General features: G+C 54.6%; 7 protein-coding genes and 1 long non-coding RNA gene across 17 annotated transcripts; 5 read left to right on the top strand and 3 right to left on the bottom strand.

Annotated features, from left to right (window-relative positions):
• The first annotated feature begins 3,790 nt into the window (after window positions 1–3,790).
• Window positions 3,791–19,955, top strand: ANO9 (anoctamin 9). Its single transcript, XM_028094216.1, has 24 exons — window positions 3,791–3,856; window positions 9,766–9,840; window positions 9,930–10,055; window positions 10,260–10,405; window positions 11,593–11,639; window positions 11,764–11,822; window positions 11,904–11,977; window positions 12,167–12,301; window positions 12,402–12,498; window positions 12,650–12,710; window positions 12,845–12,927; window positions 13,046–13,150; window positions 13,238–13,399; window positions 13,486–13,522; window positions 13,734–13,845; window positions 16,449–16,506; window positions 16,612–16,709; window positions 16,882–17,021; window positions 17,165–17,317; window positions 18,086–18,233; window positions 18,844–18,945; window positions 19,024–19,117; window positions 19,252–19,364; window positions 19,461–19,955. The coding sequence occupies exons 1-24, from the start codon at window positions 3,851–3,853 to the stop codon at window positions 19,486–19,488; spliced, it is 2,259 nt and encodes a 752-aa protein (XP_027950017.1). The 5' UTR covers window positions 3,791–3,850; the 3' UTR covers window positions 19,489–19,955.
• Window positions 19,956–22,876: 2,921 nt separating this feature from the next.
• On the top strand, window positions 22,877–29,173 carry SIGIRR (single Ig and TIR domain containing). Of its 7 annotated transcripts, XM_028094218.2 has the most exons (11): window positions 22,878–23,215; window positions 23,747–23,917; window positions 24,873–25,035; window positions 25,950–26,148; window positions 26,586–26,719; window positions 26,817–26,969; window positions 27,350–27,493; window positions 27,770–27,872; window positions 27,938–28,088; window positions 28,338–28,527; window positions 28,848–29,173. In XM_028094218.2, exons 2-11 carry the CDS (start codon window positions 23,915–23,917, stop codon window positions 29,009–29,011), a joined length of 1,404 nt encoding a protein of 467 aa, XP_027950019.1. In that variant the 5' UTR covers window positions 22,878–23,215; window positions 23,747–23,914; the 3' UTR covers window positions 29,012–29,173. The 7 variants fall into 7 exon arrangements, with proteins under 7 accessions (XP_027950025.1, XP_027950019.1, XP_027950021.1 ...); XM_028094220.2 differs by lacking the exon at window positions 23,747–23,917 and having other exon boundaries at window positions 24,876–25,035; XM_028094217.2 differs by lacking the exon at window positions 23,747–23,917.
• Window positions 29,174–30,278: 1,105 nt separating this feature from the next.
• PKP3 (plakophilin 3) lies at window positions 30,279–38,835 on the bottom strand. The gene is made up of 14 exons (XM_028094276.2): window positions 38,755–38,835; window positions 37,014–37,209; window positions 34,967–35,046; window positions 34,205–34,830; window positions 33,992–34,115; window positions 33,371–33,575; window positions 32,884–33,058; window positions 32,306–32,423; window positions 32,064–32,234; window positions 31,799–31,984; window positions 31,118–31,271; window positions 30,708–30,900; window positions 30,549–30,636; window positions 30,279–30,314 (listed from the first exon to the last, which is right to left on the bottom strand). The coding sequence occupies exons 1-14, from the start codon at window positions 38,833–38,835 to the stop codon at window positions 30,279–30,281; spliced, it is 2,433 nt and encodes an 810-aa protein (XP_027950077.2).
• Window positions 38,836–48,692: 9,857 nt separating this feature from the next.
• Window positions 48,693–61,120, bottom strand: B4GALNT4 (beta-1,4-N-acetyl-galactosaminyltransferase 4). 4 transcript variants are annotated; one of them, XM_028094200.2, is made up of 20 exons: window positions 60,805–61,119; window positions 57,625–57,728; window positions 57,150–57,245; window positions 56,960–57,055; window positions 56,794–56,884; window positions 56,615–56,715; window positions 56,364–56,431; window positions 56,095–56,173; window positions 54,805–54,871; window positions 54,529–54,663; window positions 54,346–54,455; window positions 54,167–54,267; window positions 53,977–54,077; window positions 52,989–53,907; window positions 50,883–51,172; window positions 50,583–50,736; window positions 50,377–50,449; window positions 50,111–50,264; window positions 49,629–49,755; window positions 48,693–49,120 (listed from the first exon to the last, which is right to left on the bottom strand). In XM_028094200.2, exons 1-20 carry the CDS (start codon window positions 60,953–60,955, stop codon window positions 48,997–48,999), a joined length of 3,141 nt encoding a protein of 1,046 aa, XP_027950001.1. In that variant the 5' UTR covers window positions 60,956–61,119; the 3' UTR covers window positions 48,693–48,996. The 4 variants fall into 4 exon arrangements, with proteins under 4 accessions (XP_027950001.1, XP_027950002.1, XP_087873911.1 ...); XM_028094201.2 differs by having other exon boundaries at window positions 57,628–57,728; XM_088017785.1 differs by having other exon boundaries at window positions 56,794–57,055; window positions 60,805–61,120.
• Window positions 61,121–94,288: 33,168 nt separating this feature from the next.
• LOC114201569 (interferon-induced transmembrane protein 1-like) lies at window positions 94,289–95,408 on the top strand. Its single transcript, XM_028094305.2, has 2 exons — window positions 94,289–94,540; window positions 95,088–95,408. The coding sequence occupies exons 1-2, from the start codon at window positions 94,355–94,357 to the stop codon at window positions 95,280–95,282; spliced, it is 381 nt and encodes a 126-aa protein (XP_027950106.1). The 5' UTR covers window positions 94,289–94,354; the 3' UTR covers window positions 95,283–95,408.
• A 4,486-nt stretch (window positions 95,409–99,894) lies between these two features.
• Window positions 99,895–101,078, top strand: LOC148162579 (interferon-induced transmembrane protein 1-like). The gene is made up of 2 exons (XM_088017457.1): window positions 99,895–100,158; window positions 100,767–101,078. The coding sequence occupies exons 1-2, from the start codon at window positions 99,910–99,912 to the stop codon at window positions 100,959–100,961; spliced, it is 444 nt and encodes a 147-aa protein (XP_087873583.1). The 5' UTR covers window positions 99,895–99,909; the 3' UTR covers window positions 100,962–101,078.
• Window positions 101,079–101,211: 133 nt separating this feature from the next.
• Window positions 101,212–104,106, top strand: LOC114204285 (interferon-induced transmembrane protein 2-like). Its single transcript, XM_088017864.1, has 3 exons — window positions 101,212–101,342; window positions 102,856–103,238; window positions 103,773–104,106. The coding sequence occupies exons 1-3, from the start codon at window positions 101,288–101,290 to the stop codon at window positions 103,860–103,862; spliced, it is 528 nt and encodes a 175-aa protein (XP_087873990.1). The 5' UTR covers window positions 101,212–101,287; the 3' UTR covers window positions 103,863–104,106.
• Window positions 104,107–117,925: 13,819 nt separating this feature from the next.
• Window positions 117,926–120,722, bottom strand: LOC114201528 (uncharacterized). The gene is made up of 2 exons (XR_003607657.2): window positions 118,579–120,722; window positions 117,926–118,103 (listed from the first exon to the last, which is right to left on the bottom strand). It is a non-coding gene; the product is annotated as an uncharacterized LOC114201528 (long non-coding RNA).
• Between the last annotated feature and the right edge of the window lie 17 nt (window positions 120,723–120,739).

The raw sequence follows: 120,739 nt of genomic DNA, 5'->3' as shown, positions 1-120,739 counted from the left end.
TAGCCTGCAGGACTCACACTCCTGGTGGTAAACAGTGAAAATACTGACAGCTGTGCTTTCTTAAAATGTCCTTGCAGGGAAGGGAGAGAAAGCTGTGGGTTTCTAAAGGAACAACAACAGTTGTTTCTGCTGCTAAGTCTGTCAAGGTGAGCGGATTCTGGAGAACTCTGCCACCTGCAGTTTTTTTCCCCAGGGCTGGTGGACGGTTTGGGGGCTGCTGTGCTGTCAGCTCAGGTGGGAATGGCTCTCTGCTCCTTAGGACAGAAAACGTTTAATGCCCAGAGGTGTGGGGGGGGCAGCATTCGGGAGACAGAATTGTCCCTGGGGTGAGGACATCAGGGGCTGGGGTCCCCACCCTGAAACCCTGGTATGACAAGCAAGGACCAGCCTCTGGCAAACCCCAGGAGCAGAGGCCCAGCCTGTGAAAGAATCTTCCCTGCAGGGGCCTGACCACAGGGAGGTCTGCCGCCCCAGATGAGCTGTCAGCCAGAGAGGCCAGAAGGGGCTGGGGGTATCTGGGACCAGCCCAGAAAGAGCATGGGAGGCTGACCTGGCTGTGAGCCTCTGAGAAGTAACCTCAGTGAGACTTTGAATGTCTTTGGGCCACACCTGAGATGGGAAACAAAGACAGAAGGAAATGTAGGTAAAATTAAATGTCCTTGTAACCTGCAGCCCATTGACAGATACCTGAGACAGGCAGATTAGAACATTCCTCCGAGGTCTCAAGTTTTCTTTAACAAACCAAAGTCCTTTGGGAACTTCCTTCCTCTTTACTTCTCCCAACCCCAAGGTAGAGAATCACTTGCTCCGCGTAATCCCAGGGCAGCAGGGGGCAGTAGCTCCTCCTGTCCACCGGGCTGTCCCCGTGCTTTAATAAGACGTCTTGGCCAGTTGGCTCCAGACCCCACCAACAACAACATTCCAAAACTGCATCACACCCAGGCCATTGGGGTAGGGAGGACAGATTCCCAAGGTGAGGACAAGGCTGCTTGTTCCTGCTTCGCCTGCTTGCAGGATTTCACCTGGGGCGCTCCTGGTGGCTTTGTGACCCTGACCTCCTCCACGGGGTGGCCACCGGCCCCCCAGTTAGAAGGAGTCTGAGGCAGCCTTGGAGACAGCAGGAATGGGGGGCTGCCTCCACTTTGCCCTCAGAGGGAGGACGACAGGTGGGCAGGGTGCTCTGGAGCTCGGAGGAGGAAGGGAAAGGGAGCTGGGTGCGGGATCCACAGGGGAAGAACAAGAGGCCCATGCAGGCCCCGTTGTCTCCCCAAGACAGGGCAGGGTCAGCTCTGCCAGCAGCCGGGGTGGCCACACAGCCTGCAAAGGGCTGATCCACTGTACGGTGGCTTTTTCAGATGATGCATTCAAGACCAAGTCCAAGAGAAAGGCTGAGCCTGGGGAAATTAAGTCCATAATAGATTTCAGTATCATCATAAAATAAATTTAATAATTAGGTTCATAAAAGTGATGTGTGTGTTGTAGAAAATTTGAAGCAAGCAAACTGAAGGAAGAAAAGCATAATCTCACCATCCACAGCTCACATCATTAAGCAGATATGAGGATATGAGCATAAATATTAAATCCAATCTTCAGTATTTTAATACATTTTAACTTAGTTGAGACAACAAAATGTATACATGTTTGCAATCTGTGTTTCTTCACTTAGCAGTATAACATAAGCATTTTCCTATATTCTCATCACTCTTGGAAAGCATAATATTGTATGGCTGCTCAATCAGCATATGGATATACCGTGTTTGCTCAGACATTTCCCTATTGTTGAGCATCTAAGTGGCTTATAATTCTTGCCTCAAAGGACATATTTATACACATTTTCCTTATTTTTTTTCTTTAGGATAGTTAGGACCAAATCATAAACAGTTTTAAGGCTTCTCATTCTTTTTGCTGAATTGCTTTCCCAAAGGGCTGTCCCTGTTTTCTCTCCAGATGGGGCAGGATAGGATCTGTCTTTATTTTCCACCCTGCATTAAGAGTAGGGCGCCTTCTCCCGTGGGGCCAGGCCAGCGCTCCCCCAGCCAGGCTGGAGATGCTGTGTTTGCCCCAAGAGGCCACCGGTGCTGGCTCTGGAGCAGCAAGGATCTGGATGTAACTTGACTTCCTTCAGGCCCTTGGAAGGTGGGAATGAGAAGCAGTGTCTCTGTGGCAATACAAACGGGATGCCAAGTAGAGACATGGAGACCCCACAGCTTTGTCGAGACCTGCAGTGGTGCCTGTGTCAGGGGAAACCCACTAGTGGGCGGTTTTAACACAATGCAGACATCCTGAGCAGGTGCGGTTGGGGACCAGGAGGAGACAGAGAGGTCAGGAGCTGGCTGGCAACCTAGACCTTGAGTTCGCATTGCTCATGCTCAAAAGTCCTTGCTGACTGTTTCCTGAATGCGAATAGGGCATCTGAGGCCCTTTGGCCTGTGCAGACGGCTGGGTGACCCTAGTGCCCTTCCACCTTCTTCCTTAGGAAAAGTGATCATACTCCCCAGGCTTCCATGCAAGAAGTTGTGGCCATGTGACCATGTGGCTGGTGGAGCGCACCTCCTCCTTCCTCTCCCTGCCGGCTTGGATGTGGCTGGGATGCTTGGAAGGCTGGAATGTTGGACAGCCGTTTTGAACCATGTGGTGGGACCAAGTGTTTAAGGTGATGGAGCAACAAGGCAAGTTAATACTAGTCCTGGACTGGCCCGCCCCAGACTTAATTTATGGGACAAAGCAACGTATATGTTGCTATATATATATATATATAGAGAGAGAGAGAGAGAGAGAGACTCGTTGAGGCCACTATCACTGGGGTTTTCCGTGACACCAGTCTTAATGTATTTGTCCAGATTTGCTCCATCAGAGTCACACAGGTTCTTTGCCGATCCCTCTCTCGTCTGCCACCTCATAGTGCAGTCCTGGTCCCTGCTGTTGTCACAGCCTGCCATGGGGTCCCCCAGGTGGAAATGTGGGTGGGGTCGGGCCATATTATCCCAGAGCAAATATATGTCAATGCTGGGTCTGAACCACAGGCTTGCAGGGGCTGCATGACGCTGTACCCTGACACTCGGGGCCCCCTCATACTGCTCCATGTTTCCATGTGCCTTGTCCTGCTGAGCTTCTGTCCTGTGTCCTCAGCTTCAGAGCAGCTTCCAGAGCCTGGGTGCCCCAAATCACTGTTGAGGGCATTCTGCATTCTGGTGGCCCAGAGCCTTCCCCAGCTGCTGCCTAGAGCACAGGATCCATGCAGCCCAGGGCCAGCTCTCTCCTCCCCCAGATGGGGTCCACAAAACAGGGGCTCAGCGTGGGAGTTTCTTCTTGGGGTCTCTCTCATCCCCAACCCTCCCTGCCCCAGTTTCTCCTCTAAGAGAATCAACACTGGACTCCGGGAGTGGGAGTCAAGGGCTGGGTGCTCTGGAGGGGCCCTGGGGAAAGCGTGTCCTGGGGTCTGGAAGAGTGAAGGTGAGCAGGGAGCTAGGGATGTTGGGGAGTGCTCATGTGACCCACCCATGCTGCTTCCCCCTAGGAGGGAGATGCCAATCTACCTCCATCTTACAGGGGAACCCCTCCTGCAGGTGAGGGCAATGCCCCCAGGTGTGGGCAGGGGTCCCCCCTGCACCGTCACCCCAGGAAAGTGTCAGAGAGCACTGGGAACAGAGGAGGGGTGTTCCTTCCAGCCTGGGGCGTGGCTGCAGAAGGGTGCAGGGGAGCAGGAGGTGGAGGAAGAGGAGGGGGAGGGAGGCGAGAGAGAGGAAGGAGGGAGTGGTGAGTCCCAAGCGGAAGTCAGGTAGGACTCGCCCCATGGGCCTCGCTGCCACACTCCAGTCTCGCCAGCCCCCAGCCAGACTCTGGGGCCAGGATGCAGGTGAGTTGGCTGTGGGGGGGGGGTTCCACACCTGTGGCCAGGACACGCCCCCCCCAGGAGGCTCCACGCCTGTGAAGCCCTGCCAGCTTCACCTGGAAAGTACCTGTGGGGTTTCCCTGCAGCCCTCAAGGCTGAGGTGAGGGTGGCCAGAGCCCAGACAGAGTCCCTGGGCTGGCTGGGGGTTGGAGCAAGACAGAGGGCAGTTTTCCTCCTGCCCAGCCAGGGTTACTGGGGACCCCAGGCCAGGCCCTTAGAGCCTGTGTGAGACCTAGATGAGGAGAGCATGTCCATCCCCAGAACTTGTAGCTCTGCCCTGCAAAGGGAAAGGGGGCTCTGGCCTCCAGGATGGGCTGACCTGAGGTTGGGGAGGCAGGGGGAGGCCGGGGGTGGCCGGCTGAGCCCTCTGCTCCCTGGGAGTCCTACCCCAGGCAGAGGTTGGGGGCTGGCTGGGGGCTGTTGGATTCTGATTCTGGGGGGCAGAGCAGGAGGCTATGGAGTCCCAGTGGGGTGGGCAGGAAAACATCCTGGGAAGACTTCCTTTCTCCCCTCTGTCAGGAAAGAGGTCATCCAGGCTGGGGCCAGTGCCTGGGTGGCCCAGGGAGGAGACCCGTGCTGAGGTGGAGAGCGAAACCAGCCTCCCACTCAGCCTCCTGGAGTCCCTCCCAGGTGTGGGCCAAGCAGGTGGCCTCTCACTCCACCTTTGCCCAGGGCCTCCTCAGCCCTTCCAGAGCCAGCTCTGGCACCTGGCTGCTCAGGTGAGCGTATGGGCACACCTTAGCCTTAGCCCTGTCAGCCCCTTCCTTCCATGCCCGTCCCAAGCTGGGGTAAAGGGGAAACTTGGGGCTGCCGGGGGGGGGTAGCGCCTGGTTTGGCTGAGGCAAGGGGATCAATGCTTTGAAAGGGACATATTCAGGGGTGCCTGGTGGCCCCAGCCCCTAGCTGGATCTGAGCATGCTCTTCCCCGCTTCAGTCCCTTCCATGGCTCCCCATGGCCCCCAGCTGCCTGAGCAGCCTCCATGATCCGGCTTCTGCCAACCCCCAGCCTCACCTCCTGGCAGCTCCCTTCTAGCTCTTTATGCCTCTACCAAGCTCAAATGCTGAGTTCTGAGTCCCTGGGAGTACTAACTACCAAGTCCTTGGAGGTGCTGGGTCCTGAGTCTCTGGGAGGTCCTGAGTACCAAGTCCCTGGACACTGATTGCATGCTGCCTCTCAGGGCCTGTCCATACATATTTTCCTCTCCCAGGAATGCTACCCCCACTTGATGGCCTCCTGCCAACCTCAAGCTCCAGGCTACCTCCCCTGCCAAGCAGCCACCTGCCTCTCCAGGCCCCTGTGTATAGTTACACCACATGCTGCCTATGAGGGCTGCACACAGAGCAGGCCGCATCATCAGTGAGGGTCTGGGGATGGATGGACGGATGGACACATGAAACGATGAACTGACAGAAGACAGATGGATAGGTGAAGAGGTGGAGGGATGGAGGGGGGATGGAGGCAAGGAAGGGCAGACAGGAGGGAGGGGCAGATGACTGGCTTCAGAAGTCCAAGAAGCAGAACCAGGTGCAGGGGAGATTTGCTCAGGGACAGTGGACTCTTCAGGGCGTCTGGGCTGAGTGAGCAAGGGTGGGCTTCTCTGTGTTTGTACACTTTGGTGGGGGCAGGAGGGTCCCCCTGCTGGATGATGAAACTACAGGGTGCTCATGGGACCCAGTCAGAGGGTGTGATGTGACCTCAGGGTGAGATGTGCCACGGATAGTGAGGGGAGGCCTGAAAACGTTCCTTTTGCCGCGTGTGTGTCCATGTAGCCCACCTGATCAGGAGCTGGGTGACAGTCACGTCCGCACAGCAGTGTCCTCAGCCCCACTGGGGACCTGGAGGCCCAACAGGGAAGGGATGGACAGGGGCAGGACTCCCCCAGCTCTGACCCTCCACGTTCTGTGCTGTAGGGGAGGGAGTGTCTCCTGGGATCTGCAGTGTCTCCAGAAGTCCCCTCATTTGGAACTAGTGGATGAGCCCCCTGGGACCCTGGCCCGTGTTAAGCCTGGGCTCTGGCCCACTAGGTGCTTGGCCTGCAGGGGGTGGACTCTGGAAGGACTAAAGGGAGAACAATAGTGACCTCCCAGCCTGCACCCCTTATCTGTGCAGGAGCTTGCCTGGGATCTGCACAGGACAGGGAGAGCTGGGGTCTGCAAGGCTAAGTGTGTTGGGACAGTCCCTGTCCCTGCCCTGGGGGCCTGGGAGCCTGACGGACACTGGAGGTCCTGGAGGTAGAGCCTGAGGGATGGAGACATAGGGGCCCCAGACACCCTGCTTCGGACAACACCGAGCAGTCTGCTTGGCTGGAGGCGGGGATGACTTCATGTGAGCCTAGTCCCCAACTGTGAAGGCCTCTCACCCTGGAGGACAGATGGACTGGTGGACAGCCTGATCCTGGAGGCTGTGGCTGTGGCCATGGCCCACAGAGGGACTTGCATGCAGCAGGTGACCTTGGGGATGGTGAGCCCAGAGTACATGGGAAGCAGATTCTCAGAACCTGGTCCCGGTCTGGCTGTGGGGAGGGGGGTGGCTGGACTAGAGCTGGAGACGGGGGGGACTCTGACCCGACTGCCCCTGTGGCTGCCTGCCCATTGCCAAGGGCTGACCAGGTGCTGACCAGGTGTACATGTAACTTTGCCCTGGGGGTCCCTCTGGTCTAGTGGCCAGGATCCATGGTCACTGCCCATCAGATACCTTAGGTGGCATCACTCTCCACCATCTGGATCACATGCCAGCCCCTAGAGGAGCTCAAGTCGGCCCTTCCCAAGAGGCTCTGGGTAACTGTCCCAAAGCTGTGCAGTGTCTCTGGTGGGGAAAGGGGTCGTCTGAATCAGGAGCTCCCCAGGTCCAGCAGCCTCATTTCTGTGACCCAGTAAGGGCCTGCCTCCCCCTACTGCTGGACCTTTGAGGGTCCCCCTGGGAGAGTCCCTTCTTCCCAGGCTCCCTCCTCCTGCCTGGATCCCAGTGTTCTGTCCAGTCTGGCTTCCCTATGCCATTCCTTCACACCCTGGAGTCCCATCTCTCACCCCTGGTGGTCCTGCGTGTTCTTCAGCCTCAGGCCCATGTTGGGGTCTCTCCTTGCAGTCTCTGCCGGAGGAGCTCAGTTCGGGGCTGGGGGAGGGGTAGACAGGAAGAGTCTCCTCCAGGGTCCGAAGTCAAACACATAAGGTCTTTCCTGCCAACGCAGGGATCCGTTGCACTCACCAATTCCTCCAGCACAACACTTACTGAGCCCTATGGTGGGCAAGTCACAGAACCAGATGCTGGTGACCTGAATGCCCCTGTTCCCATGCAGTTGAGACTTCACTCTTCCCCGAGACAGAGGCACCTCAGCCCAGGGGCTCTCCCTGTCCTGCAAATCTGTGAACCGCAGGTTTCTCTTCTGGCCCGAGATGGGGCAGAAGTTTTAGATACGATAAGCCACACCTGAGTGCCAGGCCCTTTGGGACCAGAGGCGCTGTCTGTATTAGCCCAGTCTTCACGAGACCCTGGCACCTGACGCCTTAGAGCCTGCCATTCTGCGGTTGCATGTGATGCTGTTTTCTGGCTTCTGTGATTGGGACAGAGGAGAGCGGGGCAGACCCAGGTCCTATCCTGCGGCCAGGAGTTCTTGTGCCCATGGGTGTGGTTGGGGAGTTGGACTAGGGTTGCAGGTTTTGAAGCAAATAAAAAGCAGATACCCAGTTAAATTGTATTTTACATTAAACATTTCTTTTTTAGTATAAGTGTGTCCCATGCAATAATTGGGACATGCTTGTACTAAAAGGTATCTGCTGTTTATCTCAAATTCAAATGTGATGGGGCCACCTGCATTTTACCTGGCTGCCCTCCAGGGCAGACTGGCTGGAGCAGTCCAGTGCAGCTTTGTGAGGGAGGCAGGCCTTGAGCTTGGCGGAATGTGGTTGTAGAGGGAAGGGGTAGTGGGTGGGGGTGCCAGCAGGGGCGAAGTCCTGGTGGTGGGCGGGTTGGAGAGGAGGGTGTGATACTGCGGCACACAGCCATGGGCTGCACTGAGCTCCTAAGCCAGGAGAAGGGCTGGGGTCACCCTGGGGCGGTAGGGGGTGGTGGGCTGGCAGGAGGCCATGGCAAGAGCCCAGTGCCCACAGTGGGGTGGGCAGTGCCTGAACTTGCCAGCCCAGTAGGCGTGAGGTGGGGTGCTCTGATGGACCCGCCCCCCAGTGCGTCACCCGCACCCTGATCCCTGGGACATTGCGGGATCCCTGTGCCTCCTGAGAGAGCTGCCCACTGGGAAGTGAGCTGGGGACGCTCTCCTTGGTGCACACAGCATGCCCAGCGCGGCTCTGGGGCTGCAGGGTGCTTCCTGTAGCCAGGCGGAAAGAGGTGGGCGGTCTTGCCTGAGGGCACACAGTGTTGGCACCCCAGGCTCTGGGCTCCAAAGCCGGTGTCCCCTCCACTTCAGCCTGGAGCTCCCCGACTGTGACCTGACTGTCTGCCCTGTCCCCTACCCCTCAGCTCCCCCCATGACGAGGCCCTGGGCACTCCCGGTCAGCCTCACACCCTGCTGGCTGCCTGCCCGCCAAGAGTGGGTGAAGCCTGAGCTCCGCCCCCCACGCCGTCCCCACTTGTGCAGTTTTAGCCCTACGCCCTCTGCCCCGCTTCCCCTGATGCCACAGTCCCATCGCCTGGGGCTCTGGTCAAACGAAGAGCCCCACACGGCCGCCTGGACTCGGACGTCACCAGCTCTTCCCCTCCCTGTGCCCGGGTCTGTGCAGGATCCCGCTTGAGGCATTTAACTTCGCGTCTCCTTGGCCCCCTCCCGTCCGTGACGGTCCCTCTGTCCCTCCTTGTCCTTGGCCATCTGACTCTTGAGTCTGATGTTTTCTCAGGCTGAGACAGGACTGTGTGTTTTAGGGAGGGGGCTACAGACTACCCATCACATCCTGTTGGCACAGTGGTGGGGGGGCCCTAACAGCTAAATTATATCACGGGGCCCTAGACCTTCATCACCTGGGGGGGCATCTGCTGGGGTTCTCTCTTTCCCCTTCCCACACTTTCTTCATTAGTCATTAAGGCCACAAGGGAGGGTCTGGCGGGAGGAAGAGAGAACTCGTGACATCCATTCATGCTGCCACGATACCGACAGTCGGGAGAGGCTTGGAAGCTGTGTACACAGCCGGTTCCTCCTTAAGGTTCTGCCCCCTGAGTTTAGCATCCGTCTGTCTGTCCCAGATGTGCCTATAGCCCTTACTCCTGCAGGATTCTCACTGGACTTACTGTTACTAAACTCAGAACCATGTGACGTTGGTCCCCAGTGGCCCATGTGTGGCGGCAGCCCACGCTCCTTCCTGCTGCGTGGTCTTCCACTGTGCGGGGCGGCACGGTGTCCTTGTCCATCCACATGCTGCTGGGAATTTGGATTATTTGCATAAATTTTATATGAAATAAGCTACTGTGAGCACCCTCTTGCTTGTGTTCGGGGCGGGATGGGCCGGGCTGGATGGCCTAGAATGTTCAGTTTTGTTTCCCCAATTCATGCATGACAGGGAGTCTGTTGACTTCGATGCTGTCCGGCCATTAAAATGCCTGTGACCAAAAGGGCAGAAGGTGATGCCTCTGGCCACCGGACCTGCAGTTCCTGCTCTTCTATTTGCTGCTTGTCTTTTCTGAAGGATCTCAGAGCTCTTTGCTGATATTTCTGAACAGACCTTTGCTGGAGTCACCTAGTGCCTCCCCACCCATCGCCCTGCTCATCGTGGTCCTAGCACTGAGCCCCACCTGGGGCTACCTACTTGTTCAGTTGTGGTCCTGCCCCCCAGTTTTGTGTTCGCCTCCTCGGTGCTGGAGTACCCGGCCTGGGAGGTGTTCTGCTGCAGGAATGAGCCCCATCCTTCCGTCTACCCTCTGCCCCCAGGGTGAGGAGAGCGGCCAGATCCTGGCGGGGACTGAAGGGGACAGCTTCCCACTGATGGAGATCAACACTGGTGAGGTGAGTCTCCACCCGGGCCCCTCCCAGACTAGGTTCCACCCTTGGCCTGTGCCCCGTGCCAGCCCCAGTCCCATACCTCCTTCCTCCAGACCGAGGCCTCTGAGCAGTGGGATTACGTCCTTGTGGCTGACCACCGCACCCAGAGAAATACCAGGCAGGCCCACCAGCAGCAGCAGTTCCTGGAAGAGCTCAAGAGAAAGGGCTTCCATTACAAGGTGGGCTGGCTGAGGGCCTGGCTTGGTGTGGAGCATGGGGGACCGCGCCGCTGGGGTCACGGCGTCCAGGTGTGTCCTGGGGAGGGGTCTGTAGACATGGCTGTGGCCTTGTGCCTGAAGTCAAAGGGACAGGCCAGTGGCTGTGGACAAAGGGGGGAACTTCCAAAGTGGAGTGGAGGTCCCCAAGCACCCTCCCACCCCCAGATGATAGAGGACCACAGGAAGGTGTTCTTTGGGATCCGAGCGGACAGCAGGATCTTTGACCTGTACTGCACACTCCTCATGGAGCCTGAGGGTCCTGCCACCAGAGTGCAGCCTGCCAGGCCATCCTCCGTCCCAGCCACCACCAGGTGAGAGGCTGGCCAAGACCTGCCCACCATGCTTTTGGTCCAGTCAGGCTTGCAGGCATGGTGTTAGGTCAGAGGTCCCAGGGGCAGAGATCTGAGCCCGAGTGTCCATGTCTGTGTGATACGGGATAAAGATAGTTCTCGCTTCTTGGAGTGTTCTGAAGGTTACGTGTGACTATGTTTCCTGAAGGGTGGGCAGGATTTGGACAGGCCAGGAGCACCTCCCAGTGGTCCCTCCTAGCTTTGAGGTCATCTCCCCAAGACCCGGGATGTGGGTCCTGACCACCCCTCTCCAGACCAAATGCCCCTCTGTGGACATCCGTCCCCAGCCTCCCAGGCACCCAAGCCTCTTCTCTCCAAGCACCTCCTTTTCCCCACTGACCCTCCAGCCCTCCACACCGCTCCACCCACCCTCCCCACATCCCTCCTCTATCACCTGTCTCGCCTCGGCCCAGGCCCCTCTGAGCTCAGCTGGGGCCTGGTCAGTTGGAGACTGGTAAAGAATGCTCCTGGAATTTGGATATGAGCAACAAAGGGGGCCTCCTCTGAATGCAGGAGAACTGGCTGGTCTCCAGGAGGTGCCAGGGGAAGGTGGTTGAGTAGAGGCACCTTGACAGGGTCTGGGAGGAGCAGGCTGGGAGAAGGCCCTGGGACATCAGAGGGACCATGTCTTACAGGAAGATGTTCTGGAGGAGTGTGGCTCTGCAGTCAGATGTCTGGCTGTGCCACTTCCCGGCTCTGTGGCCTTGGGCAGGTTCCTCAACCTCTCTGAGCCTCCATCTCTCCATAGGGAAAATGGCTCACCGGCTATAAGGATTTGTGCATATAAAGGCATAGGGTGTGCTCTGGATGTGTGGGGGCTTCAGGTGGGAGGTGTGATAGGAGGTGTTGGGGGGGGTGTCTAGGCCAGTACCTGGGAGGGGATGGTGTGGAACTGAGCATTGGGAGGGGAGGGCCTACCACCAAGGGTGCCCCATCCTGGGGCCATGGGGCAGCTAGGCCACAGGAGGACTCAAAGGGGTGGGGGATGGGTTCCCGGATGAGTCCTAGATTCTGGACTCCGGTCAGGCAGTAAGGCAGGCAGGCTGGGGGCTTCACCAGGACACAGAGGGGCCTGGGACCTGGCCAGACAGAGGGTGGGGTCCACCCAGGTTAGTAGGAGTCATCCTGAACCGGTTCTTGTGTTCCAGAATCCGAATTGTCAACTTTGTACTAAACAGCAAGGCGGCAGCTGGTGGTAAGGACAGTATGGGCAGGGGGCCTATGCCGCAGCCCACCAGAAGGGGTGTGACACGGGGAGAGCAGGGCAGGGCTCCCCCTCACCCCTACTCCCCTCTGACCCGACTCCCTGTGACCACCAGGCACATTAGAGGATTTGGTGAAGAGTGGGGTCTTTGAGACCAGATTCGCCCTGCACAAGGTGAGGGGTGGGCCAGCTGGGAGAGGGCTTGAGGGTGGGACCAGAGGCAGGAAGCTCTCACCGTCTGTCATTTGTGCTCAGGGGGAGGAAGACCTAAAGAAGAGATGGGCCCGGTGGAGAAACATGTTCCACCCCCAGCCGATTGATGATATCAGGTGAAACTGCCCCAGACAAATCACCTGTGCCCCCCCAGACACACCCGTGCCCCTAGCAAACAGATGTGTCTGTGCTCCTCGGCCAGACACACGGATGCTCTACGCCCCCACACGTGGCCCGCCCCACTCAGGCACCGGCCCGCAGGGCACCTGGGCGGGGGTGGCCCTGATGGGCAGCTCTGCCGGCAGGGACTACTTTGGCGAGAAGGTGGCCCTGTACTTCGCCTGGCTCGGCTGGTACACCTACATGCTGGTGCCCGCTGCACTGGTGGGCCTCATCATCTTCCTGAGCGGCTTCTCCCTGTTCAATGCCAGCCAGATCAGGTCGGGATGGAGGGGCGGGGCCGGAGCGGGAGGGGGCGGGGCGGGCCGGGATGGGGCCGTCTGGGGAGAGCCGCCGCCTGCCCGGTCCTTGCCCCCACAGCAAGGAGATCTGTGAGGCCCACGACATCCTCCTGTGCCCTCGCGGCGACCACAGCCGTAGGTACCAGCAGCTCTCGGACACCTGCACCTTTGCCAAGGTTTGCCGCCCCGGGGGCTCCGCTCCAGCCTGTCTTCCCGGAGGAGGGGTAGCTGAGGGCCTGCCCCTGCGGAGCTGGGCTCACGCTTCCCCGCTGGGGGCGTGGTGGGCCGCGCAGGGCCGCCCCCAGCCGCGTGCGCCCCTCTCCCCAGCTCACGCACCTCTTCGACAACGAGGGCACCGTGCTCTTTGCTATATTCATGGCTCTGTGGGGTGAGTCGCCGCGGGCACTTGGGGGGCAGCCCGAGCACTTGGGGGGGGCCACTCCTGCCCCTGCGCCCGTGGCCGCCGGCCCCAGCCCCACCCCAGGAACAGAGGGCGGGTCGCCCCTTTGCTCGCGTCTGCAGCCACGGTGTTCCTGGAGATCTGGAAGCGGCAGCGGGCCCGTGTGGTCCTGCACTGGGACCTGTACGGGTGGGACGAGGACCAGGTGAGGCGGCGGGTGATCCAGGGGCTGTCTCGGCACCTTGTGCGGAGCGCCACACCTGCGTCTGCGCCGTCCCAGGGGGGTGTCCCCGTGGCTGAGGCGTGTCTGGTGCCCTCCACAGGAGGAAATGGCGCTTGAGCTCATTAACTGCCCTGCTTACGAGCTCCGGCCACAGCAGCACTCGTACCTGAGAAGCACCGTCATCCTCATGCTGTCTCTGCTCATGGTACCCCTACAGAACCCGGTGTGGGGCTGGGGACCTGGGCGGGGGCCGGCTGTTCTGAGGAGCCCCGTCCTGGCCGCCCCTCCACAGATCTGCCTTATGATCGGCATGGCCCACCTCCTGGTGGTCTACCGTGTGCTGGCCGCCGCCCTCTTCAATTCCACCTTGCTCTTCCAAGAAGAGCAGGTGACCACAGCCGTGGTGGTGACCGGGGCCCTGGTCCACTACGTGGCCATCCTCATCATGACCAAGGTGGCTGGATGGGGATAGAGGGAGGACGGGGCAGGGGGGGGTCTCCCCTGAGGCCCAAAGTAAGCCCTCTGGGTTCCCCCCTGCAGATCAACAAGTATGTGGCCCTGAAGCTTTGTGATTTTGGTGAGAGGGGGCCTGTGGGGAGGGGGTGCAGAAAAGGGGCAGGAGGACTCAGGGCTGGGGTCTTGGACCCCCAGACAGGGGAGGGAGCCCTTTCTGCTGTCTCAACTGCCTCTCCCACCTGGTGGACAGGTGAGGGTTGCGGGTGTCCCTGAGTCGTCAGGATAGGGACAGGTCAGGGATGGGTGAGGGACAGCCCCACATCTCATCCTAGAGAAGCCCAGGACCTTCTCAGAGCGCGAGAGCAAGTTCACCATCAAGTTCTTCACTCTGCAGTTCTTTGCTCACTTCTCGTCGCTCGTCTACATTGCCTTCATCCTGGGCAGGTAAGAGTGGCCCACTCCCACCGCCTCGTCCACCATTTAGTCCCCCCCCCCCCTTAAAGTGGAGATACCTGCTTGTCTTTGTTTTTGCTCAGGGGCACCTGGGAGGCTCAGTCCGTTAAGCGTCTGCCTTCGGCTCAGGTCATGATCCCAGGGTCCTGGGATAGGGTCCTGGGATCGAGTCCCGCATACGGCTCCCTGCTCTGTGGGGAGCCTGCTCCTCCCTCCCCTCCCCGCTCATGCTCTCTCTCACTATCTCTGTCGCTATCTCTGTCTCTCACTCTCAAATAAATACTTTAAAAAAAATTCATGCTCAGAACAGTTGGACACCCAATATAAAAATGTGTGGCAGAAGACCACGGTGAACCCCCAGCTCTCTACTCCCCGTGCCCAGAGGTGACCCCATAACCATTGCGTGGTTATGGTTTCTTCCCAGAATTTTTCACACATTCAAGTACACGCCCATATACACCAGCTGACACACATGGTTTTGTCCTGTAAATCATTTTAGCTTCTCATTATACTGAAATGTACTGTGGGCATCTCCCACATATGCATGGATGGCGAGGCCTCATTTTTAAAACCACATCATGAGCCTTAGTTTGCAGGATGTGCTGGAATTTATTTTATCAGTTCAGTTGGTGGACGTTTGGGTAATTTCCAACGTTGAGCTTTGTAAAGTTGAAATTTCATATAACACACATGGACTTCCCCTCTTCTCTCTTATTAGTGAAATCAACTTTTTTTTGCTTCAATCAATATACTGAATTTTGTTCTGAAGAAAATAATTGCTCCATTTGTTCTGTGTATTTGCTTAAATTGCGTAAGACACATACATACTGCCAATTAATTCCAAACTCCAGTGGAACTTTAAAAAAACCCCAAGTCCTCCAAGTATGGTCAAAGACATGAGGCAGTCCCTAGACCCCGGCTGTGCTTGCAGTCGTCCTCTAGGTGTCCACCCCTCCCCTCGGGGCTGTGCGCACCTGTTTGTCCTGGGAGCCCTTCACTCGCTGCTGTGTAGGAGACCCCAGGTTTCCCAGGGGCTTCCCGAGGAAGGGTACAGAGGAAATCAGATGCCCTTACTGAGGGCCTGGTGGAGTGCTTGCTGGAGGTAGACTTCTTCCGACTCTAATCTCACCAAGCCTGTCCTCTGAAATCTCTCAGGGGGTGTCTTGGTGGGCCTTTTTCACTGGACTTGCTTGAACAATTCACCTCTCCCTCCTCTGCCTCACCAACACCTGTCTTGGTCCTAGATTATCTCCACCTCCACACACGTACCCTGTCCCATTCCTTTCAAGGAATGTTCTCCCCACCACGCCCAATGGCTGGTCCTCCCTGCTTCTGCTTCTCCTCTCCCTGGTCCTGCTTGCCTCTCCCCGGATGCTGGCTTCTCCTCTTCTCCCGACCTCTCAATGTCACAATGCCCTGCTGTTCCCGTGACTTCAGGTGCCGTCTCAAACACCTTCCAGACACACCAGTGAGGCCCACACTCCTGTCTCCAGCCCCGGCCTCTCCCTGGAGTCCAGACTCCCAGGTCCAGCTGCCTCTCATCTCCCCTCAGATGCCCTACGGGCACCCCAACCTTACTGTGCCCGCAAGCTCGTCCACAGTCTCCCTCTTCCACGTGGCAGCTCCACCTTCTCCTTGCTCAGCGCAGAACCCGGGTCCCCCAGATTCCCCACTTCCCCTCTGGTACAATGCACTTGTTTGCCTCGTCTCTACTGCAGGGGTGACAGCTCCCTGAGGGGAGCATGGGGGCTTGACGCTGCTGAGTCAGCACCTGCAGCAGGCCTGGCATGTAGAATCGGTATCAGTCACATGGAAAGAAAGTCTCAGGCACTTGCTGGGCCTGGAGCCTTGGGTCCTTCAGTTCTGAGTGATTTTCATTGCATCTTATGTCTTCGGTTCCCTCTGCTCCCCTCTCCGGAAATCTTTTTGTTTGGAAACTGGACCTTCTGGTTTTCTTTGCTTTCCCCCACCCCTCCCATTTTTTGTTCCAGATTCTGGGAGTTTTTCTCCACTCTGTTTTCCAACCCTTCAGTTGAATGTTTTACTTCTGCTCATGTCCTTCAATTCAAGGCACTCCTTTGCATAATTCCTTCACAGCCTCGTCTTCGTGGCACCGGGATACCGGTGGCTTTTCTTGTCTGAGGATCTTGTCTCTTTTTTTTCTTCTATTCTGGTATTGCTTTTTTCCTTTCAAGTTTCTTTTATGCTCTTTCTTTAATTGATCTCTGATTTTGGTGTTAGAGGCTTTCCCTAGATGTCACCTGTCCATAATTGAGAAAGGCGTGTGCCAGTGGCTGGCTTTGCTCTAGGCCGTGTCTCTCCCGTGAGGACCTCTTGCTCTGTCAGACTCCTGCCTGGAGGCAGAGGGACACTTGTCACTGTTGGTCGGAGCTCGGCTGGGGAAGGGACAGTGCGGGGTCTCAGGATCCACTGGCCCCACCCTACAATCCAACTCTTTGGTGGCTCAACCGCCTAGAAGTGATCCTCGGTCTCGCTGACCATTGGCCTCGAGCCCCACTCTGTCCTTCCGCCCCACCCCCACCCAGTCAGAAGCAAGGTCCTGCCTCCTCCTCCAGCCTAACTGTCCTTCCTAGGATCAACGGTCACCCTGGGAAGTCTGTGCGCCTGGCGGGGCTCTGGAAGCTGGAGGAGGTCAGTCTGTCCTGGACACCTTGCTGTTCTGCCCCTCCACTCCGTCCCTCCCAATCCCACAGCCCTGTCTCCCCACACCTGACCTCCCACCCTTGACCCCCGCAGTGCCATCTCAGCGGCTGCATGATGGACCTGTTCCTGCAGATGGCCATCATCATGGGTCTGAAGCAAACACTCAGCAACTGCATGGAATACCTGGGCCCGTGAGGAACCCCCTCCTTCCCCAGGGCTCTCCTGGTGCCCCCCTCACCCCAGGGAGCCCTCGAATACACAGGAACCCCTCCTGTCTCTACATCTCCCAGAGCCAGCAGGTCTGAAGGGCCCTCTGCCCCCAGCACCCCTCCCTGTTCCCCACTTGTTCTCATCACCCCTTAGGTGGCTGGCTCACAAATATCGCCTGATGCGGTTCAAGCTGAGCCGTGCGTCCGGGGACCCTGAGCTCAGGCACTTGCAGCGCAACTACCTCCTGAACCCAGTCAACACCTTCAGCCTTTTCGACGAGTTCATGGAGATGAGTACGTGGGGTGGTTGGGGGCACAGGCCTGATAAACAGCCAGTTCCGGGGCAGGTCCTGGGGGACTGGTGGGTGGAGGGGGTGGGAACTCTGGTGTGTGGAGCACCCCACAGCGCTAGATGACAACCCCACACCCCCTCCCAGTGATCCAGTATGGCTTCACGACCATCTTTGTGGCCGCCTTCCCGCTCGCCCCCCTGCTCGCACTCTTCAGCAACCTTGTGGAGATCCGCCTGGACGCCATCAAGATGGTCAGGCTGCAGCGGCGGCTGGTGCCCCGCAAGGCCAAGGACATAGGTCAGGGGCCCGACTGGGTGGCAAGGAGCACGGGCACTCCAGCCAGGGGTGGGGCGGTGAGGGACGCTGGGACCAGATCATGCCAGTTCCCTTGAAATAATCTCTCCAAGACTAGCCCTCTCACCCCATAGACAGCCCCCAGCCCTTCCTCAGGCTCTGCCTAGGATGGGAGTTGGCCCTGAGGGGGTGGTGCTCGGGCAGGAAGAGGCAGGGCTGGCGTGCACCTTATAGGACCCAGCTGAAGGAACTGTGGCCCCCGTGGGGGGCCCAGGCAGAAGAGCTGGGCTCTGATAGCAGAGAGCTGAAGGAAGGAGGGGTCCAGCAGCTGGGGGCAGGGACTAAGAGCGGGACTATGACATGGCCTCCGTCACCCAGATTGTCCTCGCTGAGATGGCCGGGTATCAGGGAAGAACAGAGTGGATGGGGTGCTGGATGTGGGCAGAGGGAGAGAGAAGTATGAGTAGGAGGGAGGCCCCAGTCTTGGGCCCAGATTAAGGGGTTCTGACCCCAGAGTGGAGCAAGCTTGGGAGCAGCTGAGGGGTTCAGGCAGAAGATGGGGGTCGGGGAGACCTGATCCCCTCCTGGTCCACATCTGCATCAGTGAAGCCTGCCGACGGCTGCCATGAGCAATGGCACGGGGCAGAGGTGACCATGCCCCATGACCATCCCAGCTCCCAGCCTTGGGCATGGTGGCTGGAGGTGGGGTGGGCGGTGCCAGTGGATCAGGGCTTGATGAACCAGATGCCTCACCCCCCTGCTGTGGCCCAGGGACCTGGCTGCAGGTGCTGGAGACCATTGGTGTGCTGGCCGTCATTGCCAATGGAATGGTCATCGCCTTCACGTCTGAGTTCATCCCCCGCGTGGTGTACAAGTACCACTATGGGCCGTGCCGACAGGGGGCCCAGCCTGCGGTTGAGTAAGGGGGCATTGGGGGGGCCCCCAGACTGTCCAGAGACCCCTGGGAAAACTGGCCCAACCACACAGCTCAGCCCTAGGGGAGCCCAGGGGAAGGGCTTGATGCTGCCAGTACTGTCTGTGGTTGTCATGAGTCTGGGCGTGGGGGTGGCCCTGCCCCATGCCAACCTGCAGACCACAGGAATGCTGGGACCGCAGTCGGGGAGTTAAGGTCCCAGAACCAGATGTTTTCTGAGCAGTCCCCACCGGAAAGACTCCCTCCCAAAGTCAGACCCTTGGGGCTGCTCCACAGGAGAGGGCAGAACGGTTTCCTTATCCAGCGCCTCCAGCCCTCCAAAGGACCACGGTACTTACAGACTGGGTTTCCAGGGGTCTCCCCCTGGAAGGTTCCCCTAAATTCCTGGAGGGAAGGCAGGCACCCTGAGTCTCTTCAGGCGCAACCCCCCCTCCAGCCCCTCTCCTGTGCAGAGAAGTGAACGAGGCCTTCTGTGCTATGCCCCACCCTATAGCCCCCACCACACAGGGATTAGCTCCAAGAAAGCACCCCGGAGCCTGAAGGGGCCACACCCTGCAGCCCTCACCTGCCTGGGGCCTTCTCTTCCTTCCCCCAGCTGCCTCACAGGCTACATCAACCACAGTCTGTCTGTGTTCTACACCAAGGACTTCCAGGACCCCATCCAGATAGAAGGCTCAGAGAATGTGACTAAGTGCAGGTTTGGAGCCCCCCCCCACCCCCCATGAAGCATCCTCTGAGCTCCTGACCCCTGACCTCAGGTACTTCCCCACCCCAGGTACCGGGACTACCGTAACGCTCAGGACTACAACTTATCTGAGCAGTTCTGGGTCCTCCTGGCCATCCGCCTGGTCTTCCTGATCCTCTTCGAGGTGGGCCAGAACTGGGGGAGGGGCCCCAAGGCGGGGGCAGCTCTCTCTAGCCCTCCTCCCTGGCCCCCAACCCCTCAATTCCCTGCTGGGTCTGTCTTGACCTCTCCGACCAGCCCTTGTGCCCTGCCCCCCAGCACGTGGCTTTGTGCATCAAGCTCATCGCTGCCTGGTTCGTGCCTGACATTCCTCAGTCGGTAGAGAACAAGGTTCTGGAGGAGAAGTACCAGACACTCCGGGAGAAGATGTGGTATGGGAGGCAGAGGCCAGGCTGGGGTAGGGCCAGGCCCCAGGCCTGAGGGAGGGCCATGGCCCTGATCCCCAACAATGCCATTCCTGCCTCCAGCTCCAGCCCGAAGAGCACAGAGGTGTAGGAGACCCAGAGCTGGTCAAGAGGCACTGGTGCCCAGGAGCTGAGACTCGGAAGCACTCCCACCACCCCACCCCACCCCTACTCATGGCATATCGGGGTCCCAGGAGGCCGGTGTGCATGCGGGGAAGTCTGTGTATATACGGGGGTCTTGGAGGGCCCGTGTGTGTTTGAGGTGTTTGTGAGCAGCACGCTGTGGTCTGTGAGGCCCGTTCTGTCTGTTAGGGCTCAGACTTGGTACAGCCCTGACTTGAGCTCTGACCTCTGCCACCCACAGAACTGGGGTTGGGGTGCCTCTCAGCAGTCACAACACAGGAAAACCAGCCTAGTTTCCTGAGCCTCCCTCTGACTTGTGGGACCCAGATCCTGCCCCACCGCCATCCTGGCTGGTCAGGGGGCCCTGACCCCACCTCTCTGGCTCCCCTCAGCCTGCAGAACTTCCTATAATAAAATGAAACCTTTTTGTATCAATTCTGGGCCTCTGGTGGATTGTGTCTGTTCTCAGATGGGAAGTCCAGTTGGGGAAAGGTCTGGAATGTGGTAGCCTCCTGGTCCTCCTCTCGCGTTCCTTGTGAGGCGGGGGGGCTTTATTGAGGTCCTACCCTCCCCGCACTTGGGGTTTAGGGACAGGAGTCAAGGCAGGCTTCCTGGAGGAAGAGCTGGGGAGGAGGGGCAGAACCGCCAAAGATGCCCCTGGGGATAGTGGAAACTCTGAGGAGTCCCCCAGGTCCTAGACTCTCTGGGCTGGTTGGGCCGGTTTGCCCTCTGCCCCCAGGCTGGGTGGTTGCAGCTCCGAGGCTTCCTGGCGTCTGAGAGCAGGTCAGTCTTAAGCGCCAGACTTGGGCGCGAAGCGGGACTCTTGGGTCCGCCCTCCGGCCCTGGCTGCTGGGCGGGGCTGCACCTGCCGCCGCCGCCGGGCTCGTCGCCGCTGCGCACCTGGCCCAGGTGAGACGTCCCGTCCCCGTGGTCGCGCAAGCCCCAGGTCTTGGCAGCAGGTGAGTGGCTCGAACCCACGGGGGTGAGTGGAGCTCGCTGGCTCCCGGGAGCCGGGACTAGCCTTGGAGCTTGGGGGCCGGGGCCGGGGGCGCTTGCCCATAAGAGCCTCTGGGCCGCGGCGGGTGCGGTCCCGCAGGAAGTGGCTCGGAGTCGGCCCGGCTGCCCCCGTCGCCCGGAAGCCTGAGTTGGTCCGCGTCCCTGCCCCTTGGGTCTGGCGGCGGGGCGGGGGGTGGGGGACGGCAAAGCCTGCTTTTCCCGCTCCGCCCGACATGGGCAGTGGCTTCCTCGTGACCTTTGCCCAGGAGAGGGAGGAGGAACGCCAAGGCGCGCGGAGACGCTCGCTTCTGCCCGGAGCTCGGATCCCAGTCCTGAGGCCTCCCCGGGCTCCGGGGGTGTACGGAGGAGCTGGCTGGGGCGGTGAACGGCGCTGGTCGCCGGGCGGAGCTACCGTCATGCGCGCTCCCGCCCTCTGTCTGCGTCCCCGACCTGCTGTGCTAGGCCTGCCGGTCACCCGCGCGGCCCCCCTGCGCACTCCGACCTGTCATCCACGTCCCCCTCGTGCGCGCCCCAATCCGCCATCCGCTCTCTGTGAGCGCGTCTGCCTCCGTGCGCGTTCCCTTTTCGACGACACCCGAGTCCCCGCCCTCTGCGCCCGCCCCCGACCAGCCTGCCCACTGCACCTGGAGGGTGGGGGACTAAGTCTGGTCCTCCCCTCGGAAAGGCAGACCGCCGGAGGTGGGGTGTGTAGTGGAGGGGAACCGGGCGTTGCGGCCCCCTGGGGAGCAGATCGGAGCCCCCCCGCCTGCGGGGCCACAGCCTTTCGTACAGTTCTTCCTTCAGGAGACACGTCGGGGGCGCAGCGCGTCCCAGATGAGCAGGGGATGCTGGAGACTATGGGGTGCTCAGCAGCAAACCAGACGGCGGAGGGGTGGGGAATGGGGGGGATCGCCTCCCGCCGCTTGAGCCGAGGGAGTCAGAACTCAAGCCAGAACATAAGCTCAGGAGCTGGATCTTTCTAGGAACCACCGGGTGTAGGGCAGAGTGTGGTGGGTGGTGGGGGGAGAGGGAGGGGGGCTTGGATTCGGAAGGGCCGTTCGGGACAGTGCCTAAGGCCATGTGGGCTTCTTTGCACTAACCTTGGAGAGTGGGCCTGGGGGTGAGGGTGTACTTTAGCAGCAGAAGGGGGGGTGTCCTGTCATGGCTGTGAGAGGGTGACACAGAGGGGCACACAGAGGCAGTCTGGCAGGAGCTTTGAGAGGCAGCAAGAATGGTTGGGGCTCTTTGCTTCCCACCTGGGTGCTCCTATGCAGGTCACTGACTACTGTAGGAGGTGACCTGGGCATCGGGCCCACTGAAGCACCTTCAAGGAGGGGCTGGTACCAGTGCTAATGTGCATTCAGGAAGCTGAGGCTCAGTGGAGAAAGGGTGCAGTCAGATCTTCCTACAGTTCTGTGGGGACCCTGAGCCCAAGATGCACCATCATCCAAGGGTCTTGAGGGCCACGGGGGGTGTGAGGTTGAAGAGCAGGGCTGGGGCAGGGTCAGATTAAGGACATAGGAAAGCCAATATTGAAGGTGGCCCACGGGTGGGCCTCTGACCCTGGGTGGGTGAGAACAGGGACAAGGCCTGAAGGGGACCCTTGCCCAATTTCTCTGGGTAGTGATGCCAGCCACCTATTGCTGGGCCTTGAGTCCCAAGTCAGTCTGGGCTGGGTGCGGGGGGAGTCAGTGGTGACAAAAGGAGATACTGGCCGCCCCCCACCTGGGCTCAGAGCCCAGGAGCCTCTGTTGAGGCCTTTTCTTTGCTCCCTTATCTGGAAAGGTGGGGGGGGGGGACTGTCCTCCCATCCCAGCCTGGAACTAAGGTCCATGTGATAACACAGCCCCCTTTTAACCGCTCACTGTTTGGGGACTACATGGGGGAATCAGATAGGGAGGGGGCCCAAAAACTCTGCTCAAGGCCCTATTATTGGCAGGAATTTCCACAGGACCCTCCTTACCCCAGCAGGCCACAGGTCAGATACACACTGGGGCTGCTTACTTGGGCCAGGGGGAGCAACCTGAAGGCCCCCACCATCCTTAGTGTAGCTTCGTAGGCAGTGTCTGGGAAGCTGGCTCTCGTGTGTGTGCAACATGGCCCCGACTGGGAGTCTCCTTAGGAGCCCCCACCACCACATCACCCTGGGCTCCAGCCCCTCTGCAAGCTCCCCTCCACCCCCAGGCTTGGCCTCGGGAAGTATGATGCCTGGGTGGGCTGGGGTGGGCCCCAGAGGAAGGAGCCGCTTGACTCAGAGTTACAGGAAGAAGCAATGCAGGCGGGGCAGGCGGGGCGAGAACCACCAACTGCCCGCCTGCCTGGGATGGGGGTGGCTGCCTGGGTGGGGTTTAGGTCTAGGAGAGGATGTGACTGCAAAGCCAGGAAGCTACAGGGAAAGTTCTGATTAAAACACACACAAACAAAAGACAGGTCCTCGCTGCGCTTGGTGATGTGTCCTGGTGCCGTGGGCCACAGGCTGGGTTGGGGGCCCAGCTGAGCAGAGAGTTTGCTCCCAAGCACACGTCAATGACCTCAATGACCGACATTCCCCACGAGGAGGAAAGAGCCGGAACCAGGTGACTTCGTGTACTCCCGTAACAGCCCTGCCACTCCGCGTGGGCCTGGACACCATTCCAACCTGAGGCTGGTTCTCCGAGTCAGGCCTGGCTGAGGGGAGGCCTGCAGCATGTGTGGGCATGGTATGTGTGTCCATAAGAGCAGGGGTGACAGGAGGCTGTCCGTACGCCACGGGCAGCAGGGTAGGTGTGAGGTACAGTGTGTGTGGTGTGGGGTTTGCGCAGATGCTCGTGGTAGTGCACCCTGTGCGAGCTGTTGCAGGTACGGATGTGCAGTGTGTGGGCGTGTGGCCAGAGTGCTGGAGGTGTGGGGAGTGTGCGTGGAGGCACACACACCAAGATAGTAGTTCAGGTGCACGTGGGGAGAGGGCTGTGTGTGCATGGGGTGTGCAAAACAGATGATGCAGGGGACAGTGTGCAGGGGGAGGGCACCTATCCCTGGATGTGTAGTTTGGCCTTAACTTCCAGGAAGGCTCGAGGCTGCCTTCCCAGGGGTAAAAGCTCTTCTGAGCTTGAAGACGTGGGAGGGACACCGCAAGAGTCTCCTTGGGATCCACCGAGCTGGAAACACGTCCTTCCAGGCACACTGGGGTAGGGGATGTGAGCTGCCCAGTCTTCCATAGCCTCCCAGTGGCCTGGTTCTCCTTCTTCAAGGACCTTCAAGACCGCCCTCCACAGGAGCGCTTCTGGAAGGAACCTCCTCACCCCTTCCCTGCCTGACGCTCCACCAATTCCCGAGGAAATCCCGTCCCAGCCAAACCCAGGGCTTCTGGCTGTGCTGAGGCCGGGCCAGGTCCACAGCGGCATCACCATGCAGAAGGAATGGTGGGGAGGCCAAGAGACGTCCCTGTAAAGCCTCAGGGGCCCGCAGGGTGGGGTGGATGGCCTGAGGCAGGAGTGGAGTACCTGCTGGATCACTTGGGTGAACCTGGCGCCAGGGAGGAGGCGGACCCAAGGCCCTGGCCGTCAAGGAGGCTCTCAGTGAAGGCCCCGACACTGGGGGTTTTGGCTCCTCCTTTCAGCTCAGCTCACTGTAGAGATTTTTTTGTCAGGGTACTTGTGTGGCCACTGCCAGTCCGGGTTGGGAGTGGTCCCAGCCCCCACATAGGAAAGAAGAGCCACCTACGGGTGGGGTGGGGGCTTCCCTTGGAGAACTAGACAATGTGGACAAGAGCCTTTGGTTTTGGAAATGACAAATGGGTGGAGGGGATGCAGGTGTGGGACCCAGAAGGAGGTGGGACCTGTTAGGCCTGTTGGAGCAGACTCAGGCCAGCCAGGCCTCCCTCGTGCCCTCCTGCCTCCATGGCTGCGGCCTGGCTCAGCCTTGGGTGCTGCCGTGTCCATACACACACGGGCACACGGGACATGTCCAGAACAGAACCCTGCAGGGGGAGTGCAGCTCAGAGTCCAGCAGCCCACACTCACCGTGTGGTGGTGGACAAGTTTCACATGCCCCCCTCTCCCTAGGGCCTGGGTGAGCTCGGGGCTGCCCTGCATCCCTCCTTGTATGTGGCACCCCTGTCCCAGGGGGTAGTGGGAACACAGCCACCTCCCAGCCTCATGAGGGGTGCCAGGGGTGTGCATCCATGGTCCCTCCCTCCATCATGGTGACCCTGGAACAGGTGAAGTTCACTCCGAGGGCCCCTCCCAGCCGCCTGGGCCCTGCCCACTCCAGCCACATGATACTGTGCTGGCGTCCCCAGCACCCATGAGGCAGCTGGTGCAAAGTTACATGTTAACTCATCCTGTTCTTGTTTAACTTTCTCCTTTGGGATGGCAGCAGCCTCTGACCCGTCCTGGTGCCCTGACTGACCGGCCACAAAGACAGAGAGTGAGTCTTGCCCACCTCCTGGGGGACCAGTCTGCTCAGCCAAGGAGCCCCGTGGAACCGGGGGTTGGCACCAGTGCCCAGCCTGCCTCGAGGAGGCCCCGGCCAGACCATGGCAGGTAGAGGGGTCAGAGAGGGACGAGCACGGGCCCCACTCCCACCTCCTGTCCCTGAGGCTGGCTCCACGCTGTGATGTTGCCTGGGCCCTCAGCCTGGCCTCCAGCCAGGGGTACAAAGGCTTATGCTTGCCCCTCCCACATAGCCCAAGGTCCTGACCCCATGATTAGGAAAAGCCCAGAGCCCTCTCCTGCCCAAAGCCTCCAGACCACAGTTGTGGGGGTCAACAAAGCTCAGGGACACTGGGAGTGGGAGCTGCTGGGGGGCCCCCAGGGGCAGGATGAGTAGATGTGGGCTGCTGAGAGACCACCTAATCAAGATGATGGTGGTCTCCTCTCACGTCCTACTAGGACTCTTCACCCTGATTTGAAAATCAAAAAATTTAGGTCTCAGGGAGCTGGGAAAGCTTGCCCATGACCAGGAGTTGAGGGTCCTGGAATCCCATGCTCCCATCCCAGGTGGAAGGTGCTGGCAAGCTCAGCACTGGTGTTCACACTTGCTGCAGCTTCCCCAGCAGAGGTGGTGGGGCGAGGGCTGTGGTGCCTGGCTGCTCACCTGGGGTGGGCAACGGGTGTACACAGAAAATGTGGGAGCTGGGCTCATGTCCTGGCTGGATGAGCAGCCAGATGGGCCCCCACTGGTCTGGGATGGGTCAGCTCAGCTATGACTCTAGCCACGGCCTTCCAGCGCACATCGAGGTCAGGCAGAACACCCAAGACCCAGCTGCCACTGGGGGAAGACATGCCAAGTGCCAAGCCCTGTCCCCAGTGGGACTTGTGCATGGACATGGTGTGGCCACCAAGCAACACATGCCACTAACCATCTTGTTTTTTTCCTGGCCCATAGACCATCTGTGGTTGGTGGGACCCCAGCATCCCAAGCATGGCTAACGACTGGGTCCTCTCTCTGTAGGCCTCTGTGACAGGGCCCCTGACTTCCTCTCCCCCACTGGAAACCAGGCCCTGGGGCCCACCGTGGGCAGTGTAGTGGCTCTGAACTGCACAGCCTGGGTGGTCTCTGGGCCCCACTGTCCCCTACCCTCAGTCCAGTGGCTGAAAGACAGGCTGCCGCTGGGCGATGGGAGCCACTATGACCTCCATGAAGACTCCTGGTAAGAGATGGAAGTGTCCAGGGTCAGGTGACTACCCTGGTTATACCCATGGACACCTATACCCTGGTCTATAACCACCTGGACGGACATGGGCAGAGCGCCACTCTTGACACAGACTAAGGGTTTAGTGACTGCAGGGACAGGTGGCCCCTGTGGACAGGCGCCTTGTAGACAGCCCAGGGCCATGGGTGCCAGCACAATCCTATGGCCTGAATTAGGCATTGCCCCCCAAAACCCAGACCCAGGATCAGGGTGACTATCCCCAAACAGATCCACACCCCCACCAGGTTCTGGCCACTTCTCTTAGCTAGTGGGGCAAGGACCACTCAGGAAGCCCACATCTGCGGCCTCTGTGGTTCAGTCTGACAGGTGGGGCCTAGGGGCATCCACTAATGCTCTCAGGCCCCAGATGAGAGAGTTGGGCCTGATCTCCCCAGGGTCAAGGACAACTTATCAGAGGTGCTTGTGTCCAGTGTTCTGGGGGTCAACCTGACCCGTGCTGAGGACTATGGGGCCTTTACCTGCTCCATCCGGAATGTCAGCTCCTCTTCCTTCACTCTTTGGAGAGCTGGTGAGTGGGGTACACTGGGTGGAAGGTAGAAGGGAAGCCTGGGGAGCCTTGAGGCTCAGAGAACGCTGGGTGGGGGTGGCAGTGGTTCAGGCTGTAGCTCTGTCCCCAGGCCCAGCGGGCCACGTGGCCGCGGTGCTGGCCTCTCTGCTGGTGCTGCTGGCTCTGCTCCTGGCGGCCCTGCTCTACGTGAAGTGTCGCCTCAGTGTCCTGCGCTGGTACCAAGACGCCTGCGGGGAGGTGGAGATGAACGGTGCGTGGGGCCGGGGTGGCCGAGGGGGATGAATCAGCTATGGGGCCTCCCCAAGCTCAGCTCTGGGTGGGCGGGTTGCCTGGGCAAGTGGGGTGGCGGTGGAGGTCTGCAGTGGGGAGGCGGCCTCCCTCGGAAGGCTCTGGTGAGCACACAGTCCAGGAAAGAGCCAGCGCTGGAGAGGGTCTAGGCGCGGCCTGGGGGCGGGGTTGCGAGTGTGTGTGCGGGATCTGCGGGGTCGAAATGTGGCGGGCGGGCCTGGTCCCCGCATGCGCGTGGGGAGAGGTTAGAGGGCCCGGTTGGGGCGGGTAGTGAGCCGCCGCGGCCGGGGAGTTGCGGGCCCGGGCCTAGAAAGCGGAGCGCTGACCCGCCGCCATCCGCAGACGGGAAGCTCTACGACGCCTACGTCTCCTACAGCGACAGCCCCGAGGACCGGAAGTTCGTGAACTTCATCCTGAAGCCGCACCTAGAGCGGCGTCGGGGCTACAAGCTCTTCCTGGATGACCGCGACCTCCTGCCGCGCGCGGGTACCGCGGGCTCCGCCCAGGGCCCCGCCCCCGTCCCGAGACCGGGCCCCGCCCTCCCATGACCCCCGCCCCATCTCGCTCCGGGTCCCGCCCTGTTCTGGGCCCGAGCCCCGCCCTCCCCTGGCCTCGTCCAGGCCCCGCCCCCGTCCCCTCCCCGAGACCGGGCCCCTCCCTCCCACGGCCCCGCCCCGTTCTGGGCCCGTCCCCGCCCCATCCAGGCCCCGCCCTTCCTCGGCCCCGCCCCACCTCGGCCCCGCCGACGCCCGGTTCCCGCAGAGCCCTCCGCGGACCTGCTGGTGAACCTGAGCCGCTGCCGGCGCCTCATCGTGGTGCTGTCGGACGCCTTCCTGGGCCGGGCCTGGTGCAGCCACAGCTTCCGGTGGGTCCGGCGCCGGGTTGGGTGGGCCCCCAGCCGCGTCCCCCCTGACGGTCCCGCCCCCGCAGGGAGGGCCTGTGCCGGCTGCTGGAGCTCACGCGCAGACCCATCTTCATCACCTTCGAGGGTCAAAGGCGCGACCCGGTGCACCCCGCGCTCCACCTGCTGCGCCAGCACCGCCACCTGGTGACCCTGCTGCTCTGGAGGCCCGGCTCCGTGGTGCGCAGAGGGGTGTGGGGAGGGGCCCTGAAATAGGGCTGGGCGGCACCGGGCTCCAGAGAGGGGTTCTTCCACGGGCGTCTGTATGGGATGGGGGTTTGTGAATGGGCCCGTGGGTGAGGGCTGTGTGGCCTGCTGCCCAGAAGAGGGGCTTCCTTTGAGATCCCGGGAGCCAGGTGAACACACCCTTCCAGCTGTGCTCTTTTGCGGCCAAGGGGACTAGGCTAACGGCCCCATCCTGGCCCCCAGGCGCCTTCTTCAGATTTTTGGAAAGAGCTGCAGCTGGCGCTGCCACGGAAGGTGCGGTACAGAGCAATGGAGGGAGACCCCCAGACCAGGTTGCAGGATGACAAGGACCCCATGCTTATTGTACAAGGCCACGTCTCAGAGGGTCGGACCCTGAACCTGCAGCTGGACCCCGACCCCGAGGGGGACCTGGGTATGCTCAGCTGGCCCCACCCCTGACCCTGAGAGGCTTGGCCTGGGCTGGAGGTGGGGTTCCACAGGGCCAAGGTGCCCAGAAAGGGGTCCAGGTGGAGGGGACTCCTTCCTGCAGGCCATAGGTGGGCTTGACCCCCCAGCACACCCTCACTGCCTCTTTCCTGGGGGCACTTGGGCCCAAGGCCTGCCTGGGAACCTCCAGGACCTCAAATGCCACCATGCAGGAGGGTGAGCAAGGAGTGAGCCCCATGCATGGGTCCCGGCAGAAGTCAGGCCGTGGGCAGCCCAGCCTTAGGCCTGGTGGAACACTCTTCCCAGGTGTCCGAGGGCCAGTCTTTGGGGAGCCATTAGCTCCACCGCATGCAAGTGGGGTCTCGCTTGGAGAGGGCCGGGGCAGCGAGGTAGATGTCTCCGACCTCGGCTCCCGCAACTACAGCGCCCGCACGGACTTCTACTGCCTGGTGTCCGAGGATGATGTGTAGCCCCCACCTGCCAGAACAGCAAGATCTCCAAGGACAGCTGGGTGCAGGGTGGGGTGGGGCCTCTCTCCTCTTAGCAGGACTACCAGCCCTGAGACCCTGAGGGAAGGGGAGTTGCTCCAGTGTACCTCCTACTGCCAGGAAATAAAGTCCTCTTAGATCCTGCCTGGGCCTCAGCCTCTCCTCTCCTCTCCTGGGGCAGGAAGGGGGTATGCAGCCCCTGGGTGGGGCACCCCTCAGTTCTGTCTCAGGCTTGTCCGTGACCCTCAGCCCCTCCCCTTTCTCATCCCCATATTCGCTCGGTCACAAATCTGGCTGCTCCTGCCGTCCTGACCACCCTCCATCCTGAGCCAGCTCAGAAACATCTCTGGTAGTAGCCTCTTTGGTTCTGTCTGCTTGGGGTCGTGACTGTCCCCAGCCCTGTCCTGATCCAGCCAGGTCCTGGGGGAGGGGGCAGGCCTCTTACACTTCAGGTTCTGAGCTTTAAGGAAGAAGTCTTTTGCTTCTTTGTTTTGTAAACATATGAATGGGCCTGGTTGGGTGACATGGGATCCCAGGACTCAGTCGGACAGTGTGAGTCCCTGGTCAGGACACCCCAGGCCCAGCGAGGCAGGGCGGAGAGAGGTGTTGGGTGTGTTTGCCACATGAGGACAGTCCAGCAGGGCAGCACCGAAGCCAGGAGAGCTCACGGCTCTCCCAGGAGTGGTCACTCTGTGCACAAGGCCCCCAGCTCTACTGTGTCTGGACCTCAGCCGGTAGCAAGGTTGACTCTGCTGTCTGCCCTGCTCCCTCCACTCTCACCAGCTCTCCCTGAGGGATACTCTCTTCCTCATCCTGGGCTCCTGACCTGGAGAAGCCTCTGGGTGTGCTCAGGGTGTGAGTATCCTCAGGGGCAGGCATGGTTGTGCTCAGGGACACTGCTGAGTCCCTGCATTGGACCCCGGGTTGGGCCAGCCGAAGAAAGTTGCAGGGCTGTGTTCACGGCCACCTTTATTCCCAGCACTGGGAATATTCCCAGACCTGGTCACCACCCCACACACCAGAGCAGCCTCAAGCCCTGCCCTACCCCCTGCCCTATAGAAGCCATGTCCCTGCAACCAGCCCCCATCCCCTCCCTGGTGCCCTAGGCCCTTCAGAGTTGCACATGGGGCTCCAGCGAGAGGCCCCAGGCCATCAGCCTCCGCTGGGCTGGCCAGTGAGCAGCGCAGAGCTGAGCCTGTCCCTTGGAGGCTGGGCCACGCTGCATCCTCCTCCTCCAGGAAGTCCTCACCTATGGGCCCAGGAAGTCCTCCTTTCGATAGCCCTTCTGCAGTGGAGAGGGGGCCCAGAGTTAGGGTGCCTGCCTTCGGGGCCCTGCTCTCCCCAGGCCCCACCCTTCCTGGTCTGGGCCTGGACCCCTCTCTCTGGGTCTCTGGTCTCCTCTCCCATGTTTCCCACTCCCTGAGCCTCCTGCTCACAGGAGTTCCTCGGTCCACCCCCTCCCCGCCCCCCCACCCCCGCCCCCCTGACGTCCTGCACGCCGGCCTGCCCCAGAACATACCGCCCGGAAGTCTCGGTGAAGCTTGCTGTACTGCCACAGGTTGGCCAAGAGGCTGGAGGCTGCTCGGGAGGACTTCTCACTGTCGGGACTGGCGGGGAGCTGGGGTCAGCAGACACACAGGCTGGGCGGTGGGCAGGGGTGCGTGGGGGAGGGGCTCACCTGTCCCGCTTCTTCTTGATGAAGACCAGCTTTCGGAGCCCGTCAAAGTAGAGCAGGTCCCGGGCGGCAATGGGACTGGCCACCACCAGATTGTTGAGCACTGCGATGATGTTGACCAGCACATCGGCTGGGGGGGACTTCTCACCCACGCTGCCGGGAAGCTTCTCAATCAGGTGACTCACCACCTTGGTGGCTGCCGGGAGGCCAGGAGGTCAGGGGGGCGGGAAGCCAGCCTCCACCTCCACTCCCAGCCACCTTAGCACTTCCGGTCCCCCCCCACCTCCCGTCTGTTCACCCAGGGCTAGCTTGCCATGGGCCCCCCCAAATGGACAACAGAAAAGAAGATCCAGGTGTGAACCCAGCTAGGCAGGGTGAGGGCAGAACCCAGGCTTCAGGACGGCCTGACTCACACATCTCATCCTTGTTCCTGGCATTCCGAGACAGGTTTCGGATGAGGCCAGTCAGTGAGCGCAGCTGGTGGTGGTCAGCGGTCCGAACCCGGTCCAGCAGCGGGTTCAGGATACGCTCCTGCCCCAGAGCCAGGCGGCTCAGCACGCCCGCCCACTGCAGGGGGGAAGGAGCTGGTGAGAGCGGGCGAAACCCCGGCCCCCAGGGCCTGTACTCTAGGTTGGTTCTTCTCTCTGTCCCTCTCTCCCCCTCTCTCTGTCTGCCCAGCCAATCTGGGGGATTCTGAGGCAGGAATGGCCCCTCACTGTCTCTCACCCGCTCAGTGCACCATTCCCTAAGAGGTCTCCCTGCTTTCGTCTTCACACCCCGGCTGGGAGCCTCACCAAGTGTGACTCGGGTTGGCCCCGCTTCAGCTCAAACCTCTCCTTAAAGCCAGCATAGGACCTAAACATCGGGGGCTTCCGGGGCCTGTCTGGTTTGGGATGCTGGCCTCATGCTCCCTGCTGTGCCCTTCAGGTGTGCCTCCGGCTGCACGTCCCGTCCCCCTCTCTGATGTTTTGGCTCATCCACATATTTGCACTCATCCTGCCATCCCGCCCCAACAGAATAAACTGCTAGAGCCCTCCTGTGCCCTCTCTGTTCACCCGCGTGTCCCCTCTGCGAGGCCAGGCATGGGCCCTCACCCTGCGGTCGCCCGCGGTGATGTTCTGCAGCGCCCCAGCGGCCGCCTCAGTCGTGTGTGGGTTGAGCTCACAGCGCTGCAGCAACCGATTGTACAGTCCTACGATCTGGGGGCTCCACAGCCACTCGAGACCCTTGGGGTCCTTAGACACCTCGGCGAAGGTGAGTGTGTCGGCCGTGAGGGGCAGCTGGGTGGGAGGTGGGGAGGGTCAGCTGGGCTCAGGCCGGGGGGCCCACCAGCTCCCAGCTGCCCGGGTCTGTGCCCACCTCTCGAAGCCGCCGGCTCTGAGGCGTGAAGCAGCCCACCACCTCGCTGGGTGGCGCCCCAGCCATGTCCCTGCGGCCCCTGCCCTCGAGCCGCTGTAGGGCTGATGGCGGCATCTCGTCATACAGGCGGTAGGACAGGTTCCTCAGCACGCACACAGCATTCTCCACGCTCTGCAGAGGGCAGACCGTGGTCAGAGTGGACGGGAAACCCCCCGGGCCCTAAGGCAATGGCCGCCCCTCACCTTGTCCTCGCACTTGCCCACGTCCAGGGCATGGTTGATGTAGGTGACCAGGGCATCCACCAGCCCGTGGCACTCACGCATCTTCTGGCGAGTGGCCTGGGAAGCTGAGCTGAGGTTCCTGTGGGTGGAGACGGATCGGAGATCCCCAGTGGGAACCAAACCCAAGGGCTGAGACCCTGAGCCCCAGCCCTCTCCTTCCCCTGAGCTGGGCCCCACCCCTTAGCACCTGCTGGCCCTGGTCTCTCTGCATGCCCATCCCCCATTCACCCCTCTGAGTGTCCAGAGTGGGGGTTATGAATGTCAGATGAAGTCCCCGATGTAATGAAACCTGAGCCTGCGCCCCCAGGACCTATGACATCTGACATGTCAGCCACACCCAGCTTCCTGTCCCGCTTCTGCATCAGCACCTGTGCCTCTTTTGGCCAGCGCCCCCACCCCCGGGCCAGCTCCGCCTTGCCACTCAGACTTCGGTCAAAGGCCCCTTCTCCGGGCCTCCCCTGCTCCCTTCCAGGCACTCAGCTCTCTCCCCTTGGCCACCCTCTTGGCCTCCCCCAGCTGACCGCCCCCTACCCATGCACCTGAGGAACCCTGTGGCATTATAGAAGATTTCAGCCTCGGAGGCATTCTGCTGGATGAGGGGTGGTCCCCCGGCCCCGGAGAGGGGGCTCAGCACCAGGTCCGTGAGCTGCTCCAGTGTGTCTCGGGCCAGGCGGTCCTTCAGATGGTCGCTGGAGGACAGGTTCCATAGGATCCCTGGGGCAGGTGGGGCCACGGCCGCGGTCAGTGACAACCTGTTGGTCCCTCCAGCCCCTCCAGGTAGCATTTGGAGCCTCCCCCAGGAGCCCCCCTAGAAAGCCTGCGTGTGAGCTGCAGGTCCTGGGGGTGTGACACAGCAGAGAGCACAATGCTTGGGGACAAGGGGTCTGGAGGCTAGCTGCGGAGATGTGCCACCGGAATAGCTGTGGGGGTGGAGGGCAGTGGTGGGGACAGAGAACAGAGAAAGGGACAAAAAGGCAGAGGGAAGGAGGGGCGCTGGCACGGGGCTGTGGGTGAGGCCAGGGCCACCTGTGACGTTCTTGCGCAGCTCGTCATCTTGCTCACGCAGCGTCCGCAGCAGCTCGAAGATGCCACTCTCCTCCACCAGGGCCAGCTTGTTGTCCGCGTTGTCGTAGATGAGGTTGCGCATGGCACCCGTGGCGTGGCGCTGCACCTCCTGGTTGGCATGGTTGAAGAGCTTCACCAGCCTGGGCACGGCCTGAAGGCTGCGGGCCTGCACGCACGGGCACGTGGTGTTAGAACTCATGTGCACACCGCACAGGTGCGTGTAGATGTGTGCGAGTACATGGCGGCGTATACCGATGACGGAGACATACGCGGGTGTGCACACGTGTGTGCAGATGTGTATCGACGTATGCAGCCGTACGGAGAGGCATGCCTATGTGTGTAGCTGGATGCGGACGTGCTCAGACGTGTGCACAGGTGTGCAGGTGTATTGTGAGTGTGCAGATCACTTGCTCCTCCCCCTTCTCTGCTGGGGAGGCTCTGGGCCAGATGGGGTCTGCCCAGTCAGCGTGGGGCGTCAGTGAGAGGTGGTCAGGGGCCGGAAATCAGGGACCAATAGGGTGGTCAGCAGGGGTATTCATAGACCAGCGAGCCACCTGTCCGCCAGCAGGGGTGGTCGGTCACCTGCTTCTTGGCTCCAGCATCGCTGTAGCACTTGTGCTGGATGTAGGCTGCTCCCAGCACCTGCAGGTTGGGGTCTGAGGCCATGAGGTACTTGACTGCCGAGGGCAGGTCAATGTCATCAAATCTGTAGAGACAAGGGTCAGGGGTCAGTGTACCCTGGGGACGGGCCAGGGCCACGGCAGAAGTCCCCTCCCCAGGCCAGGCCCAGCTCACCCGCTGCTGAGCCTCTGCAGAGTGCGGTGGCCGCCGTAGCTGTCTAGTCCACGCATATCTGGCAGGTGGCTGGCGTCAGCCAGGCTCAGGCTGAGGCTGCGCACAGACGGTGCTCGGGCCACAGGCTCCAGGACACCCCCTGGCGCCGCCCCAGCCCCGATGCGGCTGCGATGGCTGCCCTGGAATCGCTGGAGGGTCCGCATGGCCGGTGCACGGATGGTCCGGCTGGGCGGCCCCTCGGTAGCCTCCGGCCAGTCCAGGGCCTCTGCCCGGCTGGAGCTGGCCTGGTGCTCATAGGCGAAGGGCCTGTAGGCAGAGGCAGCCGGGGGCTCCAGCTGCTCGGACACCACGCTGTAGCGGTCATCCAGGCCTCCAGCCCCCAGCCTCAGCGAGCGCAGGGACAAGGTGTCATAGTCCACCCGGCTGCCCATCCCAGCGCGCTCATGGAAGGATAGGGGCCGGGTAGGCATGGGTACAGCGGGCTGGGCTCCCCTGTACCCTGCAACCCCAAAGGTGCTGCCCCCGTTGTGGGCAGAGCTCAGCCTCCGACTGGAGCTCAGGTCCACAGCTGAGCGAGAAGACCAGGAGGCAGGGCTGTAGGTGGGCTTGGCAATGTGCCGGAAGGTCTGTAGGGAGGGCAGGGAGGAGAGCAGTGAGGGGGTGTTGGGGGCTCACTGGTCCCTCTCCCTGACCCTGGAGCTTCCAGCTTCCCCCCAGCCTCCCCCACGAGACCCTCCAGGGCACGGGGAGAGTGTCACTCACAGAGGTGTTGTCCCCACCGAGGCCCTGGGAGCGGGAACTGAAGCCAGCCTGCAGGGTGTGGTACTGACTGCGGGATGTGCCTGTTGACAGGAACAGTGGTAGCCTGGCTGGGTCAGATGGCTCATGAGTCTCCTCCAGTATCAGCCCTGGTCGGACCTCTCCCACAGCCCCCTGTGCCCCTCCAGCTGTGCTGGGGGACGGGCGCCCCCACACTCACCCCCCTGACCTCTTGGTCACCTGAGAAATGTGCCAGGGACTCCATCAGCTTTCCAATCCCTGCCAGGGCACATGCCCGGCCCCCTCCTCCAGGAAGCAACGCTGACCTCCTGTGAGCCCGTCCTGTGCTATGGTCACACAGGAGTGATGCCGCACTTGCCAAGGACACACAGTCCCCTGTCCCACCTGGAAGAGCCACACCCACCCCATCCAGCCACACAGGAACCGGGGGTGCTGGCGCCAGCCTGACTCTGGTGAGTGGACAAACAGGTGGGTGGGCGGAGGGTGGGGAGATGGGGGAGGAGGAGGGAGGGCTGGTGGGACCGTTGGAAGGGAGGATGGACAGAGGGATGGGAGGGCGGACAGATGGATGGCTGCTTAGACAGACAACAGTCGGGTGAAAGTCAGACGGAGACAGAGCACGGGAACGGACGGGTAGGTGGGCTCCATGGTCTCTGGACAGGGCGGGGGGCGGGATCAGCCTCTGCTAGGGTCCCTGCTGGGGTCACGTCATATGTCCCCAGAGAGCCTGGCCAGGTGACCGGCTGAAAGGACTCATGTTGTGGGCGAAGGAGGGGGCCTCAGCCTCTCCCCCAGCCTCTGTGAGCTGGACGGTCTGGGGGCTCCCCTCCCAGCACACTCCCCAGACCCGCCCTGGTTAATGAGGCTTCTGGGCAGGGGCTATTAACCCTTTGACGCTAGTGAGGCTCAGCCTGGGGGGGCACACCTCCAGCCTGGGGACCTTACTCCCACCCCCAAATTATACTCCTTCCCCTAATTGGCAGGGTTGCCAGGGTGGTAATTAACCCCTCCCTGCTCCCTCCTCCACCCCATGACCCCTGGGCACCCAACTACTTAGCCCCAGCAAGGCTGAGGCCCAGGCAGGGGAGGACTCAGGAACCCAGGCTGCTCTGGCTGACCCTCCTCCCCCCCCAAGTGGCCCGCATCTGGAGACCTGTCCCGGGAAAGGGCCCTCTAAAGGTCGTGTGAATCACTGTGAGAACTGGTGTCTGGACTCCTGACATCCTGGGAAGTTCCTCTTACTATCTAACCTCGATCCCTGTTGCTGCAGCCTGGCAAGGGAGGAAATGGCATTTCCAGAGCAACTGCCCTGAACTCAGTGTGTGTGAGACCCTTTAAGGCACACGCACATCCACACCCACGTGCACACACACACACGCGGGGGTCTGCCTGGCACTGAGGAGGCACTCCCCCACTTGCTGTTCTCACGAAGAATAACTGGGTCAGGCCTCCGGGGCCCTCCCTTGCAAGTCCCCAGGGAGACCCTGGTCCAGACAGGCAGTTGGCTCTGGTCCAGGTTCCCCAGACCCGCCCCCTCGCGTTTCTGTCTGCTCATTCCCTTGGGGCCTGGGGGGTGGTGGGGAGGGATGCTGGAGTCTGGGTGTCTGTGCCTTGGTGTGCTTCTGTCCCTGTGGGACTGACGTGTGTGAGCCTGTGTTATGTGGGGCCGGACGTGTACAGGTTCCGGGTTTGCTGACAGAGACAGGCCCTGCCTGGCCTGCCATGTGCCAATCCTGCCATGTGCCGATGGCGCTCTGGGCTGAGGCGACAGGTGGGGCCCAGCCGGGCTTGGCCGCGAGGACCCCGGGGGTCCCTGCTGGATGGTGGGAGGCCGCACCCACGTCTTCTCCCACACCTGGTGGGGCGGGGTGGGTGACTCAGTGCAAGGCCTCGGTGAGTCAGGGCGCTGAACTCCAGCGCCAGCCCTACCACGGCCTCTGGCCCTCGTACCACCACACCCACTGAGACCACCTCTACCCACGGCCACCGTTCCCACTGCCCGGCACCCACCCTGCGGGCATCCGCTTACCTCTGGCTGCCTCGGTGGCCCCCTCAGGCTCAGCTGCCCCGTTGTGCCGAGCCTGCTGGCCTAGCTGCAGGAGGCGGGCACGGACCTGTTCCTGGACACGGGCTGCCCGCAGCTGCTCAGCGTCCGGCCCCTCTGCGCCCCGGCGGTCCAGCTGCAGGTCAGAGGGCAGCGCCAGGGAGCACACACCGGCCTCAGGCTGCAGGGCCGACAGCAGGAAGTTACCGTCCTGCATGGCGGCAGATGGGCCCGGCCCGGGTCCGCTCCTGGCCTGGGCCGCTGGGGCCTCCTCCAGCCTGAACGTCTTCACCGTCCGGGCCCCGAAGTCCCCTCCCCACTGGCCTCGCCCAGAGCTGGCCAGGAGACAGACGCCAGCCCAGCCCTGAGCTTGGCTGGGGGCGGGGACACCTGGGCCAGGTAAGAGGGAGGGGCCACCACCTGCTTAAGGTGGAATTTGGGCGGAAGAACAGGCCGGCACCCTAGCCTGGCTTCCCTATTCCTTCCACATCCCAGGACAGAGCAGCAGGGATCTGGGCCCGGCTTAGTTCCCAGCTTTTGTTCCCAAGCCACCATGGGCCCTACTGTCCTGCGTGTCAGGGAAGGGCCAGGGTAGGCCACTGGGGAGCCTATGGGCAGCCACCTCCGTGAGTCTGAAGGGGAGGGGTTTTCTTTGCCTGGGTGACTGGGGGCTCCAGGTAGCCCCTCGAACCAGGCAGCCAACCCTGAGCTAGGCAGGGGTCAGTGCTAAGAGTGAGGGTTGGGGATAAAGGGCTTGGTGGAGTTTTAGGGTAGAAGAGGGCCCTATGGACCTTGATCCTTGGTGCCCAAGAGATCCCAGAAGCAAACAGATAGACTGGCCCACCCCCTAGGCTCATGACCTTCCTGATCTCTGTCCTGTAGACCCCAGAAGTTGCCCTCATCCCCCCAACTTCTGTAGAGGCCTCCAAAGGGCTGGCTTGGCCCTCTCTGGCACCCCTCCTGGCCTCCTGCCCCCCAGGCCATGGGGTAGAAGGCCATTCCCTCCACGTGAGTCAGGGCTCAGCTCAACAGAGCTCTGACAAGGCAAGGTAGGCAGGAATGCTGCAGGGCATTGACTCAGAGGGGCCCTCCTGCCCAGGCTGGGGGTGCAGGAGCTGGGGTGTGTGTGTCAGGGGAGGAAGAACCCAGGAGTCTGACAGAACAGTGATGAGGAGGGGTCGGCAGCAGGGGTGGGGAGCGGGGCCCAGGCTTCGCTGGGCTTGCCCCCAGAACGTTTCCCTGGGGTGCTCCCATCCAGCTGGACCAGCATGCTGCAAGGCCTCCTGAGTAGGTCTGGAGTGAATCCAGGATAGGCCCCTGGTGGACTGAGTAGGGGCAAAGGGTGAGCTGACCAGGGCTGGAGGGGTGGGGGCTGAGTGGCCTCAGGTACCTCCTGGGCCCCCGCCTTGAGAAGTCACGGTGGGGCTCACTCTAACAGCCTCTTCTCTCCCATGGGAGGCCTTTACCCTGGTCTCCTGAAGACATTTGCCTTAATCTGTAATCAGTCTTTTCAGGGGATGTGGTCCCAGGTGGGGATGGTGGTTGGGGAGCCTGGGGGTGAGGAGGGAGGTCTGAGTCAGAAGGCAGGCCTAGGAGTGAGGTCAGTGCTGGAGAGGGGTAGGGGTAGGGGTAGGTTCAAGGGGGAGCAGAGCGTCCCCAAAAATCGCAAGGTGAAGCCTGGGGTGGAGCCGCTGGGCCAGGGTGGGTGCTCAGGTGGGAGACCTACCGTGCTGGTGGTCTGGATACTGCCGGCCCCATGGCTCATCCCGGAGGCCACTGCTGCAGGCCAAGGGGTCCTGGGCTCCATCCCAGGCCCGGCGTGTCTGTCCGGGGTGGCCTCTCACTGCAGTACAGGCCTGTGGGGGCACTAGGAGGGCGGGGTGGGAACGCCCGCACACCCAGCTCATCAGACCGGTTGCTTCCCTGGGAGACGTGTTTTGTGTGGAAAAATCCTGGGAGACAAGTTTGTGCGGCGCTGAGTGCACCTGGAGGCACACGCCTGGCACGGGCCTAGGGCCCGCCCTCCATTTGGGGTCTACCTGGGCCCACCTGGGGCCCTGCAGAGGCCTGGCCTGGCAGCCTGCCTGGGGAAGCCAGACTCAAGGCTGCAGGTGGGGGTTCAAAGGGCTTGTGGGGTGGCCCCAAGGGGTAGGCCGGGCTGCAGAGGGATGGAGGGGGCTTTGGTGCAGTGGCATGGCCAGGAGAGCTTCCAGTGCCCCAAAGCTGTGTTGAGCCTTCCTGAGGACCTGTGGACCCCTCCCCCACCATGGGCCTCTCACCTCTGTGGCTCAGTACTCCTGGAAAGCCTGGGATCTTGGGTGCACTTTCTCTAACCACTGCAGGGCCAGGGGGACTGGTCATGGCCCGGACCTGTTACCACCACGCTCAACGCCAGGCTAGGAGCCACGTCGGACCCCTGCAACCAGCCTTCTGTTCTGTCCTCCCCAGAGTTCCCTTTTCCCTGTAGCCAGTGCTTGGGGAGGGGGCACAAGGAGGATTCAAGCTTAGGCTTGATGGTGGGCTTCCTGGAGGAGGTCTGTGGCAAATAGAAGATACACCCAGGGAACTTAGAAAACAGATAGAAGGGCCATCTGTGTGGCAGGGCTTGGGAACCTGTGTTTAACTCCCCCAGGGATGTTGGTGCTCCATCAGGTTGAGAACCTGGGACTTGGGGACTCCTGGGGTGAGTGAGTGAGGCTTTTACTCAGGAGGTAGGCAGCTCCTGGGGGAGCCCGGACTCTACCCTGGGGCATCTGAAGTGAAAGCTGTGATGGCCTGAGGGGGTTGAGTTAGCGTTTATACTCCTCCATCTGACTGGGCACAGAGGATGTGCTGGGTGGTCAACTGGAGGTGGGGACCCCCAGGGGGCTATTAGAAAAGTCTCTGGGGGCGCCTGGGTGGCTCAGTCGTTAGGCGTCTGCCTTCGGCTCAGGTCATGGTCCCGGGTTCCTGGGGTGGAGCCCCGCATCGGGCTCCCTGCTCCGCGGGAAGCCTGCTTCTCCCTCTCCCACTCCCCCTGCTTGTGTGCCCTCTCTCGCTGTGTCTCTCTCTGTCAAATAAATAAATAAAATCTTAAAAAAAAAAGAAAGGAAGGAAAGTCTCTGAAGGAGGAGCTAGGGACGAAGATCAGGGGGGCGGAGGATGGGGAGGCTTCCAAGGACCAAGGGCCAGAGTGGGGGGTGAGGAGGGTGGAAGGGGGACCCCCTAGTGCTGTCTTCAGTGACCTGGAGCTGGGGGAGGGGCACAAGGGGAGTCGGGTGGGGGGGTTATTACGGAGCAGACGATGAGGAAAAGCTTGAAGATATTACAGCAAAATAATATTGAAAACAAAATTGGGGAACACGCGCTGGCACAGAGGGGTTAAGCAGTTGGCCTGGGGCCACACAGCCTACGAGGGTGGGGGTAGATCAGCCACGCCCTCGCGCGAATTGACGGACCAGATGTGGGGCGCAGCTCGCTGGCTGGAGGGCCCAGAGGCGCCGGTCTTGCTTCCTCTCCGCTGCAGCCCGGAGCGCGTCGCGTCCCGGGCGCTTCCTGTCAGCGAACCTGCGCCCACGCTCTCAAACCTTCCAACCTCCCGCGGTCTGGACTCCCGCCAAATCCAGCCCAGGGCCCGCATCCTCCACCGAGCCTACCCGGCCTAGCGCGGTGGGCGCCACCCCCCGCCCTGGCCCTGTGCGTAGCGTGGCCCCCGCGCCTAATCCCCGAGGATCCTGGGGGGGACCCTTGGGACCTGGCATCCCCTGTGCCCCCACCTCTTGCCTTGCGTCTTTGGTGTGGAAGGTGTAGCTGAGGGATACGCGCTCCAGGCAGCCCAGGGAGCGGCGCGGCACTTTTGATCCACCCACACCCGCACCCACCCACCCACCCGCCTGCTCCACCAACACCCGCCCCCCCCCGTCGCTTCATCCATTCATCCATCCCTTGTCGGGTTGCGTCCTGAACTCTTCTGCGCACCAGGCGCTGTTCTGGAGAAGGCAGGTGTGACGCAGGTGCACGCGGCTTTCCCAGGGAGCTGTCCTGGGCGCTGACCTGAGCGGCTGGAGCCGGTAACTCACGCTGCCCGGTGCTCCCAAGGGTCTTAACCGCTGACGCCCACTGACTTCGTGTGCACGTGCATTGCCTAAGTTCCTGGCATCGGTGTTTCAGACTTTAGATTCTGACCTGTATTTATTCCAGAAAAGTTTTCTCCTGCTATATCACATATTTTTCTTCTCTTGTCTTCTGGCTTGTCTGTGTCCTTATCTCTTGTCTTCTCAGGAATCACTTTTAGTTCTGTTCTTTTCCATTTCATTTGGTGCACTTTTCTCAAATTTGTCTTCTGTGTTCTTGACTGGGTTTTCAATGATGGGTATTCGTATGTTTTGAAATTCCTAAGGTGGCTTTTATTTCTGTAAAGGTTTTCTTTTTCTCTTCCTCCCCCCCCAAGTATTGTCAGATTTTAATTTTCTTTGTTCTTATCATTGATTTTTTTTATTTAACATATAATGTATTATTTGTTTCAGGGGTACATGTCTGTGATTCAACAGTCTTACACAATTCACAGCGCTCACTGTAGCAATACCCTCCCCAATGTCCATCACCCAGCCACCCCATCCCTCCCACCCCCCACCACTCCAGCAACCCTCAGTTTGTTTCCTGAGATGAAGAGTCTCTTGTTGTTTGTCTCCCTCTCTGGTTTTGTCTTGTTTCATTTTTCCCTCCCTTCCCCTATGGTCCTCTGTCTTGTTTCTCAAATTCCTTATATCAGTGATATCATATGATAATTGTCTTTCTCTGATTGACTTATTTCGCTTAGCATAATACCCTCTAATTCCATCCACGTCATTGCAAATGGCAAGATTTCATTTTTTTAAATTTTTAAAATTTTTATTTTTATTTATTTTTAAAAAGATTTTATTTATTTATTTGACAGAGAGAGACAGCAAGAAAGGGAACACAAGCAGGGAGAGTGGGAGAGGGACAAAGAAGGCTTCCCGTGGAGGAGAGAACCTGATGTGGGTCTTGATCCCAGGACCCCGGGATCATGACCTGAGCCAAAGGCAGACGCTTAACGACTAAGCCACCCAGGTGCCCCTTCATTTTTTTTTAAAAGATTTTATTTATTCGTTTGAGAGAAAGAACGAGCCGAGCAGGAAGCCTGATGCAGGCTTCCTGCCGAGCAGGAAGCCTGATGCAGGGCTTGATCCCAGGACACTTAGATCATGACCTGAGCTGAAGGTAGAGGCTTAACCATCTGAGCCACCCAGGTGCCCCGAGATTTCATCTTCTGATGGCTGCATAGTATTCCATTGTATATATATACACCACATCTTCTTTATCCATTCATCTGTTGATGGACATCTAGGCTTTTTCCATAGTTTGGCTATTGTGGACATTGCTGCTATAAACATTGGGGTGCACGTGCCCCTTTGGATCACTACATTTGTATCTTTGGGGTAAATGTAAATACCCAGTAGTGCAATTGCTGGGTCATAGGGTAGCTCTATTTTCAACTTTTTGAGGAACCTCCATACTGTTTTCCAGAGTAGCTGCACCAGCTTGCATTCCCACCAACAGTCTTATCATTGATTTTTTTAAAAGAAGACTTCATTTTTTAGAGCAGTTTTAGGTTCAGAGCAAAATTAAGAGGAAGGTACAGAGATTTCCTTGCCGCCCCCCACCCCCTCCCCGGCCTGGGCATAGACTCCTTGCTTACCAGCGTCTTCCGCCGGAGTGGCACATTCCTTTCGATTGATGAGCCTACATGGACACATCGGTATCACCCTAAGTCCACAGTCCGCATCAGGGTTCAGGCTTGGTGGCATGCATTCCGGAGGCTTGAGCAAACACATCATGACATGTATGCACCATTATAGTATCACACAGAGTAGTTTCACTGTCCTCAAACCTTCTGCCTAGTCACCCCTCCCCCTGCCCCACAGCCCCTGGTAACCACTGGTCTTTTTACTGCTCTTGTAGTTTTGCCTTTCCAAGAATGTGACGGAATTGGAACCATACAGTATGCAACCTTTTCAAGACGGGCTTCTTTCACTTAGTAATAAACATTGAAGATTCCTCCATGTCTTTTCATGGCTTGATAGTTTTTTTGTGTTTTGTGTGTGTGTGTGTGTGTGTGTGTGTGTGTGTTTGTGTGTGTGTGTGTGTTTTGAGTGCTGAATAATATTCGGTTGTCTGGTTATAACCACAGTTTATCCATTCAACTACTGAAGGGCTTGCTGGTTGCTTCCAATTTTTGGCAATTATGAATAAAGCTGCTCTAAACACCTGTATGCAGGTTTTGTGTGAACAAAGGTTTTCAACTCATTTGGGTAAATATCTAGGATTGTGATTGCTAGGTTGTATGGTAAGAAGTTGTTCGTTTTGTAAGAAACTGGCAAGTGTCTTCCAAAGTGGCTACACCATTCTGCATTCCCACCAGCACTGAGAGACTGTTCCTAATGCTCCTCATCCTCGTCAGCATTTGATGTGTGTTCCAGATTTTGGCCGTTCTAGTAGGTGTGTAGAGGGATCTCATTATTGTGTTAATTTGTATTTCCTTGATGACATGGGATGGGGAACATCTTTTCATGTGCTTATTTGTCACCTGTGTATCTTTTTTGGTGAGGTGCCTGTTAAGGTCTCTGGGCCATTTTTTACTTTTTTTTTTTTTTTTAAGATTTATTTATTTATTTATTTATTTGACAGAGAGAGACACAGCGAGAGAGGGCACACAAGCAGGGGGAGTGGGAGAGGGAGAAGCAGGCTTCCCGCGGAGCAGGGAGCCCGATGCGGGGCTCCACCCCAGGAACCCGGGATCATGACCTGAGCCGAAGGCAGACGCCTAACGACTGAGCCACCCAGGCACCCCCAGAGACTTTTCTAATAGCCCCCTGGGGGTCCCCACCTCCAGTTGACCACCCAGCACATCCTCTGTGCCCAGTCAGATGGAGGAGTATAAACGCTAACTCAACCCCCTCAGGCCATCACAGCTTTCACTTCAGATGCCCCAGGGTAGAGTCCAGGCTCCCCCAGGAGCTGCCTACCTCCTGAGTAAAAGCCTCACTCACTCACCCATTAAGCGTCTGCCTTCAGTTTGGGTCATGGTCCTGGGATTCTGGGATCAAGCCCCGCATCGGGGCTTGTTTAAAAATTTTTGTTCTGGGGCGCCTGGGTGGCTCAGTAGGTTAAGCGTCTGCCTTCGGCTCAGGTCATGATCCCAGCGTCCTGGATCGAATCTCTTATCAGGGTCCCTACTCAGCGGAGCGTCTGCTTCTCCCTCTGCCCTTCACCCCACTTGTGCTCTCTCTCTCAAATAAGTAAATAAAATCTTTAAAAAATATTTTATTTATCACTTAACTGACTGAGCCACCCAGGCGTGCCATAAATGAAATCTTAAAAAAAAAAAAGTTTTGTTCTGTTGTTTGTTTTATTATTTTTGAGTCTTAAGAGTTCTTTCTGTATTTTGGGTAACAGTCTTTTATTAGATGTGTTTTTTGGAAAGTATTTTCTCCCTGTCTGTGCCTTGTCTTCTCATTCTCTTAATATGGTCTTTCACAGAAATTTTTTTTTTTAAAGATTTTATTTATTTATTTGAGAGAGAGAGACTGAGAGACAGAGAGCATGAGAGGGAAGAGAGTCAGAGGGAGAAGCAGGCTCCCCGCTGAGCAGGGAGCCCGATGTGGGACTCGATCCCGGGACTCCAGCATCATGACCTGAGCCGAAGGCAGTCGCTTAACCAACTGAGCCACCCAGGCGCCCTCACAGAAGTTTTAATATTGTGAAGTCTTTATTAATTATTACTTTCATGGATCGTGCCTTTGGTGTTATGTCTAAAAGGTCATCGTCATACCCAAGGTCATTCAGATTTTCTATGTTATCTTTTAAGGGTTTACATTTAGGTCTGGGATCCATTTTGAGTTAACCTTTGTGAAGGTGTAGGGTCTGTTTCTAGATTCACTTTTTGCACATGGACATCTAGTTGTTTCAGCCATTTGTTGAAGAGATGACTTTTGCTCCATCATTTTGCCTTTGCTCCTTTGTCAAAGATCATTTGATCATATTTAGGTGGGTCTGTTTCTTTTTTTTTTAAGATTTTATTTATTTTTCAGAGAGAGAGAGAGAGAGCACGAGCAGGGAGAGAGGCAGAGGGAGAGGGAGAAGCAGGCTCCCTGCCAAGCAGAAAGCCCAATGCAGGGCTTGATCCCAGGATCCCAGGATCATGACCCAAACTGAAGGCAGACGCTTAACGAACTGAGCCACCCAGGCACCCCTGTGGGTCTGTTTCTGAGTCCATTGATCTATTTGTCAACTTTTCATCTGTATCAGTCTTAATCACTGTATCTCTTCAGTCAGCTTTGAAGCTGGGTAGTATCCTCCAAGTTTGTTCTCCTTCAATATTGTGTTGGCTTTTCTGGGTCTTTTGCCTCTTCATATAAACATTAGAATTAATTTGTTGATAACTACAAAATAACTTGCTGCAATTTTGATTGGGATCGCTTTGACTCTATATATCAAGTTGGGAAGAACAGGCATCATGGTAATACTGAGTCTTCCTATTCATGAACACAGGACATTTCTCCACTTATTTTTGAGTTTGTTCATTAGAGTTCTGCACTTTTCCTCATATAGATCTTGTGTGTATTTTGTTAGAATTATACCTAAGTATTTAATTTTTTTGGTGTTAATGTAAAGGGTATTGTTTTAAATTTCAAATTCTAATTGTTTCATTGCTGACATATAGGAAAACAAGGGACTTTTGTGTATTAACTTTATATTCTGCAACCTTGCTACAGTTGCTTATTAGTTCCAGGACGGTTTGTTGTTGTTGTTTTGTTGATTCTTTTGGGTTTTTTACATAGGTGATCATCTGCAAACAAAGTCACTTATGCATGCAACCCTTTACTTTCCCATATGTATACCTTTTATTTCCTTTTCTTGTCTTATTGCATTAGCTGGTACAATTGACCCTTGTACAACATGTGTTTGAACTGTGCAGGTCCACTTATTTGTGAACTTTTGTTGGATACAGTACAGTACCATATAGCTGCCAGGACCTCCCCTTCCTTGTGCACCTCTCCCCCCATTTTCTCTTCCTTATGATTTTCTTAATAACATTTTCTTTTTTCTAGCTTACCTTAAGAACACAGAATATGATACATATAACATACGAAATATGTGTCAACTGTTTACGTTGTTGGTCAGGCTTCCTGTCACCAGTAGGCTATTAGTAGTTAAGTTTTGGGGGAGTCAAAGATTATATGTGGGTTTTCAACTGTGCAGGGGTTGTTGCCCCCAACCCCTGTGTTGTTCAAGGGTTAATTGTGTTTCCAATATGATGTTGAAAAAGAGTGGTGAAAGGCGTTTATTGCTAATTAGAAAAAAAAAATTCCTCAAGTGTCACCTCTGACCTTTTACCCAGCGGCACCACTGGTAGGCGTGATAGCCTTCAGGTCTTTTCTGGGATGTCACCTTCTCAGACTGGCTTTGTCTGACCGTCATTTACAGATGCAGGCTCACTCAAACTTACTATTCTCCTTCCTGGCTTAATTCTTTTTCTACAACAGTTGCCATCAGCTAACATACTAGACTTTTTCTTTGTGTCTATTGTCTGCTCCTCCTCACTTTTCACCAGAACCTAAGTTCTATGAGGGTAGATTCTTGTCTCTTTTGTTCACCACTTTCCCCTCAGTGCCTAACATGTAGTGGGTGCTCAAAAAAGTTGTTAAAAGGGATTAATGAATTATGGTATATGTATAGTCCAGATTACATGGGATTTCGCCTGAAATTTTCTTCTGCTTCCTGAGGTAATTATTTTTCTGATGTGTATGCTTCACCTGCCTATTGTTTGCATTTCTTTTCTCTCCCCCTCTCTTTTGGAGACTGCATTCCTAAATCCAGCACTAGTTCTTTTTTTGTTATGAAACATCTGTGAGTAGAGAAAAATCCCATGTGAACTACATACTTGGGGAGGAGAGGGCAGTATGAGCTATGGGCATCTGGTAACTACTGAGCAGGTATGTGGCAGGTGAGCAGTGTCCTCTGCCCTGTTAGGCACTGTGCTCCGTGGACCAGCGGGACTTGTGAAGCCCACATGTTACCGGGGACTTAGTGTCTACAAACATTTGCTGGCTACTCTGGTCAGCAGTGGCAGGGCTGAATGACCCTTCCAGCAGGGTCATTTCTAGAATCTTCTCAAGGCCAGATGGTGGTGTCCATCTTGTCCTTCTTTCTTTGGGATCCTTCCTGCTGCCCTGTGTTCATGGTGAGGCATGACCTAAGGAACAACTGGGGCCAATCTCACGAGGATTGTTTGGGCTGCCGGGTGGATGGACTGCCTACCTACTGAATGTAAGGAAGTACAGAGAATCATGGCCCCAGAGACATCCAGGCCCTAAGCCCGAAACCTGTTATTGTCACCTTACATGACAAAAAGGACTTTGCAGATGTGATTACATAAAGAATATTGAGGGGCGCCTGGGTGGCTCAGTCAGTTAAGTGTCTGCCTTTGGCTCAGGTCATGATCCCGGGGTCCTGGGATTGAGCCCCGCATCAGGCTCCCTGCTCGATAGGCAGCCAGCTTCTCCCTCTCCATTGTTTGTGCTCTCTCTCTCTTAAATAAATAAAATCTTAAAAAAAATGATATTGCTTGAGATGGGGAGATTATCCTGGTTCCTGGAGGGGGGCAGTGTAATCATAGGTGTCCTTACAAGAGGGAGGCAAGGAGGGCCAGGGAGAGATGTGATAGTGGAAGCAGAGATGACAGACACAGGGAGAGAGGGATATGGAAATGGCAAGCTGCTGGCTTTGAAGGTGGAAGAAGCAGCCCTGAGCCAAGGAATCCAAGCAACCTCTAGAAATGGGAAGAGGATGAAGCAGATTCAATCCTAAAGCCTCCAGGAGCCTGGTCCCTTGGTTTTAGGACTTGTGACCCCCAGAACTGTAAGATGATACATTCTACTATGTCTCTGGAAATCTGTTATGGCGGCCACAGAGATCCCATACAGGCAGAGCACCAGCCTCCCTCCCAGGATTGGGACCCATCTTCAGACAGCCGACACCCCCAGGGAGGACCTGGACTTCGACAGCATCATCCAGCCTCTGGTCAGTACTCTCCCAGCATGCCCCCGACCCTGAACTTCCATGTAGACGAACAGAAGTCAGAAAAGCACCCCTCCTCCCCATTATGGCATAAACCAGCTTGAGCTGGGTTTTCTGCTTCTGGCAACTCAGCGGAGTCCTGCCCCCAACGTGGTTAAGGACACTGCCCACCTGGGGTGCCGAGTTCACCTTCACCTCCTGGGAAGATGGGGTAGGACTAACATCCAAGTTCTGTTTTCAGAAGGGAGGGCAGTGAGATGGCTGACTGTTCTTTTCTCAAAGGTGCGAAGGCCCTGCCCCATGTCTGTTACGGGTGGCCACGTGACTCCACAGGCACAGAGTGGCAGGAAGAAGACGGGAGCCCTTTCCCCTGGAGGTCCCACCTCTTAAGCTCAAGGGGAAGCGGTGAGTGGTCCTGAGTGTGGACGGGGGCGGGGGTCAGTGTGGCTGCCGCAGCTGTGAATCAGGAAGGGCCGAAGGGGCAGAGACAGTACCCAGGGCTCTCTGGCAGTCGAGAATCATCTCTGCCCTCCCAAGAGAACCAGGCAGGGGACAAATCAGAACTAAAAAAAATATTTCATTTCATTCTGAATAAAAAACGGAACAGACAGAACTCTCGGAAATCCTGAAAACAATGTCATCGCTACGGCAAAATTTCACAGAAATCATCGCACAGAGTGTGGAGACTGAGCGCGGGCCCCAAGCAGCTGTGGGGGCTGCCTCTCTGGGGAGGGGCATGAAGGGGGAGGTGGCCCCTGGGGGCCAGGCACAGGTGGTGGCTGCACCCCTGGGAGGAGCCCTGCCAGGTCCCCAGGGACAAAGCTCAGGGCCCGGCCTCCAGCTACCACCACAGGACTGTAGCCAGGGGCTGGGAGGGCTTGCCTTGTCATCAGGGCCCCTCTGTGCGGGAGGCTTTCCGGCTGCGTGTGCCCCACATCCCCCGCTTGGAGTGGTAGTGATGGTAGAAATTCCTCAGTCGGAGCCGCTCTACCTCCAGCCCTGCCTGCAGGACCCTGGGTAGAAAGGGGGTGTCAGGACCCTGGGGAGGGGTGGCAGAGGGAGGCAGAGCTGCCTGCAGGGCTGGGGGTGGGGGTGGGGTGAGGACCTGGTGGTAGGGGTATAATTGTGGCTGCCCTAAGTCTTCTGGAATAGGTGGGTGGGCAGGACCCTGGCCCAGGGGCTGGGGGCGGGGGCTCAGGGATTCCACTACTGTAGGGCTCTGGTGGGAGATGGGGACTCAGGGCCACCACTGGGCCTAGAGGGTCTGGGGACAGAGTCTATTCAAAGGCTGTCCCTGAGTCTGCAGGATCCTGGAGGTAAGAAGGGGTTTTGGGGATTAGGGTGGGGATTAGGGTGGGGATTAGGGTCAAAGGGTTTCTTCCTAGGCCCACAGATCCTGGGAGATGAAGCAGAAGGACAGAGTCCCTGCAGCACATGAGGACCCCTCGGGCTGCCCCCTCCCCATTCAGAGGAGGCTATGGAAGTGTCCTTAGTCTCCCTGAGGGGTGGGGAGGTGGTCACCTGTCCAGGAGTTCCCAGTCCTCGCCCCCCCACTGGTCACGGAACTCCTCAGTATTCATGCCTCCGACGCGGTCAAAGTCAGACTTGTAGATCCCGAAGAGGCCAAAGCCATTCACCTCCCAGTAACCTGGGCAGGGAGGTGCCCTTCAGACACCAGGCCCTGCAAGCCTTCCTCCCCAGCCTCAGGAGTGGGTCTGGTACAGGGTCCCATCGTCAGAGGGGCTCTCCGGGGGTCACTCTTCTGTGGGGGGTCATAATCTGGAGCCCTGCACATGACTGGGGTGCTGGAGGAGGTCCCTAAGGGTCAGGTATGACCCTGGAGGTTCTGGGGGGAGGACCTGGGGTTCTGGGCAATATGGGGGGCATTGATGGGTCCCCAGGCCTACCTCAGGAGTTGGGAGAGGCCCGCAGGGGCCTAGATTTTACCCTGGCATTGGTGGGACTCCTAGCGTTTACTGGGGTGGGGGCATCCTGGGCATTACCATGAGGGTCCCCTGGCGAGCTCCCGCAGCCCAGGCGCATGACCACAGGCGCAAAGGCCAGCTTGCCCTCCACACAGTGTTTGCGGATGCCGTCCAGGATGTTGGGGGGGAAATGGATGTGCAGATCGCAGAGGAAAACGATGCTGCTGGCATCCTGGAGGTCAAGGTCACGGGGAAGTCTGAGCCCCACCCATTCCTCCCCAAGCTTAGCTCCTCCCTTGGCTCCCCCCATTTCGCTCTCCCTACCGCCCATCCCTCCCACGCACCTCCACCGCGTCCACTCCAGCTTGCAGACCCGCGGAGCGCTCAAAGTTTCCAGTTCGCCTCAGGTACTGGTACCTGGGGGTTGAGGGAGAGCAGGGGGTGGGAAGTCACAGGCACGGGTCCCTGGGGGCAGGGGTAGGAAAACCCACCTCCCCGAGGAGGCAAGATGCGCTCGGTCCTCCCCAGTGGGGGTGGAGGGCACTATTACCGGGGCAGCCGAGCCGCACGCAAGGCCCGTTCCACATCCATATCCTCGCTCTCAAAGTCCACCAGGATGACGCTGAAGTGTGAGTCCCCTGTGCGGGTGTGCAGCGCGGCCATGTCCGCCAGGAACTGTGCCACCCAGCGCGCCTGGTTCTTCACTGGTGGAGGATGGTGCCACTGAGTCCATCCCAAGGTGACCTAACCCCGTCCACAGCCAGTGGTGCTCCCTCACCTCGCTGCGAGGTCTCCTGGAACCCCCCCCACCCCCATCCCAGGTGCCTGGGCCCATGGCACTCCCGCGCACCTGGCACGATGAAGTGCACCATCACATCCTGGCGCCAGGCCAGACGCAGTGGCCTGCACAGCTCCGGGTGGCCGTCTGGGCGCGTGGAGGCCGCGGGAGCAGGCTCAGGACTCTCTCCGTCCCTGTCGCCGTCTCCCGCGTGGGCTCCCGGCAGTCTCAGGAAGACGTACTCTGACAGGCGCAGGCGGCCGCCTCCACGCTCCTGCAGCTCCAGCTCCAGGAGGAAGCGGCTTCCGCGCGCGGAGTCTCGGCGCTTCTCCACGTTCACGATGCGCAGAAGCGCGTAGCGCCTGGGAAGTGCGGCTGGGTCAGCACCCTTGGGCTTCGACCTTACGTTCCTCCCTCTTCTCCGCCCCCAACCCCAGAAACCAGGTGGCCACTCAGCTGATGGGCTGGGGTAGCTGCTGTGAGTCCTCTGCCCTCCCAGGCTGCTACAGCCCCCTCACCCCTCATGCCCTGCTGGGGCATTCGGAGAAGACAGGCCCACATTGTGTGCCTCCCCCTCCCCAGGGTAGTGCACACTTGTAGGCGTCCCCAAGCCCAGGCCAGTCCTTTCCTCCTCTGTGGTCTTCCCGCCACCACTCACATCCACAGTGATCTTTATGACATGCTCAGAAAACTTCAGGGCCACCCACTGTCCACAGAATGGGGTTTGGATGTCTTAAAGTGGCATTCTAGGACCATAAGCAGATTCTAACTTGCCTTCAATGTCCCCTCATGCTGAGTAAGCTGACTTCCTCTTCCTACAGGGTTTTTGTTCTGGGGTATCCAATCTGGCATGCTTGCCCCAATCGTTCCCTGCAGGGGGTGCCACTGGGCCTACCCTGAGCCTCTTCTGTCCCTTCCCCCCTTCCGGCCCTGCTGAGCATTTTTCATCCTCCACTCTGCCTTCAAGCAGAGCCTTCCCATCCTGGGAAAACAGGATCCTGCCCATGCTAAGATTGCTTCTTCCTTCTGCTGCATGTCTTCCCTTTGCAGGCAGCACCCCTCACCATGGGAGTCTACCTGAGTGACCTCCAAGGGGTACATACTCCTCCTGTCAACCCCTGCCATCCCCACTACGCTCTGCCCCAAATGCTCTGGGTCTACCCACACTCTCAGTCCTTGGGGCCATTCATAGGCTCTCTTAGAGCCAAGGGCAGGCTCACACTCAGCCACCTAGAATCAAATCCCTGCCCCTCACGTGCCATCCCATCACTGCCCTGGACCTAGCCTGTCAGTCATGGCCCCTATGAGCTTCCCACTCTGTCTATTCCTCTGCAAGGCAGCGACAGGTCTGTCTTCAACCCAAACAGGTCAAACCCCTGTCCTGCTCAAAACCTTGTATCAAAAGTAAGAAAAATGAGCGCTGAGCAGGTTGTTCAAGGCCCACAATTACCCCTTCTCTAGTCTCTACACACCAAGCCCCTGGCCCCTTGTCCCAGTGCCTTTGCATACCATTGCTGTCTGTGTAGATTCTGCTCCTCCTTCAAGGCTCACACAACTCAGAACTCACCAGTGCCACCAGCGGGACCAAGTTGAGGCCTCCCACTCACCACACCACTACCTACGTGGGGATGGAGACAGGCCTAGATTCCTGGGGCTTGAGGGAGACCAGAGACAGCCATGGGGCAGGAGCCCTGTGCCCTCCCCTGGAGTCAGAGGAAGACCCTCTTGGAAGACCCAGTAGCATTGTGCCAGGAGAAAAGGAGGGGTCCAGAGACTCTCAGGTTGACTTTTGGATGTGTCTCTATTTGGTGGAGAGTCCTGGCTGGCTCAGATTCATTCTTGGGTTCAGGCCTAAGGTGACAGGGTGGGGTCTGGAGGTGCACAGGGGAGCCAGCCCTCCGTGTGTGTGTGTGTGGGGGGGGGGTGAGGCTTCTAACACTGGACAGGAAACCTAGACAATAAGAAGCCCCAGAAGGCACAGAAGAGACAGGCAGAGAAGACTCTTCCCTAGTGGGTGTATTTGCACTCCCAGGTCAGTACCCTGAGCACAGAGGCTAGGGCTTCCCCTTCCGTGTGCACTTCTCCTCCCATACCCGCTAGGGCCTCCCCTTCCCATGTGCATTTCTCCCCCCATTCCCAGTAGGGCCTCCCCTTCCATGCGCGCCCCTCCCCCCATACCCAGCGTGGCGGGCGTTGAGCCGTTCCATGTATTGAGCCACCACGTCCACCGCCTCAGCCTCAGGCAGCTGCAGGTTTCCGGACACGTTGCAGCGCAGGTCGTTCCAGTCGGAGCGCAACAGCTCGAAGTCCATTGCGCCCACACTGAATGTGCGCTGCCAGTCAATGGCGTCCTCGCGCCAGCGGCCACGGGGGGGCCCCGCCGCCTCCTCCTCGCTGTCCTCCTCGCCCTGGGCCCCATCCTCATCTGCTTCCTCCTCCTCCTCGACCTCGTCCTGCCCAGGCAGCTGTGGCCTGGACACCTGGGACAAGCTCAGGAAGGAGGTCACAGGCTGTGCTTCTGACGACAAGTTCAAGACCGCGGTGGGTGCCGTGCGTCCCAGCATGTGCGGCTGGCCCTCCTGGCTCTCCCGGGTGGCTTGCGCCCGGGCAGAGGGCCTCAGCTCTGTGGCCAGGGAGCCACCGGTCCTGCGGCCTCGAGACCGGGGCGGGCGTGGGGGTGCCCGCAGCTGCACCCGGGGAAGAGGTCTGGGACGGAGGAAGACTCCAGGGAAGGGCGGCCAGGGCGGGCCGCGTGGGCTGAGAGGTGCCAGGTCCTGCGGGGGTGCCCGTAGTCCCGGCCGCACCCGTGTCACATACACCTTTGGGGGCGGCTGCTCAGCTGCGGCTCGGGGGCGCAGGGCGCGGCCCAAGAAGAGGGGCAGGGGGCGCGCAGCCCGGGCAGCCCAGCTCAGCCCCCGGGAGCGCCTGGGGGTTGGCAGGTCCCGGGTGCTGGGAGGCGCTGGCGGGGTAGGCATGGTTCCCGGTGGTGTGGTGGGGGCCACGGGGGAAGGGAATCGGCGGCCGCTCTGCAGGGGGGACGCCTCCGTAGGCTCCAGACTGTCTAGCAGCTCCCCCTCGTCCTCATCGTCCAGGAAGTCTGTGGGAAGCATGGTTAAGCCTGCCACGCCCAGGTGGGCACACGCTGGGGGGACTGGGGGGCACTCACCATCCGGGTTGAGAAAGAGGAAGGCTCGGCGCTGCACCTCTTCCTCTTCATCTTCCTCCCCCTCCTCTCTGTCCATCTTCATGTACTTATAGAACCCAAACCTGGGTTGGGGTGGGGCATCAGAGAGGATACCTCGCCCCGCCCCAAGAGGCCCCGCCCTCATTCCTTGCTGGTGCACCCCCCCCCCCACCTTTCCAAGTATAGCGGTGACTCCCGGTAGAAGCACTTGTTTTCCGTCTCCATGTGAGTGAGGCGCGTGTGATCATTGGGGTAGACAAAGGACAGGTACACCTGCGGGTGGGGCAGAGGGCTCAGGGACCCTGGGAGGGAGGTCCAGGTCTCAGGAAGGTCTTGGTGAGGGGCACTTACAAACTGCAGTCCCTGGTATCTCGCAATGGGAAAGTCCTTGACAACATAGGTGGGGGCGTAGGTGCAGGGCTCCAGCACATTCTCCAGACTTGAAGGCTCCACCCGAGGAGCTGTTGGAGGAGTGGTCACAGAATGGCAGGCTGGGCGTCCCCGCCCCCACCCCCCTGCAGGGTCCCCTCTCACTGAGGAAGAAGGTGTCTCGGGGGTCTGGGCGCAGCATGTCAGCTCTGGGCTCCTCCTGCGGCAGGTGCCCCCCAACATGGCTAGCTGGAGACTGGGGGACGTGGGCCACATGGTCCATCTTCAGGGATGACTCATCTGGGGGCAGAGGGATGTGTGGGGTCCCCAGGATTACCCAGAGACCAGTCCTCACCCCTCCCCACCCACATCCAGCACCCATCCCAGAAACCACGCATCAGGAGCCCACCCCACTTCCCAGAGAGGTACTGGGCTCCACACCTGTGTACAGGGAGATGTGAGCAGAGCCTATGACCTCAAACTTCAGGCCCGGCAAGAAGGCTCGCCACTGGGGGAGAGAGAGAGTGGTCAGGATCAAAGGGTGGGGGTGAGAATGGGAACAGAGCTTGAAAGGAATGGGTCTTCTCTGATGTGGGCATGGGGAACTAGTGGGGGTAGCCCCTTCAAGGGTGCAGGAGACTTGGAGGGTGGATGGGAGAGGGGTTCTTGGTGGCAGGTAAGGACCCCCCCTATGCTCCCTCCAGGCCTTTCCTGACACCCTAAGCATTCTCTTGCCTGCGGGTTATGGCTTTCCTGTGGCCTGCTTCCCCATTCTATAGCCAATGCTCTCCTGGAGGTCACAGCTGACCTTCCAAGGGCTGGCACACCTCATCTCCCTAGCTCTCCCCCTCCCTGTGTCCCCACTGCTGTGGCTGCTCGTTCTCAGTCTCCTCTGCAGGCTCTGTCCCTCCCTCCCTCCTCTCAAGCTGGGGTTTCCAGGAGCTGTTCTAGGCCCTCTTCCCTTCCTACCTCATTCTGGGTCCTCTCGGCACCCCGTTGTCTTCCACAAGATCACCCTAAACCTGCGTCTCCAGCCTGGACTCCCTGCCAGCTGAGCTGGGTTGATGCCTGTCACATACACCAGGCACATGCGACACCCCACAGAACTGGGGCTGAGAACCCCCATCCCAATCTAGTCATCACCGCACACACAGCCAGGCTCAGGCCCTCTGTCTTGTGCAAACCTGCTTCCCCCAGCACCTGCCACTTCTTCCTTTCCCACCTTCCTGGTTCAGGGACCACACATAAAAGATCCCTCCCCCTGGGCTCTCTGCAACAGTGGCTAAAGGGTTTTTCCTGAAATGTAAACCCAACTGCTTCATTCTCAGGACAAAGCCAGAGCTGTCCAGGGTTGGCACTGCAGGCCCTACCTGGCCACTGGACCCCTTGGAGTTCTGGAAGAACACTCGGTGTTCCTATTCCTCTGCTGTTGTTGAGATTTGGAATTTGTCTGAGGCACCCCATCCCAGATTCTCTCCTCCTTGGATCTCCCTATGAATGTCTCATCTCTCAAGACTCTACTCAAGTGACACTTCCTCCATGAAGCCTCTCTGAGCAGGCAGAGCTGACCTTGGGCCCTGTCCCTGAGGGTCTGCTTTGCCAACTAGATGGGAACTCCCGGGGTGGGAGGCAGGGTCCACACCATTGCCCTGAAGGGAGTGTTGGGAGCAGAGAGGGCAGGGGAGGGGAGGTGGATTCTCTGGAAACCCATGGATGGCAAGCCACACTCACGCCCACTTCCACGTGGTCTGAGCCTCGGTCGTCCTGCTTGTGCAGCAGCTCAAAGTAGTACCTCCGGGAGGCCATGAGCCTGGGGACATAAGGAATCAGGGGGACATGCCCCTGCCATGCCCCCAGGAGCTCCAAACAGAGAGTGCAGAGAAGATGGGGTGCCCAGGGATGGTCGCCCAGGGTGGTTTGGCCAGGACGGCACAAGTGCAGTGGTTTCATGTGTGCAAATGTGTGTGCACTCTCATGCACACACACTCCCAGCCACTCACCGCTTGGGCTTGGACACCTGGGAGCTGAACTTGGTGAATTCTCCAGGAGCTGTCCACTCTGAGCCAGTCTGGGAAGCGATACAGAAGGGGTGGAGGGGGTTCACCCTCTCCTTGGGGGCACCAGCCTCATCCAGTCCCCGTCCCTTAGAAGCTGGAGGAGGCAGGTGGCGGAGGCGGCAGGAGGCCCAGTGAAGACAGATGGGGTTGTGGGTGGAGGGGCTGGGGCAGGAAGGCTGTGGGGTTGAGGGTACCTTGCCCACAAAGGCCACCAGCTGGGCACTCGCCGGGCTCTCGTTTGGGCTCAGCCAGAACTCAGAGTTGTCATCTGAAGCCACAGAGAACTGGACGTCTCCTAGGCCACAGGACAGGGACTCAGGGGGGTGTGGGGCCCCTTTGATCTCCCCTCCCTGGCACATCCCCGCCCTCACACCATCTCTTGCCGGGTGGATGAAGCCGAAAATCCGTAGGCCATAGTTCTTCCACTTGGGGGACACAGCCAACTTCTTCACGGTGGTGCGAGTCTGGGGGGGCAGTGATGTCAAAGCCCACTGTGTACCCTTCCCCACCCTGTAGGGCCTGCCTCCCCTAGCACTCACATGAGGGAACAGGGGGAAGTGCAGGTTCCTCCTCAGATGGCCCACGGCGCCTCCGCACCAGTCCTCAAACACGTGCAGGTTCACCTGCCCCTTGTACTGGGGGGGCGGGAGAGGGGCCTTACCTTCTGCAAAGCCCCACCTCCAGCACTCCCCTGAAGCCCATCACAGCCGCAAGCCAAGCAGAGCTCACCTCTTCCCACCATGGGGGCGCCTGATGAGTGAGGTTCAGAGGGGGTGGCTTTCCAGCCCCCACAGGAAACTGCATGTTTGGGTCCCGGCCTTCAGGCTACAGGAGCGAAAAGGCACCGGGGTCAAAGCTGAGAAATGGGAGGGCAGGGAGGGTTCACACAACCACACACAGCGGGACACAAACTTCACAAGGGCTCCCCTGCACACATCCAGCCACAAAATCCCAAATCCATCGTACCCCAACCACACACATCCACATGCCCCTCATCACAGCTGCCCAGGCAGACAATGAGCCACGCCACACGTGCACCACCTAGCCCCCCCAGACACGGAACTCCAGGCCAGGCGATGCTGAGGCATGCACACCAACAGGCCGCACCTGGGTCCTCTGCCCACACAGCCCACGGGCTCCCGAGGCCACTGGCATGCGAGTGTGTGTGCTGCACACACGCACCCTTTCCCACAGCCCTGCTCACCACCTGCTCTTCCTCATGGCTCTCGCTGGAGTCCTCCGCCCTCTGTGTGGATAGTGCAGTCCGGACACCCCTGCCCTCCGTCACACCGCTCAGCTTCTCACTGTCTGTGGGTGGCATGTGGGGCATGACTGGGGCCCTGCTGCTGGGGGTCAGCTGGGGTCGGCGGGGTCTCCCGCGGAACCTGCTCCTTTCAGTCTGCTCCCTCGTACCTGATAGCCCACCTACAGCTGTGCAGCTGCTCTCTGCTGGGCCCTTCTCCTACATCCCTCCCCTAGGGGGTGGGCAGCCCCTTCTCAAGGCCTCGGCCTGGCTTTTCCGAGCTCCCGACCAGTGCCAGGGAGCAGAGTTGTGTGCGACATGTACACACTCATCTGGCAGTCCTGGCCAGTGGCTCCGCTGTCAGGAAGGCCCCCAGGAAGTGCCCTCAGCACTTTTCCCCCATACTGAGTGTTTTGTGTCTCCCTCCCTTATCAAACTGTGCTAAGGGTTAGTGCTGGAACTTGTTATTGGGAAAGCTGGTGCTTTTGTCTTAAGGCTAAGCCAGGCCCAGCTCATGGCCACGTGCCACCTCCTGCCCTTGGGGCAGGGGTTCAGGACCAAAGGAGCCCTGGCACCAGCCTGGATGGAAGAGGGGATAGACACGCTGGCCTGGCTGCAGGAGGACCTGCGGCAAACATGGCTCTGGAGAGAGGCTGTACCCCTGAGGAAGGCTTCCTAGGTCTGTGGACATCTCTCGCCCCACCCCCCATGGACACATCCCCTAGCCTGGGGCATTGCCATGCCCCTAACTCCCTCAGATTCCCAGACTTCTTACCCAAGCTGTGGGCCTGAACATCCGACCCTGTACCCTGGGGCAGGGTGGGGAGTGCCACACCCTGGGACCTGAGGCTCTGGGAGGCTTTATTGTAACCCACCTCTGCCCCTGCTGGTGCTCCCACCTAGGGATCCCCAATCCAGGAGCCCCGCCTCTGCTGCAGGGCAAGCCTGGGTTTTGACATCCATGCCCATCCTTCAATCCAGACTCCAGGAGCTAGATTCCTGTGTGGACATAATTGGCCTGAGCCCCTTCTCCAGGACAGGGGAGCTGTCCTTGGTCTCCTGCCTCTGGGACTCCTGTGGCACCTGCCCACCTGGTCCTTCTTCTGGGTTCCTCCCTCACTGCCCTCTGTCCAGCTGGCAGATGAGCCCCTAAGAGGTTCCTGGCCAAATCCCCACAGTCTGGCCCTGATACTCCCTGCCCACCAAGCTAAGTCCATGGGTACTAGGGGACTTCTGTGGTGGGGTTGCAGCCCAGGCTGCCACCACTGTCTTGCAGGGGCTGAGCCCCAGCACAGTGAGGTCTGCAGAGGCCTCCTGCCACACAGGTATCCTGCAGGGTACCAGGAAAGTAGCCCCCCTGCCCCACTCCAATGCTGCCTCCCCAGCTGTAAGTGAGGATAGCACTGACCCAACACTCTAAAAGGCCTCGGGCATGTCTAGCTGCTCAGCTGCTCACAAGCCTTACCTGGGGGGGGGGCAGGTGGCTGGACAGAAGGTGGGGCTGCAGCCTAGAGCCAAGACCTGTGGGCTGGAGCTGTTCTGGAAGGTGCCACAGGAGAGTCTGACCTCCCAGGACCCTAAACAGCTCCTGCTCACCCAGGAGTAGTGAGGGCAGTCTGGCCAGTCACCCAGCTTCTCTGCTGGTGTAGCTGAGAGCAGAGAGGGACTCAGAAATGGAGTTCCCACACCTCACCCCCTCCCAGTTGCTGAGCTAGACTTCCCAGCTACTCAGGAAGTCGAGCTGGGGAGGACTGTGGTTGCTTGGAAAGCCACAGAGGTGACTGGGGAAGGGGGTCGGTTTTGTCCTGTGTCACTGGGTCACGCACTGGGTCCTGCCTTGTTTGCTGATAGCTGGGGAGGAGGGCTTCTTTTAGGGACTGAGCAGCTTTGGGGGCCTCTCAAGAGTGTGGTGGCTGTGAGGTGTGTAGACTCTGGGGGGTTGGGACAAGCTCCAGACCCCTGGCCTGGGAGATCTGTGGAGCCAGGTGTCCAGGCACACAGAGGGGAAGCAGAGGGCTTTGGCAACTGGTAGACAGGATTGGGACTGACCAGGGAGGTTTGGACCCTTTGGTGGAGTGGCCCTGGGTGTTGTGAGCCAAAGTCATCGTTCCAAGTCTTTAGGAAGCAAGATTCTCTCTCTACACCTCCCGTCCTAAGGACGCCCAGCACCCTGCTTCCTTAAGAAGGGTCAGGGGCAGTCTGGCTGGGATCTTCCCAGCCCTGGGCAGGGGCTTCTGCTCCCGCCTTAACTAGGGTGTGTGGGGGTGGGTGGGGGGGTTACTTCTGTCCTGAAGTGTTGCCCTCTCCCCCGTCCCCACACCCCTTCCGCAGGTTCCAGGCTTTCTGCTTCTCCTCTTCCCACCAGGTCCTCATAGTTTTGTTCCTCCTGCCAGGAGTGCTCTTCCTCCAGATATGTTTCAGCAGCCACCACCTTCAAGAGGGCGTCCAGATCCCCTTAGCTAAAGGGGCACAACCCCTCCCCTAGCTCTTTCTCACAACACTCAGCAGGACCTGATTTGCTCTGTGGGTTCACGGTCCTCACTGGAGTGTGACTTGGAGGGACCTGGGAAAGTTCACTCCAGGCAGTTAAGGGGTCCCCATCATCTCCCAACACAAAAGCATCTCAGTCTCTTGTTACAGGTTTACCTAGGGCACCCCCTCCAGGAAGCGTTCCAACAGCACCAGTCAGCTCCTTCCAAACCCTTCCCCCACCCCCCGTCGGGAGGCTGGATCTGTCTCTCCCCTTTCCCCAGCAGATGGGTAAACTGAGGCTCTGCTAAGGAGGCAAGTGGTGGAGGTGCAAGGCCTTCTTGAAAATCCCAGCATGCAAGGCCTGGGGGCGATGTCTCAAGAGCCCACCGTAAACCCCGTCACTACTGGCTCCAGGTCAGATCCCGGAGTCCGCCCAGGTTTGGGGACGCTCCCCAGGAGGGTCGCGCACGTCACTGCTGACGTCATTGGGCTCCGGGCCGGGCCGAACCGCGCCCCCTGCCCCAATATCTCCGAGCCAGGTAAGGTGGCTAGGGTCTCCGGGCGCGTCTGGCCCACGCCGAGCCCCGGGCGCGGTAAGAAGGCCCGGACCCCGCGCTGCTCGTGGCCCTCACCGCCCCCCGCCCCCAGGGCGCGCGCCCCCTCCAGTACCTCGCCCGTAGCCCAGCCGCTGGCGCAGCGCGCGGCCCTGGCGCACCAGGCTCAGGTGCACGTACGTGAGCCATGCGGCGCAGGTAAGCAGCACCAGCAAGAGCAGCAGCTTGATCTGTTTGCGGATCTTCTTCACCGGGAACCACGGCATCGCGGCCGGCCCCGCCCCGCCTCGGGCCGTGCTCAGCGGTACCGCTGCGGCCCCCGGTTCCCGAGCGCCCCGCGCCGCATCTCCCGGCCCCGCATGGCCCTTTGTCCGCCGTCCGCGGCCACAGGGTGCGGCCGCGACCCAGGCTGCCCTCGGCCGCGGGCCCGGGGTGGGCGGCGGAGCGGCTCCCCGCGGTGCCCCCCGCCCGGCCCCGCCCGGCCGCTCCGGCTCCACGCTCCTGGGGGCCGCGGCGGGACCGAGCAGCATCCACGCTGCGGTGCTACCCACCGTGAAACGGGTCCGGCAGCCGCGCGGCGCGAGCCAACCGGGGCCCGGCCAGCCCGCAGGGAGCCAATCCGCGGCGCGGGAGGCGGGGCCGGCGTGTTAGGGTGTGCCCACTGCTCGTCTCCACGCAACGCGCGCGCATCCACCTGGGCGCGCCGGCCCGCGCCACTTGCGGGCGCCGGGACCTGAAGGTGCGGAGGCCTAGGGGCCGGGGCCCAGGGGTTCACGGAGGTTGGGGAGTTGTGGGGACAGTGGAATGAGCGTATGGGGGTGCGAAGGACGCGGGGACACGGGACAGAGGTCAGGGGGTGCCCAAGGGACAGTGTGGTGCGAAGGACACGGGAGGCAGGAACGCGGGGATGGCGGCGGGGCAGAGGGGTTGGTGGGTGGGTGGGGGAACGGGCATAAAGACGGGAGATGCAGAGGACTGGGGGCTGTGGGCCTGGGACACTGGGGTGGCGATCAGGGTGTGTAGGGATGGAGGCAATGGAGGCACAGGCTATGGGTTGGGGGGCGGACACAGGGAGCAGAGGACTCCAGGAAATAGGGGACACCAGGGGCTTAGGGAACGTGGAGGGAAAGCTGGAGGCTGGGGTACAGCCTGGCCTTGGAGCTGGAGCAAGCCTATAGAACATAGTGCAGCCAGGAAGAATGGGGCTCAAAGTGGAGGCAAGGGAAAGGAAATTTGGGGGAGAGACACCAGTGGTAGGTGATGATGATGGATGAGGGGGCCGGAGTGTATGTGTGTGTGGGGGGTCTTGCCATGGATGTGAGACTGAGGAGGATCTCAAAAGCAGGTGGCTTCATCCTGGCAGCCAGGGTCTTTCCTGGCTGACAGGTGGATGGGCAGCAGAAGGGCAAGTGAAGGCAGAGTAAAGATGGGGAGCAGTTGCACAAGCAGGTGGGCAGGACACGCTGGAAGGGGCAGGAGGGGTGCACAACGCAGCTCTTCCATTTTGGACTGGAGCGCCGGGGTCTGGGGTGCAGCTCTTGCTGAGCTGGTGGCGGGAGGGGAGTATGGGTGGATGATGAAATTTGCCCCACTTGGTTCCCATTCTTGCCTGGGCCATTCCAGGCCGCCCCCTGCCCAGCGGCCAGCCCGACCCTTCTCCCTTTCTCTCTTCCTCCACCTGTTCCAGTTCTGTGTTACTGTGCAACACACCACCCCAACAGGAGCGGTGTGAACCAGCTACTGGGGTTCGTGGATTCTATGGGTCAGTAATTTAGACAGAGCCCAACAGGACAGCTTTCCCTGCTTTACGACAGGACAGGCCTCAGGTGGGAAAAGTGAATGGCCGGGGGCGACCCTGATGACCGGGCCAGACTTGGCTGCACCCTTGTGTTGGTGCCCAGCCAGCATGGTTAAGCAGAGCACCCGGATGGGGCCGCTTCCAGGAGGTGGCCTCGGGGCTCCAGCAAAGGGGGCAAAACGCCTGTTGGGTTACCACACATCGGTTCTGCCACATGCAGTCACAGGCCACCCAGGTTTGAGAGGAGGGGACAGGGACCCCCAGCGCATCCGGGACACATTGTGCAGGAAGTTGCAGTCTTGCTGTGACCTGCCACACTGCCCTTCTGTCCTTTCATTTTCACCACGGGGCCCAGAATCAAGCAGGCCACGTCCCACCGTCTGTCACCTACCCCGTGGACAGTGCCCACATCTTCAAACCTCCTCAGCCACCACCTCCCGTCCCTGCCCTTCCCCCCTCCAATCCACCTTCCTCATTTATGTAATCTGCACACTCATTAAAACATACCAAATTGTGTTTTAAACATATTAACAGTGGTGTGCTTATGTTTCTTTTATTTTCTCTAAACCACATGTCGGTATGCCTGCTAGTGAGTCAGGTCAGTTATCTTCGGAATATGGCAGAGCACTGCTAACGGTTTGTGCTGTGACTCACTGTGAGGCTGGCCAAATGCTCCAGACACCCAAGACTATCGGATCCACTGAGTCATGTGGCCCAGATGGCCGAGAGCTTACATGGCAGCCTGGGCCTCCTGCAGCATCTCCTTTTGTTCTGGATTACTCAGGTAAGGGATTGGAGTAGTAGACCCAGATGAGGTAAAACCGTCTCCCAAAGGGCAAGACATACCAGTCACTGTTGTCTGTTTCTTTGTGGGAGGGACTGGTTACAGCCACTTGCTTTGCACTTAGGAAGGGATGTCTACTGGGCCCCTAGACATTTCAGACGTGGAAAGCCTTGGACTTTTTGTGGAATTTATTTTTCACTGGGCCTACTGAGGATAAATGCCGCTTTCTGCTCATCACTTCAGTCAATGTGATGTCACCAATGTAATGGTGTGAGGTCCAGTGGAGAGGAGCAGCGACCGAGTCCCCATGGACTTGCTTCGGTAATAAAACCACCAGTTGCAGTCACCACCTGGTCATGCTCAGTCTGTTGTCATCGTCTGAGACCCCCATCTTCAGCATCAGCTGATCGGAAGGGCAAACAGGGGTGTGCTGGGGATTACCACCCCCGCACCTTTCAGGTCCTTGTTGGTGGTACTGGTCTCTGCCCTCCCTCCAGAGATGCTTTACTGTTTTCCCAGGTAGGAGCAGTTCTGGGGTTCCACCTGGCCTTTCCCACCATAACAGCCCCCATTCCAGGGACCAGGAAACCAAGATGGGATTCTGCTAACTGCCAATTATGCATTCTGCAACAGGGTACTAACCACTGATAGGTTCAGGGACCCTCTGGACCCACAGTAAGATGGGCACGACCAAAACACCATTGATCACCTACCCTCCATAGGCCCCTACCCTGACTGGTGGTCACAGTGGTATTTTGGGTCTCCAGGAATCAATGTCAGTTCAGAACCAATGCCCCTGAAAAGCCTGGGATTTCTTCTTTCCTATTACAGCCATGTGGTAAGTGGCCCTTTAGGGGCCTCGAGGGCACTGGCCTTGCCCTCATCCAAGGGGTCTTGGGGTCTGTGGACTGGCTTAAACCTGGAAATTGGCTAGGGGTCCATGACTTTCTATCACAGTGATTCAAGTAAAACTTTTTGTCGTGGACTGAGTGTTTGCATCCCCCCAAATTCCTGTGTTGAAGCCCTAATCCCCAGTGTGATGGCATTTGGAAATGGGGTTTGGGGGAGGTAGTTAGGATTACATGAGGTCCTGAGGGTGGGGCCCTGGTCTCATGGGATTAGTGTGCTTAGAAGAAGAGACACCAGGGAGCTTGCTCTTTCATCATGCACACACACCAAGGAGAGGTCACGTGTGCACACGGACATGGTGGCCACTTGCAACCCAGTGGAGAGCTCACACCAGAACCCCAACACACTGGCATCCCGGTCTGAGACTTCCAGTGTCCAGAACTGCAAGTAAATTTCTGTTGTTTAAGGCCCACCCCCCCACCGCCAGTCCCTGGTGTTCCATTCACTTGTATTCACCGTGCCTAGAGCTATTCTGCTTATACAAATCAAGTGGGACTCTGGTAGGCTGCTCACGCTTTTAGTCCCAGGGCTACCATGATTTCTGCGGGTCAAAATATCCTGGTTAAGGGGCACCTGGGTGGCTCAGTCGTTAAGTGTCTGCCTTCGGCTCGGGTCATGATCCAGGGTCCTGGGATCGAGCCCCGAGTCCCGGATTGAGCCCTGAGTCGGGCTCCCTGCTCAGTGGGAAGCTTGCTTCTCCCTCTCCCACTCCCTCTGCTTGTGTACCCTCTCCCGCTGTGTCTCTCTCTGTCGAATAAATAAATAAAATCTTAAAAAAAAAGCTTTAGATTTATAGAAATACTGAGCATGTAGCACAGAGTTCCAATAGGCTGCCAATTCCAGTTTCCCTATTATTAACATTGTGCATTAGTATGGTACATTTGTCACAATGAATGAGCCAATATTGATCCATCATTCTTAACTGAAGTCCACACTTTATGCAGATTTCCTCAGTTTCCCCCTAATGTCCTTTCCTACTCCAGGACCTCACCCAGGACCCCACATGACATTCAGTCGTCATGTCTCCTGAGGCCCCTCTGGGCTGTGACAGCTTCTCAGACTTTCTGTTTTTGATGACCTTGACAGCTTGGAGGAGGACCAGTTAGGTATATTGGGTTGGATGGCTAGGATGACGCAGTATTGGAATTTGCTGTTTTTCTCACGATTAGGCTGGGGTTGTGGCGTTTGGGAGGAAAAGCACAGAGGCAAAGTGCCACCGTCTTCATGTCATGTCAGGTGCACACGATTGGCATGACGTGCCACCGTGATGCTGAGCTGGGTTGCCTGGCTGTGGTGTGCTTGTCTGTGGCCATTGCTGTGCCATTGCTCACGGTCCCCCCTTCGTCCTGTGCTCTTTGGAAGGAGGTGCCGCGCTAAAGGGCTGGTAGGCGGTGCCTATCCCCTTGATGGTGGAGGATCTACATACTTCATTCAGAATTCTTTTGCATGGCAGATTTGTCTCTTCTCTCCCACCTATTAATTTATTCAGTCATTTATTTACATCAGCACGGACTTGTGGATGTTTATTTTATACTTTGGTTTATAATGTGATGCCACTTTAATTTTGTTGCTCAAATTGTTTCAGCTTTGGCCACTGGGAGCACTTTCAGTTGTCTGTGCTCCTTTGATACACTCACGTGTGTGTGTGTGTGTGTGTGTGTGTGGAGGACCTCCTTAATTTCTGGCACCACAAGATGCTCCAGGCTCATTCTGTATATTTCCTGTATCAGTCTTAAAATCAGTCATTTTCCCAAGGACTCTGGCACCTTCCTTTTATTAGAGAATGGATTTAGGAACGAAGATCTGGGAAATAGGTGTGTTCATGGCTACTGGAGAGTTGTTTCTTTGTGCCTGCTCAACAAACAAGCCAAAGAAATATATGTGTATACCAACTGTATGTATATAAGCCTGTAAATATTTCTGTGTGTGACCGTCTGTGTCGACGTTAAGCTGGTGCTTCCAGCTCCCATCCATCAATCCCGTGGAGCATCCTCCCTGATTCCCTGTCACCCCCCACTCCACACTGACACCCCAGGTTCTCAGCCTCCGCCGGCCACTGACTTGGTCCCTCCATTCCAGTGTGCGTGCGCAGCAGAGTCAGAGCTGTTAAGCTGGACCCCTGCGGGAAGCCCCTGCGTCCACGAGAGCCCAGTGCGCGTGTGCACGTGCTTTGCCTTGAGCCTGGCAGACCCCAGCCCCGCCACTGAGGTGGCTTCACACGTGTGTAATACAGTGAGAGTCCTGCACCGTTTGCATTGCTCCCTGGGATTCCCGACATCCTGACTTATTTCCTTTTCTCTGATTTGCATACATTAGGTTTGCTCCCTGTGTTGTTGAGTTCTATGGATACTGACAAATCTACCGTTACAGTATCATACAGAGCAGTGTCAACACCGTCTACACCCCATGCTCTGCCCATTCATCCCATGCACCTCCCTCTGTGCCCCTGGAAACACTGATTTGTTTACTGTCTCCTTACTTTTCCCTTTTCCAGAATGTCACATAGTTGGAATCATACACTATGTAGCCTTTTCCAGCTGGATTCTTTCACTTGGCAATATGCATTTATGGTTCATCCATGTCTTTTTGTGGATTGATAACTATTTTTATTTTTTAAATTTTTTAAAGATTTATTTATTCATTTTAGAGAGAGAGAGCATGAGCGGGGAAAGGGGCAGAGGGAGAGAGAGAGAATTTCAAGCAGACTCCATGCTGAGTGCAGGGCCCGACTCGGGATTTGAGCTTACAACCCTGAAATCACGACCTGAGCCGAAACCAAGAGTAAAGCACTTAACCGACTGTACCACCCGGGTGTCCCAACAATTTTCTTGTTAATCACTGAATAATATTCCGTTGTATGAATTTACCACAGTTTATCCAGTCACCTTTGAAAGACATCCTGGTTGCTCCCAGGTTTGGCAATCATGAATAAAGTTGCTACAGACAATTGTGTGCAGGTTTTTCTGTGGACATAAGTTTTCAATTCAATTGGATAAATACCTGAGAGTGCAATTACTGGATCATATAGTAAGACTATGTTTAGTTTTGGAAGAAACTGCCAAATGTCTTCTAACATGGCTGCATCCATTTGCATTCCCTCCAGCAATGAATGAGAGTTCCTATTGCTCCACATCCTTGTCAGCATTTGGTATTGTCAGGTTTTTGGATTTTAGTCATTGTATTGATATCTTATTATTTTATTTATCTTATTTCTTATTAAATATTATTTATTTATAACTCCCTAATGATATATGATGTTGAGCATCTTTTCAAAAAAATTTTTTAAAGAATTTATTTATTTGACAGAGAGAGAGAAAGAGCACAAGCAGGGGGAGCGGCAGAGGGAGAGGGAGAAGCAGGCTCCTGATGAGTAGGGAGCGCGCCTCAGGGCTCCATCCCAGGACCCTGGGATCATGACCTGAGCCGAAGGCAGATACTTAACCAAGACTGAGACACTCAGGTGCCCCTGTTTTCAAATTCTTATTTGCCACCTCTACATCTTCTTTGGTGAGGTGTCTGTTCAGATCTTTTGCCCTTTTTTTAAAATTGTTTTTGTATTGTTGATTGTTGAGAGTTCCTTGTGTATTTTAGATACAGCCCTATATTAGATATGTGTTTTAGAAATATTTTCTTCTAATCTGTGACTTGTCTTTTTCACTGTCTTACCAGTATATTTAGCAGAGCAGAATTTTAAAGTTTTCATGAAGTCCAACCTAACAGTTTTTTCATTCATGGATTTGCTTATCTGAAAAGTCATTGCCAAATCCTGGTTCACTTAGATTTTCTCCTATGTTATCTACTAGAAGTCTTAAACTTTGCAATTTATATTTAGGTCTATGACCAATTTTTTAGTTAATTCTAGTCTGGTATAGACTCATTTTTTGCTTATGGGTGTTCAGTTGTTCCACCACCATTTGTGAAAGACTATCTTCTTCATTGTGTTGACTTTGCACCTTTGTCAAAGATCTACATTGTATGGATCTATTTCTGGGCTCTCTGTTATGTTCCATTGATCTATTTTTCTAGTCTTTTGTCACTATCAGTCTGCCTTGATTACTGTTAGCTTTCTAGGAAATCATATAGTATTAGTTCTCCAATCTTGTTTTTCCTTTGAGTATGGTGGTGTCAATTCCAGGTGTTTGCCTTTGCTTTTCTCTTCTTTAAGATTTGTATATTTATTCTAGAAAGAGAGAGAGAGTGCCCGAGTGGGTGGAGGGACAGAGGGAAAGGGAGAGAGAGAGAATCTTGAGCAGACTCCCAGCAGGGTGTGGAGCCTGACACGGGGCTCAATCCCATGACCCGAGATCATGACCTGAGCCAAAACCAAGATTCGGATGCTCAACCAGCTGAACCACCCAGGCGCCCCTGTTTGCCTTTTCATATAAGCTTTAGCATCAGTTTGTCAACATCTACAAAATAACTTGCTAGGGTTTAAATTGGAATTACACTGAATCTATAGATCAAGCTGTGAAGAACTAACATCTTAAAAATATTGAGTTCCTTTCAGTGAGCATGGCAAAGCTCTCTATTTACTTATTTGATTATTTATTTATTTATTTATTAGAGAGAGAGAGAGAGAGAGAGAAAGTGCACAAGCAGTGGGGAGGAGCAGAGGGAGAGGGAGAAGCAGACTCCCTACTGAGCCGGGAGCCCTATGTGGGGCTTGATCCCAGAGCCCTGGGATCATGACCCAAGCTGAAGGCAGCTGCTTAACTGACTGAGCCACCCAGGTGCCCCTACACTTATTTAGAACTTCAATTTCTTTCATCAACATTTTGTAGTTTTCCTCATGTAGGTCCTGAACATATTTTGTTAGATTTATACTTTATGATGCTAATGTAAATGGTATTGTGTTTTATATTTTTAATTATTATTATTTTTTAGATTTATTTATCTCTTTGACAGAGAGAGAATACAAGCAGGGGGAGCGGCAGAGGGAGAAGGAGAAGCAGACTCTCCACTGAGCAGGGATCCTGATGCGGGACTCAATCCCAAGACTCGGAGATCATGACCTGAGCTGAAGGCAGATGCTTAACTGACTAAGTCACCCAGGCCAGGCGCCTGGTATTGTGTTTTAAATGTCAAATTTCCATGGTTCATTGCTGGTGTACAGGGAAGAGATTGACTTTTTTATATTAACCTTGTTTCCTGCAACTTCATAATAATCGTTTATTAATTCAGGAATTTTGTTGTTAATTCTTTGGGTTTTCTACATAAACAGTTATGTCATCTGTGAACAAAGATAGTTTTATTTTTTCTTCCCAATCCATACATATTATATTTATTTTACATCCTAGATTCCCAGTACAATGTTCAGTGGCAGTGGTGAGAGGGGACACTGTTGCCTTGTTCCTGAGCTTTTTAAAAAAGTTTTATTTTATTTTAGAGAGAGAGAGAGAGGGAGCAAGTATGCAAGCAGGAGGAGCAGCAGAGGGAGAGGGAAAGGGGGAGAAGCAGACTCCTTGCTGAGCGTGGAGCCAGACACAGGGCTCAGTCTCACAACCCAAAGATCACCACCTGAGCCAAAATCAAGAGTTGGATGTGCAACTGATGCAGCCACCCAGGTGCCCTGCCTTGTTCCTGATCTTAAGGGGAAAATATCTAGTTCCTTACAATTAAGAAATGTGTTAACTATACATTTTTTTGGTAGATGATCCTTAATCAAGTTGAAGAAATCTCTTCCTAGTTAATTGAGAGCTTAATCATAAATGAGTATTGGATTTTGTCAAATGATTTTTCAACATCAGTGGATAAGATCATATTATTTTGCGGTGCCTGGGTGGCTCAGTCGTTGAGTGTCTGCCTTTGGCTCAGGTCGTGATCCCAGGGTCCTGGGATTAAGCCCCATGTCAGGCTCCCTGCTGAGCTGGAAGCATGCTTCTCCCTCTCCCTCTGCTGCTCGCCCTCCTTGTGCTCTCTCTCTCTCTGTCAAATAAATAAATAGATAAAATCTTTTAAGAAAGATCATATGGATGCCTGGGTGGCTCAGTCTTTAGGCGTCTGCCTTTGGCTCAGGTCATGATCCCAGGGTCCTGGGATGGAGCCCTGCATCGGGCTCCCTGCTCAGTGGGAAACCCGTTTCTCTCTCTCCCACTCCCCCTGTTTGTGTTCCTTTTCTCACTGTGTCTCTCTCTGTCAAATAAATAAAATCTTTAATAAATAAATAAATAAATAAATAAATAAATAAATAAATAAATAAATAAAATCATATTATTTTTCTACCTTAGCCTATATATGTGATAGACTACACTAACTGATTTCAAAATTCTTGCACACCTAGAATAAATCCCACTTGGTTACTAGAATATACTTATTTTGTGGTGTATAATTCATTGTTGGATTGGACTTGCTAATATTTTGTTCAGGATTTTTGCTTTTATGCTCATGAGAGATATTGATCTGCAATTTTCTTTTCTTTTTATGTCTATCTGGTTGTGGTTTTGTTGGGGTAATGCTGCCTCAGAATGAGTTAAGAAACATTTTTTGTTTCTATTTCCTGGAAAAGATTGCAGAGAATTGGTATCATTTTTTTCCCCTTAGATATTTGGTACAATTCACCGTGAAGCCATCTGTGCCTTGTGCTTTCTTATTTGGCATATTATTAATTATTGATTCAATTTCATTAATAAATATAGGCTTACTTAGTTGACCTATTTCTCTTTATGTGAGTTTTGATAGTCTGTGTCTTCAAGGAATTGGTCCATTTCATCTAAGTTATCAAATTGTGAGCACAGAGTTGTTCATAGTATTCCTTTATTATCCCTTTGATGTCCATGGGATCTGTAGTGATGGCCCCTTTTCCATTTCTCATTGTAGTAATCTCTGTTTCCTCTTTTTAGTTTTGTTATCCAGGCTAGCAGTTTATCAATTTTATTGACTTTGTCTCCCAAATAATCAGCTTTTGGTCTTGTTGATTTTTTTCCCCCCTAATGAGTGCTGTCTTCAATTTCATTGATTTTTGCTCTAGTTTTTATTATTTCTTTTCTTCTGTTTTTAGGCTTATATTGCCTCTTCTTTCTCTAGTTTCCTAAGATTGAGATTGAGATTATTGATTTTAAGTCTTCTTTTTGAGTATACATTTAATTGTATAGATTTCCCTCTAACCACTGCTTTTGCTGCACCCCACAAATTTTGGTAAGTTGTGTTTTCATTTTAATTTAGTTCAAGTTATTTTTAAAATTTCTCTTGGGACTTTTTAAAAAAATTCATGCCCAGGGGCGCCTGGGTGGCTCAGTCCGTTGTCTGCCTTCGGCTCAGGTCATGGTCTCAGGGTCCTGGGATCGAGCGCCCACATCAGGCTCCCTGCTCAGTGGGGGCCTGCTTCTCACTCTCACTCTCCCTCTGCCGCTCCCCCTGCTTGTGCTCCCCCCCCCCCCCCGCCGTCAAATAACTAAAATCTTAAAAAAAAAAAAAATTCATGCTCAGTCACATGTTCCTCCCGCCATCCTGCACGCCTGTCTCCATCTGCTCTGGGCCAACTCGACAGCCCACAGCCGCAGGTTAAAATGGGAACCCTCATGTTTGGGTCCAGAGCCGCCCCTCCCTTCCCCATAAAGCACGTCAGAAATGCGGTGGGGGGGCGCCTGGGTGGCCCAATCCGTTAAGCGTCTGCCTTTGGCTCAGGTCATGATCCCAGGGTCCTGGAATCCAGCCCCGCATGGGGCTCCCTGCTCCGCGGGGAGTCTGCTTCTCCCTCACCCCCTGCTTGTGCGCCCTCTTTCCCTCTCTCAGATAAATACATAAAATCTTAAAAAAGAAAGAAAGAAATGCGATGGGGACCAATCAGGATCAGATTGGGATCCTTGGCTCTCTTTGGGATTGAGGGGCCGAGGCAGCAATCCCGGAACAGGTCCTCTGGGGAGGCTCCTCCTCTCGCTCAGCTCGCTCCTTGCCCCTCTCGCCCCCCTCCCTGCGGTTGCATTTTGCCCAGGCGGCCGCCAGGTGGCGTCGCAGGTTCATACGTAGCTGGAGAAGTCAGGGTCCCTCAGCTCCTCTTTCCAGAGGGGTGAGATGGGGTACGGGTGGGTGCCCAGCGGAGGGTGAGGGTCTGCACCCTCAGGGCAGTCGAGGGGGCCTGAACCATCAGAGTGAGGGGCTCCGGTGGTGTGTTGGGAGGGGGCAGCTCCTTTCTTGGCGCACCGGGGGCGGGCGGGGCTCGGGGTCCTGGCTGGGGTGAGGTTGTCCACAGGGCTCCTAGGGAGACCCAAGTGGGCTGTCATCCCAGACCCCTCCAGGCCGCAGGAAGGGGCAGAGAACCAAAAGGGGCTCCGACTGGGGACTCCTGGGGGTGGGGGCAGGGCGCTGGGCAGGGGTGCGCAGGGGCTGGGGTGGGCTCCTGAGCCTGCCGGTAGGACCAGGATGGCCCTGGGGACTGGGGTGGTGGTGAGGTTGCCACGTCCGATCCTCCCTGATTTAAGAAAGATGTTAGGGTTAGAAGCCTGCCGCCAAGAAAGAGTTCTTGAGGTGTCTTTGGTGCAAAAAGGTGGTTTTATTAAAGCCCAGAGACAGGACCAGTGGGCAGAGGAGCTGCCCTGGGGTCATGAGGAGTGGCGCATTATATCTAGTTGGGAGGGGGTTAGGGATACGGAAAGTCTCCCAGGTATTTTGGAAACAAGGTTTCCAGGATCCTGAGGGGGCTAGCTATTGTTAGGAAAGGTCATTTATTACTGTTTAGTAGGAACTCAGTCATGAGACCCTTCCGATGTATATCGGGGGGTCATCTACTTCGGGCACGATTGCTAACATGTATCTTGGGGAGTAAAGATAAAGGAAGCTTTTTTTTTTAAAGATTTTATTTATTTATTTGACAGAGACAGAGTGTGTGCGCGCAGAGGGAGAAGCAGACTCCCCGCGGAGCAGGGAGCCAGATATGGGGCTCCATCCCAGGACCCTGAGATCACGACCTGAGCCGAAGGCAGTCACCTAACCAAGTGAGCCACCCAGGCGCCCTAAAGGAAGTTTCCAAAGGAATTTTTATATGTTAAGGTAGACTTACAGGGTCCTGGGGTGGGGATTGGGCGGGGTCTGGCTAGGATTGCCTTTTGCCCTTAGCAAAGTATTAACATCCAGGCAGCTGAGTCCCTAGAGGAAGGTCACTCTGCCTGTTCCAAGGACTTGTCAGTGGGCTCTAGGTAGTAAGGAAATTTAATAATTTTTCTTCTGCCTTTGTTTCCCACATCACTCCCCACTTCTCCGTTTCCCCGAAGTGCCGGGTGTGCTCCTGTGGGGGCACGTGGGATGGGTCTGGGCATGGTTAGCCCAGGAGGCCTAGGATGTGGCCTTAAGTGTGAGGGGTGCTGGTTCAGGGGTCAGATGAGCCCTGCTGTCCGAAGAGTTTTGTGTGAGAGAAACTGAAAGCTGTGGGACACAAGGGGTCTAGGTTTGTGCGTGTGGGGAGGCAGGTACAGGGACCCATCTCTGCGGAGGCCTGTGACCGCTGCTGGTACAGAAAGCCCAGCTTAGAATAGCGGCCGTAGGTGGGGCCCCATACCCCCCTGAGATCTGAGCCTTGGGGAGAGAGACTGTCCCTTGAGTGTCCGCAGTTGGAGGGCAGCTCCCTCAAGCTTGCTCTGCACCTTACACTTGTGAGTTGCCTGACGGGACAGAGGCCCCTAGACCTCCTCTCGAGAGGCTTGAGTGCGAGACCCTGAGTCTCTGGACTAGGCGCCAGCTGGAGCGGAGAAACTGTTCCCGGCTCATTCCCTGGTTCCAGGCCGCCCTTTTGAGGACATTTTCTTCCTGAACAGTCTTGGAGGGTGGAGGCAATGTCACCCCCCGGAGCAGAGGGTAGGTTTGTCCATTGTCCCGTATAACGACACTAGTGTCTCCTCTGGGGCAGAGGTCGCACCCGGGATGGAAACGCCAGGTTCTCTGCATGCAGGCTGGGGGCCCTCAGTTTGTGCAGGTGTCATCTGGCTCTCTCCAAACCCGCCACGGACAGTGACATCTGGTGGCTGCTTTTGCCGTGGGAAGTGAACCGACTTTTGTCTCTGACCCAGGCGTCTGTGTCTTCTGAAACTGGCAGCGCATCTGCCAGCTTGGAAGGTGGGTAAAATCTCATCCCCTCTAGTTCTTCATGGAAGAATTCTCCAAATTTCCAAATTCTCCAAAGAGATAAACTCAGAGCCCTTCCTCCTGAAGGGTTTGCTGCAATCATCCCCAAAGCCACTCCCCATACCCCCTTGCTAGCCTTTGTTAGACCAGCTAGACTTTAGGCCAACTCCATGGCCCCTGCTCGAGATGGGGCCAGACTTTCCTCACAAACCAGCCCTTGGGTACCCTCCTAGGGCTGCTGGTGGTGGGAGCCTTTGTTTCGTAGCACCCTGACATGGGCAAGAACAGTCTCTTCCTTAGATTAACATTACCTTGTATTCTGGGCCCCAGTTCCCTTTCCACCCTGTTTTTGACCCCAAGTTATCCTTTACCATCTTATTGTTGATGTAAAGTGAACAAACCCTTTAGAATCTCTACAAAGAGGGGACGCCTGGGTGGCTCAGTTGGTTAAGCATCTGCCTTTGGCTTGGGTCAAGCCCCATTAGGGGTCCCTGCTCAGTGGGGAGCCTGCTTCTCCCTCTGTCTCTGCCCCTCCCCCCCCCCCGCTTGTGCTCATGCTTGGGTGTGGGTGCTCACTCTCTGTCTGAAATAAAATAAAATCTTAAAAAAAAAAAAAAGAATCTTTACAAGAAAGAAAGAAAGAGTGTTATTCCAGCCCAAGTTAGGACAGCTGCCTGGGAAACATGACTTCACAGGGAAGGAAGAATGAACAGTTTTTACAGGGTTATATGCTTTCCTACATATTGTAAAAACTCAGAAAGATTATAGATTAGCATCTAGGCAGGAAACACGGGTTATAATGTTGAGGAATGCAGGGTGCAGGAGCATTAATAGATATCTTAAGGTCAAGATGATTTTCCTGTAGGCCACTCATTCCCAAAGCATGCTATGTGGCGGGCCCTAAATTGGGCTTTTGGTTTGAACAAAGTTTAAGTATAGTCATGCTCACTTAGAAATCTGAAGTGGCTTCCCTTGAATGTCAGGCCTTTAGAGAGTTTTTTCTCTCATTATCCAGGGCATTGAAATAAAAAGATCAAAGGAGAGCATAAAGAAGCTGTGATTCTTAACAACAGCATTCAAAATGCCCCAATTTGAATATAAACCCTTTTGAGGCGCCTGAGTGGCTCAGATGGTTAAGCAGCTGCTTTCAGCTCAGTTACTGATCCCTGCTCCGTGGAGAGTCTGCTTCTCCCTCTGCCGCTCTCCCTGCTTGTGCTCGTGCTCTCTCTCTCTCAAATAAATAAATAAGATCTTTGAAAAAAATGTTATTGAATATAAACCCGTTTCCAATATCCAGTATCCAAGAGAAATTGTTATTTGGGAATTAATCCTTTCCCTCAGAACGCTAAGCCTCAAAGAGATTGAACTAAAATTCCTAAGTTCAAATCCAAAATGGTTCAAGTACTAGGAATGAAAACAAACCCAACTTTGGGGGGTGGGAAGAGGGAACAGAGCTTAGTCACTAAAAACAAGGGATTCTGTTGCTTTGTTTTGTTGCTGTTTCTGGTTAATAGCCCACGTGATTTCCCGGCTCTGCAGGCTGCTGGGATGGGTTCCTGCCCTGAGAACCTGCCCAGACACAGGAAACCTTGTTCTGCGGGCTTCCAGCTGCAAGTCTGCAGTGGGACTTGGCTACTGGCTCCCAGCCTGAGGCTTTGCTTCAACCGCCACAACAGTTGTTTGAGTGTTTGTGTTTAAATCTTTCTCACTGTCTCTGTAGCTCCGCCCATCTGAGGCCTGGGGAGGGGAGAGGAGGGGAGAGGAGATGGAGGGAAGGGAGGGTAGGAGAGGGAGGGAAGGGGAGGAGAGGGAAGGGGTGGGGGAGGGAGGGGAGGAGCAGGGAGGGGAGGAGGAGGGAAGCGCCGTGGGTCCTTTGGCACTCTTTGGGAGGGCATCATTAAGCTTCAACCAGCACACCCAGAGTCTCTCTCCCTTAAAAGGGCACAAGAAGGGGCACCGGGGTGGCTCAGGTCAGGATCCCAGGGTCCTGGGGTTGAGCCCCGTGTGGGGCGCCCTTATGGAGTCTGCTTCTCCCTCTCCCTCTGCTGCTCCCCCGGTTCGTGCTCTCTCTCTCTCTGTCAAATAAATAAATAAAATCTTAAATAAAAGGGCACAGGGGTGAGTAGGGTCTTCGTGTCACCGGGCCTACACCCACACAATGTAGGGAACACTCTCCACTTCCCAGAGGTCTTCCTTGGGGGGAGAACCCAGGGCTCTCCAGGAGCAGAGAGTGGGGACATCCCAGGGAGAAAGGGGACAGAGAAGGAAATCCCATGTTTGGTTCAGATGATGAAACAGCACAGACTATTTGTAGAGAGACAGATGGAGTCACTCATGTCAAGCAGGGGCCTGTGTCCACAAGCAGTTAGGGGGCTCACTGCAGCGCCTGCAGACAACCCCCCGGAACTGATACTCAGCAGAAGCAGAGGGGGTTTTTGTAGCAAACTGTCAGCCTCTTCAGACGTGACTCCTCTATGACTACTTCCATACCACTCTGAATGCGCCCGATCTCGTCTGAAAGGCCGCTGCAGCCGGAGGCTCTGCCCGATCCATTTCGGAACGGAGCTCTCTCTCCGTGTCCCCGGTGTGAACATCAGCAGCAGTGAGTGAGCTGACCCCGACCCCGACGGAGGCCTTGTCTTGGCTGCCGCCCACAGACCGACTTTGCTTTTGGTTCCTTAACTACCCACCTCCTGTGTTAGTTTGTGGTGTGACAGGTCTTCTGCTCTGCTCTGTGTGCTGTGTAAGAAGCCGTGTTACTCACGTGGCAAAGTGTCACTGAATTTGGAAACCTGAGCCTGCTGTATGATTGTGTTAACCTTGCTTTATGACTGAATAAAGCTGACTCTGTGGAAGGACACAACTCACATGTGCACCTTCACTGTGTACTCCTGACTCTCCAGTGTGGAGAGGCCAGGAAGGACCTGCCTGTGCCCCAGGCTGTCCACCAGCCTCCGTAGCTTGGATGGAGGCTGCAGGGGCTGGAGGAGCCGCAGGTCCTCATACCCCGAAGTGGGAGGGGGCTTAAAGAGAAAAACCAGTTCGCTGACAGCATCCAAACTGAATGGGGGAGTCCCAAGGACCCAGAACACTGAAAGGAAGATGGTTAACATAATTAAGAGACAAACACTGAGCAGGAGCAAGGGACTGTCAATCTTTAAAATGGCCAGTTAGGGGCATGTGGGTGGCTCAGTTGTTAAACGTCTGCTTTCAGCTCAGGTCATGATCCCGGGGCGCTGGGATGGAGCCCCACATCGGGCTCCCTGCCCCACGGGAAGCCTGCTTCTCCCTCTCCCGCTCCCCCTGCTTGTGTTCTCTCTCTCACTGTGTCTCTCTGTCAAATAAATAAATAAAATCTTTAAAAATATATAAATAGATAAAACAGCCAGTTATTTTACTAGCAGAATGAGTTTATTTGGTAACTGTGGTCTGGGCAGGCTAGCTGTGGTGAGCCACGGGCAGGTACAGCAGAGAAGGGAAGGTCAGCTGCTTTCAGGTTTCAGGGGAAATCAGGGAAGGCCGTTGGCGAGCCGCTTATTGAGGGAGAACATGAGTCCAAAGCCGGGTGGTTTCTCACCAGCCACGGGTGGTGGTCCACGTGTGGTTGCTGGGTGCAGAGACATCTTCTTGCCTTTTCTAAAAGGCAAGAAGTGAACCCCCTGTGAAAAATGACCTGTGTTGTCAGGATGATTATGCAGGGCCACAGCATCAAGGGGTGGGCATGAGGCTCCCCCTTCTGGCCTTCCTGACTTCATTTTATTTTATTTTTAAAAATTAAAAAAATTTTTAAAAAGATTTTATTTATTTATTTGACAGAGGGAGCACAACTGGGGGAGTGGCAGAGGGAGAGGGAGAAGCAGGCTCCCCACTGAGCAGGGCTGATCCCAGGACTCTAGGATCATGGCCTGAGCCAAAGGTAGACGCATAACAACTGAGCCCCCCAGGCGCCCCCTGACACCATTTTAAGTGAGGTTTCTTTCATTTATTTCCACATTTCCCCCTTTTGATCAAGATCTTTCCTGAAGGCACTGCTGATCGGCGTTGCGTGGGTTTGTCCCTCTGTGCTGGGTAGGGTCTCTCCTGATCGGCTTGTCCGGGGTCAGAGGGAGAGTGCACAGATCAGACTTCAGGGCCACGTTTGAGTAACGAGGGGGGTAGGAGGGAGAACCCTCAGGCACTTCTGCCTACAATCTGTAGAGATTGTCTCCAAGAGCTGAGACAGCATCACCTGCTACCGGACAGAGAACTGGTTCCCAGCTCAGTCAGGGTCCGTGGCTTGCGGCTCCAAAATCAACACTCGAGAGAGAAGTGATGGGGGAAAGGAAGGGTTGTTTTATTCTAGAAGCTGGTAACCTGGAAAAAGGGTGAACTCAAGTCCCAAAGACCTTCTTCCCTGACCAGGTGAAGGCACGGGGAGGTGGGGGGGCTGCACACAGGAGGAGCAGGTACCCGGGCGGCAGTCGGATGTGGGTGTGACCCTGAACAGACTTGCTGGCATCTGTGACAGCTGTATTCAGAGGGGTCAGGCCTCATCTTCTGGGAGCATCTGGTCCTTCATTCCGTGAGGCCAGTGGTCTGCAAATTTCAAGGAGAGTAGGTTAGTTCTGCTACGGACCAAGGACTTAGGTCAGCAAGAAGGAGCACATGAGCTTGAAGCCCCTCAGCCCCTAAGACCTGCAAGAGTGCTGTTAGGGTCTGTTTGCAGAGGTTTAACAAAGTTCAAAAACAATTATGCAAAGCAGAATTAAAAGTCATACAACTCCACTTCGGGCAATGGCTCTAAAGGAGGAGCCTCGACCTGAAGGTAGGCAGCGAAACAGATGGGGTGTTGGGGGGGGTGTACCAGTGTGCTCCTTCCCTGATCTTGTGTAAGTGAACTTTTACTTCTCCAGAGGCCATGTGCCATCACACAAACACCTCCTTGTTCAGCAAGCAGATAATCAAGGCTGTGCAGCCGTCCCAAACCACTCGGGCCAGTGGGTCCCCTGGTGTTTGCCGGCCTGCCACGGCTCTGGCTGTGGAGCCGGCCAAGTCTCCTCATGTCTGGGAGACATTTCTGATCATGCATTGCTCAGCACTTACTCCAACCTTGGAAAAAACACGCTCCCTCGGGAGGCAAACCCAGAGTCAGCTGTGCCTCTATCGGGAGGCAGTAACGGAGGCTCAGTGGGGTGAGCCCATGGGAAGCTTCTGGTGTGTTATGGCTGCTAACAGGGACAGTGAAGTGTCACAGTAAGTATTGACCTCTGACTCGCCAGCTATCTAAATATTCATATGCCCCTGGGAAATGCCATCCACTGCAAACAAAAGCAAATCCAGATGGATCTAGAGGACTCCAGCTATGATTTGGTTATTGATACATTCATTGGCCACAATTTCCTGATTGATCCTATCACTCAGAGAAGTCTGGGTCAGAGGGGTCTGGATGACACTCTGTGAGGCCATCTCTTCCTCAAGGGGTCTTTTCTAAAAACCTTGCAAAGAGGCGTAAACTCACTTGTATTTCTCTTGCGCATGGGGAGAGAGATCGCATTTAGATAAGGGGAGAACGTGGGAGAGTGAAGACTGTGGCTTGGCAAACATGGAGGGAGTTGGCTGAGCAGCACTGGTATGATTGGGGAAAAGCTGGAACAAGGTGTGGGAATACCTGCGCATGGCCTGGCCTGTAGGTAACATCCATGCGCTTACAGGGATAATCAGCAGGGGCCTTTGGAACTAAAGAAAAATTAGTTGCAGGTAAGACCAAGAGGTCTCGGACACTGTGAACAGATTGGAGTTTCTGGTGACAGAACCAACAGTAAGAAAGGTTTTCCGTTTTTGCAATAGATTGGGAAATGAGGGTAGGAGCACTGTCTTCTCAAGAAAAAGAGAGAGAAAGTAAGATAAGGGGCTGAAGCAAGAAAGGGCGCGGGGGCCTGGCTGGGTCATCTGGGGAAAACTGTCCCGTCAGGTGCCCTCTGCTTCGGTTCTAGGGAGTCTTGACTTCCGGGTCATCAGATGGCGTGCAGGGCGGGTCAGCCCTGGGTGCTTTCTTCAGAGGCTTTGTGGGAGCCTGAGGGTCTATTCCCTGTAGTCCTGTTGGCAGCACAGGGTTGGCTAACAGCACCTGGGAGGGGCCTTTCCAGTGAGGGTGGAGAGAGTCTTAGAGGAGGCATCTTTTCCTGTAGATAGGATCTCTGGGTTGCAAGATGTGATGCTTAAGGTCTTTATCTCTGTAAAAAGGTGGCTTCTCAAAGCACAGTTATTTCTTTTTCCTTTTCTTTCTTTCTTTTTAGATTTTATTTATTTATTTTAGAGAGAGAGAGTGCATGCCTGGGTGTGAGCAGGGGGAGGGACAAAGGGAGAGAGAAAGGCAGAGAATCTCAAGCAGAGTTCACACTGAGCACAGAGCCCGACATGGGGCTCGACCTCACGACCCTGAGATCATGACCTGAGCCGAAATCAAGAGTTGGACACTTAACCGACTGAGCCACCCAGGCACTCCAAAGCATGGTTATTTCTAATAGAAGCAGTTAGGTCTGTGCAATATTAAAGTATGTCTCCCTTTCTTAGCTATGGGTCAGAAGAAGTAGGAACCAGGTGCACTGCATATCCTGTGGTATCTCAAAGGGTGAGTCTTTGAGCTCCAAAAGGGATAAACCTGAGATTCCAGACTAGTGACAGTGCCTTGGGCCGGGGTATTTGGAGGCCCTCTATGAACTTTGCCAGTTGAGTCTAAATGGTGGCATACTAGTGTGTTTGAATAGCTGTGAGGATTGAGGGTGGTACGCACAGTGGAAGTGTTCTTAGACTGATGGTCAAAGTACCTGACCAGCGGAGTAACTTCCCCAGGAAGCATGAAGTTCAAAGGTTAGGGGGGCAGGTAGGAATGACTCTGTCCAGTAGGACCTTAGCCATGGAGCCAGTGGCCCACCTACAAGGACGACAGACTGTTGTTGCAGGAATGCAACTAAGTGAGTGTATTGCCACTAGAAAAAAAGTTCTCAAGAGTCTCTGAATTCTGGAGGGATCCAGTAGGGAGAAAAAGTAATTGTTTTATATTTCACAAAGATTTTACTAAATTGCTGTAGGTCATAGAGAGCTTGAGAGAAAGTGTCCTTTAATCCAGTTCAATGGTGTAATTCTGGAGTCCTCAGAGGCCTGTACTCTAGAGCCTGTTCTGTGAATTTCTCTCCAGATGAAGCGATTTGCAAAAGCATCACAGTAATGGCCTATAGATGACAAAAGGCTTCAACGCCCAACATCATACGTCTGATGAGAACTCACTGTGATGGAGTTGACAAGAGGGTTTGCTTGTTTCTGTGACATAATTCACAAACGCACATAATTTCTTATGTATATGTAACATGTATAACGTATACCTATACAGACATAAGGTAAAGAAGGCTTAGTATTGTTTCTTATTTGACAACGCTTCCCGTGTAATTTAACATATCAAATAAGCCAAATTACTTTAAAATCTCCTTTATATAAGGAGAGAGAACAAATCTAAAGATATTGCAGGGACTCTCTGTAAAACTCAAGTTAATTCAAGTTCAAAAAGACTTTACCTGGGGGCGCCCGGGTCGCTCAGTTGGTTAAGCGACTGCCTTCCGCTCAGGTCATGATCCTGGAGTCCCGGGATCGAGTCCCGCATCGGGCTCCCTGCTCAGCGGGGAGTCTGCTTCTCCCTCTGACCCTTCCCCTCTCGTGTACTCTCTCTCTCTCTCATTCTCTCTCTCAAATAAATAAAAAAAAATCTTAAAAAAAAAGACTTTACCTGGAATTTGAATTTTGGAAAGTTTGTCAAAAAGATCAAAAGATTTTCAAATACTTAGTCAAATAGGATCACAGGTCGCCGTGAAACAATATTTGGTTATCTCTTTAACCAAAGTGACAAAGGCTTCACAGGCAAGCACAGAAGGTTACATAGTTCTTAGCAAAACTTAACTCTTAATATCGAGAGGACTAGGTTTCCTTTAGCAAGCAAAGGCCTGACAGACATGGGAAATTATTTTGGCAAAACATAGAATCCTTGTTTTCTGGGCAGATAATTTGGAAAAATAAAGGAAACACAATCTCTCCCCAAGAGCAGACCAATGTCCTTTTAGCAGAAGGAAGAAAATGAGGTCCCAGTTTTATGTACGTACACTACTGATGTCGAAGCTTATTTTTCAAACCCTGAGGACAAATTCATTCAGTCTCTTCCAGCTCATCACACATAAAATTCCTCCCACAAAATTCCTTTTCCACAGACCTTCTACAACTTTCTATTTTAGTTTGTTTCCTGTTCTCTTTCCCTTTCTGAAGTAACCAGCTTTACTTGAAGACAAAATTACTTTCATTTCCCTCCACAAAGTATATTTCCATTCCTAATGCCTTTTTTAACAAAAATACACATCCTATTTTCCTTGCATATGGAGATATTTCCCTTATTTCTAGCAGTTTTAATTAGATGTTAATTAGAATGTTTAATCCTTAAAAACCCTAATTTCTAGTGAAAACTGGGAATAAGCAACTGAGACACTAGGCGTCCGTAGATTGGTGAGTTTTTGGACACATTTCACAGTAGCCTCTCCTTTCCCTGCCATTTCCAGTGTCACTCACGCTCACTCACGGCCCCAATCAATAGCTTCAGCTTCTCTGGAGTATTGGACCCAAAAACGGGTAAGTCTATATTCAGTAAGTAATGTTTCAGTATTTTATTTTATTTGGAAATGATTTAGATATTCAGTGACTATCCATCATTTAACTTAGCAAAACTTTAAGGTTTTAGGTTACCAAAAAGATTTGGGAAAATGATTTAAAAATTCACCTAAAAACTTTTATTCCACTTATATCTATTTATTTCACTTGTTCTCAACAATTATATCTAGCTTACCCATGAAAATTTCATCACACCAAGTTATTTTTCCTGCTGACAAATTTTGTAACAGAGGTAATATGCATTTATTGACTAATAAGCATAAGGAGAGAAAAAGTTGTATGCCTGCATTAAATTCGATGTTCGTTGTTCAAAGGACATGTTTGGGACAGGGAAACTGAAGGGGCCCCATGGAAAACTTCTTTTTTAGCTTCTTTTCCCTCTTCTATTCTTGCTAGGACCTGCACCCTCGTAGTACACCTGCCTTCTTGCACAGGTAACGTATGTCCTCCTTGTAAAGGTCAAGGAGTTAGTGATTTTTTTGGAGACTTCCAGCACAACAGATAACATCTAAGGAGTGACCAGGCGCGGTCCTCATGAATGTTCTCCAAGACCACCGACTCCAGACACCTTGACTCCAAGCCCCTGGCTCAAGGGCATAGCGATTTAAGGGGGACACCTGAGCACTTGTCCTTGTTCTGACCAGTTCCCAGATGCCTGAAGGGACATGTGCACCAGACCACCATCCTCAATAAAAACCGAGACCCCAAGCAAAGATGAGACTCATTCTCCTTTCATTTCAGAGTCTCCTGGGCGCTCTGTCCTCTCTACATTCTCAGTCTTCAACAAACTCTGCTCTCACTTCCTCTCGGCTCACATTCGATTTCCGTCCTGCACAAAGCCAAAGACCCTCTTGGCTGGTCCTGTGAGGCCCCCCATCTGGGTCCTCGGACCCAACCTGCCTGCATCAAAAGCAAAGTTTCCAGAAAGAGAAATTTCCACAGAGAAAAAGAACAGATCACTTATAAGGGAACAAGAGCCACTGATACCAGATTTCTCAGCAAATCATATAAGGAGACTATAAGCTGTTATTTTATTTTATTTTTTGATTTGACAGAGAGAGTGAGAAAGAGAGCAATTGAGCGCAAGCAGGGGGAGCAGCAGAGGGAGAGGGAGGAGCAGACTTCCCACTGAGCAGGGAGCCTGATGTGGGACTTGATCCCAGGACCCTGGGATCATGACCTGAGCCGAAGGCAGAGGCTTAACCGACTGAGCCACCCAGGCGCCCCATATAAGGTGTTATTTAAAGAACTGAAAGAAACAAATCTAGAATTTAACACTCAGCCAAATTGTCATTCCACTATAATAGCATAATAAAGATATTCCCAGAAATCCACAGAACACCTGCATTGAAAGCTTTCTTGGAGGAGGAACTGAAAGAGAAGAAAAATGCAGGAGTTGTGAGCCCTCATAGAAGCAAGAGGACCGAATGCCTTTGCAAAGTCTGTGTTAGGGACAAACAGCCACCAACAGAAACGTGAGAGCAAAAGGTCAAAGTGAAGGAGAGTCAGCCACATAAACCCCAAATAAAATTCCGAGCAATGCCCCTGGGAAGGAGAGAACAGTGGGGACACGAGAGTGAGCAATGCTGGACCTCGATGTGTGCTCAGTGCAGGCAACGGGCCCTGGTGAACGAGCCTGGAGAACACCCATCGCAGACTGGGCCCGGCCCTTGCTGGGTGTCCACTGCTCACAGCAATTCTGGGCACAACGTAGGTGCTAGTAAATATTTGTGAATAAAGACATGAATATAACTTTTTATCAAAGTTACAAAATAAAAAATGATTCATCCCATGAAAATCAACAAAAAGGGAAAAAAAACCAAAAAAGTAAATAGTAAATATGAAAAATATGACAGAAAAAACTCCTGATAGAATTATCACAGTAAATATGGAGTAAAAGAGATTCAGCAGGAGATGCAGTTTAAGAAAAGATCCAGGGAGAGCTGGGAAGCTCAGTCGGTTAAGCGTCTGACTCTTGATTTTGGCTCAGGTCATGATCTCCGTGTTGTGAGATCGAGCCCCACGTCAGGCTCCTTGCCCAGCGGGGAGTCTGCTTGAGATTCTCTCTCTCCCTCTTCCTCTGCTCCTCCTCCCACTCGTGCTCTCTCTCTCAAATAAATAATTAAAAAAAAAAGATCCAGAAATGAGAAATTACAATGTCTGAAATTGGATTTAGGTAATTTCAGGTGTTTTCAAAGGGTCATCAGGACCCTCTCTGGGGGGAAATATCATCCCAGGCTTGAAATTAGCTGTGCAGAGCACCCAAAGAGACAAGAAAACATGGCAGAGGGTCGGCAGGAAGAAGCCAACAGGAACACTGGGCACTGGACTTCCCAGATGGTAGACCAGCTGTGCTCACTAAGCTCTTGGAGACAAAAGCACGTAAACTTAAGCATGTTAGCATGGCATGGAAAACCATAGAAAGTGACATTGCAAATCTGGAAAGGAACGAACTAGAAGTTCTAGAACTGCAAATTGCAGTAAAATACTATTAAGAACTCAGTGGGTGGGTTTGCTGTGCTCGAGCCATGCGAGTCCCTGGGAACTTGTTGGGGTGAACGCAGCAAGTTCCAAGGCCTTGCCTCATGAAGACAGAAAGAGACCATCCAGTTGGGAGCACAGACACAATGTGTGGGAAACACGACTGGGGTGTAGGAGATACTGAGGGCAGAGAGCTTCCCATGTGTGTTCGTTGGAGTTCTAGGAAAGAAGGATGGAAAACGGGGGAAGATCCGTGTTTGAGTACTTAATGGGTGAGAACTCTGCAAAACAGGTGGAAGACATTCAACCCCAGATTTAAGAAAGCCAGAAATCTCTTCTAGAATAAATAGGAATGAAGCCACCCCTCAACACATCATAGTGAAGCAGGAGAGCAAGGTTCTTGTCTCACGGAGTCGAAGAATGAATCTCGAGGACTACGGAGAGTGAGTAAAGCGATAGAGTTTTACTAAACAAGGATACAGAAAAAGCTCTCAGGAGTGAGAGTGATGTAGTTTTGAAGGTAGGTGAGGTTGGGTGGGGTGAGGTCCAGAACTAACGGCCAGGAAAGAATTCTTGAAACATCTTTGTTGCAAAAGGGTGGTTTTATTAAAGCACAGGGACAGGCCCGTGGGCAGAAAGAGCTGGGGTTGTAAGGGGTGGCTGATTATATACATGGGGTTGGGGGAGGTAAGGAAAAGGGAGGTTTTCAAAAGAACTTTCCTTGCTAAAGAGGACCTACAAGATACCAAGGCCTTGTCTTTGTCAAGTTAAAAACAAGTCTTTGTTTTTCCCTCTAGCAAGGCAAGGTATTTTGGTCTGTTCACCAGCACCCATGTAGTCTAGAATGAAATAGGGAAGTGGGGGAGGGCAGGACTTCCTCCTACAGGGGCCCCTAATGGTGGCGGTGATCATAGCGACTTTGCTAAGGGGCGCTTTGGGTCGCTTTGACACCAGGAACCTCTGATGTATCCTGCGTGTGGGATGCCACCTGGGAGTCAGGAGGGGATTTTCTTTGATAATGGACCCTCTGTAGCACCCTCTCTAGCATGGGAGGGGAGCTTCTCTCCCTTGGGATGCCCTTTAACCCACTGGAAACAATTTGGATTGCAAAATTTAGGAAAGGACTGAGCTCCTGTGACAGGGCATGGCTTCAGGGCAATCCATCAAGTTAGATCTCTCCTGCAGGAAACAGGGCAAATGGACCTGGGGTACCTTCATTGCTCATACCTAGGCCTTCATTGCTCTACTAGGACCCCAACCTAAGGGCCTCTTGCAGAATGTGATTGCCCGAATGTGTATGCTAGTAAACCCCCTCATGACATATTGGATGATAATTATCTGAATAGGCCTCCTCCAAATAAACCAAGGCTGCTGGAGGTAACACAGGCCCTCCATAGCAGGGAGATGCTGACTCTTTCTCTCTGTTCCTCCTAACAGACGTGGGGGCTTCTCCCTTGATGTGGAAAACAAAGGCAGAAGAAAAATTATTAAATTTCCTTACTACCTAGAGCCCACTGACAAGTCCTTGAAACAGGCATAGTGACCTTCCTCTAGGGACTCAACTGCCTTAATGTTGATACTTTGCTAAGGGCAAAAGGCAATCCTAGCCAGAGCCCCCCACCCCCACCCCAGGACCCTGTAAGTCTACCTTAACATATAAAAATTCCTTTGGAAACTTCCTTTATCTTTAACCCCCCCCAAGATACATGTTGGTAATCATCTCCCAAGCATATGGCCCACTGATATACATCTGAAGGGTCTCATGACTAAGGTTTTATTAGATGGTAATAAATGACCTTTTCCCAACAATAGCTAACCCCCTCAAGGTCCTGAAAACCTTGCTTCCAAAATTCCTTAGTGACTTATGCTTTCCCTAACCCCGTCCCAACTTGAAAGTATATAATGGGCCACTTATCATGACCCTGGTGCAGCTCCTTCTGCCCATGGGTCTTTCTTGGCTGTTGACTTCGAACCCCAATAACGTCTTTCCCACATCATCCCTCACTGATTTCCCAGGTTAATGGCTATAACTGGAGCCAACTGTGGTTAGTCTACCTTGGGATGGGGACTTTAAGGAATATTCCCAAGCAGCTGCCAAAGCTCCCTTTGTTTCGGGGAAATTCCCCATCTTCTCTGGCCCGACATGGACTGCCTAACCCCTCCCCCCTTGTTGGTGGGAAAACATGGTGTCTGCACCTCTGTTGGAGCTGATGAGCTCTAAACCAGGAACCCTTTCTCTGCCTCTGGCAGCACTTTGCCTCTTCTGGCTCCCCCTCCCCTTTCTCCTGTATCCGCACCACCTTGAGTGCGGGCGGCATAACTGACTTCTAGACCATCCGGTGTCTCAGGCACCATGGCCCCTTCTCCCTTCGCTGTCAAGGAGCGAGAAGAGCACCCCCTGGACCTAACACCACCCACCCCAGATTTCCCCACCAGCGTCTCAGGTAAAAACTGACAACGGGGAGGATCCAGGTGGAGCGTAATTCGGTATTTGAACTAAGTTAAGTTTGTTGGTTTAATTAAGATAGACATGTCTTCCTGGTAGTGCCTTGTTAGAGGGAAAGAGAGCTTCAGCTAAACGAGAGCTCATTCACTTAGGTTTAGTGTAACCCACACTTGGGGGTTAAAACTTGGATGAAGAGCAAGGATGGGCTCCCCATAGAAGTCCAGAGAGCGGCGGCCTTCATGGGAAGGGAGGGGTGGTTACTGGAAGGGGTTGGCAGGTGCCTCCTGGGCCATCAACAATGCACTGTTTTTCACTTGGGTGGTAGTTTCATAGAATATCTGCATTCTAACAACTCATTAGGCATACTTTCATGCACTTTGCTGAATATTTGCTAAATGTCACAATAAGGAAAGGTAAACTGTATGTGCCCAACAGCCCAGGCTCTGAATATCTCAGTCAACGACCAGCAGAAGTGCTGAGAAGGACTTGTGTTTCTGAAGCCCCCAAATTCTGCCCAGAAAAGATCTGGGGGAACATGTGAGACCAAGGCTAAAACTCCAAGGAGCGGGAGAGAAGCTGAGGGCCTGCAGATTTCGGACTACTGCCACAGGGCAGGTGCATCAGTTAGGGTGGGCTGGATGAGGCTGTGCAACACAGAATCCTCAAATACCTCTGTCCCGCCCTTGCTGCACTCTTGCAGAGTCTGTGGAGGGGACTCTGCTCCCCACAGTCATGCAGGGACCTGGGGAGTCCCAGCCTCTGGGTGCCTGCATTCCCGGGGATGGGGGAGATGCAATCCCACCCCAGCCCAGGAGAGCTGGAGGCATTGGGTGAACAGAATTAAAGACTCCCACATTCAGACAGCCTCTCCTTCTTGCATGTAAAATACAGCCCCTTCCCAAGGGGCACCATCCCCTAGTCTCCAGTCACAGGAAGATCAAGAGAGATGCGAAGTCCCTGTTTCCAGCCCAGATGTGTCTCCTCTCAAGTGGGAGAACTTGGATCAGAGGCCCCCACACCTGCAGCTCTCAACTGGGGAGCAGGGACAGGTGTTGGGGACAGCACTGACTTGGAGGGGGGACCAGGGCAGACTTCAGCCCTCCTGGCTCTGTAGCAATGCTGAAGTCCCACCAGGTGGCTGTGGTGAGAACTCTGGGCCCCAGATGGGCACATTCCCAGCCTGGAACTGGAGTGTGCTCCCAGGAGGGGACATCCCAGTGGCCCTCAGCTGCTCCCAGGCCCTGGCTGGGGCTCCCATGCCCCTCACCCTCACTCTCACAGAAGCGTTCCCTACCTGTCTCTCCCATAGAGAACTGGGGCCACGGTTTCTTTGGGGCAGTGCAAATCCTTCATGTGTTTAATCAACTTTAAAACATTTGATTTCGGGGCGCCTGGGTGGCTCAGTCGTTAAGCGTCTGCCCTCGGCTCAGGTCATGATCCCAGGGTCCTGCGATCGAGCCCCGCGTTGGGCTCCCTGCTCGGCGGCGGGAAGCCTGCCTCTCCATCTCCCACTCCCTCTGCTTGTGTTCCCTCTCTCGCTGTGTCTCTCTCTGTCAAATAAATAAATAAAATCTTAAAAAAAAAAAAAACCCAACCACATTTGATTTAATTTTAGTCCGATCCATGTCCAATAGTCCCACCTTTCGCTCCCTTTTTCCATGGTGCTCAGTCATGCTCTGTCTCTTTCGCTTTCTCACCCTCAGCCCCTGAACCCCGACTGAAATGCAGGTGCCAGGCTTGACAGGTTCAGGTTCATGACACACAACAAACGTTTGCCCATGTCTTATCCTAGGGCTACACATTTATTAGGTTCTTGGTCTGTCTTTTAGGGTTCCTGGACCCAATCCCAATGTGTAGCCCCGCCCACAGCACCCAGCAATTCTTGGATGCCAGCTGGGTTCCAATACCATCTACCCAGAGATAGTGTCAGATCCCACAGGTGGAGGGCTCAGTCCTGTAAGACAGTCCCCACCCCCACCTCAGATGCCATCACAAGCCTGGCTGTCACCAGGGATTCTAATGGACCACTACAGATTGGAGGCTCCAACCCTCTCCTCAGGTTCTTCTAATTTACTAGAGCAACTTACAGAACTCAGGGAAACACTTCCTTAGGGTTACCAGTGTGTGAAATGATGTAACAAAGGACATGAATCAACAGCCAGATGAAGAGATATGTAGGGCAAGATCTCACACAAAGGAGTCTCTGCACTCATGGAGCTTGGTCACACGTGGGAGTGTTCTGGTCCCTCGAACATGGAAGATCTCTGAAAAGTAAAAGGACCAGAAAACTTGTCCTCTTGGGTTTTTATGGAAGCTTCATTATATAGTCGTAATTGACTAAGTCATTGGCCATTGGCTGATACAACCTCTGGGGATGGTTGGAAGTTCCAGCCCTCCAATCCCACAGTTGGTCCTCCTGGACACCCTTGGGTGGGTCCAGGAGTCACCTTCACTATAATGAGACCCTGGGTCACCTTTAAGAGTTCTCAGGAGCTGTGGATGAAGACCAGATATGTCTGAGAAACATATTTGGTCATCTGATGACCAAATACCTGTTCCTTATAAATCATTACATTGCAGTCCTTCCTCCAGATATCACAGGGTGGGTGTTTCACCACGGGTTTCCTCACTGCTTGTACTAGTCTGGATTCCCCAGAGAAATAGAATCAATGGACATACACACAGAAAGAAACAGAGTACAAGGAGTTGGCTCACATGGTTGTGGAGGCTCAGGGGTGTCCTCCGGCCTTAGTCTGAGTCCCAAGGCAGGAGAAGACCAACATCCCAGCTCAAAGACAGGTGGGCAGAGTGAATTCTCCCTTTCTCCACCTTTGTGTTCTATTCAGACCTCCAACAGATTGGACGAGGCCCCCTGACACTGGGGAGGCCACCCTGCTTCACTCAGTCCACCGATTGACATGTTAATTGCACCCAGAAACACCCTCAGGACACATCCAGGACAATGTTTGACATCTGGGCCCTGTGGCCCAGTCAAGGTGCATAGAGAATTTACCATCACACTACTTTACATGGGTCACTCTTTCTAGCCCCCAAGAATAGTTTGTCACCTACAACCTAGCTGGAGGCCAATGCCATACTTTCAAAGTCTTAAATGATGGCAGTCCTTCCCTGTATCATTCAGGGTGAGTGAGATTGAGCTGTGGTAACAAACAACTCCATGGGCACCTGGGTGGCTCAGTTGGTTGGGCGACTGCCTTCGGCTCAGGTCATGATCCTGGAGTCCCGGGATCGAGTCCCGCATCGGGCTCCCTGCTCGGCGGGGAGTCTGCTTCTCCCTCTGACCCTCCTCCCTCTCGTGCTTTCTATCTCTCATTCTCTCTCTCTCAAATAAATAAGTGAAGTCTTTAAAAAAAAAAAAAAACAAACTCCAAATCTCAGGGACTTCAAAGAAAGCCTTGTTTCTTGCTCATGCTACCACTCAAATGTGGGTCTGCACCGGCAGTGCAGTCCAAGTGCTACCCTCGGGGACCTAGGGCGGGGCTCCCCAACACGTGCTTCCGTGCGCATCTCAGGGAAGGTGGTGAATCACAAGATCTCCCTTGCCTGGAAGAGACGCCCTTCACTTGTAACCCTGTCGAGCAGCAGCGAATCCAGGTCAGGACTAGCTTCAGGGAGGTGCACACTAACACTGTGTGCTGCCGAGAAAGCCCGCGTCTTGGCCAGCAACACGGATGATTACCGAAGAGTCAAGTCCATGGAGTTCCAGGCAGCTGGCAGGTTTATGGAAGAGAGAGGGGTGCTCTTAGAGGATGGTACTCCAGCACCTCCAGGCTTCAGTGCTGGGCGGGTAGTTGTGCAAGAGAACGGAGCCTCCCCCTGCAACTCATGAAGAACACTTTCCACCCTCTGCCCTGGGCTCCAGGTCTTCTCTCACGTCTGTCCCAATTTTCTGTGGTCATCCGGGCCTCGTCTCTAAGCTCTGGCTCTCCAGCTGTTCCTGCAGTGTACTGTCCAACTGCAGCTTCAGAAGGCACTTCTTGACATACAAATGGCCAACAGACACATGAAATAATGCTCCACATCCTCAGAATAGGAAATACAAATCACAATGAGATACCATCGCCCACCTGTCAGAATGGCTAAAATTAACAAGTCAGGAAACACAGATGTTGGCAAGGATGTGGAGAAAGGGGAACCCTGGAGGCACCTGGGTGTCTCAGTTGGTTAAGTGACTGCCTTCGGCTCAGGTCGTGATCCCAGTGTCCTGGGGGGAGCCTGCTTCTCCCTCTCCAGCTCCCTATACTTTGTTCCCTCTCTTGCTATCTCTCTCCATCAAATAAATAAGTAAAATATATAAAAAAAGAAAAAGAAAAAGAAAGTCTTGCAAAACTCCTAAGACTTTAAATAGAAAGAGCATGTTTTGTTGTAAGCAGCCTTCCAAGGCAATCTGACAAAGAGCTGCCAGGGCTAGAGGACAGACGGGGCAACTGTGTGACCCCGGCTGCCCACGGGCTGAGACCAAGCAGGGCCAGCAAGCAGACTCAGAGGGAGACCCTGCCCCACTTGTGAGTGGGCCAAGACGTATGGGGACGGGTAAGGGTGCGTCTCCCCAAGACACCATCCTCTTGATGCCTGGCTTGAGGCCACCTTGCCAGGTTTCTGATGCTGCACATGGATGGGACCACATCTGCTGCTGCCTACAGATCATCCAGGCTGTGACTTCAGTAGAGTGTAGGGCACAAACCCAATTTTATTTTATTATTTTATTTTTTAGTTTTTATTTAAATTCCAATTAGTTAACATACAGTGTAATATTAGTTTCAGGTGTACGATTCAACACTTCCATACATCACCCGGTGCTCATCATGACAAGTGCCCTCCCTGATTCCTTTCACCTGTTTCCCCCATCCCCCTGCCCACCTCCCCTCTGGTGACCATCAGTGTGTTCTCTAGAGTTAAGTAAGAGTGTTTCTGGGTTTGTCTCTCTCTCTCTATTTTTTTTCCCTTTGCTCATTTGTTTTGTTTCTTAAATTCCACATCTGAGTGAAATTGTGTTATTTATCTTTGACTGACTTATTTTGCTTAGAATTATACTTTCTAGCTCCATTCATGTAGTTGCAAGTGGCAAGATTTCATTCTTTTTGATGGCTGAGCTTTTTATCAATAGTCCATTTTTGCCTCCAGTGACATGTCTAGTAAGAAGTTGCTGTGGCTGAGGTCACAGAGGCTGCTGCCTATGTTCTCCTCTAGGATTTTGATAGTTCCTGTCTCACATTTAGATCTTTCATCCATTTTGAATTTATTTCCCACAAACCCAATTTTAAATATTTCATAACCACATTCAAAAAAGCAAATGGAAATGAGTAAGATTTATTTTAATGATCTATTTTATTTGAGCCAATAAATCCCCAAAATATCTCAACATATAATCAGTAAAAAATATTATCAATGAAATGTATTGTATCTTATCAAAAATTTTTTCTCATCAACCCTTTAAAATGATGGGTGTTCTATACTTACTGCACTTTTCCATTGGAACTCACTCGTGGCCACAGTCAGGCCGCGGACACAGCCAGCCTGGAGCCCTCGAAGGAGTGAGGGCCACCCAGGAGGAGCACTGGATGGGGCAGTAAGGAGGACAGGGTCACCAGGTATATGGGCGCACACCAGGACAGGGAGGAGGCACTGGGGGCCTTGGAAACTCCAGGGGCGATGGGGGACAGACCCTGATCTGGGGCCACAAGAGCAGGGCAGGAGGGACCAGAGGGATTCGACACGGCCCAAGGATCGGAGAAGGAGCCAGGCCTCCACTGGCATTCTTTCTGGTGTGTGAAGGGGCGGGCACAACCGTCACGGCAGCTCCAACACAGGGCCTGCTTTACCTCAGGTGAAACATTTGTCTTGCTCTGATGATGCCATCTTTCCGTGGGGGTGGATTGGGGTGGAAAAGGAAAGATTGTAAGTTCCAGAAGGACCTGGGGTGGGGCAGGCCCTTTCCAAGAGCCGACTTCCTCCCTGCGTGCTTTCTCTTGACAAACCTTAAAAGATCCTTGGCTGTAGGTGACCTGATCTGGGGCAGGAGGAAAGGTGTGGGTGCACAGATACACCGGCCCTGCGCTCCCAGCTGCTGCCCCACGGCCTGGAGCCTCCTGCCTCCCACCACAGCCGGCTCCTCCCGTCACGGAGCGCCCCCGTTCTCACTCCCGGGGACCCTTGAGAGATGCTGGAGGCTCCCCCGGGACAGGCAACACAGACTGCTGGATCCTGACCTGTGAGCACAAAACACCCAGAACCTGACACTCATGGGTGGTTCACCTCTTGGAGCCAGCCAAGTCACCCAGTTACAAAGCACGAGGAAAGAGAAGTTCTGGAGAAAGCAGAAGGAAGCTGACATGGGGAGAGGGGACCCTGATTTGGGGCTGAGCTCTTCCTGGGGCCACCTCCTACATCCGGGGCTCACCCTGCAAATGGTCAAAACTCTGGCAACCTAATTGCACTTCCTGGCCCTTCTTCCCTGGTGAGCACAAACACATCCCCTAAACTTAAACATGGTCCAGCAGGAGCCCTGGGGTCCTGTAATGGGGGCCCCCCAAGGCTCAGCTCCCGTGACGACCACTGTGATCAACATCCGTAGTGAGACAGCCGTGCGCGACCACATCGTCTGGTCCCTGTTCAACACCATCTTCATGAACTGGTGCTGCCTGGGCTTCATGGCCTTCGCCTACTCCGTGAAGGTGAGGGGGTGTGGGGAGGGACTCTCCCAGAAGGTGCAGTGAACCCGCGGAGGTCTGCCAGCCCACAGGGCACGTGCGGGGTGTGTGTGTGTGTGACCATTCCCAGGGAGAGCACAGGGTGAGGCTGCATGGGAGTGCATGGGAATGGCAGGGTCAGCCTATGTCCCCACCATCTCCAAGAAGTTCTCCTTCCCAGCCTAATTAGGGAAATTATATCCTCCACACACTTTGGATTCACACCTCAAGTCTGGTCCAAAAGAATCAAAACGTACTCCCAGGCTGCTCATCCCTGATGGGGTGTGAGGCCAGTGAAGGGGCCAAAGCAGAGGGAGGACAAGACCTGGGGTCTCCTGAGAGGCTGAGGAAGGAGATGCAGGCCCCAGGAGGGAAGGGTCCACGGGGCCCGGTCCTGCTCAGGCTCCAGGGAATGGGGAGGGTGAAGGGCAGGTGGAGACTGCCCTGGGCAGGGACCAGCCAGGGGGCCACCTGAGTCCCTGGCTCTCGCCAGGACCTGGGCCTGATCGCACACTCCATCTCTTCTCCCCAGTCCAGGGACCGGAAGATGGTGGGTGACCTGACTGGGGCCCAGACTTATGCCTCCACCGCCAAGTGCCTCAACATCTGGGCCCTGGTCTTGGGCCTCCTTCTGACCACTGGATCCATTGTTCTTCTGGTGTTTGTCTACGCTACAGCCTACAGTGTATTTTTAAAGTCTATGCAGGAGAACAATGGGTACCACTAGGTGCTCATGGCAGGAGACCCAAGTCCTCCACCGCGCGCTGCTGGCCCTGTCCCTTAGCGTCCAGCCCTTTACATTAACACACTTGCCTGCCTACAGCTGAATTCAATAAAGTACACTTGCGTGTGACGGTGCTGTGACGTTCCCTGGGGTTGAGCGGCCCCTGCTGGAGTCCCTAGCCTACCCCTGAGACTGGGCCCACCTCCCCCCACAACCCCCCCTCCCTTCCCCCCCCCCCAGCTGTGTGGCTCTGAGGGGCCAGGGCATGTCCTCAGGCTGTGCTGGTTTCTGGTCTCCTGCTGGGAGCAAGCACTGGACCAGGGTCCTAGGATGGGGGTCCCCGACCCAGGGACGTCCCGTGTCCAGAACACCCTTGGTCCCGAGGGTAAGGCCCCCTGACTCTCAGGTGTGTGGAAGCAGCGGTGCTGGGGGGAATGGGCAGCTCAGGTCCTCTGGGCAGGCCATGGGATTTTGTATCTGTGGGTGCAGCTGATACAGACCCGCACCTCCCAGCCCCTCTGGGCTGATCCAGACATTGCTGCATCCTGCTACTGCCTCCCCCAGCCCACCAGCTCTGTCCTTGCTCCTCTGGGGGTGGGGGTGGGGGTGGGGTGGGGACAGCCCGGGAGTGGCCTGGGGGAGGGACAGAGCGCTCAACTGTGGACTGACTGCCAAAGCTGATCATCAGACCTGGTGGCCAAACCCCAGTGGACAGAAAGCTTGAGCGGAAGGACTACTCCCCCGACTCCACCCAAACCGAACTGGCCCTGCAGGGTGGAGCAGCTACCCAGTGCCCCGGGAAGGGTATCCCAGGCACCGGGGGCCCTGGGGCACTAGCTGTGAGCTCTTGCCAGAGCCTGGGCTGCCCTAGGGAGTGGGGGCCATCCTCAGCCCCATGCAGGAGGAGCTTGCCCCAGCAGGTGTTCCTGTCTGAGGCCCCAGAGGGAGTGGGTGGGGGGCACCCTCGACACAGTCACCCGGGAGAGGCTGGAGAAGTCCAGGCGGCCACAGGCGGGTATCAGGGTGGGAGCCCCTTATCCAGGGGCGCCTTGCCCTTTGGGGCACCCGGGCTTGCCTGGGTTCCAGCAGTGGGGCCAGGTCAGTCCTGGAGGCTCCCCTTCAAGTCAGCAACTGTCACGCTGGGTTCCACGTTCAGTCTGGGCACCCCACTCGGCAGATGGAGGGTGAGGGCCAGCCGTGTGATTCAGTACAGAGCAGCGTGACCTCCTCTGCCCCAGGATGGATAGTGGACAGGCCCACCGGGAGACAGACCACTGCTAACACGGTGTGAAGGCCAGGTGGGCTGCTGTATGTCAGAAAAGCCGCAGGACCTGGCAGCAGAATTCTAGAGACATTTACAGCCTGTGTTCCAAGAGGCCAAACAGAAGCTCAGGCCAATGATGCTCTCAGCTTCTTCCCACCAAGGTAGCAAGGATGGGAAACCAGGACCCTGAGACAGTATCTGCATAGAAACGTGACCCTGAGCTCCACTGTGAACTGGTCTTAGACAAGATCCAATGACCAGGGACGCCTGGGTGGCTCAGTCGTTGGGCGTCTGCCTTCGGCTCAGGTCACGATCCTGGGGTCCTGGGATCGAGCCCCGCATGGGGCTCCCTGCTCGGTGGGAAGCCTGTTCTCCCTCTCCCACTCCCCCTGCTTGTGTTCCCTCTCTCACTGTGTCTCTCTCTGTGAAATGAATAAATAAAATCTTAAAAAAATAATCCAATGACCAAATGAACCCACAGGCGGAAGGATGCTGCCACCCAAGAGCTCTGTGCAAAATCACATCCCTCCCAATGTCCCCACAGCAGCACAAGGTAGGCCCTTATACTAGGCCCTGGAGGACATGGGAACTGTACATCTTAGAAAGTGTTGGACTCAGGCCCCAGGTAAATATCTCAACAGGAAAAGCATCATCCTGGCCCCTTTTTCTGGTGGGGTACAATGGGTCCAAGGAATCATGGGGCTCCAGGCCCATGTCAAACTCTCAGTGAGACCCCTGGCCCCTCCCAGGAGGCTTTTCCCTCTCCTCAGACCAGTAATGGCACGAGCAATAAATGGCAGTTGGCTGGTGGGGCTGGCCAGGTGGAGATGTCTACAATTGCTCCCCACTACCCACCCCCAGTGGGGAGAGAATTAAAGAACAATATCTCATCCTGAGAAGAGTAAGAAAAATCAGTGCCACCCTCAAACCTAATGGGCACAGGGGTGCTGGTCCCCACCAAGCCCCCATTTCATTCAGTAGTCTGACCCCCAGACCCAGATGGACCCTGGCAGACACAGTGGACTGCTGCACGGCAAGCCAGTGGGGGCCTCACGTGCGGCTGCTCCGTTAGATGTAGACCAGCTGTCCTCAGGGCTAGGGTGTGTGGACAATGATCTGCCGCAGGCTTTCCTATCCTATCTCTAAAGGTGGACATGGGCCACGAGGCCTGGGGCAGACCTACCCGCCATGAGCAGGGCTTCAAGCGGGCCCAGCGCCAATGCACTAGAGGTTGGAGATGAACATTCCAGATCAATCAGGCACTTTGCACTACCCCATGTCATCCCGCACTGCTGTCCCACACCCGTCCCTCTGCTCCTGCCTGGGGTGCAGGGACCACCCCTTGGAACCAGAGGATGGAAGAGGAAGAATTTCCAGCCTGGTTCTCCATGGGTCAGCTCAGCGTGAGGCAGAAAGCTGGACAGAGATTTGGCTTCAACCCAGGCCCACTCAAGGTTGCCCTGAAGATGCATGTGAAGGGAATGGTGCCTGTGGGCCGAGCTGCAAGCAGGCACTGGCCATCCTATTAGTATTGGGGGAAGTGGGCGCTCATAGATGGGCATGGAGAAGGCATCCCAGCGCTGCAGGGGCGGCAGGGCACAGACGGCGGGAGGTGGGGGTCTGGGGCTGGATGGAGGCCTGAGGATGCAGCCGTACAACCCCGCACACACACTGAGATTGTGTGTCACTTTCAGGATAAAATCCAGGCGTGGTAGGCTGAGAGACCTCCTGTAGCAGAGGTGCCCCACTGCCAGGATTTTGTGATCCATTTTGAGCACGGCCAGGAGTAAAAATTAAACCCTGTGGACCATGGATCACATCACTTACATAAGCCGTCAGTCATCATTTCTCAGAACACATCCCTTGGCGAGGACTTCAGCACACCTTCCCGTTACCCGTGCACCTGAGGGGACGTCTACTTTATCAGGCACGTGGTGGAGAGCTGCTCAAGGGTGAGCTCCTGCCCCTCGCTCTGCCCTCCACAAGCAGGGACAGCGCGTTGGTGGCTCAAGATGACCCACGGTGGGACTAGCACCCCACAGACACTGCTGAGGGCAGCCCGTCAGGACTTTGGCCGGGCCGCGCTGGGGCCTGCTGGTGGCCATCCCTGCCCCTCACTGACCTCACCCCACACCGGGCACCAGGGCCAGCTTCGCTCCCACCGGTGCACATCGGCTGCGTCCGTCGGGACAGGCTTCTGGGTCAGTGTGTGTCCACAGGACAACAAAACCACACAGGTGCTTCCACAGGCAGGATTTAACAGAGGACTGGGTTACAGGGGACACCTGATTGGGGGGAACCCAGAGGTAGTCACTGCAGGAAGCCGCTGACACCCTGTGAGGGGAATGCAGGGAGGGGCCAGAAAGGGTGGGAACCTGGAAACCTGGGCCAGAGACCCAGACCTGACGCTGGTCTGGGGGCCTGGACCCAACTGGGCCTCCAGGGAGAAGGCAAGCGCCCCTAACAGGCCAGGCTAGGCCTGGGCCGTCAGTACCCCACACCCTGCTCCACGCAGGCCAGCACTGCAGGCAGCAAGAGGACGACTACAGCCTTGACTCTTAGAGCTGTGTCCTGGTTACTCAGCTGACCTGACCCTCTCCTGAGAAGGGGGCACGGGCCTGACAGCCGAGGAGGAATGCCTGGACTTCCTTCCGGAACCACAGAACAGCACCTATGTGCCCTGATCTGGGGCAGGAGGAAACATGTGGGTGCACAGATACGCCGGCCCTGCGCTCCCAGCTGCTGCCCCACGGCCTGGAGCCTCCTGCCTCCCACCACAGCCGGCTCCTCCCGTCACGGAGCGCCCCCATTCTCACTCCCGGGGACCCTTGAGAGATGCTGGAGGCTCCCCCGGGACAGGCAACACAAAACACTGCCCCTGTCACCCCCTACCCCCAGAATGGACTTCAGAAGCAGGAAAGTTCTACAGATTCCAGACAGGAGGCATGTGACCCCTGAGATGTGGGGAACTCTCTCTGGGGGCTGCAGTGTGGAGTCTGGCTGAGGGCCTGAGGGGCTTGCATGTGGACGGTGCGGGCCTGCAGCAGCCTTGGGTCTGGGGTGGGGGCAAGGGTGGGGAGACTCACAAGCCAGGAAAAGTCCTCAGGCCCCACCCTCACCCTTGAATGAAGAGCTGGGGGAGCTGAGATAGGAAATCCCCCTGAGACCTCAGCCCCCTCCCACCTGCCCTGCACTGGTGTAACCTGACCCTCAACAGTTGGTTCCACCCTCCTATTATCCAGCCAATTCCCCATTTCCTGAACACCAAAAAAGGAATCTTTGGAGAAATCGAAACTACTGGGGAAGGGAGGGCCCAGAGCAAGGTCCGGCGCCCACATCCACACCACTGGTGCTCCATCTCCCACCATGAACCACAACTCCCAGCACTTCTTCTCCGGCGCCCACAACGGCGTCCCCCCGACCTATGAGATGCTCAAGGAGGAGCACGAGGTGGCTGTACTCGGGGCGCCCCAGAGCTCGGCTCCCGTGACGACCACTGTGATCAACATCCGCAGTGAGACAGCCGTGCCCGACCACATCGTCTGGTCCCTGTTCAACACCATCTTCATGAACTGGTGCTGCCTGGGCTTCGTGGCCTTCGCCTACTCCGTGAAGGTGAGGGGGTGTGGGGAGGGACTCTCCCAGAAGGTGCAGTGAGCCCGCAGGGCACGTACGGTGTGTGTGTGTGTGTGTGTGTGTGTGTGTGTGTGTGGGAGGGACTCTCCCAGAAGGTGCAGTGAGCCCGCAGGGCACGTACGGGGTGTGTGTGTGTGTGTGTGTGTGTGTGTCTGTGTCTGTGTGTGTGTGTGTGTGTGTGTGTGTGTCTGTGTGTGTGTGTGTGACTGCAGTGAAGCTACAGGAGGGGCCTGGGTTTGGCCATGAGCAGCCTTTGTCCCCAAGATTCCAAGGACTTCCCCTGCTGACCAATACTAGCAATTACATCCCTCAGATGCACGTGTGGCTCCAAGGCTCTCCCAGAAAGAGCAAAGGAACTCACAGGAAACTGCCTCCCGGTGGGGTGTGAGGCCAGTGAAGGGGCCAAAGCAGAGGGAGGACAAGGCCTGGGGTCTCCTGAGAGGCTGAGGAAGGAGATGCAGGCCCCAGGAGGGGCACGGTCCTGCTCAGGCTCCAGGGAATGGGGAGGGACCAGCCAGGGGGCCACCTGAGTCCCTGGCTCTCACCAGGACCTGGGCCTGATCGCACACTCCATCTCTTCTCCCCAGTCCAGGGACCGGAAGATGGTGGGTGACATGACTGGGGCCCAGACTTATGCCTCCACCGCCAAGTGCCTCAACATCTGGGCCCTGGTCCTGGGCCTCCTTCTGACCACTGGATCCATTGTTCTTCTGGTGTTTGTCTACGCTACAGCCTACAGTGTATTTTTAAAGTCTATGCAGGAGAACAATGGGTACCACTAGGTGCTCATGGCAGGAGACCCAAGTCCTCCACCGCGCGCTGCTGGCCCTGTCCCTTAGCGTCCAGCCCTTTACATTAACACACTTGCCTGCCTACAGCTGAATTCAATAAAGTACACTTGTGTGTGACGGTGCTGTGACGTTCCCTGGGGTTGAGCGGCCCCTGCTGGAGTCCCTAGCCTACCCCTGAGACTGGGCCCACCTCCCCCCACAACCCCCCCTCCCTTCCCCCCCCCCAGCTGTGTGGCTCTGAGGGGCCAGGGCATGTCCTCAGGCTGTGCTGGTTTCTGGTCTCCTGCTGGGAGCAAGCACTGGACCAGGGTCCTAGGATGGGGGTCCCCGACCCAGGGACGTCCCGTGTCCAGAACACCCTTGGTCCCGAGGGTAAGGCCCCCTGACTCTCAGGTGTGTGGAAGCAGCGGTGCTGGGGGGAATGGGCAGCTCAGGTCCTCTGGGCAGGCCATGGGATTTTGTATCTGTGGGTGCAGCTGATACAGACCCGCACCTCCCAGCCCCTCTGGGCTGATCCAGACATTGCTGCATCCTGCTACTGCCTCCCCCAGCCCACCAGCTCTGTCCTTGCTCCTCTGGGGGTGGGGGTGGGGGTGGGGTGGGGACAGCCCGGGAGTGGCCTGGGGGAGGGACAGAGCGCTCAACTGTGGACTGACTGCCAAAGCTGATCATCAGACCTGGTGGCCAAACCCCAGTGGACAGAAAGCTTGAGCGGAAGGACTACTCCCCCGACTCCACCCAAACCGAACTGGCCCTGCAGGGTGGAGCAGCTACCCAGTGCCCCGGGAAGGGTATCCCAGGCACCGGGGGCCCTGGGGCACTAGCTGTGAGCTCTTGCCAGAGCCTGGGCTGCCCTAGGGAGTGGGGGCCATCCTCAGCCCCATGCAGGAGGAGCTTGCCCCAGCAGGTGTTCCTGTCTGAGGCCCCAGAGGGAGTGGGTGGGGGGCACCCTCGACACAGTCACCCGGGAGAGGCTGGAGAAGTCCAGGCGGCCACAGGCGGGTATCAGGGTGGGAGCCCCTTATCCAGGGGCGCCTTGCCCTTTGGGGCACCCGGGCTTGCCTGGGTTCCAGCAGTGGGGCCAGGTCAGTCCTGGAGGCTCCCCTTCAAGTCAGCAGCTCTTTGTGCTTCCTGCTTCCCTCTCTCCCTCCCTCTCTCCCTCCCTCTCTCCCTCCCTCTTCTCCCTCCCTCCCCTGCTTCCTCCCTTCCCTCCCTCCCTCCCATGTAATGCAAGTGCCAGACCTAATCAGACTCACCCATTTCTGAGACAGCTATCTCAAATGAGCACTTGGCCAGCCTAATGACAAGATAAAGTGCCTGGCCACCTGGGACAGATCTTGGTTGAATTTTGATAACTATTTGGGACCAGATTTCCGGCTGTTCTGGTTTGAGCTCCCTGCAGAGTGTCAGGTGTTCCTTGGGTCCAGCTTCCTCTCTCTCTCTCTCTCTCTCTCTTTCTCTCACTCTCTGGCTCTCCCCCTCCCTCTCCCTGTCTCCCTGTCTCCCTGTCTCCCTGTCTCCCTCCCTTCCACCCCCAACCCCCACCTCAGAACCTGTTTTGTGGCTACAGCTGTGCTATGTAGTTTCCAGGTCTAAAGTTTTTCAAGTTTGCTGAAGGGCTTCTTATAATAAGAACCACCAGGGTGGGTCAACAACATCGGTTATTCATAAGCAGAGACTGTAGAAAACAGGTAAAACAGTGGGGAGAGTCCCAGGCTAAAGACCCCAGGGCCCACCCACACCCCTAAATAGGGAAGTGGGGTAGGTATCCAGGCCTGATTTGAGTGACTGGGACAGGAGGCTCTCCCCAAACACCTCTGGCTCCTCCCACCTGGCCCTGGTGTAACCTGACACTCAGTCACTGGTCCATCCTCTTGGTACCTAGCCAGTTCACCACGTTGGAAAAAGCAGGAAATAGAAACTCTGGAGAAATGGAAACTACTGGGGAAGGGAGGGCCCAGAGCAAGGTCCGGCGCCCACATCCACACCACAGGTGCTCCATCTCCCACCATGAACCACAACTCCCAGCACTTCTTCCCGGTCGCCCACAACGGCGTCCCCCCCCCCGCCCCCACCTATGAGATGCTCAAGGAGGAGCAGGAGGTGGCTGTACTCGGGGCGCCCCAGAGCTCGGCTCCCGTGATGACCACTGTGATCAACATCCGTAGTGAGACAGCCGTGCCCGACCACATCGTCTCGTCCCTGTTCAACACCATCTTTATGAACTGGTGCTGCCTGGGCTTCGTGGCCTTCGCCTACTCCGTGAAGGTGAGGGGGTGTGGGGAGGGACTCTCCCAGAAGGTGCAGTGAGCCCGCGGAGGTCTGCCAGCCCACAGGGCACGTGCGGGGGGTGTGTGTCTGTGTGTGTGTGTGTGACTGCAGTGAAGCTGCGGGAGGGGCCTGGGTTTGGCCATGAGCAGCCTTTGTCCCCAAGATTCCAAGGACTTCCCCTGCTGACCAATACTAGCAATTACATCCCTCAGATGCACGTGTGGCTCCAAGGCTCTCCCAGAAAGAGCAAAGGAACTCACAGGAAACTGCCTCCCGGTGGGGTGTGAGGCCAGTGAAGGGGCCAAAGCAGAGGGAGGACAAGGCCTGGGGTCTCCTGAGAGGCTGAGGAAGGAGATGCAGGCCCCAGGAGGGAAGGGTCCATGGGGCCCGGTCCTGCTCAGGCTCCAGGGAATGGGGAGGGTGAAGGGCAGGTGGAGACTGCCCTGGGCAGGGACCAGCCAGGGGGCCACCTGAGTCCCTGGCTCTCACCAGAACCTGGGCCTGATCGCACACTCCATCTCTTCTCCCCAGTCCAGGGACCGGAAGATGGTGGGTGACCTGACTGGGGCCCAGACTTATGCCTCCACCGCCAAGTGCCTGAACATCTGGGCCCTGGTCTAGGGTCTCCTTCTGACCATCACGTTCATCATTTTTTTTGTCACTGGATCACTGATGATTTCCCAAACGATTTCGGAGATCATAAAACATTATGGAGGGTACTCGTAGCTGCCCGTGGCCTGAGGCTGTCACCTCTGTCACAGTGTTTTATGTATATGTCAATCTGCCATCGTAGTCAATAAAGCACTTGTGTGAGGGTGCTGTGTTTTCACCTGGGGAGGGGCCCTTTGAGACTCCCCACCCTGCCCCTGAGCCCGCGTCGTCCTCATTGCCCATCCGTACCCTCTGTGTGTTATGTGTGTGGTGGGTGGGCTTGTCCTGAGGCCTTGCCTGTATCTGGCCTCCAGCTGGGGCAACACACGGAGGATGGTTTCAGGTAGAGGTCCCTCCTTGCCAGAGGTCTGAGCCCTGAGCAAATGGGTTCATTTGGAGAAGGGTGGCCCTGGGTCCAGCATGTTTTTAGCTTCCAAGGAGCCCACTGGCTGGGGAGAGTTGCAGGGCACCTGATCCAGGTCCTCCTCTGGAGCTATGTAGTCCCAGTTTATCCTGCTCTCCAAATAGGGGTGTACCCTTGCCATGAGTGGAAATTCTTCTGCCATGGCCTCCATACTGTGGACACCGTGGATGCGCCAAGGCAGACCCTGACGGCAACCAGCTGGACAAGTGAGGTGTGAGGTGGGATGGTAATACTCCCCCCCCCCCCGCCCCGTCCTCCCCTGTACACTGGGACCCAAGCTGCGGTTCACCCACACCCCTATCCCTGCCTGGAACCACAGTGTCCTAAATCAAGGATGCACCGGGGGGGGGGGGGGAGGGGGGGGCTTGGGGTACCCTGGGTGGAGGAGGGGACGCTGGGGGATCCGCCCCTCGGGGCCGTGGAGGGACTTACTCTAGGCCGCGAAGGGGCCGGTCGGGTCAGAAGAGGGCGGTCGCCCTGATCCCCGGACCCCAGCCGGAGGGGCAGGGCAGCCCCTACCTTCCCGGGGCTGCCAGACCGGCTTCTGCCAAGGAACACGTGCGCCCTCCCTACCCTCGTTCCCCACTCTGGACTGAACCCGGGCATCTCAGGAGTCCTGCCCGTCCGTGTACCTCCTGGGATCACTCCACACAAAGCCGCCAGAGAATATTCTTTCCCAAGGGCTCTTTGGAAAAGACTCGGCTGCCCCTGGCGCCAGCCGGCTCATCTCCCCCTCCCCCAACCCAGCTGGCCCACCCCCCTCAGCCCCGCCCACCTCCTGGACGCCTTGGCCACAAGGGAACCAGAGCCTGTGGTGGGGCTCTGAGGACCACGGCTGCTCGCGGCGCCCCCCTTCCCGCGAGTCCTTCCAGCGTGCCCTGGGGCGCTAAGACCCACCTTCCCTGGGGCGGTCCCGCTGCTGCTCACCCTCCTGGGACCCCGGGGAGCCGAGGCGCCCCTGCGCTTCACAGTCCACCCAGGGGATGGGCTATTTTTAAGGCTGCCCCTGCTTGTGGAGGGGAGAGCGAGGGGCAGGAGCTCATCCTTGAGCAGCTTTCCACCATGTGGCTGATAAAGTAGACGTCCCGCCACGTGCAAGGTCCATTGTCCCACAAAATCAATGAATACATTGTCAAAATCAATTTTTTAAAGTTGTGGTGAAGCATATATAACATAAAATGTGCCTTATTTTAAGTTCTAAATTTTAACCTTATTTAAGCATACAACTAAGTTTCTTCACCTGTGAGCTGATCATCCAAAATGTGGGTGAACATGGGAGGGAGGGTAATGGTAGAAACAGCAGAAACAGACTCTGTGAGATTTATCTCCTACCCTTCTACATTTTGGTATTTTTCTGCTTCCCACTCATCAGCTGGTGCTCAGGAGAGCTGGAGCACCTGGAGCCCATACTGCCCCAGCACCAGTCTGAGATCTTCGCCTCCACCCAGGATCCAGAGCAAGATTTCAGCTGTCAGCTCTAGGAGCTCAGGGGAGAAGAGCAAGCTCATGCTAATGCCACATGGTGTGCAGGGTTAAAGTGCTTCCACAGTGTCCAATTACATCAACTCATCTGGAGCACAGGGGAGAGAATCAAGGAGCCAGCTTCATATCGAGGCCCAAACAAAATGGGAAATACCTCAAATTGCAGCAGTCCCTGAGGAAATGTAGGTAAAATGTGCCTGTGCTCTCCTTGTAGATGGAAAAGTGAGAAAGCCCAGACATGCCCTTTCTCCACATTACTGCTCAGTGCCTGTGGACCATCATCCCCATGGGGCCCTTCTTCAGATTGGGTCCAAATCCCCTCAGGCGGGGGGCTGAAACTCCTCCAGCCCTTCAGAGTGGGAGTAATTCAAATGTGGACCCTCGTTTCTTTCACACCTGGCCAGAACCACTGTGTCTACTACCACCATACAAGCCCTTTCTGCACTAAATGCAGCCTGGCTTGGTGCTGCTGATGCAGACCTCCCCTGCCCATGAGCACCATTCCCTGGTCCTCAGTTTGGGCACTCGAGGGTTGGGCACTCCAGGCATGAAGGCGGGGATGAGAGCAGAGCCTGGGAGGCTGCTGTGGGGCCTGGATTGTCCCCATGCTTGTCCCTTGGGCCTTTCTCAGGCCCACGTCCGTCCTGTCTGAGGCATGAAGGGTCCCCCAGCTGCTCCTGCCCCAGCCCCAGCCGGGGGCCCGAGTGTGGCCCATGCTTTGGCTGTGCAGTAAACTGTTCCCTTAACCTAGCCATTCCTCAGAAGTTGTCCTGTGGGCCGCAGTGGCTTTCCTACCTGGAAACATCTCAGAAACCATGTGGTTTTTCTGCTGATTTAGGGTTAGTTGATCTATGTACCAGTCAGTGCTGACTGATGGGAAAAAGGAAAAATATTCCTCAAACCAATTTATAAGCCAAAGTCTAAAATGTCACATAATAAAACCCTTTGTCTTTAGAAAACCCTTTCTGTTAGCCCTCATCATGTTATTTTTGACTGATTCTCCACCATACTTCCAGAGTACAAGCTTCAGCCAACATGAAGGACAGAGTGGTGTTGAGCAGGTGGTCTTGACCCCATCCAAGCAGATCTGGAGGTTCCACTGTAGCAGGCAAATGACATTAGCAGAGAGCATCCTCCAAGAAGCAAGCAGCACATCTTACAGGATGCCAGTCAGTGCTCAGGGTCCCCCAGGGGCCCAAGGACACACCTGCAGAAACACTGATGGAAGCCTGGTCATGTGCGCCTCGGCCCCAGGCTGGCGTCATTCCTGATGGGATGTGGAGCAAAGAATGGACCCACTCTGGAGGGAGAAAATGTTGACAGGGGTTTACCCAACAAAGTGGCATTCATTCCATAATGACCAGCCATGGTGATGGCAGGGCCATGGGACACTAGGTGCTCGAGGGAGCTGGTGAATGGTTGGCCTGGGCCTCACAGCCTGTGCACCTTATCAGGTGCTCTGTCCTGGACATCAGGCCTGGCTACAGGACATGTTTTGGCCAATGAAAAATCAATAAATGTGAAGTGAGCAGTGTTCTGAAAATGTTTATATATGGGGTTTGCCCTCTTGCAACTCTACTATAGCCAAAAACATGTTTTAGGAAGGTGACTTGCCCCTGGCCAGCACCCACACAAAGACAAAGCCATATCCACTGACCCACAACATAGTACGCCAGAAGTGGAGGCTTATCTTCCTGTGCAACAGAGGCTTTTGTGAAGCGGCATTATTTAGCAATAGCTAGCTAAAACCATGTTTAAAAAAAGAAACTAAGGGGTGCCTGGGGGGCTCAGTCGGTAAAGCGTCTGCCTTCGGCTCAGGTCATGATCCCAGGGTCCTGGGATCCAGCCACATGTCGGGCTCCCTGCTTCTCCCTCTGCCGCTCCCCCTGCTTGTACTCTCTCTCTGTCACTCAAATAAATAAATAAAATCTTTAAAAAAATAGAAGCTAAGACGAAACAGTAAATAAAATGTGAAAAATTAGGACATAAGGAATATAATCCAAAAATACCAATAATTATATTAAATGTGAATTGATGAAGTACCCCATTTAAAAGTCTAAATATGTAACCTTAACACATATACATTGAAACAAGAACACAACAAGAAACAAATTAAAACGTAATCACAGTGTAAATATTTAACACAAATCCCTCAGGGCTGATAAAACCAATTTGATAGGAAAAAAAAAGAAAACACATGTAAAAATTCAGTAATATTATCTCACGTCCAAACAAAACAATAAGATAATTGACCTAATCGGCTCTCTACAAACACTGCACTCTACATATATGTATGGGGTGCCGTGTTTGAGATTACTTATACAGACTGACATATACACCCATGGGTGTGTGTATTAGAAATATATGATATACTTGAAATCATGGAATTGTTACAATTCTGCATTTGCTAAGTGTTCAGCAAATATAAAACAATTTCAAATATTTAAATAATTGATAGTATGCTCTATGATCAGAGTGGAATTAATCTAGAAACCGATAATGAAAGATAAAATAGTTAAACAGAGATATGTAAAAATATATCACTCAATACCCAGCTGTCAAGGGAGATAGCATAAAATGAATTAAGAGAATTTGAATTCATGCAGACTGAGTATGAATAGCGGGTGCACATGTAGAAATAAAATGCAAAGAAAAAAGGTGCAGTTGGGCAGGTAACAAGGTTTAAAGTTTTTAAGGTGCTTTCGTTGCCAGGAAATACTTACATAACTAACATATATTGGGAGTTAATAAATCTGAACTACATGGTGCAATCTGTAGGTTAAGCATTTGAAGTACGGGTAAAGTACGCACACAAATCATAATAAAACAAAAGTGGAATCATGAATTGCCTACTCAAAGAAAGTAAGAAAGGGGGTTAAAGAGAAGCACAAGTCAATAATAACATGTCAAGCTTATTTGAATTGAATTCACTGAATGCTAGAATTGATTTAAAATAAAAGGCTTTATTCTTGTTGTGAGACACATATTTTGAGATAAGGATAGAAGAGACCGGATTTTATAAAATGGAAATGATACGCCAGGGAACACTAACCAAAAGTTGGCAGGTACACTTATAGGAATACTGGACAATGTAGACTTTAAGGGGAAAAGCACTACCAATGGGATATTTCATGATGGGGAAAAAACCCATCCCAAGACACATCGTATTCAAAGGGCAAAGATATGGAAAAAAGCCAGATTTAAGAACCAATGCCTAAACCAATACAACCTATCTATAGAAAATCAAAGAATTGCACCAAACATCAGCTCTGAAACCATGCTAGCAAGAAGTGGGGTGAAATATTTACAATGTTGAAAGAAGAAAAAACCCATACCTGGAATCCCACATATAGTGAAAGTATTCCTTGAAAGTGAGATGAAATGTATTTTCTCAAACAAAAACAAGGAATTTGTTTGTCAGCAGACCTACCATGTAAGAAATGTTAGAAGAAAAATTTCAGGCAGAAATAAAACTATATAGGGACACCTGGGCGGCTCAGTTGGTGAAGCATTTGTCTTCGGCTCAGATCATGGGATGGAGTCCCACATGGGGCTCTCTGCTCAGCGGGGAGCCTGCTTCTCCCTCTGCCCATCCCTCTGCTTGTGCTCTCTCTCTCTCTGACAAATAAATAAATAAAATCTTTAAAAAAAAAGAAATAAAACTATATAGGTTAGAAACTTTAATCTCTATAAAGAAAGTGCATCAGAGAAGAAATAAATGAAGGTAAATTGTTTAACAGCATGGCTGCTTGAGGCAGTGGGGAGTATCTGGGGCAAACCATAAGCTAACCAGAAAGCTTAAGAGGAAAAGCCGGGGGATGAGACAACCATAGGAGACTTTGAAAATTTCCAACAATTTTAAAATGGGCAAAGTACTTGAATCAACTTTTCTCCCAAGAAGATGCACAGTTGACCAGCAAGCACATGAAACGATATTCAGCATCATCGGTCACTAAGGAAATGCAAATCAACACCACAATGAGTTCCCACTTCATACCACTTAGGATGGCTTTTACCAATAAAACAAACATAGCAAGTGTTGATGAGGGTGTGGAAAAGTAAGAACGCTCACACCTTGCTGGTGGGAGTATAAAGTGGTGCAGCTGCCATTAACCCCAACGTAGAGTCGCCATGGGACCCGGCAGTCCCAACCCTATGTGTTTACCCAAGAGGAGTGAAAACATGTCCACCCAGAAGCTTATACGCAGTGGTAATGGCAGCATGATTCCTGCCCAAAGAGACGACCCCGAGGTGGAGACAACCCACATGCCAGCAACAGATGAAGGGATAAACAAATCTTGGTACATTTACCCACTGGAATATTATTCAGCATGAAAAGAACAAAGTCCTGACACAGGCTACAACTCGGAGGAACCTCACAAACAATGCTCAGTAAAAGAAGGCAGACACAAAAGGTCATATAGTGTATGATTTTGTTTATGTGATGTACCTAGAATAGGCAACTCCATAGAGGCCTTTGTAGCAGAAGACGGGAGAAAAGGGGAGTGGAGACCAGTTACTTAATGGGTACAAGATGTTTTTCTGGAATTGATGACAAAGTTTTGAAACTAGAGAGAGGTGGTGGTTGCACAACATTGTGAATGCACTAAATGCCACTAAATTGTACGCTTTTAAACAGTTATTGTATATTATGTGAATTTCATCTCAATTTAAAAACCGAAAAAAGGGGCGCCTGGGTGGCTCAGTAGTTAAGTGTCTGCCTTCTGCTCAGGTCATGATCCTAGGGTCCTGGGATCGAACCCCACATCGGGCTCCCTGCTCAGCCGGGAGTCTGCTTCTCCCCCTCCCACTCCCCCTGCTTGTGTTCCCTCTCTCATGGTCTCTCTCTGTCAAATAAATAAAATCTTAAAAAGTAAAAATAAAAACTGAAAAAAATAAACAAAATCTCTGACATATTCCTGGGGTTCTAGAAGCCAGGCACCTGTGTAGGGCAGTGTTCATGCTCAGGAAAGATCTGGCAGGGTCCTGTGCTCTCACCTGTGTGCAAGCAGGAAGTGAAGGTGGAGGCAGACTTCTCATCTGCCTGATGGATTGCTGCTGGCAGGCCCCCACACGTTCCCAGAGCCCCTTGATAAAGACAGGGACCAGGGACTTACTGGTCTCAGAAGTTTGAGAAATCTCTGTCCAAACATTAGCTCACCACAGATTTCATCAGGGAAGTCTGTGGCCACGTAAGACAAAGCAAATAGACTTAACAGAATTACTTCAGAGAATAGTACCAACAGCAGCAGTAATAACAAAAAAGGGAAAACAGTCCCCCCGCCTCCCCCCGGGGAAAGGGAGAATTTGGTTTCCCAAGTTGCTACATTATATTATTTTAAAAGTCCAATTTTTGTGAAAAATAAAAAAATAATAAAATTCCAATTTTCTTTTCTTTCATTCTTTTTAAAAATTAAAAAAAAGATTTTATTTATTTATTTGACAGAGAGAGACAGTGAGAGAGAGAACACAAGCGGTGGGGAGCTGGAGAGGGAGAAGCAGGCTCCCCGCTGAGCAGGGTGCCCGACGCAGGGCTTGATCCCAGGACCCTGGGATCATGACCTGAGCTGAAGGCAGATGCTTACCGAATGAGCCACACAGGAGCCCCAAAAGTCCAATTTTCAACAAAGCATCATGATAAATGCAAATAAACAAGAAACTATGGCTCATACACAGAAAAAAAGGAGTCAACAGAAACTGTCTCTGAGGAACCCCAGATATTGTAATTGCTAGAAAAAGACTTTAAATCAGCTATCTGAAATCTGTTCGAAGACCTAAAAGAAACCGCATTAAACAAAGCAAAGTATGAGAAGGAACTCTCACCAAATAGAAAATATCAATAAAGAGATAATAAGTCATCAAAACAGAACCAATAGAAATTACAGAGTGGAAAAGTACCCCCCACCAAAATGAAAATTTCACAGAAGAGGTCAGCAGCATATTTGAGGCAGCAGAAGAGAGGCAGTGAATGTAAAGTAGGTCAATGGAGGTTATCCAGTCTGAGAAACAGAACAAAAAAAGAAGAAAAATTAAGTTAGCCTCAAAGTCCTGCGGGGCTCCATAAAGCATAATAGACATCCCCATAGGAAAGGACTGATAGAAGAGGGGCAGAAGTTATACGTGAAGTAATAAGGACTGAAAACTTGCCAGATGTGGTGGAAAACAGATCCCTGAAGTTCAACAACTCCACAGAAGGTTAATGCAAAGAGATCCAGCCTGGACGCAATATAACCAAACTGCTGAAAGGAAAATCAAAGAGCGAATTTTGAAAGCCCTAAGAGAGGAGCAACTCATCATGTACAAGGAATCCCCAGTAAGATCGGAAGTGACGTCCCATCAGAACAATGGAGACCAGCAGGCAGTGCTGTGACATGTCCGAGTCAATCAAGAATTCTGTATCCAGCAAAAGTAGCCACACAAGTGAAGGAGAATTCAGACATTCCCAGATAAGCAAAACCAGAAATAATTCTAGGCTAGCAGAACTGGCCTACAAAAATACTAAAAGGAGGGGCGCCTGGGTGGCTCAGTCGTTAAGTGTCTGCCTTCGGCTCAGGTCATGATCCCGGGGTCCTGGGATCGAGCCCCGCGTCGGGCTCGTTGCTCTGCGGGAAGCCTGCTTCTCCCGCTCCCACTCCCCCTGCTTGTGTTCCCTCTCTCACTGTCTCTCTCTCTGTCAAATAAATAAATCAAATCTTGAAAAAAAATTAAAAATACTAAAAGGAGTTCTTTAGGCTGAAATTAAAGAACAGTAGACTGATTCAGATTCAGAGGAAGAAGTATAAGCGTCCATAGAAGTAACTACTTGGAAATATAAAAAACAGTATAAATGTATTTTTGTTTGTAACTTTTTTTCTGATCTAAAAGGCATCTGCATTAAGAAACATTATAAATCTGTTATTTATATTGGATATTATTATATGCAATGAATAAAGATTAATGTGTGATGAAAATGTCACAGAAGATGAAGGAGTGAAAGGAGCTACACAAGGGTAAGAGTTTTGGATATTACTGAAATTAAGTTGGGTTATTTAAAGCCAGTTTATTATAAGTTAAAATGCTCATCTTAATCCCCAGAGCAACCACTTTTTGCAAGAAAGTAACTTGAAAAAAATATAGGAAAATAAATGAAAAGGAAATTAAAATACAAATGATCTATTTCATACAGGGAAGGCAATTATTGAGGAATAGAGAAAACAGAAAATAAGACATAAGACATTTAGGAAAAATGGCAAATCAAAGTCACTTTTACCTTAATAATCATATTAAATGTAAATGGGTAAAACGCTCAATCAAAAGACAGAACGGTGGAAGGGATTAGAAAAAGAAAAAAGTGATCCAAATAAAGACAGTCTACAAGAAACCTTCAGATTCTACAACGTACATACGTTGGCAAGACGTACACTCTGAAAACAGTAATCAGAAGAAGCCTGCGCACTCAAGGGAAGCAAGGGCAAAAATGCACTATTGGGATTTCATCAAGATAAAAAGCTTTTACACAGCGAAGGAAACAGTCAACAAAACCAAAAGACAACTGACAGAATGGGAGAAGATATTTGCAAATGACATATCAGATAAAGGGCTAGTATCCAAAATCTATAAAGAACTTCTCAAACTCCACACCCAAAGAACAAATAATCCAATCAAGAAATGGGCAGAAGATGTGAACAGACATTTTTCCAAAGAAAACATCCAAATGGCCAACAGACACATGAAAAAGTGTTCAACATCACTCGGCATCAGGGAAATCCAAATCAAAACCTCAATGAGATACCACCTCACACCAGTCAGAATGGCTAAAATTAACAAGTCAGGAAACGACAGATGTTGGCGGGGATGTGGAGAAAGGGGAACCCTCCTGCACTGTTGGTGGGAATGCAAGCTGGTGCAGCCACTCTGGAAAACAGTATGGAGGTTCTTCAAAAAGTTGAAAATAGAGCTACCCTATGATCCAGCAATTGCACTACTGGGTATTTACCCCAAAGATACAAATGTAGGGATCCGAAGGGGTACGTGCACCCCGATGTTTATATCAGCAATGTCCACAATAGCCAAACTGTGGAAAGAGCCAAGATGTTCCTCAACAGATGAATGGATAAAGAAGATGTGGTATATATACACAATGGAATATTATGCAGCCATCAGAAAAATCGAAATCTTGCCATTTGCAACAACCTGGATGGAACTAGAGGGTATTATGCTGAGCGAAATAAGTCAATCAGAGAAAGACATGTATCATATAATCTCACTGATGTGAGGAATTCTTAATCTCAGGAAACAAACTGAGGGTTGCTGGAGTGGTGGGGGGGTGGGAGGGATTCGGTGGCTGGGTGATAGACATTGGGGAGGGTATGTGCTACGGTGAGCGCTGTGAATTGTGCAAGACTGATGAATCACAGATCTGTACCTCTGAAACAAATAATGCAATATATGTTTTAAAAAGAAGAAGATAGTAGGAGGGGAAGAATGAAGGGGGGTAAATCGGAGGGGGAGACGAACCGTGAGAGATGATGGACTCTGAGAAACAAACTGAGGGTTCTAGAGGGGAGGGGGGTGGGGGGATGGGTTAGCCTGGTGATGTGTGTTAAAGAGGGCACGTTCTGCGTGGAGCACTGGGTGTTATATGCAAACAATGAATCATGGAACACTACATCAAAAACTAATGATGTGGGTGCCTGGGTGGCTCAGTTGGTTAAGCGACGGCCTTCGGCTCAGGTCGTGATCCTGGAGTCCTGGGATCGAGTCCCACATTGGGCTCCCGGCTCAGCGGGGAGCCTGCTTCTCCCTCTGACCTTCTCCCCTCTCATACTGTTTCTCTCTCTCAAATAAATAAATAAAATCTTTAAAAAAAAACTAATGATGTAATGTATGGTGATTAACATAACATAATAAAATTAAATTAAAAAAATAAAAGAAGAGGCCTGCACTGGTGAGACTAATTGACAGACAGCACAGACATTAAGGCAGTTATCACTAGGTATAATGGAGGATATTTTTTTAAGATTTTATTTATTTATTTATTGAGAGAGTGCGAAAGGGGGGAGGGGCAGAGGGAGAGAGAGAATCTCAAGCAGACTCCACGCCGAGCTCGGAGACCACCGCGGGACTCAATCCCCTGACCCTGAGATCACGGCCTGAGCCGAAATCAAGAGTTGGATGCTTAACCAACTGAGCCACCAGGCGCCCTGGTGGAGGGCGTTTTATAATTAAGAAGGACCAAGTCATGAACAGGATATAAAAGTTATAAACCACAGTGTGAGTTAGTACACTTCACAGACGGCATGGCTGCCATCATGCGTGGTGGAGCTCAGGGAGCACTATGCTTGTTGTCCCCCAGTTGGGACGTCCCTGAAAGGGATGAGCATGGAGGGGAACACGCAGTCGGGTCAGCACCAGATGCCATGGCCAATAACTGGCCCATCTTCCCATTTTACAGACTTAGGGGCAAAGAACTGAATTCTGCAAATGTCCGGCCTCACAGATACCTCAAAATATGACACAAGATCGCATATGTCTCTACACATACTAAACCACGGTACAGGCTCCCAGAGACACTCCTTGTCCCCTCAGCGTTCCAGAGATCTCTGATATCGAACAGGCACCTGTTTCACTTCTCAGATACACAAGGCTGGGCTCCTGAATGAGGTGCTCAATGGGACTTTCACCACCCCGACCAGCCTCAAGCCGCAGGCCTCATAGAGTGCCATGACGAGTCCCTCAAAGAAGCTCAATTTAAATGAAATGAAAGAAGGCATATTTCAGTCAGAGTCAGTCGGATATCAGGTGTGAGTTGTGATTAAGAGTCCGATTTCATTTTCTGGCTTTTGCTGATGGCTTTAAGCCTCACCCTTCTCCTCCCTTTCTGCCCCACATCAAGCTGATAGGAAAGCCTGGGTGCTCTCTCCTTTGGCGCTGGAGGGGAGTTCAATCCCTGCGTGGCAAATCATGCCTTGGGCCCCGTCCCTAAGACACCATAAAAATCTCGAGCAGCCTCCTTGCTCTGTTCTCTCAAGCCATTTTATGGACCTGCTGGGGATCACTTTGCTCTCCCCATAATGCATCACTGTGTGAGAAACACACCTCGTCTCAGCCTCTTGGCGGATGTGTAGCCTCATCACGTTCAACATTTGAATCAAAAGTTTTGGGTTAGGGTGGGGGAACATTCTCATCCTGTTGGGTGGTCTCACAACAAGTACAAACCAACTAGACTTGACAGAAGATCACACATTCTTCTTATGGGCACATGACATATTCTTCAGGTGGGACACGTGTTAGGCCATAAAACGATTCTCAATAAATGCAAACAGGTTGAAATAGTACAAAATGTATGATCTGACCACAATAAAATACAATTAGAATTCTGTAACAGAATGAAAACAGAGAAATTCCCTGCATAACCAGAAAACCAAAGGATAAATCACAAGATAGACAAAAAGCGGTTTGAGATGAGTGAAAACAAAACCCAAAGGTATGAACATTTTAGGAGGCAGGGTGAACAGTTCTTGGAGGGATCTCCTCCAGGCAGAGACTCTTACACAAAGAGGAGAGAGATGTCAAATCAATACAAGGCCTTTCACTGTAAGAAACCAGGAAAAACAAGGAGCAAACTAAAATGGAAGCAGGAGGAAGGAAATGATAAAGTTTAGAGCAGGCATAAAGAAAATCGACCAAACTAAAAGTGGATTCTTTGAAAACACCAACAAAATTGACAAAACTTCAGTTAGATGGACTAAGAAGAAAAAAGACTCAGATTTCTAAAGTCAGACATGAAAGTGGGGACACTACAACCAATTTCCAGAAATAACAGAATTATAGGAATACTGTGGACAGCTGTACACCAACAAGTCAGGTAATCCAGATGAAACACACAAAGCCTGACAGACACACAATCTACAGACTGACTCGAGGGGACACAGAGGGTGTAACTACAGGAAAAAGGCAAACGACCCGGTTCAGAATGGCCAAGGGTTGGAATAGACATTTCTCCAGGGGAAATGTTCAAGTGCCAGAAAGCACACGAGAAGATGTTGAGCTTCCTAAGTCACGTGGTAACACAAGCAAACATCACAATGAGACGCCACTTTTCACTAGAGTGAGTGTGTGAGTTTCCTTGTCTTTGACTTTCGATAGTTTGACTATGATGTATCTACATGTGCATCTCTTGGACAGTGTGACTATGATCTGTCTACGTGCGCATCTCTTTGGGGTCATTCTTTGAATTTGTGGAACTTCTCGGACATGTGGATTAGTGGGGATTTTTTTCATCAAATTTGGTAAGCTTTTGGCCATTCTTTCTTCAAATGCTCGTTCTGTGCTTTCTCTCACCTCTGCCCTGGGGCCCCTCGCACCCATGTGGTACCGTTGATGGCATCCCACAAGCCTCTGAGGACCGATTCATCTGTCTTCTGCAGGCAGGATAATCCCAATTACTGACCTGCATGCTCGCTCGCTGACTCTCTTCTGATGGGTCAGTTATGTTCTCAACCCCACAGCTAATTTCTCATTTCACTAGCACACTTTCCAACTTCAGAATCTCTATTTGGCTCTTTGAAAAATGTTTTCTTTCTTCATAGGCTCCTTTTAGTAAAACACTATTCTCATATTTCCTTTTAACTTGTTAGACGTGATTCTTTGGGGGTTCCTTGATCATATTTTACTTTATTTATTTATTTAATTTTTAAAGATTTTATTAATTTATTTGACAGAGAGACAGAGAGAGAGCACAAGTAGGCAGAGTGGCAGGCAGAGGCAGAGGGAGAAGCAGGCTCTCCACTGAGCAGGGAGCCCCACGCAGGGCTCGATCCTAGGACCCTGAGATCGTGACCTGAGCCGAAGGCAGCCACTCAACCGACTGAGTCGCCCAGGCGCCCCTCTTGATCATATTTTAGATCTTCACCTAGTGTGTCTGACCCCTCAAAGACAGCTTCTGCTGAATGCGTCCCTCTTCATGTGGGCTGTGTATTTGTGATTCTTTGTCTCAAAATTTTAATTTGAAAACTGGACAGTTTCAGTTACGTGATCTGGCAGCGCTGGAAATCAGGCCCTCGGCCCACCAGGCTTTGTTGCCCACTCTTGTTGCCGTTGCTATTTGTTTAGGGATGTTCCCGCACTAGTTCTGTGAGACACGTAGTTTCCATTCCGTTACTTTTATGGTGAGCTCATGCGTGCACAGAGATTAAGTACCTGGAGCCAATAAGTCACCCAGTCTTTGCCAGGGGGCTTTGGGGGCGGGGAGACACATCTTCAAGTCTCCAGTAATTTGCGTGCCTGGCCTGGTTTTCACTTCCTGCTCATGCATCAAGGTCACCCTGAGGGGAGAGATTGGTAAAATATATATCTAGTCAGAAATATTTTGTTAATATATTTATGGACATTAAAAATGTATAATCCTTATGGAAAAGGATATCCTGAGAGAGACACTAAGCTAATATGTGAAAATATTAAATAAATGAATGGAAATGACTCATGGGTGACTGAGTAGAATGTAAACCCAAGGCCCCAACAGGAAATACCTCCTTCACCTCCCTCCGTGCCTGCCCTGAGGTTGAGCCCTGTGCTCGGCGGGTCCTGAGTGACCACTGTGGCCCGGTCACCACCTGGCCACCCCGCACAGGAGGTCCGTGCGTGGGGTCACACTCTGTATCTTGCACAGTGACACAGCCACCTCTTTGGCAGGAAGGAAGCTCAGCTGCTGGAACAGCTAGGTCTTGGGCAGTCCCTGGAGCTGCGGCTCCAGAAGGTGGCACAGCATTTTGTGACCCCAAAATCACATAATTCACCTACCCACTGCAACCCCTTCCCTGGGGACTGACAGAACCAATACCAGCAGGAACCACTGGTTCTGATGGAGTCCTGAGACAGGAAGGTGGTGGAGAGGGGTCTGTGAGGCTTTCTGCAATCTGGGCCAGTTTCCACCTGTTTCACTTGGGACAGATGAAAAATTAATCATTGTGACAAATATCGGTCACCTCAGGCAAGTGAACCCTTTTGGAAATATCTGAGATGCTCACAGGGAGCAGGATCCACCAGACAGAAAACACTCTTGATTTCCTGGACAAGGTCCATGACTCCTAGAGAACCCTGCCTATAGCATGGACATTCTCACCAGATTCTGAAATTTAACCTGAAGATGAAGGCACCAGGTATAAAGCAAGGAAGGGTCGGGGAAGCCTCAGCCTCGGTCTCAGGATCTGAGGAGAGGAGGCATGACCCTCTCCAGGGTGGCCCTCCCTTCACTGAGCCCAGGAGTCTGGAGCTCCAGGTCAGTGAAGCTGTCAGACCACAAAGAAATGCCTCTGATAAACTCTGGGGGCATGCCTTCTAGCACGGCAGCATGAGCTGGCCCACTCCCCAGGCAAACCGGTGATAATTATATAAAATAACCATGTAAAGACTCTGGAAATGGCCCCAAAGACAAACAGCAGGTGAAGAAACATCTATTCAAGAACATCTATGAAAATTTAGAAAGAAAGGTCAGAGCTTGTGCCATAGGAACCAAGATTACACCCTCCCTCCCCTTCGCTCTCCCCACCAGGTCCTCACGGTGCAGACCCCTCTCCAGACTGAAGTAGGCCAGACACAGAGCTCTCTCTCTCCCTGAGCCCTCAGCACTCAGCCGGAGGGCTTTATCCTGGGAGGAGCAGGACTTCATCATTTCCCATCCTGCCCGGCCGCCTCCTGCTGAGTCCCAGGTGAGTGAAGTCCGGAGACTGGGGCTCCCCCCTGCCCAGCTCCCAGTCGTGGAACAGAGGCTCTGCCTGGGGCTTGAAGCACTGAGCACATGGGGACCCTCACTGTCTTTGCTTTGGGTCATGAGATGGAGGCTGTCCACGCTCGGAGAAGCAAGCGGCTTTCCCCTCCACTGAGTGCTCAGCTCCGAGAGGGCAGGAGAAGTCCCTCAGAGAGGTTCCCACCCGCAGCTCCAGAGAACTTGCTCAGAGGTTTTGCTGGGGGAAGAGAAGCAGGCCATAAAGCAGTCTCCAATCTCTTCCCAAAACCTGGCCTCATCTGCAATAGAGCATGACGTTCAAGCCCAAGGTCACTCTCAGAAACAGTGCAGGCCTCGGTGAAGGGCAGTTTGGAGGACAGGCAGGGTCACAGCGAAGATACAGTCTGAGCTGTAAGTCAGCTCATTTGCAGAAGTGAACCAGGGAATAAAGAGTCTGAGTGCGCCGTCCTCACATCAGAGAAAATATCGAACACTGACATCAGAAAATACTCCTTCAAAGGAGCCAGGATTTGACTGGATTCATGTACAGAGCAATTTATACAACAGGGCAGGGTTGAAACACTAGAGTGATCAGTGAACAGTCAGGGGAAGTCAGCTGGTTGTGGTCAGGACAACCCCGCCCAACACCGTTCCTCCCTGAGCTGGGGGTGGGGGTGGGGAGAATAAAACCAGGCAGTAAATACTAAACAAGCAAATAGCAACTACGAGCCCTGGAAAGGTGGAACCAGTACCCAGGATTGCTATAACATGTTGTCTAAACTGTACGGTTTCCAATGAAACTTATGAGCAAGCAAAGAAAATATGGCCCATACTCTAGAGAGAAAGCAGTCAACAGGAAGTGCAGGTGAGAGAGAATCAGACGTTGTCTTTAACAGGAAAAGACTCAAAACAGCCTTATAAATACGGTTCAGAGAGCTAAAGGAAAGCATGCTCAAAGAAGTGAAGGAAGCTGCAAGGCAATGTTATACAAACCAGAGGACATCAATAAAAAGATAGAAATTATTCTTATAAACATGGAAAATCCGTCGAAGGAAGGGGTAGTCCCTGAAATTTAACAATTCAGCACGAAAGGTCTGGTCTCCAGCCCTGCACCTGAAGAGCCTGGAGGTTGTCACTCCCGGCTCCTCAACAGGAGAGTGGATGCAGAAACCGCAAATCAAGGACTCATCTTGGCTCCGTCAAGAAGGCAGACACTGTAGCAGCGGCTCCCAAACT

The sequence above is a fragment of the Eumetopias jubatus genome, unplaced genomic scaffold, assembly GCF_037043125.1.
Source record: "Eumetopias jubatus isolate StellerSeaLion01/CBP00866 unplaced genomic scaffold, mEumJub1_p1.0 scaffold_13, whole genome shotgun sequence".
NCBI lineage: Eukaryota > Metazoa > Chordata > Mammalia > Carnivora > Otariidae > Eumetopias > Eumetopias jubatus.
Note: the sequence above shows the minus strand (reverse complement) of the source record. Positions and strands in the feature narration are given on the sequence as shown.

What these genes read in the sequence shown, in the direction of transcription:
- LOC148162579 (XM_088017457.1), top strand. Translation starts at nt 99,910, where the DNA reads ATGAACCACAACTCCCAGCACTTCTTCTCCGGCGCCCACAACGGCGTC. An exon ending in CCTTCGCCTACTCCGTGAAG is followed by an intron (nt 100,159 to 100,766) that starts GTGAGGGGGTGT and finishes TCTTCTCCCCAG; the next exon opens with TCCAGGGACCGGAAGATGGT.
- ANO9 (XM_028094216.1), top strand. An exon ending in GAAAGGGCTTCCATTACAAG is followed by an intron (nt 10,056 to 10,259) that starts GTGGGCTGGCTG and finishes TCCCACCCCCAG; the next exon opens with ATGATAGAGGACCACAGGAA. An exon ending in CAGCCGATTGATGATATCAG is followed by an intron (nt 11,978 to 12,166) that starts GTGAAACTGCCC and finishes CTCTGCCGGCAG; the next exon opens with GGACTACTTTGGCGAGAAGG.
- PKP3 (XM_028094276.2), bottom strand. Translation starts at nt 38,835, where the DNA reads ATGGAGCCCAGGACCCCTTGGCCTGCAGCAGTGGCCTCCGGGATGAGC. An exon ending in GTATCCAGACCACCAGCACG is followed by an intron (nt 37,210 to 38,754) that starts GTAGGTCTCCCA and finishes TCGGCCCTGCAG; the next exon opens with CCTGAGGCCGGTGTGTGCTC. An exon ending in CAGGAACAAGGATGAGATGT is followed by an intron (nt 30,901 to 31,117) that starts GTGAGTCAGGCC and finishes GCCTCCCGGCAG; the next exon opens with CCACCAAGGTGGTGAGTCAC.
- SIGIRR (XM_028094217.2), top strand. An exon ending in CGACCTCCTGCCGCGCGCGG is followed by an intron (nt 27,494 to 27,769) that starts GTACCGCGGGCT and finishes CGGTTCCCGCAG; the next exon opens with AGCCCTCCGCGGACCTGCTG. An exon ending in TCTGGAGGCCCGGCTCCGTG is followed by an intron (nt 28,089 to 28,337) that starts GTGCGCAGAGGG and finishes CCTGGCCCCCAG; the next exon opens with GCGCCTTCTTCAGATTTTTG.
- LOC114201569 (XM_028094305.2), top strand. Translation starts at nt 94,355, where the DNA reads ATGGTCCAGCAGGAGCCCTGGGGTCCTGTAATGGGGGCCCCCCAAGGC. An exon ending in CCTTCGCCTACTCCGTGAAG is followed by an intron (nt 94,541 to 95,087) that starts GTGAGGGGGTGT and finishes TCTTCTCCCCAG; the next exon opens with TCCAGGGACCGGAAGATGGT.
- B4GALNT4 (XM_088017785.1), bottom strand. Translation starts at nt 60,955, where the DNA reads ATGCCGTGGTTCCCGGTGAAGAAGATCCGCAAACAGATCAAGCTGCTG. An exon ending in GCCATGAGGAAGAGCAGGTG is followed by an intron (nt 57,246 to 57,624) that starts GTGAGCAGGGCT and finishes TCGCTCCTGTAG; the next exon opens with CCTGAAGGCCGGGACCCAAA. An exon ending in CTCAACGCCCGCCACGCTGG is followed by an intron (nt 51,173 to 52,988) that starts GTATGGGGGGAG and finishes CGCACTTCCCAG; the next exon opens with GCGCTACGCGCTTCTGCGCA.
- LOC114204285 (XM_088017864.1), top strand. Translation starts at nt 101,288, where the DNA reads ATGGGGGTCCCCGACCCAGGGACGTCCCGTGTCCAGAACACCCTTGGT. An exon ending in GAACACCCTTGGTCCCGAGG is followed by an intron (nt 101,343 to 102,855) that starts GTAAGGCCCCCT and finishes CTTGGTACCTAG; the next exon opens with CCAGTTCACCACGTTGGAAA. An exon ending in CCTTCGCCTACTCCGTGAAG is followed by an intron (nt 103,239 to 103,772) that starts GTGAGGGGGTGT and finishes TCTTCTCCCCAG; the next exon opens with TCCAGGGACCGGAAGATGGT.